The 144,179-nt window shown below is 44.9% G+C and overlaps 2 protein-coding genes across 2 annotated transcripts; one reads left to right on the plus strand and one right to left on the minus strand.

Annotated features, from left to right (window-relative positions):
* The first annotated feature begins 1,717 nt into the window (after positions 1-1,717).
* On the plus strand, positions 1,718-96,023 carry LOC132391949 (zinc metalloproteinase-disintegrin-like crotastatin). The gene is made up of 24 exons (XM_059965759.1): positions 1,718-1,839; positions 15,064-15,152; positions 16,020-16,096; positions 18,573-18,651; positions 23,447-23,523; positions 28,674-28,857; positions 29,900-29,962; positions 34,838-34,906; positions 37,973-38,142; positions 43,816-43,897; positions 45,575-45,705; positions 47,293-47,470; positions 54,299-54,388; positions 55,524-55,719; positions 59,559-59,658; positions 61,332-61,494; positions 64,211-64,279; positions 65,090-65,162; positions 68,747-68,849; positions 70,180-70,273; positions 80,345-80,416; positions 89,203-89,250; positions 89,460-89,507; positions 92,026-96,023. The coding sequence occupies exons 1-24, from the start codon at positions 1,779-1,781 to the stop codon at positions 92,056-92,058; spliced, it is 2,349 nt and encodes a 782-aa protein (XP_059821742.1). The 5' UTR covers positions 1,718-1,778; the 3' UTR covers positions 92,059-96,023.
* Positions 16,974-17,956, minus strand: LOC132391993 (general transcription factor II-I repeat domain-containing protein 2-like). Its single transcript, XM_059965904.1, has 2 exons — positions 17,188-17,956; positions 16,974-17,102 (listed from the first exon to the last, which is right to left on the minus strand). Exon 1 carries the CDS (start codon positions 17,792-17,794, stop codon positions 17,192-17,194), a length of 603 nt encoding a protein of 200 aa, XP_059821887.1. The 5' UTR covers positions 17,795-17,956; the 3' UTR covers positions 16,974-17,102; positions 17,188-17,191.
* Positions 96,024-144,179: the final 48,156 nt, after the last annotated feature.

Raw genomic sequence — 144,179 nt, forward strand, 5'->3', positions numbered from 1 at the left:
CAATTTATGAGCATTTAGTGATGGGCAATAAATACTGGTCTTTCCAACAACGACACAGTGAGTGAATATAATTAAAAGTCAACACTCTGGACAACGAATTGGAAAGATGTTGATGGTGTTTAGTTTATGTGACAATAGAGGCCCACTTGTGGGTTTGCGGCAGGCGGGAGAGCGTGATTAGGGTTTAAGCTGGTGGGCAGCTTGCGTGCTACAGCTTCAGTTTGTCTTTCCACAGATACTATTCTCATCTTTCTTCTTCAAAGAAACATCTGCCTACATTTAGTCTGCCTCAAGGCAAAAGCAAACATGGGTTAGATGCTGCCTGAGTTCCTCCCAGAATTTTGTGTGTGTGCTAGGAAAGCTTCCTCCATCTATACCTCCTAAAGCAGCAGACATTTCAACCTTCCCCTTGTAAGTTCCCCTTCTTGGTGTTTGTCCCTTCCCCTGATGATCTCTGTCCAACGACATCCAACATCCCACCCTCATGTCCACCTCTTCACCCAATTCAACACAAGGTTTTACCCCCACATCTATATCCTTCGGCCCTACTTCTATCTTGGTCTGTCTCAGTATTATAGTGATAACAGCTTCTCTCCACCCTCACTTTACCGTGCACGTACGGACCAGTGACCCACAGATGGTGAGGGGAGAGGGCCTATTTAGAATCGAGCTGTACGGCATAGAAGTAGGTCTTTCAGTGAAAGGTGTCCATGAACCGTTGTGCTGCTCTATCCCAGTCCCACTTACCTGTATTTGACCTGTGGAATTCATTGCCACAGACGGCTGTGGAAGCCAACTCATTGAGTATATTTGAAGTGGAGGTTGATAGGTTCGTGATTAGTAAGGGCGTGAAAGATTACAGGGAGAAGGCTGAAGAATGGGGTTGACAGAGATAATAAATCAGCCATGATGAAATGGTGGAGTAGACTCGAAGGGACGAAGTACTAATTCTGCTCCGATGTCTTACAGTGTAATGGTCTTATGGTCTTATATGCCACTATGAGATCAAATTTTTTTGCAGGAATTTACAGGAAAATAAAGAAACACAACAGAATTTATTAAAAAATTCATTAACTAAGGCACAGACAATGTGCAAACAAAAATACTGTAAAATAAAATTTTAAATAAATACATAATACTGAGAATATCAATTTGTAGTCTATTAAAGTTGGCCATGCTAGTTCAAGAAGGCTCTAGGATAATAACAGTTCCTGAACTGGTGGCATGGGACCTTAGGCTTCCTGTCTGATAATGGAAGCAAGAAGAGAGTATGGTGGAAGGTCCTTGATGACCAAGTGGGGGTCCTTGACGATGGAAGCAGTTACTGCTGGCCAAGCCAAACAAGGCTCAAACCCACTGTGGAAGTAGCAAGGTCCAGCCTGTGATTACAGTGTCTTGGCACTCTGCCATCTGTGGTGCAAGGATCAGTGTGCAAGGACGTTAGTGGAAGTTGGGGAAATCCTGAAATAGATTACATCAAACCATGATGTCTCGCACTTGGCTTTAATTTTTTTGGCACGTTAACTTCCAGTGTTTCCTGTGGAATAAAATATCCATGTGAGCTGACTGTGCTTTGCAGATATGATTACTAAGCTGCATGCCTAACCACCATCTTCTGATGAAATCCCTCCTCTTACAAGTTGTAACACAGACACCGAATGAGGAAGTGAAACTCAGTTGCAGATGAGGAGCACAAGAACAAGCCACCCTGAGGTCCCTTCCACAACTGTTCTAGCTGAGTAGCCAGCTGCTTCCTGTGCGAGTGAAGTGTCGGAAACATGGTTAATACCTGGTACCTTGTGTGTTCTCTCTTCTTCTGTTACTTTGTTCCAGAGTTTGGTAAGTTTGGTATTCTTTATTGCTAACTCTTGTACCTTTCAGCAGAATTATTTGACGGCAATTCTCTGAGTGTTTTTGCTGAGGCTTGAATTTATCATCCTCGTGATTGAATACAATCTCTCCTAATAATTTAGAAAGAATCTTTTTGGCCCAACGATTCTCCACAGGCTCACAATCCCAACCTCCCAATGTCGTTCGCTGTAACTTATTCTCCCCACCTTCCCCGTCAACTCCCCCCTCCATGTTCCCACGCCCACCTACAGCAAGGTAAGTTAACGGGCACTGCAGAAGGCCTGGTCCCATCTCCTATGTGTGTCTATATTTGAGTGGACCTAGCATACTTCACTAGGAATATAAATCCCTGGAAAGTCTGATCCTGAAGAGAACATGTCCTGGAGATGGAGGTCCTTAATGATGTATGCTGCCTTTTTCAGGCATTGCTCCTTGAAGATGTCCCGAATGCTACAGAGGCTCGAGTCCTTGATGGAGCTGACTGATTTCAGAACTTTCTGCAGTTTATTTCAATCTTGTGCAGTGGCACCACTCACTGTACCGGACAGTGATGCAGCCAGTTAGAATGCTCTCCACGGTACATCTGTAGGAATTTGCGAGTGTCTTTGGTGACATAACAAATTTCCTCAAACTCCTAATAAAATAAAGCCACGGTTGTGTCTTCTTTGTAACTGCATCAATATGTTGGGCCCAGGAAAGATCCTCAGAGATGCTGGCACCCAGGAACTTGAAATTGTTCACCCTTTCCACTTCTGTCCCCTCGACGAGTACTGGTGGGTGTGCTCTCGTCTTGTCCTTTCTGAAGTCCAGAACCAATTCTTCGGTCTTACTGATGTTGAGTGCAAGTGTGTTGCTGTGACACCACTCAACCAGCTGATCTACCTTGCTCCTGTACGCCTTCTTGTCTTCATCTGAAATTCTGCCAACAATGGTAATGTCATCAGCAACTTTATAGATGGCATTTGATCTGTGCCAAGCCACACGATCATATGGGTGTACCGAGAGCAGAGCAGTGGGCTAAGCACATATCCCCGAGGTGCGCCAATGTTGATATCAGCCAGGTGGAGATGTTATTACCAATCTGTACGGGCTGTGGTCTTCCAGTGAGGAAGTCAAGGATCCAGTTGCAGAGGGAGGTACAGAGGCCCAGGTTTTGGAGCTTGTTGATCAGAACTGTAGGAATGATTGTGTGATGCTACCTCGGTTAGTTGGTGTGTGCTATAAAGAGAGCCTGGACAAATATGGGTTCTTTGAGCAGAGCAGGCTGGGGGGTGGTGGGAGGGGGCAATGTTGACTGATAGAAACTTATAGCATTTCTAAGGTAAGGACATGTTCGGCACAGCTTTGTGGGCCGAAGGGCCTGTTTAGTGCTGTAAGTTTTCTATGTTTCTAAGATTATGAGAGACATAGACAGGGTAAACAGCCAAAGTCTTTGTCTCAGGATCAAAACTAGATGTCTCACACTAGATGGCATGCATTTAAGGTGAGAGGGGGCCAAGTTCAAAGGCAATGTGCAGAGTAAGTTTTTTTCAGTGCCTGAAATGCACTGTCAGGGGTGACAGTGTGGGCAAATGTGGAAGACCTATATAAAAGTCTCTTAGATCAACTAATGAATGTGCAAAGAGTGGAGGCATTTGGACATTGTCTAGGTAGAAGGGTTTAGTTAGGTGTTTAATTACTAGATTAATTAGATCGGCACAACACTGTGGGCTGAAAGCACTGTTTCTGTGCTGTACTGTTCTATGTAGCATCTTCTGAACCCACAACTCTATCATCTGGGACACAGGCAGTAAAAGAATGGGAACACTAGCTGAAAGTTGCCTCCACGCCACCTACAATCCTGATTTTCAGAGTCAGATTAATTTATTTATCACATGCACATCAAACGTACAGTGAAATGTGTCCTTTCCATTAACAACCAACATGACCTAAAGATGTGCCGGGGCAGCCTGCAAATGGTGCCACAAATTCAGGTGCCAGAGGGCACAGCGTCAGCAAAGAAGATGAACCCTTTAGAACAGAGATGAGAAGCAATTTCTTAAGTCACAGAGTGGTGAATCTGTGGAGTTCATCACGACAAGTGGCTGTGGAGGCAAAGTCATTGCTTTTATTTAAAACAAAGGTTGATAGACTCTTGATTAGTAAATGGATGAAAGGTTATGGGGAGAAGGCAGGAGAATGGGGGTTGAGTAGGATAATAAATCAGCCATGAGAGAACGGTGGAGCAGACTCGATGGACTGAATGGCTTGATTATGATCTTATGGTCTTTTGGCCAATGTAGCATGCCCATGTATCGCTGTTCCTCCACCATTCCAAACACCATTGTGCCGATATCCATACCTCAAGACTGCAGCAGTTCAAAAAAATGCAGCTCACCACCAATTTGTCAGGGATGGACAATGAAGTACGGGCTCAGCCCATGAAACCCAAAACTCTCAAACCAATAAGGAGAAAAGGACCAAACACAGTTGAGGTAAACTGGCTTCCATGTCAACCCAAGTGTAAGTAGAAGATATGGGAATACCAGGAGGGGTGAGGTGTTAGAAGGCGTGTGACAGAGTGGGATAAGTGAGGATAGGACTGACAGAATTGCACTAGGTATGTTCGATAAGCTGAACTACTTCCCCCTACTTGCGACTTAAGAAACCCATTTCCTTCCCCATTTGCTGAAGTCAAGTGGGCCACGAAATGTCAGTAAGCATAAATACAGAAGATAGATTATGTACATAGACTGTACGTTCGTAAAGTGACGCTAGGCACAGAAGTGTCTGTAAATAAGGTAACTGACAGGAAATGATAAATTAGTGGTGATAAGGCAGGGTTGTTGTCAGGTGCTTTAGCGAGTGGAGGGGTTGATTAGCCTTAGTGCATGTAAAAGTAACTCGTTTTGAGTCTGGTGGTCTTGGCATAGATGCTAATAGGAGCGTGAAGATGAAGGTGGTAAAATCTCTCAAGAGGTTAGAGTCACCCAGCACAGAAGCCCAACCTGTCAATGCTGATTATTAAGCATCCAACCATAAAAATCCCATTCACAAGCACTTGGTCCCCACTGTTCTATGCTTTGGTGATTCATGAAAACATGAAAACATTCTTGCACATTTTCCTCATGCCTTCTGTAGATGTCGTGCTCCTTTGAAGCTCCCCTTAGAGTATCCTTTACAGGAATCTGAGTCCTGAACAATTTTGAATCTTGAATTGAGACACATTGTATCGGTCCAACATTACGAGGAGTTTTGCTATTTGTGACAAAGAAGCATTCAGGAGGGCCAGGATCACTGCTGCCCAGTAGACCATGAACCCTGGGCTGCATTCAATGTCCTGGTCTTTAGATAATTTTTCTCTACACTGGTGAATTCTCTCACTGATGCCGGCATTGACTAAGAGATGGCATTTGAAACATGGATCTTGCTGGAGATCTTCATGGTCGATAGATGCGAAAGCAGATATTGAGTGAACCAATTTCTTCCTGAGGTTTATGTTAAGACCAATCCTCTTCTATGCTTCAATGATGATAGAATTAACAGTGACTCAGCATCTATGTGTGTATGTGCTCGATCATTGTCTGTACTGAATTTACTTTGCATGTTTTTAAATCATCTGGGTTCTGGAATGGAAATGATTGAGGCCAAAAGGCATAGGGGCAGAATTAGGCCATTTGGCCCATCAGGTGCACCACTGTTCCTTCATGGGGGGTTTATTATCCCTCTCAACCCCATTCTCCTGCCTCTCCCATAACTTCTGACACCCTAACTAATCATGAACTCTACTTTAAATATACCTAACAACTTGGTCTCCACAGCCATCTGTGGTAATGAATTCCATAGATTCACTGCCCTTGGGCTAAACAAATTCTTCCTCATCTCTGTTCTAAAGAGATGTCCTTCTATTCTGGGACTGTGCCTTCTGGTCCTCAACTCACCAAAGTGGAGAAAATATCCTCTCACGTCCACTCTATCTAAGCCTTTCAGTGCTCACTAGATCCCCTCGACCCCTCAAAATTCTAAACTCAGTGAGTAAAGACCCAGATCCATCAAACCCCCCTCATATTTGTATATAATAATTGTAGCCAGTTAAAGGAGTTGAAATATGCCTATTTCAATGCTAGGAATATTAGGAACAAGGAGGATGAACTTAGAGTATGGATTAGTACGTGGAACTACAATGTTGTGGCTGTTACTGAAACTTGGTTGGAGGAAGGGCAGGATTGGAGGATGCAGGTCCCGGGGTTCAGGTGTTTTAAAAGGAATAGGATGGGAGGTAGAAAAGAGGGTGGGGAGTGGCATTGTTGGTCAGGGATAGTATCACAGCTATAGAAAGGGAGGACACTGCAGAAGTAGTGTCCACGGAGTAAGTCTGGGTGAAAGTCAGAAATAGGAAGGGATCGATCACTGTGCTGGGAGTAGTCTATAGGCCCCCAAATAGCCCTCGGGACACTGAGGAGCAGATAAGCAGGCAAATTTTAGAATGGTGCAGGAAATACAGGGTAGTAGTTATGGGTGATTTCAACTTCCCTCATATTGACTGGCACCTCCTGAGTGCAAGGGGAATAGATGGGGCTGAATTTGTCAGGTGTGTTCAAGAAGGATTCCTGACACAGTATGTGGACCGGCTGACGAGAGGAGAGGCCATACTGGATCTAGTTCTGGGTAATGAACCTGGTCAGGTGACAGACCTCTTGGTGGGGGAGCATTTTGGTGAGAGTGACCACAACTCCCTCAGCTTCAGCTTAGCTATGGAAAGGGATAAAATCAGACGATATGGTAAAGTGCTTAACTGGGGAAGGGCTAACTTTGAAGGGATGAACTAGTGAGAGTAAATTGGAAACAGATGTTCAAAGGGGAAAGCACAGGAGTAATGTGGGAGAAGTTTAGTGACCACTTGAGCTGGGTTCAGGATAGGTTTGTCCCACTGATGCAAGGAAAAAATGGTAGGAAAAGGGAACCGTGGCTGACGAAACACGTGAGGCAACTCGTCAAGAGGAAAAAGGAAGCAGGAAGTAGGAGGGGCTTATGAGAAATATAGGGTAGCCAGGAAGGAGCTAAAGAAAGGACTTAGGAGAGCTCGAAGGAGGGCATGAGAAGGCCTTGGCATGTAGGATTAAGGAGAAGCCCAAGGCGTTCTATGTGTATGTGAAGAATAGGAGGATGACGAGAACAAAGGTGGGACCGCTAAAGGATAAAGAGGGCAACATGGGCCTGGAAGCGGAGGAGGTTGGGGAGGTCCTAAATGAATACTTTGCTTCAGTATTCACAAGTGAAAAGGATCTTGATCAGGGTGAGGTCGAAGTAGAGCGGGAGATTAATGTGGAGATTAACGAAGAAAAAGTGCTGGATCTTCTTAAAAACATTAAGATTGATAAATCCTCAGGGCTGGATATGATACACCCCAGGTTGTTGTGGGAATTGAGAGAAAAGATCGCTGGAGCATTAGCTATGATCTTTGAATCCTTTTTGACTGCAGGTGAAGTGCTGGAGGACTGGAGAATGGCAAATGTGGTTCCCTTGTTTAAAAAAGGAATAGGGAGAAACCTGGGAACTATAGACCAGTGAGTCTTATGTCAGTGGGATGCCAACTACTGGAAAGGATTCTTAAGGATAGGATCTACGAGCATTTGGAGAAGTACAGTCTACTCATGGATAGTCAACATGGCTTTGTGAAGGGAAGATCATGCCTCACGAGCCTGAATGAGTTTTTTGAAGAGGTAACAAAAGAAATTGATGAGGGTAGGGCAGTGGATGTGGTCTACATGGACTTTAGCAAAGCATTTGACAAGGTCCCTCACGAGAGACTCATCCAGAAAGTCATGAGGCAAGGGATGAGTGAAACCTTGGCTGTTTGTTTAAAAAATTGGCTTAAAGTTAGAAAGCAGAGGGTAGTTGTGGAAGGAAAGTATTCTGCCTGGATGTCGGTGACTAGTGGAGTGCCGTAGGGATCTGTTCTGGGACCCCTGCTATTTGTAGTTTTTATAAATGACCTGGATGTAGAGGCAAAAGGATGGGTGAGTAATTTTGCGGATGACACGAAGATTAGAGGAGTTGTGGATGAGGCTTCAGGTTGTCGAAGGTTATAAGAGGATATAGGCAGGCTGCAGAGTTGGTCAGAAAAATGGCAGATGGAGTTCAATCCGGACAAGTGTGAGGTGATGCATTTTGGAAGGACAAACCAGAAGACTGAGTACAGGATTAATGGTCAGTTACTTAAAAGTGTGGATGAACAAAGGGACCTTGGGGTTCAAATCCATACATCCCTCAAGGTCACTGCACAGGTTGATAGGGTAGTTAAGAAGGCCTATGGGATGCTAGGCTTCATTAACAGGGAGATTGAGTTCAAGAGTAGAGAGGTCATGTTGCAACTCTACAAATCTCTTTTGAGACCGCACTTCGAGTATTGTGTTCAACACCTCATTATAGGAAGGATGTGGAAGCTATGGAGAGGGTGCAGAGGAGATTTACCAGGATGTTGCCTGGTTTGGAGAACAAGTCATATGAAGCAAGATTAGCAGAGCTGGGACCTTTCTCTTTGGAGCGTAGAAGAATGAGAGGGGACTTGATAGAGGTCTACAAGATTATGAGAGGCATAGATAGGGTGGATAGTCAGTACCTGTTTCCCAGGGCACCAACAGCAAACACCTAAGCGTGTATGTACATAATTAAGGGAGGGAAGTTTAAGGGAGACATCAGGGGTAAGTTTTTTACACAGAGGGTTGTGAGTGCCTGGAATGACTTGCCAGGGATGGTGGTGGAGGCTAAAACATTAGGGGTATTTAAGAGCCTCTTGGACAGGCACATGGATGAAAGAAAAATGGAGGGTTATGGGGTAGTGTGGGTTTAGTACTTTTTTTAAGGATTATATGGGTCGGCACAACATGGAGGGCTGAAGGGCCTGTACTGTGTTGTAAAGTTCTATGGTTCTATATTTTAACCCTTTCATTCCCGGGATCATTCTCATGAACCTTCATCTGAACCCTCTCTATATCCTATCTGAGAGAAAGGGCCCAAAACTGCTCCTAATCCTCCAAATGTGGTCTGCCTGATGCCTTATAAAGCTTCAGTATTACATCCTTGCTTTTAATTTCTAGTCCTTCTTAAAATTAATGCCAACATTGCATTTGCCTTCTATTATCATGGAGCAGTACAGCACAGGAATATGCCCTTCAGCCCACAATGTCAGTGATGACTGTAGCAATGGAATTAATCCCATTCACCTGCAGAAGGGCCATGTCCCTCCATTCCCTGCTGTGCAAATGCATTTTAGACATTACCATTGTATCTGCTTCCGCAACCTTCCCTGGGATTACGTTCCTGGTACCTCCTCCGCTCTGTGTAAAATAAATCTTGCCTTGCAAATCTTCTGTAAACTTTCCCCTCTCAGCTTAAAGCTAAAACTGTCTAGTATTTGACATTCCCACCCTAGGAAAATGAATGTGGCTACCTATACCCCCTCATTAATTTATAAACCTCCATCAGGACTCTGTTGGGTCTCCAACATTCCAGAAAAGACAATCCGGTTTTCTCTAATCTCTCCTTATAGCTAATTGTTTCTAATTCAAGCAATGTGACAGTGCTCTCCAAAGCCTCGACAGTAAATCCTTTCTGTATTGTAGCAACAAGAGTTGCACTCTATCCTTAAAATGTGGCCTAACCAAAGTTTTGTGCAGCTACAACATGACTTCCCTACTTTCACTGTCAACCCTCACAACCAAGTACTAGTTATGGGGGTATTATCACTGGCACGTGTCGTGAAATTTGCTAACTTAGCAGCAGCAGTTCAATGCAATACAAAACATAGAAGAAGAGGAAAAATAATAACATTATAAAAATAAATAAACATGTAAATCAGTTACAGCATATGTGCATTGAATAGATTAAAAGACATTAAAAAGCAGAAATAATGTATATTTTAAAAATGAGGCCATGTTCGTGGGTTCAATGTCCATTTAGGAATCAGCTGGCAGAGGGGAAGAAGCTGTCCCTGAATCGCTGAGTGTGTACCTTCTGACTTCTGTTCCTCCTATCTGATGACAGCAGTGAGAAAAGGATATGCCCTGGCTGCTGAAGGTCATTAATAATGGTTGATAATGGACGCTGTTTTCTGAAATGTCTTTGAAAATGTCCTGGATACCTTGTAGGCTAGTACCCAAAATGGAGCTGACTAAATTTACAACCCTCTGCAGCTTCTTTCAGTCCTGTGCAGTAGCCCACCCCCCCCCCCCCCATACCAGACAGTGACGCAGCCTGTCAGAAACCAGAAAACAATCCAACATGTTACAGGATCCGGTAGCAATTTAACTCAATCTGATTATTAACACAGGCACAATCAAGTGGAAAATTCACCACAATCTTGCTTTAAAATATAAACTCATAAGACATAAACTCATAAATACGGATAAAATTAGAGGACTTAGAAAAAGGAGTAAGAACTCCAGAGGCAGAGAAGATCAGATGGGATGTTTTTTATACAGATAGTGGTGAGTACCTGGAATGCACTGCCTGAGAGAGTGATGGAGGGAAACTTGCTTACATCAGTTAAGTGCCTAGGCATCACTTGACTCATGTAGACATTGAAGGTGATGGACTGAGTGCTGGAAAATGGGATTAATTCAAATGGGAGTCCACTGGACAGCATGGACCAACTAGGATGAATGGCCTTACTCCCTGCTGTATCGATCCATGAAATCAAATCAGAATGTGCTGGAAATACTCAGCATGTGAGGGGAGAAAAACTGTGACAAAATTTAAATGAATTATTTGAAGTATTTGTAACATTTCTGAGTGTCTTTCAATTTTCCCTTGAGCAGAGGCTCAAACAGCCACCCTCCACCACCTGGCTCTATACCATCTCACATTGAATGACTTCTCCATTAACTCCATGCCCGCTGCACTGGGGGCATTTAGGAGGGCAATGAAGGTCCTCCATCTCTGGCGGTGTTCAGGGCTTCATTCATCATGCTTCCCCGCCATCTTCATTACTGTCAGTCACAGAAGTCTCGGGTGAAGGTTCAGGAATACCATCGCACTCAGATGTAGAAGGAATCTTCATTGCTGTTTCTGTAACAATTTTGATTTATCGGTCAGGGTTGTTAACCCTGACCTGAACCCCCAAACCTGGAGGATAGATGGACCATCTTAGTCTGTCCTCTACACTTTGACCTGTTTGGCATGGGTGACCCCAGCCAAGAGCCAAAGCGTAAGTCGCTGACTCCAGCCAACATAGCTCTCTGGGTCACTGAGTTACATAAGCCTCCAAACCCTATGACGAGTCTGTGGTCCTCTTGGAGGATTAACTCCATTCACTTCCTTGAAATCAAAGCTGTAGCTTTGGGAACCTGATTCAGACCAAGCTATTTGTGTAACTGAAGCTGCAAACATTCAGCTGGAGGAACTCAGTAGATCAAGTGGTATTTGTGAAGGAAAAGGAACTGTCAGAGTGCCAGGTCAAAAGCCTGTATCAGGACATCAGGAACATTCCCTTCCTCCCACAGGTACTGCTTGAGATCTCCCAGCAGATTGTTTATTACTCCAGATTTTATCATCCACACTTCTCTCTTTTGCCTGTCTCTGAACAGAATAGGTAGAAGAATTCTTCCTCCAGCACCGATTCTTTCCTTTCTTGACATATTTCTCAGGGAATATAGAGTCATAAGACCATAAGGTAGCTGGAGCAGATTTAGACCATTTGGCCCATCAAGTCCGCTCTGCCATTTCATCACGACTGATCCATTTCCCTCTCAGCCCCAGCCTCCTGCCTTCTTCCCTTAACCAATGTATGCCCTGTCTAATCAAGAATCTATCAACCTCTTCCTTAAATATAGCCAATGACCTGGCCACCACAGGCGCCTGTGGAAATGAATTCCAAAGATTCACCACTCTACGGCAAAATAAATTCTTTCTCATCCCTGTTCTGAATGGACGTTCTTCTATCGTGAAGCGGTGCCCTCTAGATTCCCCCGCCATAAGAAACATCCTCTCCACATCCACTGTATCTAAGCCTTTCAACATTCAATAGATTTCATTCTTTTGAATTCCAGTGAGTACAGGCCCAGAGATATTAATCAGTCCTCAAATAGTAATCCTTTCATTCATAGAACCATTCCCATGAACCTCCTCTGAACTCTCTCCAATGTCAGCACATCCTTTCTTAGACAAGGGGCCCAAAACTGCTCACAATACTCCAAGTGAGGCCTTACCACGGCCCAATAAAGTCTCAACATTACATCCTTGCTTTTATATTCTAGTCCTCTTGAAATAAATGCTAACGTTGCTTTTGCCTTCTTCCCCAGCAAATCAACCTGCAAATTAACCTTTAGGGAATCCTGCGTGATGACTCCTAAATCCTTTTACATTTCAGATGTTTGCATTTTCTCTCTGGTTAGAAAATGATCTGAGTTTTCATTTCTTCTACCTCAGTGTATGACCATACATTTCCCGAAATTATTCCATCTGCCACTTCTTTGCCTCTTCTCCTAATCTGTCTAAGTCCTTCTGTACCCTTCCTCATAGAGTCATAGTGCACTATGGAACAGAAAAAGGCCCTTTGGCCCACCTGGGCTCTGTTAGCCTAACTCCATCTACTTGCACGCAGATCAGAGCACCCATCTCATCCATAGACCAATCTAGACTTCTCTTAAATTAGCCAATAATATATAAGAGCTTACGAAAAGATTTTTTACAGGTATACAAAATACAAAAGAGAGGCGAGAATAGATACAAGAAAATGCTGCTCAAAGGTAGTAATGGCGGATAAATTTAGTAAATTTTGCATCAGTAGTATGCCAGAAATTCAAGAGTGTCAGAAAGAAAAAATGAGGGCAGTTGCTATTAATAACGAGAAGGTGTTTGGGAAGATGAAAGGTCTGAAGATGGATAAGTCGCCTAGAGCAGATGGACCACACCATAAGTTTCAGAAAGAGGTAGCTGAAGAGATTATGGAGGCATTTGTAGTGATCTTTCAAGAATCTCTAGATTCCGGAATGGTTCCAGTGGACTGGAAAATTGCAAATATCACTCCACTCTCCAAGAGGCGAGGGAGGCAAAAGAAAAGAAATTATAGGCCAGTTAACCTGAAATCAGTGGTTGGGAAAATGTTGGAGTCCTTTATGAAGGACTTTATGCTTGGAGGCTCATGATAAAATAGGCCAATCAGCATGGTTTCCTTAAGGGGAAATCTTACCCGACAAATCTGTTGAAATTCTTTGAGGAAATGTGCAGTGTGGATAAAAGATCAAGCTGACTGGCAGGAGGTAAAGAGTAGGAATAAAGAATGCCTTTTCTGGTTGGCTGCCAGTGACTGATGATGTGTCGCAGGGGTCAAAGTTTTGATTGCTTCTTAACACGTCGTATGTCAATGATTTGGTTGATGGAATTGATGGCTGTGTGTCCAGATTTGCAGATGATATGAAGACAGGTGGAGGGGCAGGTTGCTTTGACGAAGCAGGCAGTCTGCAGAAGGACTTAGACAGATTAGGAGAATGGGCAAAGAAATGGCAGATGGAATATAACGTAGGAAAGTGTATGGTCATGCACTTTGGTAGAAGAATTACAAGTGGAGGCTATTTTCTAAACTCAGAGATCAGAAGTGCAAAGGTACTTGTGCAGGATTCCCAAAAGATAAATTTGCAGGTTGAGTCAATGGTAAGGAAGGCAAATGCAATGTTAGCATTGACTTTGAGAGGAACAGAATATGAATCTGAGGATGTGATGCTGAGGCTTTAAAAGGCATTGGTCAGACCGCACTTAGCATACTGTGAGCAGTTTTGGACCACTTATTTAAGAAAAGATACGCTGGCATTGGAGAGGGTCCAGATGTGGCTCATGATCAAAGTGAATTTATTATCAAAATACTTATATATCATCATAAACTACCCTGACATTTAGTTTCTTTCAGGCCCTCACTGTAGAACAAAAAAATTCAATAGAATAAATGAAAAACTTTACACATACAAAGACAGACAAGCAACCAAAGAACATAAGAAGACAAACAGGAAGAAAGAAAATAGTATTAATAAATAATTAATATAAAATATATTGAGAACATGCGTTCTAGAGTCCTTGAAAATGAGTCCACAGGTTGTGGAATAGCTAAGTGTTGGGGATGAGTGAAGTTATTCACAATGACTCAGGGACATGATGGCTGAAAGTTAGTAACTATTCCTGAACTTGGTGGTGTGGGGCCAAAGGCTGCAGTACCTCCTTCCTGACAGCAGCAGTGAGAAGAGAGCATGGCCTGGATGGTGGGGGTCCTTGATGACTGCTGCTTTCTTGTGGTAGTGCTCCTTGGAGATGTGCTCAGTGGTAGGAGGGCTCCTCTCCTCACAAGCAAGAGAAAATCCGCAGATGCTGGAATTCCAAGCATCGTACACAAAATGCTGGAGGATCTCAGCAGACCAGGCAGCGTCTATGAGGTACTGCTTAGCCCACTGATCCCCGCCAGCATTTTGTGTGTATTGCCAGGGCTTTTTCTTCCAAATAGACTGGGCTGTATTCCCTAATTTTGATGGCTTTTCCATTCATGGGTGTTGGTGTTTTCACTCCAGTTTACGATGCAAGGAGTCACGATACTCTTCATTGTGTATCTATAGAAGATCAGCAAAGTTTTAGATGACTTGCCAAAGAAAGTAGAGGCAATGCTGTGCCTCCTTTGAAATGGGATTTACATGCTAGTCCCAGAGCAGATCCTCTGAAGTAACACAAAGGAATTTGAAGTTACTGACCCTCTCCATCTCCAATCCCCAGCTGAGGACTGGCCGGCCCATGTATTTCTGCTTTCCTCCCCTGTAGTCAATAATCTTTGGTTTTGCAGACTTTGGTTTTGCTGACATTGAGTGAAAGGTTGTTATTGTGGCACCATTCAGCCAGGTTTTCAGTCTCCCTCCTATATGCTAATTTGTCACCACCTCTCACTTGGCCAACGGTGGTGTCGTCAGTAAACTTGAATATGGCATTGGAGCTGTACTCAGCCTCACATTACTTGTAAAGCTAGTTAAGTAGGATGGCCAAGCACATAGCCTTGTTTAAATTCAGATTCAGATTAGCTAATTTATATATACACTGGGGAGCAATGATATTCCTGCCTCCCATGAAACTGACAGTAAACAAGTTCTTGAATCTGGTTGACTGGGCTTTCAAGCTCCTGCATCTTATCCCAGAAGGGAGAAGGGAACTCGCTTCCACCAGACATTTTGGTTCTGACCGATCTGCATTGTTTGCTTGCAGTGAGCGCGGCCTCCCAGCTCCCCGGAATAAAGAACTACCAGGTGGTGAAGCCACACAGACTGCACGTCAGGCAGAAACGAGAGAGCCAGGTACTGTATGGGGCAAAGCCCAGTGATAGGCTCGCAATAACACCTCAGCATGTGGGCGCTTCAGTCAAAGGGTTCGCGGTGTGGAACAGGGGTCCTGATGTTACAATGGCAGACAGAGAGAGAATGTTTCCAAATAAAACAAGACCTTGTAAGTGCTTGTTACTCATCAGGGATATGAGGATGGACTTCCCAAAGTATAAAAAAAAAATGTGGATACCACTGTGAGACTCTCCTTTGTCCTCATTACAGACTCCAAATAAACAAGAAGTTATTCTGGAATATTCTATATGTATTAATATGCATTAATAAACACATTAAGACTTATAAATTCCTAAAAATCTAATGACATTAGCTAACAATCTACGTCGATTGAAACTTGCAAGCAGTGATTTTTTTTATGAAATGACACAATGCAGCTTTGTAAGCAAAAAATGCTGTCTCTGTTGGAAAAGTATACAGTGGCGACCCACTTGACACAAGCGTTATGGACACTGTTTACAGAGATAGTGAATAGTTCCTCAATGTTTATATAGATATATATTTGTTTGAAAATAATTCACATCGGACTTGGGACTAACTTGTGAGTTGAGAGACCTGGGGATAGCAAATCAGTAAATAGCAAGGTCTGAATGTACTGCACTCTTGGATGAACAGAGAGAAGGATAACTAGGGGAGTAATGGTAATGGGGGTTCATAACGGCATAGCAATACAATGCTGGCTTTAGTCAGTAATTTAGCCTGGGGATAAGCAGAAAAACTGAAAGCTAGTGATCCAGATCTGAGTGGGAGAAGAGATGCCAATCAGGTCTTTAAAAAAAAATGAATTTTAAGTTCAATTTGCTTCATTTGAGATCTTTTATGTTGCAGGGTCTTTATCCATCTGTTGTTCGGTATGGAGTGCCTGTGGAAGGCAAAGAGCTTGTGATACACCTCGAGAAGAATGAGTAGGTGTCTTTATTCCAAGAATTGTACCAGTACGGTTACATGAGAGCCTTCAGAAGGGTTGGCGATTTTTCCCATTTTTTCCCCCAGGATTGGGCTGCTCCTGACAGGCCGTGCCACAGGATAGTCTGCCCTGTGACTATCTGACCAGGATTCCCCGAAGATTCCAGAGAAATCAGGAATAGTGGTAGGCAGTGCACCAACATCCACTGCTCCCAAGAGGTTGGAATGAAGGGATAGGAACTTCAGAGAAGGGATGCAGATCACAGTGCGATAACACAGGACAATGAGAGTCCTACTCTTCATCCTAATTGATGCAATGTTTGAACTTGTCTTTATACTGTTGGTAATCCTCCTTATGCCCAACTCTGAAACCCTGCACTGAGTAATTTGGAGGCATTGGCAGTGTGAATGCTGAGTGGCTCTTTCCCCATAATGAAGAGAACAGAATGAGGGACATAATATCAGGAGAAGACCACAGCCAGTGATGACAAAGGAGAATTGATCCATGTCACTTCAAAATCACTGTTCCCCACCCCACCCCCCTTCTCCATTAATCACTGCATCATTATCTCAGGACCCAACCTTCAAATACCTGGAATGGCAGGGTGCTCAATACTCTAGGCCAGGGGTCAGCAACCTTTACCACTGAAAGAGCCACTTGGACCCGTTTCCCACAGAAAAGAAAACACTGGGAGCCGCAAAACCCGTTTGACATTTAAAATGAAATAACACTGCATACAACGTTTTTTTTTGCCTTTATGCTATGTATAAACAAACTATAATGTGTTGCATTTATGAAATTGATGAACTCCTGCAGAGAAAACGAAATTACATTTCTGCATGCAACAAAAACATTTTGAACTCCGAAAAAAAGACGTTGGGTTGAAAGTTACTTTTAAGTAAAATATTCAATGTCTATTTGAGTCCTTCTTGTATTTATGAAAAACGCCGAACTTAAATTTTCCGCCAGCAGCAAACCAAAAATAACGTCAGCCAGCTGTCATCCTGAAAAATGAAAGGACTATTTCACTGAACTATGAAAAAATATGAATATAAGTAAAATAATAGGCAATTAAAATATTTATCATACTTGGTTAATGGGATTTCTGCTCCTGGACCTCAGCGCACAGCGTCTGCACATCAGGGCTGTATGATGTCACCTTCATCTTTACACAGGATCGCAAGCTGTCATCTGTGAGGTTTTCAATATCACTCCATTTGTGTTTCTGAGCAAGAACGGCCTTCTGACGGGCAACATCTTCAAGGTCTGCTGTCAAGCGTCTAAACTTGGACACCCATATGTCTTTGTCGGCTATGTCGGCCAGTTCCATCTCAAGATCAGGTTGACTCACACCTGCCAATGCAGTCGTATTCAGTAGGGAAGGATCGATGCTTAAGGGAGTGACCGGGAAGGATAATGTGTTTTTTTCCTCTCTGAACTCACAGAAGCGTTTCCCAAACGATGTTTGCATTGCGATGATTGCAGAATGTAAATACTCCGAAATTATCATGTCGTGACCTTGTTTGAACTCTCTCAAATTGGGGAAGTGAGACAAAGTGCCTTTCTGTAAATCTCTGGCAAGCACTGTCAACTTGCGCTCGAATGCCAAAACATCCTCCAACATGTGCAGGGCTGTACGTCCTTTCCCCTGAAGAGCTGTGTTCAGCGTGTTCAGGTGCGCTGTCATGTCTACCATGAAGTGTAGCTTTTCCAGCCACTCTGGCTGTTCCAGCTCAGGAAAGGTGAGCCCTTTGCTGCCCAGGAAAGTTTTCACTTCTTCCAGACACGCGACAAAGCGTTTCAGCACCTTCCGTCTGGACAGCCAGCGATAAAAACACGTTGTAGCGGTGTCAGTAAACTGCAGTCAAAGATAGCTTTATTCGAACTAAACAGCCTTGCTTTTAAGCCTCCCTCAACCCAGCCCCCATGGACGCAGATGCTGCAAAAGACGCGTACTCACAAACCCCCGTAGGCTATCTCCCTTAGCCGGAATGCCGGCTAATTGTGAGCCGTTTCGGATGTGGCAGGAAATGTACAAGATCACCATAATTACATTTCAAAAGCTAACAAACTAACATAAAATACATTTTAATTAAATACTGACCAATTATTTCCCAAAGCCACAGGGAGCCGCAGCACAGAGGTGAAAGAGCCACAAATGGCTCGGGAGCCGCAGGTTGCCGACCCCCGCTCTAGGCAAATACATAGGAATATCTAGGCACTCTCCTGCCTGAATCCCCATGCCGGAACCTAGCAACCAGCCTGGTTATAACCTTAGGTGAGAGGTCACTTAACAACCATATTGTTCAGCTGAATCATATTGTGACTTCTGTCCCCATTTAAGGTGACAGATCTGCACATTGTATTTGTTTCTGCTACACCAGTCATATTAATAGCTAACCAAAGTAGATTGTATTTTAGCACTTCTTATGTCTAAGTTCCATGGCGCCATTTCCTATCTCTCCACTTTACAGGGGTCTATTTGGCAAGAACTACTCAGAAACCTACACATTGGAGAATGGGACCGAAGTGCACGACAACCCAGTCTATCTGGTGAGTATAACTGATGCACCATCAATAACTCACTCTGAGATGTAAGGCGAGATATTGGCTTTTACTGACTGGAGGAAGGAACAAGCAGTGAGTGACCACCATACTACATCCTGGAGACTGAGAGGCCGGGCTCAGGCCTCAATCGCCTTTATACAGGGGTCTGTGGGAGGAGCCACAGGAGCAGTCAGCAGGGGGCATGTCCAGACAGGTATATGTAGTTCACCACAATAACACAAACTGCTCGACATCTAAGGAGAAGTAACCACATTAACAGGGCACAGAATGTCTCTGCTGAATGATTTTGTTTAATTCCTTCCATTAATCAGACTTGTCTTTCAGTTATGCCTCTTGAAGGCTCAGGAAGTGTCAAAATTCTTGCCTGCCCATGAAATACTGGCCTGTTTTGCAATCAGTTACTAAATCTCCACTCTCTATTTTCATAAGGCTTTAGTATTGAACTGATTGAAATGCAAACCGTACACTCTTTGAGCTTGATCACCATTCAATGACTGACATGATCATTAGCAGGCCATGTGATCTTTGATTCTAAAAGCGAGCTGAGGCTCGAATATGCTTATTGACCAGGCGAGGGGAGCAGAGCAGCTGGTGGGAAGGCTGGAGAACGGGGTTGAAAGAATAATGAATCAAATGGCAGATTAGACTCGATGGGCCAGATTACCTCATTCTGATCTTCAGCAGAGCTGCGACTTCACGCCTCCAGCTGCTCGGAGACGTCGCTCTGACGTCTGGTGCTGTGTGGGGTTTGCATGCTCTTCCTGTGAATCAGAATCACCGGCACACACCATCAAATCCGGTAACTTTGCGGCAGCAACACAACGCGATGCTGGATAAATATTTAAAAAACTGAATTACAGGAAGTATGTATGTGTGTGTAATTCAGTTTTTTTTCTATATTTATCCAGTATTGCATTGCGTTTATATCTTAGTTAAATAAGTAGTGCAAAAACAAAAATTAAAAGTAGGGAGGAGGTGTTCATGGGCTCAGTGTCATTTAGAAATCAATGGCAGGCAGGAACAAACTGTTCCAGAATCGTTGAGTGTGCACCTTCGGGCTTCTGTACCTCCCTCCTGATGAGAACATTGGGAAGAGAGTTGTTGTTTCACATCCCAAAGAAGAGAACAATGTTGGTAAATGCAGTCACGCACTTTGATAGCAGAAATAAACGTGCGGGCTATTTTCTAAACAGGGAAAAAATTCAAGAAGCTGAGATGCAAAGGTACTTGGGAGTCCTTGTGCAGAACACCCTGAAGGTTAACTTGCAAGTTGAGTCGGCGGTGAGGAAGGCAAATGTCATGTCAGCTTTCATTTCGAGGTCTAGAATACAAGAGCAAGGATGTGATGCTGAGGCTTTATAAGGCACTGGCGAGGCCTCACCTTGTGTATTGTGAACAGTTTTGGGCCCCTCATCTTAGAAAAAATGTGCTGCCTTTGGAGATGATTCCAGGAATGAAAAGGTTATCATATGAGAAACGTTTTATGGCTATGGGTCTGTACTTGCTTGAATTCAGAAAGATGAGGGAGGATCTCATTGAAACCTTTTGAATGCTAAATGGTCAAGACACAGTAGATGTGGAAAGGTTGTTTCCCAAGGTGGGAGAGTCTAGGACAAGAGGGCACAGCCTCGGGATAGAGGGGAACCCTTTCAAAACAGAGATGCAGAGAAACTTCTTTAGCCAAAAGGTGGTGAATTTATAGAATTTGTTGCCACATGCAGCTGTGGAGGCCAGGTTGTTGGGTATATGTAAGGCAGAGATTGATAGGTTCTTGATTAGACATGGTGTCAGAGGTTACGGGGAGAAGGCCAGGGACTGGGGTTGGGGAGGAGATACAAAAAAAGGATCAACCGTGATTGAAAGGCGGAACAGACTCGATGGGTCAGATGGCCTAATTCCGCTCCTATGTCTTATGGTCTTATGAACTTAAGAGGGCATGTCCTGGGTGGTGGGGACATGCTTAATGATTGATGCTGCCTTTTTGAGATGTCTTGGATTCTACGAAGGCTAGTACCTATGATGGAGCTGACTAACTTTGCAACTTTCTGCAACTTACTTTGATCTCATGCAGTTGCCCCCCCCCCCCCCCACCGCACCACCTCCACACCAGACAGTGAGCGGTCCCTGAGGTACGTCTGTAGTTTTCGAGTATTTTTTAGACAAACCAGATCTCCTCAAACTCCAAATCAGATATAGCCACGGTCTTGCCTTTTTGTAGCTGCATCAATATGTTGTGCCTAGGTTAGGTCCTCAGGGATAACAGCACCCAGGAACCTGAATTTGCTCACTCTCTCCACTTCTGACCCCTCTATGAGAATGTGTGGGTTTCCTCCGCTCAGGATACCTCTTCCAACACCCCGAAGATGTGCGGTGAATTGGGCACTGTATATTGTCCCTAGTGTGTCAGTGAGTGGCAGGGAAGTTGATGGAGAAAATAAGTTTCAGGGATAAAGAGAAATAAGAGAAAGATTGGAACTGATGCAATTATTATGCAGCAGCAAGCAGGGGGTTGATGGGCTGAATAGCCTCCTTCAGAATCAGGTTTATTATCACCGACAAACATCATGAAATTTGTTGTTTTGTGGCAGCAATACAGTGCAGTACATAAAAATATACTACTAGTTGTAATATGAATTATTAAAAATAAATAGTACAAAAAGAGCAAAATAGCAAAGCAGTGTTCATGGTGGTGGAGAGGAAGAAGCTGTTCCTACAATATTGAGTGTGTCTTCTTGTTGACAGTGGGAGGGTAGAAGAGTATAACTGCCACCTCTTGCCCCAGGCTGTACTGGTGTTGATTTTAGAGGCCCCATTCCCATCTGGTTTACAGACATTAGACGGTGCACTTGAGAGCCTACAGAACATGTGCGCTGATTAGCCCTGGGGCAAGAATAGTTATAGAGTTAATTATCTACTTTAAAGCAGGTTTCTTCAGCAGGTTGCAACATGTCTTGGAATGCACCATCACCAGCAGAGACAATCACAGCCCATCTGTAAACAAAATGTTCCAAGTGCTGGTGATGTCTGTCATTCCAATCACCTTGTCTTAATTAAGACTATTCATGCTCATTTAACCTTCAAGTATTAGTCCAGCCCCTGTATCTGTACACCAAGGAAATTCTTCAGAAGAAAGGATGTGTTGCAACCGTGCTTCACAGTAAACACTGGTGAAATTACGGTGATTCAGGCAGTGTAACACATGGCCAGCGAGCGTTCCTGTGGTCAGTGTCTGGAATCACTTGAGAGCAGGATCAGACCCACCGTGTGGCAGCAGCCTTATCTGATGTGTTCTAAGTGGTCACTGACAATCCCAGGCTACTTTTCCCACAGCAGTGCAATGTTTCTCAGAGTGGGGTGCATTCACTTCGATTCTTACCTATAAGCTTGTCATGGAGTCACAGAGGCAGCCCAGAAAGCAGGTCCTTGAGTCCATTCCGACTATCAGCCACTCATTTTTACACTAACCTTTTGCTAGCCTATTTTATTCTCCCCACATTGATTCTTCCCCACACCCCCCCAGATTCTCCCACTCATCCACCCGGTAGTGTCTAAGTAACCTATCAACTTGCAAGTCTTTGAGATGTGGGGGGGAAACTGGAGCACCAGAGGAGACCTATGTGATTAGAGGGAGAGCGTGCAAACTCTACTGGGCAACACACACAAAATGCCGGAGGAACTCAGCAGGCCAGGCAGCGTCTATGGGAAAGAGTACAGTCGACGTTTCAGGCAGAGGCCCTTCATCAGGACTGTGCACTCTCGTCCATAGATGCTGCCTGGCCTGCTGAGTTCCTCCAGCATTTTGTATACGTTGCTTGGATTTCCAGCATCCACAGATCTCCTCGTGCTGGAAACGCTATGGAGGTCAGGTTGGTGGAGCTGAGGGGCAGTAGGTCTCCCCGCTGGGTCACATTATCAGCATTCCCAGAAAGCTGATGCACTCTACACCAATGCTGCATTTTATGATCTGTAACATTAAAACATTAATCTAATTCAAAGGAAGACACAGGAGTCCCAAATGTGAATGTAACTTCTCCTCTGCCACCCAGTTCCTAAAGTAACAACGAATACAAGAACACTAACTCCCTGTTTTATATTATTTCTGCTTTGCACTATTTTTAATCAACTATTTGATATACTTGTATGTACTTACTGTAATTGATTTACTTTGTTTTCTTTCTATATTATCATGTATTGCATTGTACTGCGGCAACTAAGATAACAGATTTCATGGCACATGCTGGTGATATTAAACCTGATTCTGATGTCACTTTGAGATTACTTCAAGCAGGGCACACCATATAATGTGATGACATATGCAATTTGCGTATTTATGTATATAACCTGTAATAAATTATTTAAATGAACAAGAATGCTGAATCAACCAATATAACAGATTACTCCAATATCACATTCACAACACTGTATATAGACTGCAGCAACTATAGACTGTATAGCAGAGAGCCTGGGCACCGTGAGCTCCAACAATCAACTGTAAAGCAGGTGATCAGATCGCCTGTCTTAATCATTGGGTTAAGGATTAGTATTCCGCAGAACCCTGGAGAAAATCCCCTGCTCTTCTATCCTGATCTATGTCTGGGAAATGGAGACCGATCCAAACTTCATCTAGCTCAGGCCTGGTCAGCTGAGAAAAAAAAACACAATGTCTCTGTTAAACCACTTGTTCTGTCAAGCTCCTTGTCATCAAACTCTTTTTGAAATGGATGCCTCTATGTGAAATGATTTGCTAACTATCCCATGCCTATTCCTCTGCCACATTTAGGATCATTGCTATTACCATGGTTACATAAAGGGGGACAACGACTCCGCGGCCAGCTTCAGCACTTGTGATGGACTCAGGTAAGGTAACCTCCCTCTGCCCAGGTCTCGTCAGTACTGATGAAGCCATTCAGAGAGTCATGGAGACAATGGCATGAAAACAGGCCCTTCGGCCCTTTGGGACCATATAACCATATAACAATCACAGCACGGAAACAGGCCATCTCGGCCCTCCTAGTCCATGCAGAACTCTTAATCTCACCTAGTCCCACCTACCCGCACTCAGCCCATAACCCTCCACTCCTTTCCTGTGCATATACCTATCCAATTTTACCTTAAATGACACAACTGTGAACTGGCCTCTACTACTTCTACAGGAAGCTCATTCCACACAGCTATCACTCTCTGAGTAAAGAAATACCCCCTCGTGTTTCCCTTAAACTTTTGCCCCCTAACTATCAAATCATGTCCTCTTGTTTGAATCTCCCCTACACTCAATGGAAACAGCCTATTCACGTCAACTCTATCTATCCCTCTCAAAATTTTAAATACCTCGATCAAATCCCCCCTCAACCTTCTATGCTCCAATGAATAGAGACCTAACTTGTTCGACCTTTCTCTGTAACTTAAGTGCTGAAACCCAGGTAACATCCTAGTAAATCGTCTCTGCACTCTCTCTAATTTATTGATATCCTTCCTATAATTCGGTGTCCAGAACTGTACACAATATTCCAAATTTGGCCTTACCAATGCCTTGTACAATTTTAACATTGTACAAGCTGGGCAACAGCCTCCTATTCTCACTCATCCTTCATTTTTATTCTTCTCACGTTCTCATTAATTCCTCAACGATTCTATCACTCTCCTGCATGCTCGAGTAGCCAATTAACCTACCGGCCCATTCATTGACTCTATGGGATCGCCTTTGGGATGTGAAAGAGAACTGGAGCACATGTGGGAACCCACACAGTTACAGGGTGAACAAGATAATGGTACACTGACAGCACTGGAGGTTTGGATTTGAACAGGGAACTCTGCCGCAGTGTGGCACTGGATCTGCTGTCTACGCCCCTAACTTTTAACAAGCAATGCATCATGGTTGATGGGACTAAGCAAAATAACAGCTTAACATGAACTAAATGGATCAGAGGGCCTGTCCTGAAGGAGTCCTTAATTTGTTGGTTCAAATAGACCAAAAGGCCTTAAGGCATAGGAGCAGTTTTAGTCCATTTTGTCCATTGAGCCTGCACCAATATTCCATCATGGCTGCTTTATTATCCCTGTCAACCCCAGTCTCCTACCTTCTCCCTGAACTAATCAAGACCCTATCAACCTCTGCCTCAAATATATCCAATGACTTAGCCTGCACAGCTGTCTATGGCAACAAATTCCACAGATTCTCCATCCTCTGGCTAAAGAAATTCCTCCTCAACTCTGTTCTAAATGGACGTCCCTCTATTCTGAGGCAGCGCCCTCCCACTATAGAAAACATCCTCTCTATACCTTGGCCTTTTAATATTGGATAGATTTCAATGATATCCCCTCTCATTTTTCAGTCCAGAAAGCACAGGCTCAGAGCCATCAAACGCTCCTTACACATTAACCTTTCGTTCCAGCAGACATTCTCGTGAACCCCCCTCTGGAGCCTTTCCAATGCCATTACATCTTGTCTTACTTAGATTAGGGGCCCAAAGCTACTCACAGTACTTCAAATGCGGTCTGACCAATGCCTTATAAAGACATTACATTCTTGCTGTCTTATTCTAGTCCTCTCGAAATTAATGCTAGCATTGCATTTGCCTTCGTTACCACCAGCTCAACCTGAAAGTTAGCCTTTAGGCAATCCTGTGCAAGAACTTCCAAGTCCCAGTGCACCTCTGATTTCTTTTTCTTTTTCAATATTTTTATTGATTTCTTACAAAAAAAGAATACACAGGAGGATAGATATCATATATCAATTACAATATATTTGAATCACGCATAGTCTCATTACCCCATATTCATTTAAATTAAATTGAATCGTAATATTGAAAAGTAATAATTTTATTATACAAAAAGAATCTAAACCCACTACCAAGAAAAGCTGTTTGGTAAAGAAAGAAAAAAGGAAAAAATATTCTTGTCATATAGTAAGATATATTATTAGTCAACATCTGTACTTGATAACAAATCAAAGATTTTGAAAATAATTCAAAAAAGGTTCCCACAATGTTAGAAAATCTTGTCTTGATTCAGAAATTGAACAATGAATCTTCTCTAAATTTAAGCATGACATAACATCGCTTAGCCATTGAGCATGAGTAGGCGGAGCAACATCCTTCCACCTAAGCAACATTGCCCTCCCAGCTATAAGAGAAATCAAAGCCAAAATGTGCAAATCAGGTGTCTCCAAGATAATATCTTTTCCTCCAACAATACCGAATAAGGCAGTCAAAGTGTTTGGTTTAAAATTTACTTTAAAAAGTACAGCAAAAGTTTGAAATACTTCCTTCCAGTATGTTTCAAGGCTCGGACATGTCCAGAACATATGAATTAATGAAGCCTCTCCACTGATTTCTGAATATTGCAGACTACACTTTTATTCCTTCTACCCAAGTGCATGACCATCTACCGTAAATTCCGGACTACAGAGCGCACCTGATTAAAAGCCGCACACTCTAATTTTAGAAAGAAAATCAATTTTGTACTTGTACAGGCCGCACCGGATTTTAAGCCGCAGGTGTCCCACGTTGTAATATGAGATATTTACACAGAAAGATATTACACATGAGGATTTTTTAACTTTTAATTAAATCTGTATGGTAACATAAACAAATACATATTGCAAATGCTTTTTTTCAAACAGTGCCTGTAACACAGCTACTTTTAAATATACATACGTATCGGTAACACACAAATTACGTTGCGTATACTTTTTTACTGAACAGTGCACGAACAACATTCCAATATCTGTTAACGACTGGTAAAAACATATATATACTGCAGCCTAGCAGGAAAAGTTATTGATCGCCTTCTTCATCTTCCTCCTGCGCACTAAAACCATCAAAGTCCTCTTCTTCAGTGTCCGAATTGAACAACCTCAGGATCTCGTCACTCACTTCAGATTCTTCGTTGTCGCTCTCACTTGAGCGCACGCGGTCCTCTTCATCACGCAGCAGTCCAGCCTTTCGAAACCCGCTGGTGATGGTGGATGTTGTGACACGGCTCCACGCATTTAGGATCCACTGGCAGACTTGAGTTAAAGATGCTCTTCGCATGCGTGCTGTTTTGGTAAAGGATTTCTCGCCGCTCGTCATCCAAGCCTCCCACTCAACGCGCAGCGCCACTTTAAATGCCCGGTTCACGCTGATGTCCAGCAGCTGCAAATACTTCATGGTGCCCCCAGGAATCACAGCTGGAATTGAGTTTGTACTCTTGATGGCAGCTTTCACTGAATCTGTTATATGGGCCCTCATGCTGTCCATAACGAGCAACGTTTTTTTTCTGTGAAAAAATCCCCCTGGTCACTTGGCGTAGCACTCTCTCAGCCAATCCTTCATTAGACTCTCCATCATCCAACCTTTCTTATTGACTTTCACCATGATTTCTTTTGGGAATTTTTCCTTTGGCATTGTCAGCCGCTTAAAAATCACCATCAGTGGAAGCTTTAGTCCGGATGCTGTGCAGCTCAGAACACAAGTAAAATGCGTTCTCTCATGGCCACTTGTTTTCAGTGTGATGGACGAGTCACCTTTTTTATTAACAGTTCGAGTGAGAGGCAGGTCAAACGCCAAAGGTACTTCATCCATATTTATGATATCATCTGGCCTGATGGAATTCTCCGCTATCTTTGTTTGAGTGAATGTGCGGAAGTTAGCAAGTTTTTCCTCATGGTCGGGAGGGAGCTGCTGACACAGAGTCGTGCGTACCCTGACGGACTGGCCTTTTCGGCTCATAAATCTAAAACACCACGATGGCCCACCTCTAAAATCTTCGATTTTCATTTTGGTGGCGATTGCTTTAGCCTTCAGTCTGATCTGCACGGTGGAAACACCGCGGCTGCCTGCTCTCTGTGTGTTAACCCAGTATTCAAGAAAGTTTTCAAGTTCGGGCCATCTGCTATGATTACCTCTGAAAGCTTTTGTCGTCTTTTTGCATTGACTCAGTTCTTCACGCTGGCGTCTCCACCATCTCACCATCGATTCATTTATGCCAAGATTATGTGCAGCAGCTCGATTTCCTTCTTCAACCACCAGATTGATCACCTTTAACTTAAAAGCTGCATCATATGCTTTTCTTCGAGTGTTTTCCATGTTGATGAGGGTGAGTACAAATGACTGATTTACAATAATTTAATTGTGAAAGTGCGCTTGATTTATCGTACAATTTCATTGGACCTCTGTGAACTACTCATCAATTTTATTGGCCTACTGTTACGAGGCAAAATGTTTTTGGCGGCATGAAAAGAAAACATGCATTAGCCGCACTGTAGTTTAGGCCGCAGTGTTGCCGCAGTATTCAAAGCGTGGGGAAAAAAGTAGCGGCTTATAGTCCGGAATTTACGGTACTTCCTTACACTATAAATTCCATCTGCCACTTCTTTGCCCATTCTTCTAATCTGTCTAAGTCCTTCAGAAGCCTCTCTGCTTCCTCAACCTATCTTCATATTGTCCACAAACTTGGACACAAAGCCATCAATTCCAAGTAAGATGAAATGAAATGGTATCAACATTGTCCCCTCTGGAATGCTACCAGTAACTGGCAGCCAACCAGAAGAGGTCCCCTTTATCCCACTCTTTGCCTCTTGCCAGTCAGCCAATCTTCTATTCATGCTAGCATCTTTCCTGTAATACTATGAGCTGTTGGCTTGTTCAGCAACCTCATGTGCAACTCCTTGTCAAAGTCCTTCAGAAAATCCAAGTAAACAACATCTACTGATTCTCCTTTGTCTATGCCATGTTATTTCCTCAAAGAGGTCCAACAGATTGTAAGGCAAGATGGAAACCATGCTGATTTTGGTCTATGTTATTTATTTGTTTATTCAGTGATTTAGCAAGGAGTAGAGCCTTTCAGCCCTTCGAGCAGCACTGCCCCAGCAACCTCTAACATCCCTGATTTAACCCGAACCTGATTAAAAAAAACAGGACAATTTGCAATAATATTGCTGCTTTTGGCTTGGGCTTTCTTATTTGCTTAAGGTTCTGACCATAACTGGAAAGTCCAACATTCTCTTTTGGTCTTTCTTTCTTTAGTGGTTATATCCGCACTGATGGCCAACGATATCTAATAGAACCTCTAAAGGAATCAGTCAGCAATGAGCACGCACTTTATAGATATGAGGAGCTCGTGCTGCCACTGAAGACTTGTGGTGTGGTGAACACTTCGTGGGACAGTCCGGAGCCAAAGGTGGAAGAGACCTTTAATTCTCCAAATGAGGTACGTTAAACCAAGTCTGTGCTTAATCAGCCACAGTAACAGGCATTAACTTTTGGAAAACAAGGTGAATTCCCCAGCCCCTTGATTAGATTCCATTCTGCAATGGTAATAGAAAAACAGGTAGGATGGCCGAGTTCGGCACGGACTAGGAGGGCCGAGATGGCCTGTTTCTGTGCTGTGATTGTTATATGGTATGTTATATGGTTATATGATGGCATCTGCAGATAGTAAGTGGAGGGTGCCTGGGGGAGACAGTGGAAGCAAATACAATAAAGATGTTTAAAGGATTCTTAGATGGTCACATTAATAAGACATAGGAGCAAAATGTGCAAACAATGGATGGAGCTGGACATTGTGCAGGCTGAAGGGATTTGCTCAGTTCAATGTTTCATGAATTCAGCACAGGGTCTGTGCCTGTGATGGACCGTTCTATGTCCCAGCATGGATAACTCACCTCAATGCTGAACTGATGACTGAACGCAACCTAGCGATTCTTTTTCAAAGACTGTACAACTTATGCTCTCCGTGTTATTTACTTATTAACTATCTGTTTGTTTACTTATTTACTATTTGTTCTTTTTGAGCTTGCACAATATGTCTTCTTTCACATATTTGTTTTGTGTGCATGGTCTGTGTGCAGTTTTTCATGGATTCTATTGTATTTCTTATTCTACTGTAAATGCCTGCAAGAAAGTGAATCTCAGGATAGTTTATAGTGACATAGACGTACTTTGATAATAAACTTACTTTGAACTTTGAATGCCGGATGTCCTATTTTTCTCTCCGCAGGTTCTGTCAGACCTGTTGAGTGTTTCCTGTTCTAATTTCAGAATTCCGGCGTTTGGGTTTTTTTTAAATCTTCATTTACAGTCGGCCTTGTGCCTGTCAGATGCCTGTATGTTCTTGCTGCAATTTGTTCACATCAGTGTTGATCTACAGTCTCGGATTATTTGTTTGCGCATTTGTTGGTTAACAGTGGGAACAATGTCAACCATGAGAACCACCGGGGTCATGCCATACTTACTGTACCTTTCTATTTCAGAGGAACGCGTACCTGAAAGCAAGGAAATTCATTGAAGTGTACGTGGTGGCAGATTACTCAGAGGTGAGAGGAGCTCCTGCTGAACCGGCTGGTCAAAGCTGTTAATGGCACTGTTGATGGGGCTTCTCAGTTCGGTCTAGTTTAGGGTGGTTTGTTGATCACACACAGTCCAATATTTAAATACAATACATACTTGCTATTTTGAGTACATAGTATTAGTCCATGTAGAAAAGAACAATTTGTATTTTACATCTTAAACTTACTTACTGCCCGTCCTCCATTTCTGTCTGAAGAAAACTGAATTGAATTGACATACATAGGGAGTAAAAATCTTTACGTTACCTCTCCATCTGAATGTGCAATGTGCAAATTATAGTAATCAATTATCGTAAGCAATAAATAGTATGTATGGTAAGATGTACAACAGAAAAGTCAATGTAGCTTAGAAATACAATTGTGTCAGCATGAATTAGTCAGCCTGATGGCCTGGTGGAAGAAGCTGTCCCGGAGCCTGTTGGTCCTGGCTTTAATGCTGCGGTACCGTTTCTCAGATGGTAGCGGCTGGAACAGTTTGTGATTGGGGTGACACAGGTCCCCAATGATCCTTCGGGCCGTTTCATGCACCTGTCACTGTAAATGTCCTGAATAGTGGGAAATTCACATCTACAGATGTGCTGGGCTGTCCGCACCACTCTCTGTAGATCCCTGCGATTGAGGGGAGTACAGTTCCCATACCAGGCAGTGACACAACCCGTCAGGATGCTCTCAATTCTGCCCCTGTAGAAAGTCCTTAGGATTTGGGTATACATGCCAAACTTCTTCAACCGTCTGAGGTGAGGGGGTGCTGTGTGCTTTTCTCACCACCCAGCTGGTATATACATACCAAGTGAGATCCTCGGTGATGTGTATACCGAGGAACTTGAAGCTATTCACCCTCTCAGCCCCAGATCCACTGATGTCGATAGGAGTGAACCTGTCTCTGTTCCTCCTGTAGTCCACATTGCCGTTTCTGTATTGATTGTTTTTTCACCAGACAGGATTGTTAGCCCCCGAGCTGAACCCCTGAACCTGGAGGACCGGTGGACCACTCTTAGTCTGGCCTCTACCCTTTGACCTGTTTGGCATGGGTGACCCTACCAAGAGTCAAATCATAAAGCCCTAACTCCAGCCATCGTAGCTCTCTGGGGCATTGAGGCATGCAAGGGTTTGGTCCTCTTGGAGGATTGTTTTTCACATGATTTATTTTGTATTTATATTTATAGCTTTTGTTTTTTTAAATGGTATTCTTTATGCTTATTGTGTTTTTATTATGCTGCATTGGATCTGGAGGAACAAATATTTTGTTCTCCTTTACACTCAAGAACTAAACAATCTTGAGTCTTGCATCTTGAAGTATTCCTGCATACTTCTTACTGCCCTGCTGGAAATTCCACAGAAATATCTCTTGGAAGTGTTGGCATTTATGTATTGTGGTGCTCCTCTTTTTCTCTGTTAATCCTTTGCAATGTTTACTGCCACACTCAAATTCACATTTTCTTCCTCCCCAAGAAAAGGAGAATTGTACCCCTATTCTCCCAATAATCACCAGGTTTCCTCTGGATGTCCCAGTTCCACACCACCAAAAGCATCCCAAATAGGCATGAGCTGTTGTGTTAACTGGCCACTATAAACTGCACTGAGTAGGTAGATGGTGAAAGGGCCGGGGAGGGTGGGAATTAACATGTCACCTACTACCTTCTATTTATTCTTCCCCTACCCCCACCTTCTTACTCTGAATGCTCAGTTTTCTCTCCAGTCCTGCTGAAGGGTCTCAGCCCAAAACGTCAACAGTTTACTCTTTTCCATAGATGCTGCCTGGCCTGCTGAGATCCTCCAGTATCTTGTGTGTGGCTTGGATTTCCAGCAGCTGCAGATTCTCTCTTGTTTGTGATTAGACATGCACCTATATTGCCAGTACATAGAATGTGATGGGGTTAACGGCATGGATGTAGTGTTGTATGCCTCTATGAAAAGACCATAAGACCACGGGGCATAGGAGCAGAATTAGGCCATTCGGCCCATTGAGTCTGCATCACCATTTCATCATGACTGATCCATTTCCTGTCCCATTTTCCCATCTTCTCCTAGTAACCTTTCATGCCCCAACTAATCAAGAACCTATCAACCTCCACCTTAAATACATCTGATGACCTGGCCTCCCCAGCTGCCTGTAGCAATGACTTCCACAGATTCACCACCCTCTGGCTAAAGAAGTTCCTCCTCATCTCCATTTTCAATAGATTCTGGATAGGACAATAGAAAAGAACACTTCTATATCCACTCTATCAAGGCCTTTCAACATACGATCGAATTCAATGAAATCCCTCTCATTCTTCTAAACTCCAGCAAGTAAAGGCCCAGAGCCTTCAAACACTTTTGATATGACAAGCCTGCCTATCCAGGAATCATTCTCAAGAACATCCTCTGAACCTTCTCCATCGTCCACATATCCTTTCTTAAATAAGGTATCCAAAACTGCCTATGTGAGGCCTCTCCATTGCCTGATAAAGCCTTGGCATTAGATCCTTGTTTTTATGTTCAAGCTATCACAATATGAATGCTAACATTGCATTTGCCTTTCTTACCGCCAACTCAACCTACAAATGAACCTTTAGAAAATCCTGTATGAGGAATCCCAAGTCCTTCTGGACTTTGGATTTTAGAATTTTCTCCTTGATTAGAAAATAGTCTATACTTTTATTCCTTCTACCAAAGTGCATGACCATACACTTCCCAAAAATGCATCTGCTTGCCACTTCTTTGCCCATTCTCCTAATCTGTTAAAGTCCTTTTGAAGGCTCCCTTCTTCCTCAACACTACCTGAACATCCATCTCTCCTCTTATCATCTGCATACTTGGCCACAAAACCATCAATTCTGTCATCCAAATCATTGACATACAACGTAAAAAGAAGTGATCCCAACACCTACTCCTGCTGAACACCGCTAGTCACCGGCAGCCAATTAGAAATGGCTCCCTTTATTCCCTCATGTTAGTATCTTTCCTGTAATACCACGGGCTCTTATCTTGCTAAGAAACTTCATGTTTGGCACCTTCTGAAAATCCAAGTACACAACATCCATCAATTCTTCCTTGTCTTTCCTTCTTGTTATTTTCTCAAAGAATTCTAACAGATTTGTCAGGCAAGATTTTCAGTTAAAAAAACCATGCTGATTTTGGCCTATTTCATTATGTGCTTCCACTTACCCTGAGACCTCATCCTCTACAATCGTCTCCAAAATTCTCCCACCCATTGAAGTTGGGCTAACTGGCCTATAATTTCCTTTCTTCTGCCTCCTTCCATTCAAGAAAAATAGAGTGACATTTGCAATTTTCCATACCTGCAGAACTATGCCAGAGTCTAGCGATTCTTGAAAGATCAGTACTAATACCTCCACAAGCTCTTCAACTACCTCTTTCAGAACCCTGGGTGTAGTCCATCGTTCAAAAGGTGGTGTGTGCTTTCACATTGACCAGGCCCAGCACATGAGTGACAGAGTTGTTCAAGATGAGCTCCAACTTGTGCACATTTGACTGTTTAATTAGAATGAGCCCTTTTCTTTTTGTTATTCTTTACTGACTCCTCAGTTAAGATTCATAAATATAACTCCTTTAATCATATGCAGTGCACTGTCTGTTATTTCGTGGCATTAATTAGTAACAGGTTTGGGATGGGATCAAGCGCACTTCAATATCACAAGTTTGGCAGGGCCAGAGGTTGCCTTCCCTAGACTTAAGCAGCCAGGGAAACGAAGGTGGTTTCATTTGCTTTTATGCTGACTTTGACTTCCTTTGTTAGCCATGATTATGTGATCTTGCTTTTAGAATACTTCTTCTTTGGATGTGTCCAGCCTGTGCCTTCCTAATTGCTCCCAGGAACTCCAGCCATTGCTACTCTGCCATCATCCCTGCTAGTGTCCCCTTCAAATCAACTTTGGCCAGCTCCTCTCTCGTGCCTTTGCAATTCCCTTTAGTCCACTCTTATACTGAAACATCTGACTTTGGCTTCTCCCTCTCAAATTGCAGGTGAATTCTATCATATTATGATCACTGCCTCCTATACCTTAAGCTCTCTAATAATGCCATGACTTTGAAATTGCTGGTGGAATGGGTTTGGTGAATTGTCTGAGAGCCAACATAGATTCAATGGCCTGAAAGGCTTCATTCTACTTCTTAAGGAAACATGAGAAATATACCTTTACGGATATTAATCAATTAATCAGTTAATTAATACTACAAAGGCTGAACTTGAAGGGCAATTGCAGAATTGTTCAAATGAAGCAAACCCAGTTGTGTTCGGCAAGCCCCCATACTCACTTATCATGCAATAACCAGATTGCCTCGAGTAGTGCCACAGATTGTAGAGATGTCTCACTGCTCCAGTGACCCCGGTTCAATCCCAAACTCAGATGCTGTCGGTGTAGAGATTGCACGACCTTCCTGTGACCACATGAGTTTCCCCCATATCCTAATAAAGTGCATGTTGGTGGGTTAATTTGGTGCTGCTAGTTGGTGACAGGAAAGCTGAGTGGATCGGTGAGTTAATGAGAGAGAGTGTGAGAGGTGAGAGAGAGAAAGAGAGAGGGAGAGTGAGAGGGGTAGATAGATAGAGAACAAGAATAGAGAATGTGACTGTTCAGAGAGCTGGCACAAGACCAATGCCACAAGAACCTCTGATATAACCGAAGCATATTGTCTGGGGATAATTGACAGGTACTGTTTGTAAGATGATAGTTGAGCTAGCATCATAAGATCTTTGGACAAACCTCTGCTTCATATGTCACATGAAAGGAAATGCAAACTTCCACTTCAGTGGACGCAGAGACGACACTCTGTATCTTCAACTGTTTGCTTTAGGTAATCTAAAGACTAATAACTCCTCTTCTTTCTATTTCACAGTTCCAGTATCTTGGTTCCATTGCAGCAGTGAAGAACAGAGTGTTTGAGGCAATCAATCACATCAACCTGGTTGGTAACTCTTTAAACTCCAGCTTCTGTGAAAATGTCCCTGTTAACTGGTAGGGCAGGAACACTTTGAATTACACAGGGCTCTCTTGCACCACTTCATTTGCTATTTTTATCCCCTTTCTACATCGTGTTTGTTATCTTTTCTTCATTCTTATGGGATTTCAGGAATAAAGCAACATATCTAATTGTGATTGCTATGTCCAATTGGTTCATTTGGAAGCTATGTCATCTCTAACCCTAGTTTTATCCTGGTGACCTCTCTGCTAAACAGCTGTTTCCATGTTACTCACCCCTTCCATCTGAGACCAGGCAATGGCAGTCATGGACCTTTTTTGTTGCTTATTGATGCTATATTTTGAATATTAACAAGAGGAGATGTCATATAGACAGTACTAGCAGTCAAGATTAAGAATATCTTTAGTTGTGATAATGGAAACACAGCACTGGATTTGCACACAGTATTTCCCACAACGCCTTCATGGAAATCTGTTTCCTGAATAATGCTGGTGGGGGATAATTCTTGTCACAAGATAGCCCCACTTCTTTCAGATTTTTCTTTTGAAATCCAGCTGAGAGAGAACATTGTCAATGCCTCACAGCTGAAAGACTGGCACCTCTTCATGCAGCGCTCCATCAGCTTTGCCCTGAGACTGTAAGCCCAGGTGTTGAACCGGGTCTCTGGAGTGAGACATGAGATGAGAGTGCAGTTATCTGAGCCACTGAGTATAGACTGCAAGGATAGAATCGTAGAGTCATGGAGCACCACAAAGACCCCTTGGTCCTTCCAATTCATGCCAAACTATTATTCTGCCTCGTCCCATCGACCCGCGTTCAAACCATACCCCTCCCATCTATGTACCTGTCCAAACTTCTCTTCATTACTGCAAACAAACCTGCATCCACTTCACGTAGTGTCTTTGCCCTGATATTCACCCGGAGCATAAGAAACAGAAACAGAAGAGGCCACTCGGCCTCTCATATCCCTGCTCACTATAACAGACCTCAGCCTCACTTTCTTCCACTATAGTTATCATTGGTTCAAATCGTCACTTGTACTGAGATAGAGTGGATTCCATTCAGGCAGGTCACTCCACATGGAAATACAGAAGAGACATAACACAGAATGCAGAATATAGTGTTACAGTTGCAGAGAAATGGTAGGGCAAGTAGGCAAATAATGTGCAAGAGCCTCCACAGGGTAGATTGGGCAATCAAGAGCTCACCGTCAATGTGTATTGAGGTCTATTCAAATGTCTTTGAACAGTGGAATGGACACAGTCTTTGCACCTTCTGGTACACAAACTCAAAGTTTTGAATCTTCTGCCCAATGGGAGAGAGAAGAAGAGAGAATATCCAGAATACTAGAGATCCTTGATTATGCTGGCTGCTTACCCAAGGCCGTGGGAATTATAGATGGCGTCAGTAGAGTGGAAGCTGCTTTTATCCTACATCCTTGATTAACTTAATGTCCCGACTCAGCTTTGAAGATATCCAGCATGTCAGCGTCCATAGTCCTCTTGGGTGGGGAATTCCAAAGGTTCACCACCTCCTTGGTGAAAGTGTTTCTTCTCACCTCATTGCCGAGTGGCTGACCATTTATCTCCACAGTGTGCTCCTGATTCCTAAGCACTCCAGCCAGAGGGGACAGCACTATCTGCAGTTTTGCTCACCGACCTACAGAAAAGGTGTAATTAAGGTTGAAAACGGAGAAAATTTACGAGGGCGTCGCTGGGTCTGGAGGACCTGAGTTATATGGAAAGATTGAATAGGTTAGGATTTTATTCCTTGGAATGCTGCAGATTGAGAAGAGATTGACAGAGATATACAAAATCATGAGGAATACAGATAGGGTAAATGCAAGCAGGCTTTTTTTTCCACTGAGGTTCCGTGGGTCTACAACCAGTGGTCATGGGTTAAATGTAAAAGGTAAACTGTTGAAAGGGAGCATGAGGGGAAACTTCTTCATTCAGAGGGTCATGAGAGTGTGGAATGAGCTGCCAGAGCAAATGGTACGTGTGAGCCCAGTTTTAACATTTAAGGGAAGTTTGGATAGGTACCCGGATGGCAGGGGTATGGAGGGCTGTGGTCCCAGTGCAGGTCAATGGGAGTAGGCAGATTAAGAACGTAGTTCAGTATGGACTGGACTGACTGGAGGGCCTGTTGTGCACTACTTTTCCATGACTCTATGACATCCACCCATAAAGCACCACGAGATTACCGTGCATTTTGAGCAGCTCACCGGTCACCTTTCGAAACCCCATCTGCTCATACACAATCCTGATGTTCAGCTTTAGAGAAGCCATTGGCAAACTGTGCAGATGAATTCCGACCCAAACCAAAAGGTGAATGGACAGCTCTGGCCCCGGGGCAGGTCAATGGGACTAGGCAGAATAATAGCTTGGCCCTAGTAGATGGGCCAAAGGGCCTGTTTCTGCACTATTTAGTTTTCTATAACTATGACTCTATGACTAATTCACATGATCCCTTTGCCAGTTATTTTCTCACTGAAAGCCACTTCTTGCTGACGTAAACAGGAACTCTGGAAGCACTGAAATCTGTTTGGTGAATACACTCATTCTGCAAATGACTTTCAATTCTGAGAGACCATTGCTTCCCTTTACAATTTTTGACTGACAGAGTACCCATGGTTCAAACTGTCTACTTTAAAACTGATTACAGAACTTTGAAGCACCATTGCAGTTGGCACAGGACCTCAAAGTCACGTCTACTATGTAACGATTGGCACGCATCTAGTGTACATGGTATTGGCTGAGCATACTACCCTGTGCTCAGTGGTGTTGGGAGGAGTCCTGGCAGCCTGTGCATGAGACATTGGGCAGGGTTGTACCGTCTGGTGTACAGTGATGTTGAGAAGATCATGGACTTTAAACGTTATGCCATCCTTTCTCATCTAGAAAAGGCAGAAATGCTCTAACGACGTCATCTTGTGTGACAGGATGAAGGAACTCACCGCACCAGCTCGGGAGGGATTGGATATAAGAGAGGGTTACACTGTATCATAATGAACTGTAGAAAATACGGAAACTTACATCTCTCTTTCCACAGTTGTACAGGCCACTTAACATACACGTGGCTTTGATTGGCCTGGAAATCTGGTCCGAAGGAAATAAAATAACCGTTGTAACCGATCCCAACAAAACTCTGAACAACGTGTTGGCGTGGCGTAAAACGAAGCTGCTATTGATTAAGAAACACGACAACATCCAATTCATCACGTAAGTACTGGAGCAACCACAACAAAAGCTTCCTTTCACTTGCTATTTCGTTTCCATCTGCAAAAGACGGTCAGAAGAGAAATCAATATCAGTTCTGACTCTAGATGCCAAATCCTTCACCTCTTGTCCATTTAACCTCCACATAGACAAACGCAGAGAACACGGGCGTGTGCATGTGCGCGTGCACGGCCTCGTATACACATAGGCACATTCATGAAATCACTTGCTCAAACACCAAGTTGGAGGAGTGGAGGCTAAGGGAAGTTTGTGAGATTATGAGGGACTTCAGTTCAGGTGACAACTGGCAACTTTTTCCCAGGGTTAAAATGTCAAATGTCAGACGGCATATATTTAAGTTTAGAGAAGGAAAGTTTGAAGGAGATATGTGGAGCAAGTTATTTTTACACAGAGAATAGAGAGTGCCTGCAAACTGGTGCCAATACTGGTGGTAAAAGTAGACACAACAGAGGTCTTTCAGAAGATCTTAGGTAGTCACATGAACATGTAGAGAATGGAGGGATATGGACTACATGCACGCAGAAAAAATTAGCTTAATTCAGCATCACTATCTTAATTAATCAGGTACAAAAGCACAGGCCGAAGGGCCTGTTCCTGTGCTAAATTCTGTGTAGGATGCATGAACATACACCGAGTGGCAACTTTATTAGTTACCTGCTGCATCTGTTACAGTGGTCACTTAGTGTATATCTTTCTAGCTGTCTACTTCACACCCCTCCCCTCCTGGTTTCGCCTATCACCTGCCATCTTGTACTACTTCCTTCCTCCACCTCACCATCTTGCTCTGACTTCTCTTTTTTTATCCAGTACTGATGAAGGGTCTCGACCCGAAACGTTGACTGTTGACACTTTTCCATAGATGCTGGCCTGGCCTGCTGAGTTCCTCCGGCAACTTGTGTGCATTGCTTCAGCTTTCCAGCTTCTGCAGATTTTTTCCTGTTTGGGCCGTTGAGTGTCCGTTGGCACTCTTCTGCTGCTGTAGCCCATCCACTTGTAGGTTTGACATGTTGTGCGCTCAGAGATGCTCCTCTGCACACCACTGTTACAACATGCGGTTGTTTGAGTTACTGTCACCTTCTTGTCAGCTTGAACCATTCTCCTCTGACCTCTCTCATTGACAAGGTACTTTTTGCCCACAGAACTGCTGCTTACTGGCTGCTTTCTGTTTGCCACACCATTCCCTGTAAACTCTGGAGTCCGAGTCAGAATCACAGGGTAGTGACTCAGTAACTGAACACAGAAGCAAACCAGCTAACACTCACAATTATGCTACACGTCCACTTCCTCACACCTCACATTTGTCTATAAGCTCAATACTCCTTCATCTGTCTAAGTCACACACAAGGACAATAGCCTCAGGTCAAGGATTGCATTGCTGAGAAAAGTTAACTTCACTGTGGGACTGATTGTTTGAAGAGTTGTCACCAGCTGAGTATGATATATAAAACATCAAGCCGGACAATTTAGACTACCGAGCCATGAGAAGCAGTGATCTGCAGGAACACCTTGCAATGGTTCAACCGTTCTGCATTAGTTACCCGGGAGCAGGAGGAAAAATTATAGCATTTACTAAAAATAACACTCAGCTGGGGAGAGATAATGTAAAGAATGGCTAATTATCACCACTAACTTCCTGAATAGGCCTTAAAATGTAGCGTAAATAAGATTCCTTCAAATCTGCATCCTGCCTTGATACCTCTCTTCACTCTCCAGCCCCCACCACCCACCATCTTCCTGCTGAGGTTTGAAACCGTACCATGGAAATTTAGATGTGTTAAGTTCAAGCTGTTATATCAGTCGGGGACTTTGTTAAGAGAAACGTTAGACTCAGTCATGATAACCACAAACTATTGGGTTATCTTTAAGTGCACATCTGCTTTACTGACCTTCTTCAGGGAGGGAGGGAGTCCAGAAATGAGAGACTTGAAAGAGATGAGATCAATCATAGTGGACATTTAGTTGCAGAAATCATATTGGAGCACTGGTGTTCAGTACAGACGTGAGAGAGAATGAACTGTCCAACGCTTGTTCACTGGTATTTAACCACGCCTGATATTAGTAGCCTCATAGGTTTCGTCAGACTTCTAGTGTCCTCTGTTTTCCCCACATATCCCAAAGATGCGTGAGTTGACCATTATAAATTGTGCACAGTCGCGGGATGGGTGGGGGGGAGGTGACAGGAGAATGGGCTGAGTGTATGTGCATGCTTGATGAATAGCACAACCTTAATGGGCTGAAAGGCCTACTTCCAAGCTCTATGATTTTCTGACTCTAAAATGAGAATTAATATGTCAACCCTGCCCCTCCTACCCCCTCTGATCCCAGCTGTAACCACTGCCATGTTTTCTCCTGTCCCTCTGATCTTCGTCTCTCTGAGGCGGATGTTCTGTCCCCTTTCACCCACACCTCAGTGAGTTCCACACCTGCTACAACCCTGAGTGCTTCTTCCATTGCCTTCGTATCTGAGACCACTTCTATGGCAAGAATTCTTCATCCCACACCGATGACCCATTCTTCCATCTCCAACCCTTCTCCTCTTCTCGGACACCCGCTCTGGATCTTTTCCTCTCTAACTGCCGACAAGACATCAATCGGCTCAACTTCAGCATTCCTCTCTCAAAGATCTATCCTCACTCCCTCTGAGTGCGCTGCAATCCACTCTCTCTGCACCAATCCCAATCAAACCTGCAGACAAAGGGGGTGGTGTTGCAGTGTGGCAGACTGATTTCTACCTTGGGAGGCCAGGTAGTGATTCTCAGACATCTCATTTTACCTACCACTTGAAAAGTTCTCCACTCCAGATCATCAGAACATTGTCTCTGACACCACCGCTAACCTCATCAAGTCTGGAAACTCCCACTCTCTGCCACAAACTCTTACCCCACACTGCTCATTTCTACCTCCTACCCAAGCTCCACAAAGCCCACGGTGTCTACCTGCTCTTGCCCTACTGAACTTGTGTCTGCATACCTTGACTCCATTCTATCCCACTTAATTCAGCCCCTTCTCATCTATATCCACAGCACTTCACATGCTCTCAATCTCCTCAACATCTTTCAATTCCATGGTCCTGACCATCTCAGTTTACCAGGGATTTCCAGTTCCTATACATTTCAGTCCCCCATCAAGAAGGCCGTAAAGCACTCCGCATTTTTCCCACCAATTCCCCTCCTCCACCTGGCAGAACAGGTCCTCAACCACAACAATTTCTCCTTTGGTTCCTCCCACTTTCTCCAGGCTGAAGGCATACCCATGGGCACCCACATGGACCCCAACTTTGCCCGCCGTTTTGTTAGTTACATAGAACATTCCATGTTCCAAGCCTTTCATGGTAGGGTTCCGTGACTTTTCCTGTGATACATTGATGACTTCATTGGTGCTGCTTCCTTCGCCCATATTGAGATCGTCAATTTCATCAACCTTGCCTCCAACTTTCACCAAGCCCTTAAATTCACTTGGTCTATTTCTGGCACCTCCCTCCCCTTTCTCAATTTCTATGCCTCCATCTCTGGAGACAAACTGTCTACCAACACTTTTATAAACCAAGCGAATTCCATGGTTACCTCGAATATACCTCTTCTCGCCATGTCTCCTGTAAAATGCTATTCCCTTTTCTCAATTCCTTTGTCTCTTCTGCATCTGTTCCTAGGATGAGGCTTTCTTTCCTTTCCAGGACATTAGAGATGTCCTCCTTCCTCAATGAACAAGATTTCCCTTCCTCCACCATTGTTGCTGCCCTCAACTGCATCTCCACCATTTCCTGGACATCCACGCTCACCCTATCTCCTTGCTGCCTTAACGGGGATAGAGTTCCTTCTGTTCTCACCTACCATCCCTTGAGCCTCTGCATCCAGCATATCATTCTGTCATCTCTAATGGGATCCCACTACCACACACATCTTTCCCTCCACATCCCCCACCCATTTTCTACTTTCCACAGGGATCACCCTCTCCATGATTCCTTTGTCCAATCATCCCTCCCCACTCATCTGCCTCCTGGCACATATCCATGCAAGTGAGATAAATGCTACACCTGCCCACTTAGCTCCTCCCTTACCTCTATTCAGGGCCCCAAACGTCCTTCTGGGTAAGGCAACGTTTCACCTGCTAATTTGTTGGGATTATCTACTGCATCCGGTACTACCGATGCAGCCTCCTCTACACTAATAAGACCCGATGTAAATTTGGGGACCGCTTTGTCAATCACCTCCGCTCCATCTGCCAAAAGTGGAGTTTTCCACTGGCCAGCCATTTTAATTCCTATCCCCATTCCAGTTCCGATTCCATTCCATTCCCCAGTCCATGTCTCCTCTTTTGCCAGGATGAGACCACTATCTTTGTAGCCTCCAACTTGATGGCATGAACATCGATTTCTCCTTCCCTTTTCTTCTATTCCCCATTCTGGCCTCTTATCTCTTCTCCTCACCTGCCTATCACCTACCCCTGGTGCCTCTCCTTCTTCCCTTTCTCCCATGGTCCACTCTGCTCTCCTACCAAATTCCTTCTTCTCCAGCCCTTTACTTTTCTCACCCACCTGGTTTCACATATCATCTTCTAGCCTGTCTTCCTTTCCCTCCTCCTACCATTTTATTCTGCCATCTTTCCCTTTCCTTTCCAGTCCTGAAAAAGGGTCTCGGACAGAAAAGTTGACTGTTTATTCAACTCCATAGATGCTACCTGAACTGCTGATTTCCCCCAGCATTTTGTGTGGTTGCTACAGAAATCCCTTACATCATTCTCACCTAAAGAGGCCTAACCATTTCAGAAAGGCAGATATGATGGTACAGTTGTAAAGTCTTAGAAACATAGAACCATAGAACACGACAGCACAGTACAGGCCCTTCAGCCCTCCATGTTGTGCCGACCCATCTAATCCTTTAAAAGAAGTAGTAAACCGACACTACCCCATAACCCTCCATTTTTCTTTCATCCACGTGCCTGTCCAAGAGGCTCTTAAATTCCCCTAATGTTTCAGCCTCCACCACCATCCCTGGCAAGTCATTCCAGGCACTCACAATCCTCTGTGTAAAAAACTTATCCCTGATGTCTCCCCTAAACTTCCCTCCCTTAATTTTGTACATACACCCTTAGGTGTTTGCTGTTGGTGCCCTGGGAAACAGGTACTGACTATCCACCCTATCTATGCCTCTCATAATCTTGTAGACCTCGTTCAAGTTCCCTCTCATTCTTCTACACTCCAAGGAGAAAAGTCCCAGCTCTGCTAACCTTGCTTCATATGACTTGTTCTCCAATCCAGGCAACATCCTGGTAAATCTCCTCTGCACCCTCTCCATAGCTTCCACACCCTTCCTATAATGAGGTGACCAGAATTGAACACAATACTCTAAGTGCAACCAGAGATTTGTAGAGTTGCATCATGACCTCTCCACTCTTGAACTCAATACCCCTGTTAATGAAGCCTAGCATCCCATACGCCTTCTCAACTACCCTATCAACCTGTGCAGTGACCTTGAGGGATGTATGGATTTGAACCCCAAGATCCCTTTGTTCATCCACACTCTTAAGTAAATGACCATTAATCCTGTACTCAGTCTTCTGGTTTGTCCTTCCAAAATGCATCACCTCACACTTGGTCTTAGGATGGACCTGGTGAAGAAAGATGTCTCAGTGCAAAGTGTCACTTCCTTTTCCCAGTTACGTGGATTTCGATGGAAGTACCATTGGGCTGGCTCCAATGCATGCAATGTGCACCCCTGACTCCGGAGCAATTAATCAGGTATGCTTCATTTTCAGATCAATATTGGTAATGGTTTATTGCTGTCAACTGTACCAAGTTACTGCGAAAAACTGTTTGGATGTCGTCACATGGATCCTTCCATGCATCATGTAAGCAGTCCGTTGATGGGCTGAATGGCCTAAGCAGTTCTAGCAGTTGGTCCCAATAGGGTGCTCAATGAGTGGGCCTCATCATCTGTAAGGCTGCAGTGGTTCAGATGAGTTTGTAGACCACTGATCTACAAGTAGAAGAAGATTGGTGTAGCTGGAGATCGATGGATGTGAGTGTCAGCAGCAGATCAGTGAAGGCAAAACTAGAAGATATGATGATTTAATCTGAGGTGACTCCAAATTTAATTGCAGAAGGTACAGGGAGCCTTAGGTCCTACACTGCTAGGTTCAGGAACAATTAATACCTTACAACCATTAGGCTCCTGAACCAACGTAGATAACCAAAGTCACTTCACTGAAGACTCTTTTGTTATTTATTTACTGGTTTTATGTACTTGTGCGATTTGATTTCTTTTGCACATTGGTTCTTTGTAAGTCTTTGTTATTTGCATTTCTTCAATTAAATCACATGATTTTCTTTTCCTTTAAATGTCTGCAATAAATCAGTCTCAAGCTGGTACATGTTTACATATACGCTCTTTGGTAATAAGTGTATAAATAAATAAAGCTAAGGCTTTATAAGGCATGGTCAAGCCCCACTTGGAGTATTGTGAATAGTTTTGCGCTCTTTATCTAAGAAAGGATGTGCTGGCATTAGAGGAAATTCATGAGAATGCACCCAGGAATGAAAGAATTGGCATTTGAGGAATGTCTGAAGGCTCCGGGCCTGTACTTGTTGGAGTTTAGAAGAATGTGGGAGAATCTCACGGAAACCTATTGAAAGGTCGAGATAGAGTGGACGTGGACAGGATGTTTGCTATAGTGGGGGAGTCTAGGACCAGAGGTCACAGCATCAGGATGAAAGGGCATCCCTTTAAGACAGAGGTGAGGAGGATTTTTTTTAATATATAGCTAGAGGGTGATGAATCTGTGGAATTCATTGCCACAGGCACTGTGTACCCAAATCATTGGGTATACTTAAAGTGGAGGTTGATGGGTTCTTAATTAGTGAAGGTGTCAAAGGTTATGGGGAGATGGCAGGAGAATGGGATTGAGAAGGATAATAAATCAGCCATGATGGAATGGTGGAGCCCTAACTCTGCTCCTATCTCTCATAAATTCACTTTGACTTTGACTTGACTTTAAAGTACTGCAGTACTTCAGGTGAAAGTTCTCCCCTCTGTTTACAGGAAATTAGCTCCAGGGTTTAGAGGCAGAGGTAATGAGGGAGCAGTGACATGTTTCCAACAGTAAGTGGAAATCCAGAGTGGCTGCAGGAAGTTTGAAACAAAAGCAGAAAATGCTGGGGATGCCCAGCAGGTCAAGCAGCGTCTGAGGGAAGAGAATACAGAATTGTTGTTTTCACGTGCAGATCTTCCTGCAGTTTCTGCGTTTACTTGAGGAACATTTTAAAGTCAGCTTGCTCCACAACTTGGAGGGAACCAGCGAAGGATGGGGGTTGCTCTGCGTGTCCTACCCGATAACTTCCTGGTAGTAGGAGTTGTGGGTGAGGGAAGTGCAATCAGGCTGGATGCGGTCAGTAACTTTGAAATGACGTCATTCTCAGGATCACACAAGTAATGTCCACGGGGTTGCCTCGACCATCGCTCATGAGATGGGACACAACCTGTGGATGGAACATGACGATACGACTTGCCTTTGCAAAACTGGTAATTGCATCATGTCTCCTTCCTTAAGGTAAGTGTGATTCATCCCCGTCTGCCCTTGACACAAGGACTTGCCCTGTGGTAGCAAATCGAAGAACTGGGAGACAATGACTCATAACCAGAGTAACTCTGCCTTCATTCTCCACTGATAAGAACCAAGAGGTGAACGAATCAATGAGTGCATTAAACTGATCCAGCAATAAAAGAATGATAAATATGCTGAAGGAATTGAATGGGTCAGGAGGCACTTTGAAGGAAAATTGAGTGTTGAGACCCTTCATCTGGTCTTAACACAATATGCTGACTTCCAGATTCCATTGCCTAACATCACTTATTGTGTTCGATTTTTATTTGTTTTGAGATACAACACAGTAATGGGCCCTTCCAGCCCAATGATTCTGTGCTACCCAATTACCTCCATGCATCCAATTAACCTAACCCACATATCTTTGGAACAAGGGAGGAAACCGGAGCACTCGGAGGAAGCCCAGGCGATCCAAGAAGAGCGTAAAAATTCATTACATAAATCCTGGTAGTGAAAATATAGCTGAGCTTGGTAATGTTCTTCTGAATGGCATTAAGGTGAATAAGCTCACAGCACCTGTTGGGATTCCATGCATCCCAGAATATTAAAAGAAGCAGGTGATGAGTATACTGGGACTTTGACAAAGATCTGTCTGTCCTCGCTCGCAACAGGCAACATCTCTGAGGACCAGAGAGTCACGAATGTTGTGCCTTTGTTCAAAGTAGGAATTGGGAACAATCTAGTGATCCTCACGTCAGTGGTAGGGAAGCTCTTGGAGAAGATACTGAGCATTATATATAGTACGTTCAGAAAGGCATGCTTGCTTAGGGATAGTCATGATGGTTTTGTGCAGGGCAGGTCATGAGTGACAAACTTGATCAACTTCTTTTGAGGAAGTGATAAAGGTTTTTGATGAAGATAAGGCTGGAGATTTACTGTCCAGATTAGAGAGTGTGCCTTATTAGAATAGGTTGAGTGAACTTGGCCTTTTCTCCTTGGAGCGACGGAGGATGAGAGGTGACCTGATAGAGGTGTGTAAGATGATGAGAGGCATTGATCGTGTGAACAGCCAGAGGCTTTTTCCCAGGGCTGAAATGGTTAACATGAGGGGACATAGTTTTAAGGTGCTTGGAAGAAGGTACGGAGGGGACGTCAGAGGAAAGTTTTTCACACACAGGGTGGTGGGTGTGTGGAATGCACTGCCAGTGGTGGAGGTGGATACAATAGGGTCTCTTAGATAGGTACATGGAGCTTAGAAAAACAGAGGGCTATCCAGCAGGGTAATTCTGGGCAGATTCTAGAGTAGGTTACATGGTCGGCACAACATTGTGGGCCGAAGGGCCTGTAATGTGCTGTAGATTTCGATGTTCTTAGAGACATTATCTGCATGGACATGAGTGGCCCGTTCAATCCTGCACTGTTCTATGTTAACCAGGGAAGAGTTCTCTGTCATTAAGTCCTCAGAATGTCCTTGCCCACCTTTCCTGAATGTGAGTTGCCCACCAGATTGCAACAATTCACCTTCTGTCATTCCATAGTACTGGCACACACAGGCTTTGAGGCCACGCAAATGTCATTTCTCCTTTTCTACAGCTCACAGTTACCAACGGAGTTCAGTTCCTGCAGTCACCAGAAATTCCAGAACTTCATTCTAAACAAAGGCGCTTCCTGTGTGCTGAATGTTCCCAACCTGGATGAGATTAAGGCAGCGCCCATCTGCGGCAACCACTTTGTGGAAAAGGGGGAAGACTGTGACTGTGGCAGCCCAGAGGTAAGCGTGAATTCACTCCTTAACTCCCTCAGCAAGGAGGAAGTCCCCTGGCAAAGCAGTTCACCTGATTGCTCTTTATAAATGCCTAAGGTGAGGGAATGGAAGCATGGGAAAGTAAGTTTGCGGATTACTTTAAGGCTGGTGGTGTTGTGGATAGGGTAAAGGCAGGACATAGGCAGGAAGCAGAGCTGGGCTGAGAAGAGGAAGATGGAGTTCAGTTTGGAAACACGTGAAGTGATACACTTGGGAAGGTTGAAGAAGGCAGAGTACAAGGCTAATGATAGGATTCTTAGCAGTGTGGAGAAACAGAGAGATATTGGTGTCCAAGTCCATAGGTCCCTCAAGGATGCTGTGCATGTTAGTAGGTTGGTTAAGAAAGCAGATGGTGTGTTAGGGAGATAGAAAAGGGGGAAGAGCACCAGAGGGAGGTGACAGACAGGCAAGGAAATAAGGTGAGAGAGGGAAAAGGGCATTGGGAATGGTGAAGGGGGGAGGGCATTACCAGAAGTTCAAGAAATCCGTGTTTGTGCCATCAGGTTGGAGGCTACCCTGACTGTGTTGTTCCTCCAACCTGAGTGTGGCTTCGTCGCGACAGTAGAGGAGGCCAATGGATTGACATCGGAACGGGAAGGGAAAGTGGAATTAAAATGGTTGGCCACTGGGAGGTCCCGCTTTCTTTGGCGGACAGAGTGTAGATGCTCAGCGAAGCGGTCTCCCAATCGGCGTCGGGTCTCACGGGGTGAGAAGACATACTTTTAAGGTGATTGAAGAAAGTATAGGGAGGATGTCACAGGTACAATTTTACAGAGTGGTAGGTGCATGGAATGCTGAGCCGGTGGTGGAGGCAGGCAAATTAGGGATATTTAAAGCATGTAGATGAAGGGTTATAAGTGGCAGGAAAGAGTTAGATTGAACTTGAAGTAGTTTAGAAGGTCGGCACCATACCATTGGCTTAAGGGGCTGGGCTGTGCTATACCCTATGTATGGATGTCAGAACAAAATAAACAGGAACAAAACTAGGCTGGACTGACAAAGGGTGCTCAACCTGAACATTATCTGTTTCACTTTGCACCATCACTGTGCAAAGCGAAACCAATTTTATTTCAGATTCCCTACATCTGCAGTTCTTTTTAAAAATCTTCCATTAAGGATGACACATCTCTTGTTCCACATCTGTTTAGCAGCTTGAGTAAAGTGTAACTCTCAGCCCAGAATTAGTTAAATGTCATATAGATTAGGATGCAATGAATCAGCGTCCACAAAGCTCTGAAAGAGAGAAATCTGCCAGACCACATCTTAAATCTTAAAGAATCTTTTTCTGTGAACTATAACTTAATTCCTGGTTCTGTCGAGGTAGGAAACACCTTCACAACATCTGCACTCTCATATCCTTTTAGATCATAAGACCATAAGGCACAGAAGAATTAGGTAATTCCGTCCATGGAGTCTGCTCTGCCATTCAATCAAGGCTGATTTATTTTGCAATTTTTTATGTTTTGTCATATCAGAAATTGAATCAAAAGAAAAATACAGGAGTCAGGGATAACTGGTGTACTTAGTTTTGCTTTTAGTGAGGTGCTCATATAAAATGTGGGGTCATAATAATGCATGCCATTCACATATCTACACCCCTCATAGTTTTGTATACCTCTATCAAATCTCCCCTCGGCCTTCCATGTTCCAAGCAATAACCTATTCAATCTTTCCTTATAACTCAGGTCGTCCAGTCCCAGCAACATCCTTGTAAATTTTCTCTGTATTCTTTCAACCTTATTTACATCTTTCCTGTAGGCGGGCGTCCAAAACTACACACAATACTCCATAGTAGGCCTCAACATCGTCTTATACCACTTCAACATAACATCCCATCTTCTGTACTCAATACTTTATTTATGAAGATCAATGTGCCAAAAGCTTTCTTTACGAACCTACCTACCTGTGCTGCCACTTTCAATGAATTATGGACCTATATTCCCAGACCCTTGGTTCTACCACACTCCTCAGTGCCGTAGCATACCCTGCATAAGACCTACCCTGGTTGGTCCTACCCAAACTGCATCACTTTGCACTTGTCTGCATTAAATTCCACCCACCATTTTTCAGCCCATTTTCCAGCTGGTCCAGATCCCCACTATCCACTACAATCCCAGTCTTGGTGTCACCCAATGATTTGCTAATCCATTTAACTACATTATCATCCAGATGATAAACATCAGCAGATCTGGGACCGATCCCTATGGCATAGCGTGCATCCCAACTCAAATATGTAACGTTCTTTTCTCTAACCATCTATATATACAGTCGCTCTGCTTGGCAAGTGGGACACGTGGCTGTGAAACACTCTCAAGCCACCAGATAAAGCTTAAAGTCAAGGCTTTCATTTTGATCGTGCCTAGATGACCAACATGTAGCTGCTGCAACACTTCAGCTCTCAGCCTGAATGGTACATGGACAGCTGGTGACATAGTCGCATCTGCACTGGACTTTCGAGGCGAGTGGCCCCAGGTTCGAATCCAGCCAGCTCCTTGCTTTCCATCTGCGCTGGGTTGAGCATCGAGCTAGTCACTCAGCTTCATAAAAAAAACAGACAAAAACGCTAAAGAAATGGCAAGGTTGCCCTCCGATGCACCTCAGGGCATAGAGAGGAACAACAACAACAACTGGGTGGTACAATAATTCTCAATCGCCATATAAGGCAACCCCCATCAAGGGCAAGTTCATCCGGCACTGGTAAAAATGGGGTAACTGGAATTCCAGCCATATTGGGTGGCCATGTAAACCTAAGACAGTGTGGGGTCTTTTCTGGTTTTCTTTGGATCATCTTTCTCGATTTGCATTAGGGAGAATACATCAAGAGGAACGTACTCTTCTGTAAATTTTCAGGTATTTCCTTTTCCAAGGGTAAAGAGTGCAATCCATCATCATTTCCAAGATGAGTTGTCCTCTTGAATTCGATCTTGTAATTGCGTCCTGCAAGAAACAGAGCCCATCTCTGTACGCACGTGTCTGCTGATGTTGGAACACCCTTCTGTAGATTGAAAATGGACACTCGTGGTTGATGATCAGAAATGAGGGTAAACCTTCTCCTATAAAAGTACTGGATGAAACGTTTTACACCCCAAACCAGACTCAAGACCTCCCTTTCAATCTGCGCGTAATTTTTCTCTGCAGCGGTAAAAACATTTCCCTGCAGCAATGGCTGCCATCACTCATAACATGAGACATCCCTGCTCCTATGCCTTATGGCTAGCCATTGTGGGCAAACTGCACTGGATGATGTGGATCATAATATGTGAGTACAGAATCTGACATCAACATTTCCTTTGCCTTTTGGAAAGCCACCTCACACTGTTATGTCAATTGTCATTTCTTCCCGATCTGCCGTACTATGTCCAAGGGGTGGAGCACAGTAGCCAGGTTTGGCAGGAACTTGATATAGCTATTGACAATTCAGAAAAAGGACTGCAACTGTGACACATCTTTTGGCCTTGGGCATTGATCACTGCTTCAATTTTCTCAGCACACTTATGTAAATCTTGTGTGTCAATGGTGTTACCACAGTAGTGATGGTTGGTTTACAGAATTCACACTTTTGCATCATGCTCTGAGACCATAATCGTCTAAACATTTTAACATTGTTTTAAGATTTTGGAGATGTTCCTTGTCATCCTCACCTGTAACAATGATGTCATCCAGGTAACACAGAGGTGCCTGGGGAACCTTGCAGCACCAGGTCCATAGCTTTCTGCTAGAGAGCAGGTGTAGATGCTACTCCAAAAATAAGCTTATTCTAGCAATAAAGCCCTTTATAAATGTTTGTGGGGAGAAACATTTTGGACTCTCCTTCCATCTCCATCTGTAGATAGGTCTCAGCTAAGTCCACTTTATCGAAGAGTTGCCCTTCAGAAGTGATCATTTCATGATCACAGGAGGGAATTGTCAACCTGAAATTATTAACCTGTTCAGTTGAGGAAAAACACCAGAGACACGAAATTACCTCTGAACCGGTTTTTATTCAGAGAGGAGATCGCAGCCCCACGCACTTCGGGTGTAAGGTAGCCAACTCCCAATAAGGTCATACTTATACCCAAAAGCAGGGTACTGCTTGGGCAATTATGGTTACCGATTCAAATTCCTCAATCCATTGGCTATTGCATAGCTAAGCATGCGAAATACTTGGAATAAGCATAGACGCAAGCGTAATACTTGGAATGGGTGTGAACGCAAGCAAAACACTTGAAATAGGTAGATAGCTCAAAGTACTTTGCCGAACACATTGTCTTGTGGTCGCAAACTTCCTCTTCTTTGTGGTTGCCACATGCTGTCTGGTATCTTACCTTAGCTACCTCTTCCCTGTTCTCCTACACTTCCCCAATGACGTATCCTCTCCCTGATCCTGTCTACAAATTCTGCTACACTTACTCCTCGCCCACCCCTTCTACACGTACCCCTTACCCTCTTCACATTCTCACAGAAAGGTTTGCAAAGATATCCTTTATCCGGTGCAAAGGGCATTGGTCTACTTTTAGTGCTGGGTCGATGGTTACTTTAGAATGACCACAGAAACGATCAGATCCATCCTTCTTGTCTACTGGGACTAAGGGTTCCACTCAAACTTGAAAAGTATTCCTTCAACCTCCATGTGATCAAGCTCACTGGCTACTTTATCACGGATAGTATAAGGAACCAGGCAGACTTTATAAAGCTTGGGTGTGGCATTCCCATTGAACATAATTTTACTCTTGATTTGCTTGAGTTTTCCACTGCCATCCTTGAGCTCTGCTTTGGCATCATCCAGTACCTTTTGTAATTTGCTTTACAGTTGACTCTATTGCAGGGGATGTAGCATACAAATGGTTAATGGATCTCCAATCAAGTTGTAATTGACTCAGCCAATCACAACCCCACACTGTTGGCCCTCCTGTTTCTACCACATACAAGCCTAATGTGGCTTGTTGGGTGTTGTATGTACGAGTATCCTTCCTGTAATACCATGGGCTCCTACCTTTTTTGTGAGCTTCGTGTGGCATTTTATCAAAGATCTTATGAAAATCCAAGTAAACAACATCCACCAACTTTGACTGGATTCCTTGCTGTTTATTTGTTTCATGGATGTCTGTGGGAAGATGTATCTCAGGATTGTATCCTGTATACATACTTTGATAATAAATGTATTTTGGATTTTGAGATCACACAAAAAAAAAAGAATTTCAACTGGTTTATCAGGCAAGAGTCCCACTTAAGGAAACTATGTTAACTTCGGCCTGTTTTATCATGTGCCTCCTACATCTCTTGAATTACTCTCAGAAACCCCAGGCATTACTGCTGTACCATTTGTCTCCAAAGGGTTCCTTTACCTTAAGTCCCTAACTAAAACCAAATCTTTCCTCTCCTGCTCCAATTACTCTGCAGCTCAAATGAGATGTCCTGGACCTGAGCATCAGGCAGAGAACTCAGCCTTTGGGACTCTTGATCCTTGTGACGGATAATTGTGCCCATTCAGCTGACTATGCCATTCCCAATTTCAAGTACATTCCTCTTCTCTCCCCCCTTTTGAAAAGCTTCCTGACCCGTGGTGCCACGATTCGGTTGTTCATCCTTCCTACAGCCCTGACTCTCATCCTCACAGGGAGCAATGATATTCTTGGACAAGCTTAAAGAATTGAGTTCCTTCAGCACTACCTGTTGGATCACCCCACCTGCCTTAATTGCAGTCGCACCCTCTTGTCGCTGGCCACAGACCGAACATGAAGTAGTCCTGCTTGTGGGTGAGACTGCCTTCTTAAACACATCGTTCAGGTAACTTTCCCCCTCCTTGATGCAGTGCAGTGCTTGAAGATCAGGTTCCAGATCATCAACTTTAATTATACCTCCACTACCTAATAAACTGACTACTGATGATCCCATTCTTAATCTTCTCTTGCTGTAGCCCATCCACTTCAAGGTTTGATGTGTTGTGCACTTATAGATGCTCTTCTGCACACCACTGCCGCAACACATGGTTATTTGAGTTATTTTTGCCATATTAGCTTAAACCAGTCTGACCATTCTCCTCTGACTTGTCTCATTAAAAGGTGTTTCTTTTTATTTTACCCCACAGAACTGACACTAACTGAATGTTTTTTTGTTTTTCACACTATTCTTTGTGATCTCCAGAGACTGAAAATCCCACCCCATCTGGCACCAATAATCATTCTCCATCAAAGTCACTTAGACCATATTCCTCTCCCGTTCTGATGTTTGACCTAAACAACATCTGAACCTCTAGACAATGTCTGTATCCTTTTGTTCATTGAGTTGCTGCAACCCAATTGGCATATTAGATGTTTGCATTAATGTGCAGTGTACTTAATAAGGTGACTGCTGAGTGTATTTCAATATTTTAGAGCATTCTTTCCTTGATCTTTCAGCCCATACATCATCCACAATCCTCAGAAAGGGCTGCCAGTTAATGATGGACTATCCCAGGAAAAGAGAACTGCAATATCTGCAGGAGATATGAGTTGTCCCTTGGGAAATATTTGAAGGACTAAATAGCCCCCTTTCCATCAGTTCTCCTGTCCACAAAGAACTACTTAATCTAATTTCCAAATCTTGGTGCAGGTCTTGGGTCTCCAAGGACACTTTTATGTGTTTTTTAATGTGGTGTGGGGTCCCGCTTCCACTGTTCTTCCAGCCAGCGTCAGGAGTGTCAGAAAGTATATTTTCTCCAAGGGTCCGGATTGAATATGGGTCACTGGATGGATGTTTTCTTGAGGCATTCCTTCTGTCTGTGTGTGTAGATGAGTGTATTGGTGGTCTTCCCTCATTGTGTCCTGTTACCCACAGGAATGTAAAAACCCTTGCTGCGAGCCTCGGACATGCAAAATGAAAGAGGAAGCACAGTGTGCTGATGGGGAATGCTGCCAAGATTGCAAGGTATTTCCAACACATCGGTCATCTCTACCTTTCTTCAGCAAACGGGACTCTAGAAACTTTCTTTTCCATTCACTGTATCTCCTTGCATCTCTGTGCGTCTAAATCCATGTATTCTCTCTCTCTCTGTCTGTGTGTATGTCTCTCTCTACATGTTTATCATTTTTTCAGTCTCTTTTTCCCTCTCTCTCCTTGTATTTCTCTTTTGTTCTCTCTCCTTCTCACTCACCCTCGCTCCACCCCTCTCTTTCTCTCTCAATTAACCTTGATTATTTTTGTCTCTTTTCCTCTCTCATTGTCTTTCTCTCTCTGTTTTCCCAGACTCACAGATAGCTACAGCACAAGAGAGGCCCTTCCACCCAGTGACTCCTTCCTGACAATCACGCGCCCATTTTTATACTAAACTCCCCAACTCATTCTATGCTCCCCACATTCACAGCAACAGCCCATATCTCCAAGACTGCCCCACTCACCTACACACCAGGGTCGATTTACAGTGGCCAACTGCATGTCTTTGGAGTACGGGGGGAAAGTGCAGAGCCCAGGAAAACCCATGCAGTCACAGGGAGAAAATGAAAACTCGACACAAACAGCATCCAATGGCCAGGATTGAATATGAGTCACTGGAGCTATGAGCTCTGCTACATCATCACTGTGCCAATCCATTTCCCTGCATTCTCATCTCTTTTGCTATGTTTCTGTCTTTCCCTTCCTCTTTCCCTGTCACTTCCTGTCTCTATCTTTCCTCTCCCTTCCTCTAATTCTCTTTCTTTGCTCTCTTTCCATTTCGCTCCTTCTCTCCTGTCTTTTTTTAACCCTCTCTTTCTCCCCCTCTTGTTTCCTCTCTTCATTCTCTCCCCCATGCTCTCCCTCCCTCTCCTTTATTCCTTCTCTGTAAATGTCTCTTTCTCATGCTGGTTCTTCATATATTTCTGTCCACCTCTCCATCGCTCTCCCCTTATCTCCCTTCTCTCTCCATGTCTCTTTTCCTTGCTTCCCACACATTTCCTCTCTCTGTCTACCACACACACTGTTAGGCATGTTTTCGCTTGAGAGTGCCTCATGTTCTTCTTTGCACGCACAGGAAACTTGGGTCGTCGTGGGAAGAGACTAAATGCTCTTTATCCATTGTTCTCAGATCAAAGCCGCGGGCTTACTGTGCAGGAGTGTGAAACATGAATGTGATCTTTCAGAGAATTGCGATGGCAAGTCCAACAAATGCCCACTAGATGCGTTCCGCCAGAACGGATCCCCTTGCAAGAGAGGGATGGGCTTCTGTTACAATGGAAAGTGCCCTACTCACCAGGACCAGTGTGTGTCTCTGTGGGGCTCAGGTTGGTTCATTTCTAATAAGCACTTCTATATATTTTGTTGTTCAGTTGTTTAGTTGAGTCCAAATCTTGATGACCATAGGGTCCATATGGCTTTCATGGCAAGATTACAGAAATAGATTTGCCAGGCCTTTCTTCCACACAGATACTGCTTCTGCCCAGGTTGGGAACCAGCCGGATTTGAACTCAGGACCATTTGCTTCGAAGTCCAGTGCTCATGCCACTACACCACCGGCCAGCCCATATACTTATATATATATATACACTCTCTCCCAAACCTCCACTGCCCGTCTCTCAACTCAAACCCCATGCTCTCTCCTCCAAAGTAACTCCCAATAAAGTAATGTTTAAAATTTGCTATCCAGACGTCTCATCTTCATAAATGTTTCCAACCCTGAAATCCTCCTCTCCACTCCTCCACCTCAGACTATATCTCAGAATATATACTCTTATCACTTTGACAACACTAATATGGAAAATAATAGTTTGACTCAGAGAACAGCTGGGTTTCACTCACCCTGTATCCTACAAGAAGGTGCAATCTATAGGGCTAATATGTGAACTGTATTCTCTGTCCTCACTGAGATCCATCACACATCCTCCTCTACAATCTCAGATGCACATTCCACATGTGCTTCAACTCATCGCTGATAGAGACAATCATCTGCCAATTTGACCAGTTCCTACCCTCACCTCATTGCAACTTTCATCCATTATGTGGCAGTGTTCTCCAGTAGCTGGCAGAGTGCTGCTCATAGTGCAGTATCAATAAATTTCTCCGTGATTACAGCTGCAAGAACTCGAAATGAAGCAGTAGAATATGCCACAGTGCAAATGATATAACTCAACAGTACTGGAGAAACCTGTGCAGTGAATCCTGCAATTGAGAATCTTGATTTTTATAGGGATATCCCAAACAACATTAGGTGGCCTGGTATACATTAGAAGGTAGTTAAGCATATTCTACATCAGTCTATTACCTTAAACAATACGGTGCAGGCATAATATGCAAGCAATATCTTAAGGATCTCGTCCTGAAACATTGTCTTTTACTTCCTTAGCATGACCTCCTGAGTCCCTGCAGCATTTTGTGTGTGTTACAAGCTCTCATATACACACACACACACACACACACACACACACACACACACACACATGCACACACAAATATATATATGCTTTGTGTGTGTGTGTGTGTGTGTGTGTGTGTGTGTTGTTCTTAAGGGAATTGTCAGCTGATAGAACCTCCTGGAAGGCTGGTGGTAGACTGAGGTCGTGGATAGGAGGAAGTTCAGGCAGTTCATTCAGGATGGTGGGGTCTGCGTCAGAGTCCTGATTAAGCAGGGACTGTCAATATCCCTGCTGAGTTACTAAAGAATGGAGGGTACATGTGTATGCACACCTCTACCAGTACATCACCAAGGCCTGGACTGACGAGAACATCCCACAGCAATGGAGAAATGCAAACATCATTGTCATTTATAAGAACAAGGGTGACAAGGCCGTCTGCGGCAATAGTCGGGGCATATCACTCCTTTCTGTTGCTGGAAAGGTCCTGGCTAAGGTGATGCTTCAGGGGCTCATCAGCAACATCACCGAGTCAATGATGCCTGAATCGCAGTGTGGATTTAGGAAGAACAGGAGCACGATCGACATGATCTTCACAGCCCGGCAGCTTCAGGAGAAGTGCCGGGAGCAACATCAGGACCTGTTTATGGCCTTTGTCGACCTCCCCAAAGCATTCGACGCTGGGCAAAGAGAGTCTTATGGGATGTCCTCCTCAGGTTTGGCTGTCCCAATAAATTTGTTAACATTCTCCACCAGTTCCATGGTGGGTTGACTGATCAGGTGACCTTGGGAGGACAAGAGTCCGAGCCCTTCCTTGTACGTACAGGGGTGAGGCAGGGGTGTGTGCTAGCGCCAATGCTCTTTAACATCTTCCTCCTGTGTGTTAACAAGCTTCTCCACAACGAGACTGAAGACAGCAACGGTGTGGCAGTGGATGTCAGATTAGACAGCAAACTCTTTAACATCAGAAGGCTCCACGCAACCACCAAACTCCACAGAGAATGGGTCCTGGAGCTGCAGTATGCAGATGACTGTGCTCCTGTGGCCCATGCTCCAGAGGATCTTCAGATTGTCCTTGCTGTGGCAGTGAGAGCGTACAGCAGGATGGGGCTGACTGTCAATACCAACAAGACAGAAGTGGTTGCCAATGGAGTACCAGTGTCCCACCCACCCTACCTGCCTTCACTGTTGGTGATGAAAAGCTGTCAGTAGTAACACCTGTCAAATACCTGGGGAGCATTCTCTCTGAGGATAGTGACAGCATCCAGAGCCTCATTAAACAGGCATCAGCTGCCTTTGGGAGACTTTGGCTTAGAGTCTTTCAGAACAGGAGCCTTCGTCCCTCCACAAAGGTCACTGTACACTAAGCGGTCTGTGTCACCACCCTCCTTTATAGCTGTGAAGCTTGGGTAACCTACAGCCGTCACATCAAGACCTTGGAGCACTTCCACATAAGCTGCCTTCAGCGCATCCTGGGAATTCCCTGGCGTGAGCGGGTGCCTCACACTGAAATACTTGTAAAGACCAACTGCAGAAGTATCACCCAGCATCAGCTGCAGTGGCTGGGGCACGTGATAAGGATGCCCCCATGTCGGCTACCCCGCAGAGTGTTGTACGGCCAGCTACATCAAGGTTGACGCTCAGCTGCAGGGCCGAAGAAACGCTATAAGGATCAGATGAAGAATGCTTTAAGGAACTGCAAGATCAGACCCGAGGACCTGGAGGATGTTGCTGCTGACCGTAACACTTGGCGACAGCTGTGTAGGGACGGGGTTCGTATTCTGGAGATGGAAAGAACAACCAGAAGACAGCAGAAGAGAGCCAGGAGAAATGCAGCCATGGTTGCCATCACTACCACATATACATGGCCCACCTGCAATAGAACTTGTGGGTCCAGGATAGAACTGTATAGTCATCAAAGATCTCACCGTTAAAGGAGTGGACATCATCATCATGGGGAGGGAGAGAGAGAGAGTGAAAGAGAGAGATACAGTACGCATGTCTGTTTTAACTTTGTTTTTTATCCCATAACTTTTTGGCCGTTCCTATTGAATCAGATTTCACATATACAGTATATCACAAATATTCTGCTTAAGTCAGCTGAGTTATTCTGGTTCCTAGCAAATGATCCTTGCACCTGAAAGCAAGATATTAGTTGAATGAAATGAGGGGCAATACAGTGCTACAGAGATCTTTGTTCTAATATATGGTGAGGGTCAAATGAATTAAAGGATCTTTGTGTTCCCAGTATTATTAATTTAAGATGTTGAGGGTGTGGGAGGTCCTTTACGAGATGAGTTGAATACTATGTACCTATGTGTTATGGACAGATCCAGCTGGACTTGCAAAAGATGAAATAAACTTCTTTTCCTGTTGAAATTAACATGTGGCCAGTGAAGCTCTTTTGCTGGATAGTCACGGGTGTGCTCAGGGAAGATGGCTCAAACAAGTTGTCTGCCAAAGCTCCTGTAATTGGTGCTACAATAGTTGCTAGGTTATCTGTTTCAGTAGTTTTGAAGACTATCAGACTCCCAAACCTCTTCCACCACTACCTTCATCCTCATGGTGAATAACATGGAGACCCGATTGTTGTCCAAATTCCATTTTGATCAACAATGCAGTACAAAATGGATCATTTTTATTCTATTTGTGTTACTTCCTGTAAAATTTGTGTGTAACTGTGCACATGCCAATAAACTCAATTTTGACCTTGATTTTGACAATGTACTTTATGCCATGGTTAATCCTGCAAATATTTCGTTCTTTTCTATCAGATGCTCGGCAAGGAGTCAGTCGATGTTTTCAAAGCAATACAGCCGGTGCTCAGCACGGTTACTGTAAGAAGACAACCACATACCAACCCTGCAAAGCTAAGTGAGTGTCAGTAGTGAATCAGTCATTTATAGTATTTACTCTCCCTCCCTCCCCATACTCACTAGATGGCTGCTCAATATACTGCATATCGCACAATTTCCCCAGTCCTCTGTATAATAAAAGTGCATGAACTGGAATTGTTGATGACAATATGTTAATTATTTTACATATTATTATACCATAGGAGGGCACCTTTCAGCCCATTATGTTGATGCTATCCCTCAGAGAATTATTACTTCCCTCCCTTATTTCCCTGTAATCTAGTCTCTCCCGCAGGTCCATCAACTTCCCAGTGATTTTTCCACCATTGATGATCTGTGGTGGGGAAAACAGGGCTGATGCTTCGGAGCTGAATAGTCTGTTGTGTTTATGGGAAGTACGTAGATATCTAGCAACCTAGCATTAAGTCAAGATTAATAATGAGAACTACACATGTCCATCACATCACTTTTGTATCCTTAGTGACAAAGATGAGGAATGTCTCTGGGAGTTAGATAGGCAGGAGGTTGAGCTGATTACATGTAGAATCAGATTTATTTTCACTTATTGAAATGAGCTGTTTTATGGTAGCAGTACAGTGAAACGACATACAATTACTATAACTTGCAGCAATAAAAAAATGTAAAACAAAAGAAATAAGAAGGTGGTGTACATGGCTTCATGGACCATTCATAAATCTGACTGTAGAAGCTATTTCTGAATTATTGAGTGTGAGTCTTCAGGCTCCTGCACCTTCTCCCCAATGGTAGTAATGAGAAGAGACTGTATCCTAGATGGTGAGGATTGTCAGTGATGGATGCAGCCTTCTTGAGACACCACCTCTTCAAGGTGACACGGGGCTCTCTTTGGCTTCCTGCAGCTTCTACAACCATAAGACCTTAAGACAAAGGAGCAGAAGTAGGCCATTCGGCCCATCAAGTCTGTTCTGCCATTCAATCATAGGCTGGTCCAATTCTTCCAGTCATTCCCACTCCCTCGCCATCATATATACACTACTCACAGATTGCTTCATAGTTACTAATTTAAACCCAACAACACCCCTCTATTGGAAACAAGTTTAAACACCAATCACCTCTCTCTTCCCTTTTCTTTCATTCCCCACCCTGGCTCCCCTCTTATCTTTTTTCTTCCCATCACTTGACCATCACCTGCCCTTGGTGTCCCTTAGTCCCATGGTCCACCCGTCCTCCTATCAGATTCCTTCTTATTCAGCCCTTTATCTTTCCAACCTATCACCTCCCAGCTTCTCACTTCAAACCCCTTCCCCCACCCACCTGGCTTCACCGATCACCTGCCAGCTTGTGCTCCTTCCCCTTCCCCCATCTTCTTATTCTGGCTTCTTCCACTTTCATTTCCAGTCCTGATGCAGGATCTCAGCCCGAAACATTGACTCTTTATTCCATTCCCTAGATGCTGCCTGACCTGCTGAGTTCCTCCAGCATTTTGTGACTTGCGCTAATATTATTTTGTGACTGTACGTGCAGTCGTAACTATATGTCTGTCTGCTGTGTGTGACTATATGTATTGTGCTTTGCACTTTGGCCCAGAATGAACACTGTTTTGTTTAGCTGTACACTTGTTGAATGTCCATTAAACTTGATCTTGAGAACAATTGAGGCAATGGTTGGGTGGTCTCTGTCCGCTGTACCTAACACATTCTCCTGCCTCCACAGAGACATAATGTGTGGGCAGCTATACTGTACCGGTGGGGAGATGACACTGCGTTATGGCTACAATACTCTAACGTTAGGAAGAGATGAATGCCGCTCCTTCATAGACAAAGCTGGAGTTAACCCAGGACTGGTGCAAGATGGAATAAAGTGTGGAACCAACAAGGTACTAAAATGAATGTGAAATAAGATGCGAAGAGTTAGTTATTTATTGAGATACAGTGAAGAATAGACCCTTAAAGCCACACCCCCAACATAAATCTAGCCTAATCGCGGGACTATTTACAAAGACCAACTAGCCTGCCAACCGGTGCATGTATGGACTATGGGAGGAAACCAGAGCACCCGGAGGAAATCCATGGGGTCACTGGGACGATGTAGAAATTGCTTACAGACAGTGGTAGGAAATGAACCTGGGCCATTGGTACTGTAAAGCATTGTGCTAACCACCATACCACCATGCTGCCCCATACCCGCAACGCAGAGTTGGGAGGTGGGCTACGATTTTGGTCCCGGACCCAATGTTTGTTCCTTTCCTTTCTCAGGAGCCACAGCGTTTGAGTTTCTGGTCTGTGGCTTTACCTTGCAATGCCATTGCTTTCTGTTCCTTGTGTGCAGAACTTTTGCAGGCCAAAGAAGAGGCCACTCAGCCCATGGGACAAGCTTCCTGACACTGGGGTTTGCCTGGGAACGTGTGCAAGCTCGTGGATGCACCGTCAGGTCAACTTCCTTCTCAGCAGCCTCGGCTCAGTTGTGGACTGCCCCTGCCTGGCTGAGCCAGGTTGGCATTAGCAAGGAAAGCTCTACCATCTAAGTGGGAATAAACACAATTCACCGTCTTACAGCTGGGAGGGCCATCATTTGCTGTAGAATGCCAGAGTGATACAAGATGGAATGTCCCAGAGTGCTAACCATCAGTCGGCCATCTACACTGAAGAACACTGAACAACACAGGCCCTTCAGCCCAGGATGTTGTACTGACCTATATAATCAACCTCCCCTTCCCTCCTACACAGCCCATTACACTCCACTTTCCTTGTATCCATGGGCCTATCTAGGAGTTGCTTAAAATTCCCCCAATGTATCAACCTCTACGGCCAGCCCTGGCAGTGTTCTTCAGGCATCCAGCACTCCCTGTGTAAAATACCTACCTCTGACATGCCACTGAAACTTTCCTCCACTCACTTTAAGTGGATGTCCTCTGATTTTGGCCATTGTTCTCCTGGTAAAAGAAAGGAACTGTCTCAAAGTCAGCATCTTTTGTGCAAATCAAAATCTTATCGCACTCTATCAAGTTGCTTCTCATCCTCTGTCGCTGCAAAGAGAAAAGCCCCAGCTCGCTCAGCCTCCAACAATCCAATATAAACCCCACTTTCCTACACCCCCATCACGCCGGTGTTCACCTCCATGCTGGAGGCAAATTACAGTGCCCATTTAACCTGATTTGTGGGAAGAAACGGGAGAACCTGAAGGAAGCCCACCCCATCGCAGGGAGAGTGTGCGAACTCCGCAGGGACAGCACCCGAGGTCAGGATCGAAACTGGGTCTCTGGTGTTGCAGGGTAGTAGCTCTACCAGCTGCGTGGCTGCGCTATGCTTAGGTCCCAAAAGCGTTGCCGTTTGCAGAGGGCACTCACACCCTTACCTGGTATCTTCCTGCCACCCACGCCAAGGGAAACCATGTCCTGTGTCAGAACTTCCACCACCCTCCAGGAGAACTCCACTCCCCATCGCTGTACTCACTCCTCATCCAGGCCCCATTGGCTGCCCCAGTACCAGTGGCACAGAGGGCAACTGCCCACTGAGGCCGGGACTGTGAGGAAAATTGCCACCAGCCCCTAACATCCGCTGAGTGAGAAACAGCCATGCTCCAGCAGGGAGTCTTGTACAGCTTCGGAGCTGAGGCTGATAAATTCTACAATTTGGACAGTGCCTTCTGGAACTGATTGTTGACGTTGGTTCAGCAAGAAATAATACCCTTCCAGACAGAAGCTTTCTTTAGTGGATTGAATAGACAAAGCAGATTGTGGGTATGTTTAGGTCACATGATATGGGGGAGATGATTGTAGAGAAATAAAGAAATGAGGCCCAGCTCATCCTTGCTGACCATTGTGTCCACCCCATTTGCTGGCATTTGACCCATTTCCCTCTATACCATTTCTATTCATGTTATCCATCCAAGTATCCTATATTATCCTTTGTTATTGTTCCTGCCTCAACTATTGGTGTTAAGGATCAAAGGTCAGGGATCAACTTTATTCACCATATGCATTTATATATGTTAGGAATTTGCTGTGGTGTGTTGGCAAGATATGCAACAAAATAAAAGCATCACTCAGCAATTAGAAAAAATAACAGTGTCAAAATAGAGGGACCTCCCTTTACCACAGAGATAAGGCAGAATCTTTTAGCCAGAGGGTGGTGAATCTATGGAATTCATTGCTACAGACAGCTATGGAGGCGAAGTCATTGGGTATATTGCAAGCAGAAGTCGATAGTTTCTTGATTAATATGAGTGTCAAAGTTTACTGGGAGAAGGTAGGAGAATGGGTTTGAGAGGGAATATGAATCAACCACGATGGAACAGCAGAGCAGATTCAATGGGCCAAATGGTCTAATTCTGCTTCTGTATCTTATGATCTCATTAACATCTAATGTCAGATGTACAGATATGGAATAAAATACGCATAAATACCACATAGAGTTAGGCAACTTACCCAGTTGTTCTGTGCACTGAGTGAACCCACAAATAGGCAATCTGGTTCACTTCTACCAGACTTCACATGCCCACTTTCTCTCCAAATCAACACAGGTTACTGGTGAGCGAACTCGCGCCCCCTTAATATCCAAAGTGCTGATTGTAACTCTGCTCCCTCTCCATAGATGTGTTTGAATGCAGAATGCGTCGAAGTCAGAGTCAACAACTGCTCCAACAAGTGTCCCCCGCACGCGGTAAGGTCACCACCTCACCTAGGCACAGCTGTGCCTGCTCTCCTCTCTCCTTTTTCCAAGGTTCTTCTTGTTCTGCCTATTTCAGAGTAGTGACAAGGGTTTACCTTCCCTCTGAACAATGAACACAGAGTTAGACACCTCACCTCAGCTCAGCTGTGGTACCCTGTGCTGACATGTCTCCCCAGGACCGATCATGTTTCAAGAAACTAAATATAAATCATAGAATCACATAGGATAGAGAAAGGTCATGTCCACAATACAACTGTTTACACTCATCCCACACCCCTCAGCCACTCAGTTCTTGAACCGACTTGCATATCCTTTACCATTATCTCAGTTTAGCAAGACTATGTCCACAGATCCACTGTCCTGTCCTATCAAATTTCTTCTTATCAATCCTTCACCTCTTCTACCTATCACCTCCCAGCTTCTTACCTCAACCCATCTTCCCCTTGCTGGTTTCACCTATCATCTGCCAGCTTATGCACACCCCCACCCCGCCCCCCTGTCCCCACTTTCTCATTGTGGCTTCTTCTCCTTTCTCTTCCAGTCCTGTTCAAGGGTCTCAGCCCAGAACATCGACTCTTTATTTCCCTCCATCGATACAGCCAGACCTTCTGAGTTCCTCCGGCCCTTCGTGTTTGCACAGTACTATATAATAAACCAATTTCACATATTATCACTGTAGCACTTAAGGGTCAGATGGAGGTGAGAGAAACATCGCAGTTTCCGGGAATACCCTCTACGTGAAGCATTCAACAGTCACTCAGTGTTGGACTCCTCATTGCATCTTTCTCTTCAATCTCTCAGAGCTGTAATCACCTGGACCAGTGCCAGTTTGAGGAGGGATACACAGAACAGAACAGCTTCCTCCCTACAGCCGGTAAGACCATAACAGCTCCACAAGAAACAGTCAGTCATTGGTCAAAAGTGTTGGTTTCCCCATTGGGCTTAGTAATTCAAGTCCCTTTCTGCAGGCATCCTCAGTGATTTCCAAGATAATAAGGAGTGGAGGCAGTTGGAGAGTCAAGAGGTCTTTCTAAGTGTCACTTTGAGAGTGATTTCTAAATGTTCTTCAACTGTGGGATCACAACTGAGCTTTACCAACCGGCCAAGTGCAATAAGTCTTAGAGACACAAGATGCCACAGATTCTGAAACTTGGAGCAACAAATCTGCTGGTGGAACTTAGTGGGTCGAGAAGCATCCGTGGTGGAAAGGGAACGCTGACAGCTTCCGCATCAGGACTGCGGTGCAGGATTTCAACCCACAGCATCGGTGGTCCCTTTACACCAACGCCCCTCCCCCTGAAAGATGCTGGTCGGCCCACTGAATTCCTCCAGCAGATTGTTAATCCAAATTGTTGCTGAACCACGAGTAAAATCGGGACCCTGCTCCATCAGACAAGGAGAGCCATGGATGAATTTCCGGGCCCAGCCATGCAGTCAGAGTAATGTACTGCTGAAGTGATTCACTATTCCAAGACACTCAAGGGCCAGCATTACAGCAGGTTGTGGCAATAGACATTTTCCCTTGTTTGTTAGCTCCAGGGAGCGGCTGGACACAGCTAGTAAGCCTCAGTCCGTAATTCCAGCCAAATCCTGTGGGAAAGAAGCTAAACTTCTATGTTAACAGTGGCAGAATGCCCATAATATGCAGGACTCAAAGTCTCGCAATAACTGGCAATGCTGAAGTAGAATCAGAATTAGGTTTATTACCACTGATATACAGTACTGTGCAGAAGTCTTAGGCACCCGAGCTATATATACCGTACGTGTCTAAGACCTTTGCACAGTACTGTTTGTCGTGAAATTTGTTGTCTTGTGGCAGCAATACAGAGCTAGCCATGGAAAATTACTTTTACAATAAAAATAAACAGTGCAAAAGGGGATTAGTGAGGTTGTGTTTGTGGGTTCATGGATGATTCAGCAGTATGATGCTGGATGGGAACAAGCTGCAGTAGGTAGAGGGCAAGTCCTGGGTGGTGAGCGCCACCTTCCTGCGACACTGCCTCTTGAGGATGTCCTCGATGACGTGGAGGGCTGTGCCCGTGATGTTGTGGGCTGAGTTTACGTCCCTCTGCAGCCTCTTTCAATGCTTCGGAGTCTCCCTAGCAGGTGCTGATGCAAGTTGTCAGAATGCTCTCCATCGTGCGCCTGTTGAAATTTGCCAGAGTCCATATCTATGTTGTAACACTCCATGACTCTGCCCATGTTGTGGCCAAGAAGTCTCTAAACAGCTCAAGGAAGACTTGAGTTCTGCTTGATACACAGCTGTGGGAAACATTTTGTTCCTCACTCAACTGTTGAACACACCCTCTGAGCATTGCCTCTCTGCTTCACACTGCAAGGTTGTACTGCAGCTCCACCAGCAGTCGAGGGTAGCTTAACCAATATAACCAATACACCTGTAAGATGGAGCCTTAATAGACTGCAAATGCTAGATCCTGCAGCAATTATCAATGTTCTGGAGGAACCCAGCGGGTCAAATCAACAGCTTCTTTCCTCACACAGATGCTGCTCGACCTGCTGAGTTCCTCCAGCAGATTGTTTCCTGTTGGCCTGTAAGATGCTTCCCTGCAGTCATGTCTAAAGCATTATTGTGACATTAATATTGATGTCTGGCATGTTAAAATTACAGGAAATGCCAATATTTTTCTCAGTTCAGAGCTGGAAGGCACCCTGCTTGCATTCCCCCATTCAAGTATGAATAGCCCCCGTTGAACTGACTTAGCACAGACATCCTGCCCTTTTGTATTTAAGCTGAGAACCAAAAAACCTTGCAGCCAGATAAATCTTTGAAGCTCGCTCCCTAAAGCTTTCATGCAGTGTTAGGTTAATTGCTCTGAACTTTCTGAAAGCACAAGCAATACTTAAACATTCGCTATTCACCAGTCTTCTGACATGTTTAAAGAAGTGTAATTTAAAGCGTGTTTTTGTGATGCTGTAGGAACAAGGTAAGGTATGTAGAGGTCACAAACATTGCAAATAACCAATGCAGGAACCACACATCTGCTCTCCACCTGCATTGTCGTCTGTTATTATGGTAACTAGTCTCATGAGTGGATAGTTCTCAAAGGTGAAGAGAATAAGTTACATCTTCATGCTTTTTTCTACAGATTGTGTTAGCTGGGGATTGACGGATGTCATATCTTTTGCTGAGCTCTCAATAACACTCCATTTTGCTTAGCTTACAATTGGGTTTCATTGCTTCAAGATTGTATGTTTGCTAATTGTCAATAAAGGATCAAATACATATCCTCAACTTTTGGAGCAATAATTATTGGAGTGAGGACACGTCGTGCAAGTATAACAAATCCGTAGGTTCACTGGAAGCAGAAATTGTTTTGGTTTGGTCACTACAACCAATGAAAGTGATTTGCCAAGACAGAATTCACTGTGGCCAATAGAACGAATTGGCTGTAACTTAAATCTCCTCAATATGTAAATTATCCTGAATCCCAAACTGTAATGATATTTCATGACATTGTAGCGGTGTGCTACATGCAGCGCTAAAATTACGACACAGAGTCGGTAACTGCAGTCGAAGGAAAAACTTTATTCAAAATCCTCAGCCTCACTTTTAAGCCTCCCTCAACCTGCCCCCCCCCCCGCCCCCGTGGCGCAGAGGCTCCAAAGCTCTGTGCTCGCAAACCCCCGTAGGCTATCTCCCTTAGCCGGAAAGCTGGCTAATTGTGAGCCAGTTCGGATGTGCCAGGAAATGGGTCGCCACAACATCATTCTGTTTGAATTGCCCATATTTTGGTTATCACGATTGGGCATGACCTCAGACTAATCAGAGGCTGTTCCCATGACAGAAATGGCTAATAAGAGGGGACATAATTTTAAGGTGATTGGAGGACGTATAGCAGGGGATATCAGAGGTAAGTTCTTTGCACAAAGAGTGGTGGGTCCATGGAATGCCCTGCGGGAGAGGCAGATGCACTAAGGACATAATAAACTCTTAGGCGGGCACATGGTCGATAACAGAAAAATGGAAGATTATGTAGGAGGGAGGAGTTAGATTACTCTTAGAATAGGTTATAAGGTCCGCACAATATCATGGACCAAAAGACCTGTACTTGCTGTAGTGTTCTATGTTTTACGCTGGAACTGTTTAAATGCTCAACATGGCAGGCCTCATCTGTGGGAAGGGAAGCAAATGAAGATTCTTCAACCTGAAATTTTGCCTCTGTTTTTCTCACCAAAGGTGCTGCCTGATCTGCTGAGCATTTCCTGAATTTTCTTCTATTGATCTTATTTGATTTTATTTGCTCACCAGTCCTCGAATCTCATTGGAAGTCTCCGGCCAGTTGTTGGAGACTTGCTTTGCATTACTCAGTTGTAGTGAACCCATGCCTCTGGGAAATAACCTTATGGTTATCTAATCTGGTGTGGCAATCTAAACTAATCTAGTCTTTTCCTGTCATGTGTCATGAATTTAACCTGTTTTTCTTTAAAACACTGCAGCAATAATTGTCATTATTTCAATCCTGGTGTTAATCATCGTCATGGTTGGAGTAGGATGCATCATATATAAGAAGTGCACAAGAAAGAGCAGACCTCTGCCACGGTGAGTGACATTCGAGAAGGGTTATGACCTTTGTCCACCTTGGTCACAACCAGATGTTGAACTTGGAAACTTAGGCAGTCAACTGTGGCTCATGGTGTCGCACCCTCCTCACTTCTGATTCAGGACCTCATAGATTCAAGTGTCACTCCAGGACATAGGTCCAGGTCCACACTGACACCCCAATGCTGAGGGAGTGCTGCACCACTGGAGAAGTTGGTTTTAAGGTGAGGCCCATCTGCCTTTTCAGGTGGATGTAACAGAGAGGTTCTCATACCCAAAGCCATTTTTATCCCTCATTCTATGTCACTAAAATGGATGACCATGGCTGCAATATTTCCTACTTTGACAACACATTCAGCACTCTGCCAGAATGTTTTACAAGCTCTGGGATTTAATTCTTCATTTGATTCATGATTGGGGGTGCTATGTCTTCCACAGCCTCGTTGAACCCTAACCACACACTTACACCTCTCCACTTCTCAGTGAGGTAGTTGGAGATGAAAGATCTCCTTCTTCAGCCCATCAGTCTACTGAGGCATTGGCCATCAACAGCAGCTTGCTGGAGTCTTCTGTCCTGGGCCAATAGAAGGCTAATTGGCCTTGTGGCTTCTGCTTTCACCAGGGCAAAGATCCTTCCTCTCTCTGGAATGAGGTCTTCAAGCTTCTGTTGGTGTTTCTGTAGCACTGGGATTTTATGGGATGGGGTTGCTAGCCCCAAGCTCAACTCTCCTTTCACAGCCAGGTTTCCGTCCATGGCAGAATTGGAGGTGAGAGCTGGTGGGATCGAAAGGCAATCCTAAGTCCCACCCCACTTCAAACAGCATGGCATGGAATGGTGATAGTTTTTGGAAAACCAGGAAGGAGTGACTCACTCTACCCTGCTTAAGATGACTACAGTCTCTGGTGTCTCCATTGATATAATTTCCCACTATTCAGTGACAGGCCTCCACCATTCATCAAGTTATTTCCAGTTCCTTTCTGAGACTACCAGGAGATATTCTGACTTCCGTTGCTGTGCGTTACCTAGAGCCATCCCAGCCATCCCGTGTGAGTGCCAATGCTTCTGTTCATGACACTTTCCTGATTTTCACCTTTTCCAAGATTCATGTGAAAACTGCCCCGAAAAGCAGCTATTTCCACAATCCCATGAAATGTGGCTACTCTTGTGCTTGCTTCAAGACCTTGCTTGTTTTGTTCTACTTTTATCAGCAAATGAGAATTGATATCTAACGTCTTGGCGAGCTGTGACAAGAATGCTGCAGCCTCTGCTGATGATATCTGAAGTCTGAAGTGATGACTCGAGCTTGTAACCATTTGCTTCCCCCCTTAGGACCCAGCCACCTCAGACGTCTGGAGTCATAAACCCAGTCTTTGCAGGGAGCACTCCTGCAACCCCACAAATGCAAAGGATCAGCAACCCTAAGGCAAGTCCTTTCACTTCTTCATTTTGATGTAAAATGTTCTTATACTGAAGTGGTCACAATGATGAATTGATATTCTAGGAAACTATTATAACGTGGGAACAATTATTTCAAATATCTATATTTGAGCTTTTCCAAATCTGAAAAAAAGTTTTTAAAGTTGCACAATTACAGTAAAACTCCAGTAATTTAATCCAGCACCCTTGCAACTTTAATGATGCTAGAATAGCAATTTTTCTGGACACACACTGGTAATACTCCAATTCACTTTTAATTTACATTTTTGTGCATATTACACAGTCATATAATAAATTTTCTGGTGAATCTGGAAAGGTTAAATGAAGCATTGGAAACATGGCCCCAATGGTTTAAAGAGAATGTAACACACAGGGTCCTGGAGAATTTGAGGAGAGTTTGGGAAACTTAAAGGGAGTTTGAAAACCGGGTCCTAAAGAACTTAAAGAGAATGTGGAAACAGGGAATTTAAATAGAGTGTGGGGAACATGATCCTGGGGATTTCAAATGGCCTGTGGGAAACAGAATCCGGTGGATAAGGTACTGAACTATTGGCAATTCTAAATGATTAGATATGGAATACTGGAACTTCCCTGAACTGGCTTCAAACCCCACTTCCTCCTGAGAAAAGACCTTCTCCGAGAAGGATTCCGGCTGCCTAAGATCTATTGGATTTTATATCTTTCCAGCCCCCAACCAATGTGGTTATAAAGTGATTAAAGTTTGAAACTTGGGAGATGGGTAACTTTCCCAGTAAATCAGGTTTGGACATTTTATTCAGAGAAGTCCCCATTTGAAGAAGAACTAAGCAAAATTGCTTTCTGTATTCTGCCTTTCTTCTACTGTATCCAGGGGAATTATGTATAATCTCAATCCCTTCCAGCCAAACCTGTTCTTTGGTTTTAAATTCTGATTCACAGTTCCCTTAGTGGTTTCTGTAACTGTTCTCTCCAATCTGAGTGCATCTCTTTAACCCAGTGGAATTCCATGCTCTGACACACGTTACATGATATTTCTGCCCTAAACTTTGCTTTGGAGGACTTGGAATCAGAATCAAAATCAGCAGTGCAATACATAATAAAATTACAGTAAGAAATGTATACATATATAATTAAATTTTAAAAATAATGAATAAGCAGAGAAGAAATAATAGTGAATGAAGCATGGTGAGACAAGGATTGGTTGGCATCCGCTGTCTCGAAGGACAACGGGTGATGATAACCATCACAAGCCTGGGCGGAAGGTATGGAGATCCTGAGATGCCCAGTCATCGAGATCCCCCTCTCTGTCTCACCAGTGTAGCCCAAAGGAAACCTTATGAAGCAGTGTGTTTGGCACCAGCTCAGCTGCAGGAGCTGCCGGAAGGATGGTTCAGTGGTATCCATCCGCCTTAGGGGCTCCACTCTGGAGTTGCTGTCTAGGTTTAATCCGCAGCCTTCGCATCTCCTGAGGCTGCCCACAAGGCAGTGGGGCTATTTGCCCATAGCCGTGGCATGTCCACACACCAGTGGGCCTGTGTGCTATGTGTGCAGGGGCCAGACCTGTTAAGAAGGCCTATGGGTTGGTAAGCTTCATTAACAGGGGGATTGAGTTCAACAGTAGAGAGGTCATGTTGCAACTCTACAAATCTCTGGTGAGACCGCACTTACAGTTGATGCACCATCAATAACTCACTCTGAGACGTAAAGGCGAGATATCGGCTTTTATTGATTGGAAGAAGGAACAAGCAGTGAGTGACCACCATACTACATCCTGGAGACTGAGAGGCCGGGCTCAGGCCTTGATCGACTTTATACAGGGGTCTGTGGGAGGAGCCACAGGAGCAGTCAGCAGGGGGTGTGTCCAGACAGGTATATGTAGTTCACCACAACAGTATTGTGTTAAATTCTGGTCACCTCATTATAGGAAGGATGTGGAAGCTATGGAGAGGGTGCAGAGGAGATTTACCAGGATGTTGCCTGGTTTGGTGAACAAGTCATATGAAGCAAGGTTAGCAGAGCTGGGACTTTTCTCTTTGGAGTGTAGAAGAATGAGAGGGGACTTGATAGAGGTCTACAAGATTATGAGAGGCATAAATAGGGTGGATAGTCAGTACCTGTTTCCCAGGGCACCAATAGCAAACACCAGAGGGCATATGTACAAAATTAAGGGAGGGAAGTATAGGGGAGTCATCAGGGGTAAGTTTTTTACACAGAGGGTTGTGAGTGCCTGGAATGACTTGCCAGGGATGGTGGTGGAGGCTAAAACGTTAGGGGTATTTAAGAGCCTCTTGGACTGGCACGTGGATGAAAGAAAAATGGAGTGTTATGGGGTAGTGTGGGTTTAGTACTTTTTTTTAAGGATTATATGGGTCGGCACAACATGGAGGGCTGAAGGGCCTGTACTTCTTCCTATAGATGCTGCCTGTCCCGCTGCGTTCCACCAGTATTTTGTGTGTGTAGCTTCAGTTTCCATGTGTCACCTGTGAGGAGGCTCTAAATGAGGCTTGCTTTTGGAGAGGCTGTGTACTGGCAGGGAGAGACTTACACATTCAACTCTCCTTTTCACAAGACTGCTTGCCAATAGTGGATGCTGAAAGTGAGAGTGACAAGCTCTACCCACTGCATTACCACACTAGACACATCACAACAAACATTTTGGTACCCAAGGATTACCCCCTAGTAATAACGATCAGTTAGGCACAGAGAGAATCTGTATTTACTGACAAGCAGTTTTATTGTCTCAGCTAAAAAGCACGTGGATTTACACAACTGTATACCTGTGTGCACATCTACTAGGTTTTATTGACCCTGCGGGAACAGTCAAAGAATAGAAAAGGTAGAATGTAATCTAAGCTGTGATGTGGGGCCCTCCATGTTTGTACATGATGGTTAATCTCTGGAGAGCTGTCGTTCCTTTGCGTTCGAAGCCTCCCATTTTTATACTCTTACCTCACTCAAATGTTGTGCTTCAATCTCATTGGCTCACAGTCACCTGACTGACCTGGGTCACTGATGCACCATCAATAACTCACTCTGAGACGTAAAGGCGAGATATCGGCTTTTATTGACTGGAAGAAGGAACAAGCAGTGAGTGACCACCATACTACATCCTGGAAACTGAGAGGCCGGGCTCAGGTCTCAATCGCCTTTATACCGGGGTCTGTGGGAGGAGCCACAGGGGCAGTCAGCAGGGGGCGTGTCCAGGCAGGCACACGTAGTTCACCACAGTCACCTTCTTATTGGCTCTGGTCTAGGGCTACAACAAGCATTGTTCTATGGCCTTTGTCCTCAGCCATGTGCCATTTGTCCTTTTGAACTCGACTGGTTCAAACCAGTCAAACCAGGTGACCCAGTCACCGAGCCTAACGAGATTACAGGTTGCTCTTCCTGCAAGCCTACATAACAAATAGCTGCTTGTCTGAGAATGGTCTCAGGTTCAGCAGGTCACTGGCAGAAAACTCCCTATGTCAACATTCCATTGCTCTGATCAGATTGTCCAAGAACAGTTCAGAGCTCACAAGATAGCCGCTTCAGGGAAAGTCTCACAAAATGGCCAGCTCATTTCCTGTTCACTGACTCCTTTTTTCTGGACAACAATGGGTTCATTCTCCATTCAGAAATCAGATGGCAGAGGGGAAGAAGCTGTTCCTCAGATGTCGATTGTGCATCTTCAGGCTCCTGCACTTCATCCTTTGTGGTAAAGATGAGAAGGGGGACACTCTGATGCCTTTTAAAGCGTTGTCATTTGAAGATGTTCTTCATGCTCGGGAGGATAATGCCTATGAATGAGTGGACTGAATTTGCAACTATTTCTGATGCAGTAGCTCCTCCATCCCAAACAGTAATGCAGCCAGTTAGACTGCCCGCTATGGTATATCTGTCAAAATCTCCTAGAGTGGGGTAACAGACCTAATCTCCTCAAACTCCTAATGAAATATAGTCACTGTTGTGCTTTCTTTGCAATTGCATCAATAAGTTAAGTCCAGGACGGGTCCTCAGAGTTGTTGACTTGCAGGAACTTTATGGTGAGAGGTGACCTGATAGAGATGTATAAGATGATGAGAGGCATTGATCGTGTGGATAGTCACAGGGTTTTTCCCAGGGCTGAAATGGCTGACACGAAAGGGCACAGGTTAAGGTGCTTGGAAGCAGGTACAGAGGAGATGTCAGGGGTAAATGTTTTTTACACAGAGAGTGGTGAGTGCGTGGAATGGGCTGCCAGTGACAGTGGTGGAGGCAGATACAATAGGGTCTTTTAACAGGTTCCTGGAATGGTATATCCTGCTTAGAAAAATAGAGGGCTATGGGTAACCCTAGGTAATTTATAAAGTAAGTTGCACAGCTTTGTGGGTAGTAAGGCTTGTATTGTGCCGTAGACTTTCTATGTTTCTTTGTTCCTAGCTTGAAATTACTCATAATTTCTACTGCCGATCTCTCGATGAGGATTAGTGAGTCCCTCAACTTCCCCTTCCTCGAGTCCTTGCTCTTACTGACATTGTGTAAGGTTGTTGCTGCAACAACACTTAACCAGTTGGTCTACCATATTGCAATACTCCTCCTTGTCACTGTCTGAAATTTTGCTAACTATGGTGATGTCACTGGCAAATCTATAGATGACGTTTAAGCTTTGTCTAGCCCTGCAGTCATGGGTGTAGAAAGAGTGGAGCAGCGGGCTAAGCTCACATCCTTGAGGTGCACTGGTGTTGATCGTCAGCAAGGAGGAGATATAATTTCTGATCCACACAGACTGTGGTCTCCTGGTGAGGAAGTCAAGGAACCGGTTCCAGTGGGAGGAACAGTAGCCCGTGTTTTAGAGCTTGTACTGAGGGGATGATTGTGTTGAACGCTGAGCTGTAATCAATAAACAGCAGCCTGGCGTAGGTATTGTTATTGTCCAGGTGATCCACTGCGGAGTGGAGAGCCAGTGAGATGGCATCTGCTGTAGATGAAATTGCTAAACGCAAGTTGTAGTAAGTCCAGGTCCTCAATTAGGCATGATTTGACCCAGGCCATGACGGAGCTTTCAAAGCGCTTAATCAACTGGACGATAGTCATTGAGATCGTTCACCCTTCTCTCCTTGGGCACTGTGATGATTGGTGCCCTTTTGAAGCAGGTGGGAACTACCAACTGCAGCAATGAAAGACTGAAGCGGTACTTGAACACTCCCGCCAGTTGGTTGGCACAGGTTTTCAGAGCCCTACCAGGTACACATTCAGGGCCTGACGCCTTGTGAGGGCTCACCTCCTGACATCTTCCACCAAGGCAGAGATCACAGGGTCACCAGATGCTGTAGGACTTCACATAAGAGGTAATTTTACTCTCCTTTTCAAAGGGAGCATAAAAGACGTTGCGCTCACCTGGGAGTGAAGCACCACAGCCATTCATGATGTCAGGTTTCGCCTTATAGGAAGTAATGACCTGCAGACTCTGCATGAGCTGAAGCACATCAGATTATGTGCCTAACTTCAATTAGAATTGTTTCTTCATGCTTAAATTAGCCTGATGTAAGTTTTTGGTTACATGGCTTTTGGTTCGGGTATGTCTGCATGTTCTCAAAACCACACACGCATCCACACTGATCCGGATGAAGTCAGTGGTAACAACTCTGACATACTCATTCATATTCCAAGATGAATCCCTGAATATTGTCCAGTCCACCAACTTAAAACAATTCTGTAAGTGCTTCTCTACCTTCATGGCCTTTACCAATGGTAATGCAGTCCTCAACTTCTGCCTGTATGCCAAAGTGTTACAGCCAGGTGATCGGTCTTTCCAAAGTGCGGGCATGGGAGGGCATGGTAAGCATTCTTGACAGTGGTGTAACAGTTGTCAAGTGTGTTGGCTCCTCCAGTTTCACAGGTAAATTGTTGATGGTGGTTGTTCAGAGACTTCTTCAAGCTGGCCTGGTTGAAATCCCCGGCAATGATAGTGAAGGCTTTAGGGTATGCTGTTTCGTGACTGTTGACCACATGCTCAGCTCCTCCAGTGCCTGCCAGGAATGGAATGTACACCGCTATCTCAACGGCAGCGGAAAATTCCCTCAGCAGATAAAATGGATGACACTTAGCCATTAGCTGGTTGAGTGAGCAGAACTGAGACAGAACTGACTGATCTGTGCAGCACAATGAGTTAATCATGAAAAACAGTCCACTTCCTTTCCATTTAAAAGACTCCACCATCTTGTTTTGCGGTGGATGGTGGAGCCCTCAGGCTACAGTGCTGTATCCAAAATGGCAGGGGTGAGCCATGTTTCCATAAAGCACTGGAAACACAGTCCCTAATATCCCTCTGGTCCTGCAATCTTGCTCTGAGATCTTCAATCTCAATTCAGTTTTCCTTGTTTAAGCAACAATAGCATTGGAAGCAGTCAAGAAGTGATTTACTGATCTAATTCCTGTGAAGACCTTCCTACAAGGCGAAACCTAACATCATGAATGGCAGAAAAAAAGTTAGATTCTTGGGAGTTTAGAGGAGCAAGAGGCAATCTTTTTGAAATATATACAAGCCTAAATGGGTGCGGCAGGGAAGATCGTGAAAAGGGTCTGCAAATAGGGAGACATAGTTACAAGATAAGGAACTGGTCAATTACAGTGAGATCATATATTGTTTTTGTTTTGCACAGGGAGGGAAATCTCTGGAATCAGAATCAAAATCAAAGTCAAGTTCATTGTCCCATGCACAAGTACACATATGCAAAGTTTACTTCCAGCAGCATAACAGATAGATTCTAGCATTCACTGCATAATTTAAACAGAAATTATATATTTCCTACAAGAAAACACAGATAGAACAAAGAAGTCTACTTCATTGCAAGGTAGTCAAATTGGTTATAGCATTGCTAAACTGTAGTCATTAGGATTGTGCAGGCTGGTTCAGGAGCAAAATGGTTGAAGGCAGGTAGCTGCTCTTGAACCTAGCGCCTTCTGTACCTCCTGCTCGATGGTAGCAATGAAACTTTGACAAGGCGCAGGTGGTGGGGACCTTTGATGATAGATCAGAATGTGAATGAGAGTCTGAACCCGAACCACAGTCAGATCTATTATCACTGACTTAGATGGCGTGACATGTGGTGTTTTGTGGCATCAGTGCATTGTAAAGACATAAAATTATTTTCCTTTACAAAACTAAATAAATTATAACGAGATGGTATTCACGGGTTCATGGACTGTTCAGAAATCTGATAGTGGAGGGGAAGAAGCTGTCTCTGCATTATTGAGTGTGGGTCTTCTTCCTGAGAATAGGGTATTATTTCCCAGATGGTGAGTGTCTGTAGTGATGCCTTCTTGAAGATGTCCTCGATGGTGGTGGGGAGGGTTGTGCCTTTGGTGGAGCTGGCTGAGTTTACAGTGCTCTGCAGCCTCTTGTGATCTATATTCTCTACTCTGGAGGACTGTGGAAGCTCGATCATTGGAGGTATTTGAAGAATAAATAGATTGTTGGACAACTGAGGAATTCAAAGCTACGGAGAATGAACACGAAAGAATTAAGGCCTCATTTCAGATTTATCACATGTTCATCAAAATATACAGAGGAATGCATCATTTGCATTGACAACCAATGACAACCAATTGACAGCTCAAGGATGAGCTGGGGGCAGCCCGCAAGTACTACCACACATTCTGGCAGCAACATAGCATACCCACAGTGTTTACCTGAATGACACAAACAGCAGCAGCAAAAACAACAACAATAAAACAAGACTCACCCCTTTCACAAGAAGCTCAGAGACCCCGGCCTGCACTCCACCTTGTGCAGCTGAATCCTAGGCTTCCTGTCAGATCACCGACAGGTGATAAGGATGGGCTCCCTCACTTCTGCCCCTCTGACCCTCAACACAGGTGCCCCCCAGGGCTGTGTTCTGAGCCCCCTCCTCTACTCCCTTTACACCCATGACTGTACTGCCACACACTGCTCCAATCTGCTGACCAAATTTCGCAAAAGACACGACTTCGATCGGCCTTATTTGTAGTGGTGACAAGACAGCCTACAGAGGAGAGGCTGACACCCTGACACAGTGGTGCCAGGATAACAGCCTCTCCCTCAGTGACTTCAACCTCAGGACTTGCCAACCATAGATTTGAATTTTGGCCTTTACTGCCGTACTGCCCATTTATTCCTATCTCTGATCCCCAGCCTGACCCCTAAATGGACATTGTCCCAAAACCATCCCTATGAACCTAAATAAAGACAATGTCTAAGCCACGATACCAATGGACATCAATCTCAGCGCCATCTTGACTGGGGCAGATCATCCATGATTATATTGAATGGCAATGCAAGCTTGAGGAACCAGATATCCTCCTCATCCTCCAACTTTTGTATATAACCATATAACAACTACAGCACGGAAACAGGCCATCTCGACCCTTCTAGTCCGTGAAGGGCCTCTGCCACTGCCTCTACCACTTCTACTGGAAGCTCGTTCCACACAGCTACCACTCTCTGAGTAAAGAAATCCCCCTCGTGTTACCCCTAAAGTTTTGCCACCTAACTCTCAACTCATGTCCTCTTGTTTGAATCTCCCCTACTCTCAATGGAAAAAGCCTATCCACATCAACTCTATCTCTCCCCCTCATAATTTTAAATACTTCTATCAAGTCCCACCTCAACCTTCTACATTCCAAAGACTAAAGACCTAACTTGTTCAAGCATTCTCTGTAACTTGGGTGCTGAAACCCAGGTAATATTCTAGTAAATCTCCTCTGTACTCTCTCTAGTTTGTTGACATCTTTCCTATAATTCCCTGACCAGAACTGTACACAATACTCCAAATTTGACCTTACCAATACCTTGTACAATTTTAACATTACATCCCAACTCCTATACTCAATGCTCTGATTTATAAAGGCCAGCATACCAAAAGCTTTCATCACTACCCTATCCACATGAGATTCCACCTTCAGGGAACTATGCACCATTATTCCTAGATCACTCTGTTCTACTGCATTCTTCAATGCCCTACCATTAACCATGTATGTCCTATTTTGATTACTCCTACCAAAATGTAGCACCTCACACTTATCAGCATTAAACTCCATCTGCCATTTTTCAACCCACTCTTCTAACTGGCCTAAATCTCTGTGCAAACTTTGAAAACCGACTTCATTATCCACAACACCACCTATCTTAGTATTATCTGCATACTCACTAATCCAATTTACCCCCCATCATCCAGATCGTTAATGTATATGACAAACAACATTGAACCCGTTACAGATCCCTGAGGCACACCACTAGTCACCGGCCTCCAACCTGACAAACAGTTATCAACCACGACTTTCTGGCATCTCCCACCCAGTCACTGTTGAATCCATTTTACTACTTCAATATTAATACCTAACGATTGAACCTTCCTAATATAATTGTGACTGGTTCATACTTGCCACTAAGAGATTGAGATAGTGTGGTTAGATTCCAGAATACACATAGCTTTCGAAATACAGAGAGCAGAAAGATGAGTTGTTTCACTTTCTATGACATTAGATGTTGATTAATTGTTAGAGCACCAATGTGAACAATTTGCATCAGTCAGAATAGAGAGGGAGTAACCCAGTGACTATTTACCACCTGCTGTGCAGTGTAAAGGAGAAAAGCAGCCAGTGTTACAGAATCATTCAGATTGGGGTACAAACCTATTGTTGGGTTTGAAGAAGGTCATCCCTTCCAATTTTCGTTGCCACCACCAACCAGCCCTTCCGCACTTGGTTTCAGCTTCCTATGGCCTCTTCGGCATTAAGTTGCAGATTCTGAATAGCGAGCAAATGTAAGAATCACAGATGCTGGAATCTAGAGCAAAAAGTAAAACACTTGGGATGAACTCAGCAGCATCTGAGGAGGAAAAGAGATGGTTGATGCTTCAGGTCGGTGCGTGTCAGTGGGTGATCACTAGAACCAGATGAGGAGGGAGATGATAGTCAGACGGAGCCGGGTGGGATGAGGGCAGTATGAAGGAAGAGCCTGGTGGGTGATTGGTGGAAACAGATACAGAAATTGAAACTGGGCAGATAGAGCCAGGTGGAAGATGATTGTTCTGCTGATCTGTTGTCTCACCTCACTAATTCTTACATCATGTTCCAGAGTCCAATGCCGAGGGCTCCACCCCCTGTTCCATATGCCAAGCCACCACCAGCAACTAAACCTTTGACCAAGGTAAGTGGACATCCCAACAACAGTCTGCTTCTGGGTCCATTTGCGTACATGACTCAAGATCAGAATCAGCTTTATTATCACCAGCATGTGATGTGAAATTTGTTAACTTAGCAGCAGCAGTTCAATGCAATACATAATCTAGCAGAGAGAGAAAAAGAAAAAAATAATAAATAAAGAAAAGCATAATAATAAATAAACAAGTAAATCAATTACATATATTGAAGAGATTTTTAAAATATGCAAAAGCAGAAACACTATATATTAAAAAAAGTGAGGTAGTGTCCAAAGCTTCAATGTCCATTTAGGAATCGGATGGCAGAGGGAAAGAAGCTGTTCCTGAATCGCTGAGTGTGTGCCTTCAGGCTTCTATACCTCCTACCTGATGGTAACAGTGAGAAAAGGGCATGTCCTGGGTGCTGGGGGTCCTTAATAATGGACGCTGCCTTTTTGAGACACTGCTCCTTGAAGATGTCCTGGGTACTTTGTAGACTAGTACCCAAGATGGAGCTGACTAGATTTACAACCTTCTGTGACTTATTTCGGTTCAATGAGTATGTCCACTCATCCTAATCAGGCAGTTAGTATCATTTCTGTTGCTTTACTTTCAGCCATTTCCCTTCCGATCTCCTTTCACAGAGTCAGTTTTTTCCAACCATCACTTCGCTCATTCTCCCATCATACTCCAGGGTCCAACGAAGGCTGAACAGTAAATGGCACGGCAGTGTAGTGGTGAGCACAGTGCTTTACAGCACCAGCGATCAGCGATGGGGGTTCAATTCCCGCCACTGTCTGTAAGGAGGTTGTCCGTTCTCCCCCTGACGGTGTGGGCTTCCTCCAGATGCTCCGGTTTCCACCCCCCCCCAACATTTCAGTGACGTACAGTCGGTTGCAGGCTTGCTATGTCGGTGCCAGAAGCACAGCGACACTTCCTGCACCTGCTTGGACTGTATTAGTCACCAGCGCAAACAACACCTTCACTGTATGTTTCGATGTTTCAATGCACACGTGACAAGTAAAACTAATCAAATCTGAATGTTTCACCCCGCTCCTCCATATGCCAAGACAGCTGCACCCAACACTCGTGCCAGGATAAGTTGACATCCCACAACAGGCCGCTTCTGGATTCATCTGCGTACACGAATGCCATTGCATATCGCAATTTAGACTGAAGCACCAGCCAGTTTAGGAGGTTAGCTGGTACTGGAACTGGTTTATTGTCCTCACGTGTACCAAGGTGCAGTGAAAGCTTTGACTTGTGTATTGTTTATACAGATCAGATCATCACACATTGCACTGAGCTCAAACAAGGTAAAACGGTAACAATGCAGGAAGCACAAAAGCCTCCAAGAGAGTGCTGTGGAAGTAAACAAAGTGCAGGATCATACCGAGGTAGATTGTGAGTCCAGGAGTCCATCTTATGGTATTAGAAGCCCATTAAAGTGTCTGATAACAATGAGACAGAAGCCGCCCTTTAGCCTGTGGCATTTGCTGTCTGGTTTTTGCATTTTTCATCTTAGTTTTGGTTGCACTTCCTCCACAAGTTCTAGCAGATAGGTAATTTTAACTCTGCCATCAGCCATATGACACAAAAATAGCTTTCTTAGAAAACAGTGCAAGAGTGTGAGCTAAATAGAACATAGAATATGAAACATTACAGTGTAGTATACACTCTTTGGCCCCAACTGTTAAGTCAACCTTTAAACCTACTCCAAGATCAATCTGACCTTTCCCTCCCACATCACCCTCAATTTTTCTATCATCTACCCTATGTGCCTGTCTAAGAATTTAAATGCCTCTAATGTATCTGCCTCTACCACCACCATCCCTAGCAGGGCATTTCACACACTCATGACTCTTGGTGTAAGAACTTGACCCTATACTTTCCTCCAGTCACCTTATAATTATGCCCCCTGATATTTTCCATGTCTGCACTTGGAAAAAGACAAGGGTGTGAACTCAATCCGTGTCTCTTTTCACCTTGTACATCTCGATCGAGTTATTTCTCATCCTCCTTCTCTTCAAAGAGAAAAGCCCGAGCTCACTCAGCCTATCTGCATAAGACAAACTCTCAAATCCAGGCCACATCCTGTTAAATCTTCTCTACACACTCTCTAAAGCTTCTTCATTCTTCCTATAATCAGGAACTAGAACTGAACACAATACTCAAGTGTGGTTGAAATAGAGTTTTATAGATGTACAAAATTACCTCATGGCTCTTGAACTCAAACCCCAACTAATAAAGTACAGCACACAACTGTGCCTTATTAACCACCCTTTCAACTTGCGCAGCAACTTTGAGGAATCTATGGACATGAATCCCAAGATCCTCTCTTCTTCCATCCTCCATCCTGCCAAGAATCATGCTATTAACTCTATATTCTGCTTTCAGATTTGACCTACCAAAGTGAATCACTTCACACTCCTCTGGGTTGAACTCCATTTGCCCAGTTCTTTGAGTAGATGGGCAGTTTGATGGACATTTATTCATAAGGTTTGCATTCTGGGTGAAGTAATGGTCCACAGTTGACTGAAGTGGAACATCTCATGTCATATTGCATGGACTATAAAACACCTGGAAAGATGGTAAAAATTGGACCAAAGTTTCATCTCATCAGAATTTAAATGGATGCAGGAATTAACCCATTCAACCCTCATACCCTGAGTGACCTTACAATAAAATCATGGCAGATGTCTCACCTCAGCCACAATTCATGTACTGACACTGTATCTCTTATTTCCCTTAATAACCAAAACTATGTTCCTTAAGGCTGTTATAACCAGGGTGGTGGTGGGGACAAGCTCCCACTGCCTATTAAATGCTCCCAATGGTGTGTGCCTCAAATAGCCTCTGACAACCAAGTCCAGCTCCTGGCCTTCATGTGAGGCTTAGCTACTAAGACCAACAGAACCATTTCTACTGACAGGAGAAGGGGCAAAGGTGGTCACTGGTGCCTTAAAACCAGTTGCTTATGGCTTGTCAGCCACTCAGCAAGGAAAAAGGAAACTGTGATCTCAAACTCTGCTGCCTTGCAGCTCATTCCCAGTCATGGGGAAGTGTTCGGGAGTAAACCCCAAGGGAAAATCCGGAGCTGGACAGTCTTAGGATGAGTTCGACTCTGACTGGCAACTCCTATGATGCTGCTGGGACCAAAATGTTTTGGTCTCTGCCTTTCCGTTGGGCTCATCAGATGTGTGGAGAGGGGGAGCTTGCTATATAGGGAACAGCTTGCTTTGCATATTGTACTGCCCAGCTTTTGTGTCTCTAGACAGCTAGGACATCCATGGTCGACCCTGACTGACAGATTCCTCGCTCACTGTGTAAAATATCTCCTAGTCCAACAGCAAACACCTCCTCCTCTATAATCTGTACAGGGTCCATGACCTCGCTGCTGCTTTGCCTCACTTCTATAGACAATAGACAATAGATGCAGAAGTAGACCATTCAGCCCCTCGAGTCTGCACCGCCATTCTGAGATCATGGCTGATCATTCACTATCAATACCCAGTCCCTGCCTTGTCCCCATATCCCTTGATTCCCCTATCCATCAGATATCTATCTAGCTCCTTCTTGAAAACATCCAGAGAATTGGCCTCCACCGTCTTCCGAGGCAGTGCATTCCACACCTCCACAACTCTCTGGGAGAAGAAGCTCTTCCTCAACTCTGTTTTAAATAACTGACCTCTTATTCTCAATCCATGCCCTCTGGTACTGTACTCTCCCAACATCTGGAACATATTTCCTGCCTCAATCCTATCAGATCCTTTAATTATCTTAATTTGACTCTGTATCCATCCCCTGAGTAAATACAGATGCAAAAAATCCATTTAAGATCTCCCCCATTTGTTTTGTTTCCATGTATGGATTGCCATTCTGATCTTCCAGAGGACCAATTTTGTCCCTGGAATCCTTTTGCTCTTAACATATCTGCAGAAGCTCTTCACCATCTCTGCTAGACCACCTCATGCCTTCTTTTAGCCCTCCTGATATCCCTCTCAAAGGTTCAAAGGTACAGTTTAATGTCAGAGATATGTACACAATATACATCCTGAAATAACAACACACACAAAATGCTGGTAGAACACAGCAGGCTAGGCTTCAAAACCTTCCACAAAAACAGGAGGGCCCCAAGAATGAACGACAGTTAAATGTTAGAACCCCAAAGTACCCCCCAGCTCCCCTCCCTCCCGTACGTAAGCGGCAGCGAGCAACAATCCCACCTCCCCCCACTGGCAAAAGTAAAGCGCACCCGCTACCAGCACTCAAGCACGAGCAAAGCAATAGCAAAGACTCAGACTGGCAGTTAACCCAAAGACTACATTGTTCACCCAATAATTCGACATTCTGCAGGCTCTCGCTCTCTCCTAATAAGGGAGAAAGAGGTGACTCCATTTTCTAATGAGCAGGGAGACATAACAACAACTCGCTGGTCTACGATGTTAAAAGGCCGTTACGTCATTTTTTTCAAGCTGTGTGCCTGAAGATCGCAAGGATCCCAGGGCCCCAGGCACACAACAGATGTTCCAACTCCCCCAATGACACACGGATCCCCTGTGGCAACACCAACCCTTGGTCCGCCCGTCTCCAGTTCCTCGAGATCCCAGGCTTCTGAATCCATGGCGAAATCTTAGGCCAAGACTTTGGCATGCCGAATAGCAGCCGATTATGGAACCCCGAGAACAATAGTGAGCACGTAACTCCAGGTCAGGGTCTTCAAAAAAACCTTGAAAGGGAAAAATAGAGATATTAAAGATGGAAATAGAACTGTTTTTGAAGATGCAAGCAAAGGAGTCACCATTGGCGCCATAGCTCCCCCTCCTCAAGTGTTGTCTTGCATTTCTTATACTCCTCAAGTACCTCTTTTGTTCCTATTTGCCTTTACCTGTTATGCATCTCTTTTTTTTCCCTCAACCAGGGCCTCAATATCTCTCAAAAGCCACATTTCCCTAAACCTGTTATCCTTGGCTTTTATTATTTATATCAGTAAGATTGAAAGAGAAAATTAACACAGGCATTGCTGAGTCTTGAAGAACTGCAGGGAAAGGTTTAAAATGTTTTGACATTATTCCCTGAAGTGCAGGAGAACAAGAGTATTTTAATAGAGATTTACAAAATTACGAGGGGTATGGATAGGGTGAAAGCATGCAAGCAGGCTTTTTTCTCCTCAGAATGGTTGAGATGAGAACTAGAGGTCATAGATTTAGGTTGAAAGGTGAAATATTTAAGGAGAATCTGAGGAGGGGGACAACTTCACTTAGAGGGTGGTGCAAGTGTGAAATGAGCTGCCAGTGGAAGTGGTAGATCTGGATTCAATTGTAGCAGTTGAGGGAAGTTTGGATTGTTACAAGGATGAGAAAGTTATGGAGGGCTATGGTCGGCTTGCAAGTAGATGGGACTAAAGAGGAAACTGGTGTTTTCTGTGTTGTAGTGCTCTATGGTTCAATATCCATCTACACTAAAAGTGATCTACAGTAACTAATTAACCTACCAACTGGTATATCTTTGGGATGTGGAACGAAATTGGACAGCATAGACATAGTGGGTTGAATGGCCTATTTCCACGCTGCATGACTCTATGGCTCTCACTGACAACCAAAGGAAATTGTACTCACAGGGAGAATGTACCGACTTCATGCAGATAACACCTGAGGTCAGGATTGAACCAGTGTCACTGGAGGTGTGGGGTACAGGCACCATTGCAGCAAAGTCAGGAGGAAGGGGGTGCTTGGACTAGAAGCACCAAGTGATTGACTGAGATGATCCAAGTAGTCAGCTGAAGTCAATGGGATGCAGGAGGGGACCATGTGCAAGGAATGGCATATGAAATTAGGATCCTGTCCCAAATTGAGTACCTAAACTGTGATGCTGAGGTAGACCCTAGGATGAGCTGGGACTCATCATCAGTGATGTAACCTAGGGTTATTGGGTGTTTTGGTTCTCTCACCCTCAGACATCTTTGCCCCTGTCATGTGTCCAAGCAGCATTAGTCCACGGGTCACACCTCTTGACCCATTGCCATCTAGAGGCTCACTCAGCAGCCTCTGTGACGGTCCTGATGGCTCATCTCTTTACAGCCTCTCAATATGGTCAGGACAGAATAGAAAGGTGCAGATGAAATGAATGGCTTGGAAATTCAAATATTCAACTAAGGTCTCGCAATCTTTCTCTAAGCCTGTTTGAAGGACGGTAAGTTCTGCAGAGCAAGCAGCCAACGAATCCTCTACACCCCACTTCTATAGGCTCCCAACAAACACTCCACTCTTGTCCCTGGCACTGTTCTACCAGCTCCTGGTGTTTGGCCTTCTTAAGCTCAAATGCCTTCTCAATCCAGTTTTCCCAAGGCACTGTCAGTTCTATCATGTCCTGCTGCATCAAGGTTTCTGACAGAATGACCATGTCAGACTTCGGGGATGATGATGCAATAAAGTCAGGGAACTTTAATTGCTTGCCAAGATCGACTTTCAGCCGCTTTGACAAACAAGCCTGCTGGTGACCTGGGCTGAGGCTGTGGTTGGTCTCCATCTTTGACAAAAGCTATGTGCTTTCTGTGTTGGTGAAAGTGCTTACTGGTGTAAATGGCCGAGGAGGTGTTTCCCGCTACTACCTTCCGCTTCCGGTCATGATGCCAGAAGAGGTGGCCGTTTCCCAGGGCTTCTGGGCAGCCGCTAAGGATTTGTTCCAGGGTCGCTCTGCCATGGCAGATACGATATGATGGTGCCTCACTTTTGCCCCAAGCTAAACAGTTTGCTGGACTGGGCAGGATGTTGTATGCAACCTGGATCATAAACTTGATGTGCTGGGGTTCAGCCTGCCAGATATTGGACCAGGAGATCTTTTGCCTCACCTTGTTCAAGCACCGTGCTGCCCCATTCCTCCCATCCTGGTGGTGTGGACTTCTGCGACAGCTGCTCACAACCTCTTCCTGGACCATATTGCATCGGCCCCTGCCTTGGACACTCTCAAAGAGGGTTGAAGGGAAGCTGCCCAGGCCTGCCTAGACCACTGTCGCTGTCAGATCCCTGTGCCTCAGACAAGGCTCGCACATTTCCCCTACTTCCTTGGCCTTCCACTTCCTGCCTGTCCAGACCTCAATACCTGCTGTCAAGACTTTGGGCTCGCTGGAATGTTCGTACAGCATCAATTCTCTTGCAAGGGAAACCATGAACTCCTCACTCAGGCTACTGCAGGGATGTTGCAATATCCCCATAGTTAAAAATGGTGAAATTACCCATCTTCCACTATTAACTATCTGCATTCATTGAGGTGAAGCTTAAAACCACACAAAGTTTCACTACTTGAATTAATACAAAATATCCCGTGACATTTCTTCGTATACTGTAAAAATACACTCTGTGGCGACATTTATTACATACTTCCTGTACCTCCTGTTCATGGTCTTCTGCTGCTCCACCCATCCACTTCAAGATTCAACATGTTGTGCATTCAGAGATGTTCTTCTGCACACCTCTGTTGTAACGATTGATTATTCACCTTCCTGGGTCAGCTTGAACCAGTCTGACCTTTCTCATTAACAAAGTATTTTTGCCTGCAGAACTGCTGCTCACTGGATTTTTGCTTTGAACCATTCTCTGTAAACTCTAAAGACTGTTGTGCGTTAAAATCACAGGAAATCAGCAGGTTCTGAGATACTCAGACCACCCTGTCTGGCACCAACAATCATTGCACGGTCAAAGTTACTCAGATCAATCTTCTTCACTACTCTGAGGTTTGGTCTGAGCAACAACTGAACCTTTTGACCATGTTTGTGTGCTCTCGTGCATTGAGTCGATGCCACGTGATCAGCTGATTAGATATTTGCATTAACAAAGTAGAATACAGGTATACCTAATAAACTGGCCACTGAGTATAATTCCGTCAGCCTCCCGGCAGATTTGCTTTCACATCAATGAATGTAACCTTCATGGTTATTTTCAGATCAACGGAATGTTTTCATGTTGTTCTTTCTCAAATTAGTCCTTGCACCTACTACAACATAATTTGAAAGACATGCAGAAATTCTGGGCAAGGAGCCAGGATTCCCTGGGATTAGAACACTATCAGAGCAATATAGAAGAGGCAACATTGGTCTCTCAGTCTCACAGAGTTAAGAAGGTAGTCCACCAGCCCTTTCCCAGGGGTGGTTGGAAATGAGCAATAAATGCTGCCCCCCACCAACTCTACTTCCATGAATGAATATGAACAAAGGACCTGGGTCCACAACACTGAACCATAGAACATTACAGCACAGAAACAGGCCTTTTGGCCCTTCTTGGCTGTGCTGAACCATTTTTCTGCCAAGTCCCACTGACCTGCACCTGGACCATATCCCTCCAAACCACACTCGTCCATATACCTGTCCAAGTGTTTCTTCAATGTTGGAAGTGAGCCCGCATTTACCACCTCATCTGGCAGCTCATTCCACACTCCCACCACTCTCTGTGTGAAGAAGCCCCCCCCCCCCCAAACTTCCCTTTAAACTTCCCCCCTTCACCCTTAACCCATGTCCTCTGGTTTTCTTCTTCCCCCAGCCTCAGTGGAAAAAGCCTAATTCTGCAACCTGCAGACTTACTCTCAAGGACTCTTACAACTCTTGTCATCATATTTTTATGTATTTGCATAATTTATCTTTTTTGGCACATTGGTTATTTGTCAGTCTGTGTTTATATATAGTTTTTAGTCATTGCTATGGTATTTCTTTATTGCCTTCAAGAAAATGAATTTCAAGGCAGGGTATCGTATGTACAGTGCATGCACTTTGATAATGAAGTTTACTTTAACTTCCTTGCAGCCTCCACAGGCTCCACCACCCAAGCCAACGCATCCACCAGCCCACAAGGTAAGGTCACGAAGCCTCAGCCATGAATTTGGTGTTGTAACAAGAGTGCGGAATTGATTAGCACTTTGGTGTCAATATTAACCATCGTTCAGTGGGTGATAGTCATCCCAGGCGGATTTCCAGTACCTTCAGCATCTCTGTTTTATTCCTCCTTTGCTTTGGTTCACTACTGCACTTTGATAATAAATCTTACTTTGACTTTCTTGCAGCCTCCACAGGTTCCAGCACCCAAGCCAATGCATCCACCAACCTCCAAGGTAAGGTCACGAACACTCAGCAATGAAATCGGTGTCGTAACGAGTGTGCGGAATTGATTAGCACATGGCCATGTTAGCCATCGTTCAGTGGGTGATAATCATCCCGCCTTTAGGCTCTCAGTTTTATTCCTCCCTTCCTATTATACACTATTCTCGTTCACTATTGCGAGCTGCCCCCATCACACCCTCAGATTGTGTTGGTCATTGAAGCAAAAAGTTGCATTTCACTATATGTGTCAAAGTTTCGAGTTACTGTTTATTCTCGGATGCTGTGGTCAGGTAATGTCCTTACAAAGGGTCTCAGCCTGAGATGTCAACTCTTTATTCCTCTGTATAGATGCTGCCTGACCTGCTGATTTCCTCCGGCACTTTGTGTGTGTTACTCTGGATTTCCAACCTCTGCAGAATCTCTTGTGTATATCTGATAGTGGGCAGGTTAGTTTAACCTGAGAATGTGGAATTCACAACAACAGGTGTGACTAAGAAAAATAGCACGACTATACTTAATAGGAGGTTCAGGGAGAATCGAGGTGGTTCTGAAGAAGAAAACAATGTTGGTAGGTGAAAGTGAACAGGAGGGCGGGAAGCTGAATTATATTGAGTCTTGTCAAGAAAATGGCAGCGTGCATGGACACATTAGCCTCCCTGGCTCCAACCAACAGTGAACTTTCTTTTCCTGTTCATCTTTTCTATGACCCAAAAACACAGCTGGATATTAGGAACACTAAAATACGCCAGTCTATCTCACTAACAAGCAGAATAACGAAGGTGCTGCGCAGTTACGGACAATGTGGGGAGCGGCCTCTCACTCCGCGCTGTGGTCTATTGCAGCTACCCGGGGGAAGCGGAGCACTCAACACAGAAGCGCAGCAAGCTGGCCGGTATTAATGCGCTCTGTCGGTTCTACTCGCTAACATCCCACCGCCAGAAAAAAAACTGGATTGATTGCCTATGTCTGCGTCTGGAGCAACGAGAAATGGGGGATTGTTGCGCATTTGTCCTGACAGAAACGTGGCTTCAAGACACCATTCCAGGCTTTGCCATCCAACTAGAAGGCCTGATCTCCTTTCGGGCGGACAGAAACGTTGCGATTTCTGGCAAACGCCACGGAGGATGTCTGAGTGTCTACATCCATAAGAACTGCTGTGTGAACACCTCAGTGCTAGGAGCCCACTGCTCTCTGCAGCTCCGCAGGGCTGCTGGCTCACGGCAGCATTAGCACATTTAGCTCAAACCACATCATCAAGTGGTTGGCCTTATCACCAACAATGATGCACCGGCATACAGATAGTGGAGATTGCGAGGCTTGCCAGACGGTGCGGGAACAACAACCTGAATGTCAGTGTGAACAAGACAAAAGAGTCAACTGCGGGCTTCAGGAAGGCGCAGGTCGACCACACTCCATTGCACATTAATGACTCTGCTGTAGAGCAAGAGAAGAACACAAAAGTTCCTTGGCGTGCACATAAAGGACACTAACCTGGACCCACAACACCTCCGCACTGGTCGAGAAGCATTGACACTTTCTGAGGAGATAGAGGCGTGCAAGACTCCCTGCCCCCATTCTAACAAGTCTGCAGGAGCACCGCTGAGAGTGCCCTGTCTGGCTTCATCACTGTGTGGGACGGAAGCTGCAGGGCAGCGGACACAGAGGATCACTGCGGTCTTCTTTCCCCCGGATTGTGACATTTCCTGGGAGCGTTGCAGACAAAAGGCCCAAAGCACGGTGGGTTGAGGGGTCCCCACCACCCCCACAACCTCTTTGACCCACTACCATCAGGAAGGAGGTACAGAAGCTTCAGGACTGGGACTGCCAGGCTGGATAACGGCATCTTCCCTCAGGCTCTGATACTAATGAATAGCCTGCCTCCATTGTGGTGTCGTCACTCGGTCAGCGAGCTGTTTACTGTACACTGCCCGCCCGTGTTCCATGCATTTAGAATTATACTGTATTAACTTATTTATGGTAATATTTTGATTGATGTGCTGTCTGTGTTATGTGTTTTTTGGATGTATTGTGTTCCAGAGGAAGGCTGTGTCGTTTGTATACGTGTACCGTCAGGTGACGATGAACTTGAAATTGAAATAAACTGAGACACGACAAACTGCAGATGCTGGATTCTGGAGTAAAAACCAAACTGCGGAGGGATCTCAGCAGAGTGAGCAGCATCTGTAGACGGAAATTAAACTAAGGGAAAGCACTTTGTGATCCATCTGCTACACACACTAAATGCAGGAGGAGCTCAGCATCTGTGGAGGGAAATAAAGTCAATTATAATGAACAGTTTATTTTAGGAATATTCCAAGTTTTTGCTAACCAGGGTTTTATAGAGCTGCAATATTACCTCGCAACTCCTGAGTTCAATCCCCCGACTGATGAAGACCAACAGACCACCCTACCAACCGGCATGGCAACTCTGAAGGATCTATGCCCGTGAATCTGCTAATAGGTAAAGGAACAGGTAATAAGGCATTTGTTTCAAGAAATGTACTGAAAATATTAATTTCTTCTTTCCAGATCTTGATGCCTCCAGGCAGACCAAGAAACTAACCATCAGATGCTGCCTGGCTTGTGGACTTTCTCCAGCCTTTTCCGTATTTTGCTCAAGATTTCCAGCATCTGCAGAATGCCTGCTCTGAAGAAGTTTAAATCTTCTCTTCAGGACGTTAGTGAGACGCCCTCTCACTGCTTCCCTTCTGTAATCTCGGACTCCTCAGCCATGTGCTCACCCAGACTCATTACCACGACCACGTGTCCTTTCCTGGGGACTTGACTCTGCTGCCACCTTGTGCCACATGGTTTCCAACTCCATTTCCAGGCCACCCTGCTCAGTCGCAGTGAGGATGCCGGGTTCCTGCTTTCAACTGACTGCTTTTCCCACCGATCCCCCCTCTGGATTCTACACAGAGCCCCCTCCACCATGCAGGAAACCTGAGAGCCCTACCTGCCACAGCTCGGGGTCTCAGTCAATACTGCCTGGCATGGACCTCTCTCAACACTTCATCTTCTGCTGGATTCATGCCTTCAGATGCTGGCTCTTCTCCTTCCTTGATTCCAGAAAGGATTAAAAGATCACCCACCTGCAGACCCTGGCCCCTGCCACCTCCAACTCCAGCTCCCACCTCAGCCATGAGAGCCTCCAACTCCCACCTCAGCCAAAACAGCCTCCAGCTCTGGCTCCAGCTTCAGCCATGGCCGCCTCCACCTCAAGGCTGAGAGTCTCTCTGCTGCCAGATCCTATGATTCATCTTCTGCCAATACTCCTCACAAACCCCTAATGTCAGGCTCCCCTCTACCCTCCCCCCCCCCGCTTCCTCTGAGCTGCCGTATCCCTTTCTCCCCAATTTCCACAAAAATCCCCATATTCCTTTCTCCTATCACCCCTCCAACTCTCTACCTTCTGCTGACCCCAGTTCTAATCCCTGTATTGTGTTTACCAACCCCTCCGTCATCCTCCTCTCAGAGGCAGAGTTCACTGTCCTCACACCGCAGTGAGTTCCACAGCTGCCGTAAGGCTGAATTCCTCCGTCACCACCATATCTGAGCCCACTTCTTTGCCAAGGATTCCCCAACTCCAACAAGTGACACCTTCTTCTGTCCTCAGTCCTCCTCCTCATCTTGGACACAGTGCTCTGATCTTCTACTTGCTTTGGATCTCTTCATCTCTAACTGTTGAGACATCAACAGTCTTGACTTCAGCACGTAACTTATCCTTCTCGAACCTTACCCCCGCTGAGCGCATTGCCCTACTCTCTTACCGTCAATCCCAACATTCTCACCAAACCTGCAGCAAGTGGGCTGACCTCGACCTTGCTGAGCAAGGCAGAAGCTCTCAGACACCTCCTCTTATCCCTTGAACAGGATCCCACCATCAAGGTATTGTATCCTTCATCATCACCAATCTCATCGGCTCTGAAGATCTCCTCTCCACTTTCACCAACCTCATGGTTCCTGTACCCCGTACTGCTCATTTCTACCTCTTACCCAAGATCTACGAATCTGACTGCCCGGATAGGCCTGGTCCTGCCCTACTGAGCTTGTGTCCGCATACCTCAGCCTTATTTGACCCCCGTGGTTCAGTCCCTTCCTGCCAACATCTATGATACTTCACAAGCTCTTGATCACTCCAATCACTTTAAGTTCCCTGGCCCTAATCTCTCAGTTTTACTCTGAACACCCAGTCCCTATACACTAATATCTCCCCATCAGGAAGGCCTTAAAACTCTCTGCTTCTTTCTGGAAAACAAACCAAACCAATTACCCTCCACCACCACTCTCATCCTCAACAATTTCCCTTTCAGCTCCTCCCACTTTCTCCAAACCCAAATACAGTCATAGGCACCTGCATGAGTCCCAGCTGTGCCTGCTCTTTCATCAGCTACGCGGAACAGTCCATGTTCCAAGCCTACACTGGTAAAACTCCTCAATTCTTTCTGCACAACATTGATGGCTGCATTGGCACTGCTTCCTGAACCCATCCTGAGTTCATCAATTTCATCAGCTTTGCCTCCAAACCAGCCTGCCTTCAGATTTACTTACACCTCCTTCCCCTTTCTCGATCTCTCTGTCTCCATTCCTAACCACCGGCATCTTTTGTAAACCTACTGACTCGCACAGTTACTTTGACAATATCTCTTCTGACCCTGCCAATTGTAAAAGTGGTATCCCCTTTTTCCAGTTCCTCCATCTCCACCTCATCTGTTCTCAGCATGACACTTTCCATTTTGGAAGATCTGGAACACATCCTCCTTTTTCAAAGAATTGTGCCTTCCACCACCATCAATACTGCTCTCATCTGCATCTTCTCCATTTTCCTCACATCTGCACTCACACCATCCTTCTCCCCCCCACCACCACTATTACAGGGTTATTGTTCCCCTTGTCCATATCTACCACCCCATTAGCCTCTGTATCTAGCATATCATTTTCATTAACTTCTGCCATCTACAACAGGATCCTGTTACCAAGTACATCTTCCCCCTCTTTCCTCACTCTCTGCTTTCTGCAAGGATCAATCTCCACATGGCTATCTTGTCCACTCATCCCTCCCCACCAATCTCCCTCTGGGACTTATCCCAACAAGCATGCTAAGTGCTATTCCAGCCCCTACAACCCCTCCCTCACCACCATTCAGGGCCCCAAACTGTCCCTCATATGAGAAGACCTGTGAGTCCTTCGGGGTCATCTGCTGCGTCTGGAGCTCCAGGTACGATCTTCTCTACATCATTGAGACCCGGCATAGATTAGGGGACCACTTCTTCGAGCACTTTTTGTCCTGCTGCTATAAAAGACGGGATTTCATGATGGCCACCCATTTCAATTCGAATTCCCATGCCTGTCCATAACCTTCTCTACTGCCACGATGAGGCCACATTCAAGCTGGAGGAACAACATCTGATATTCCATCTGGGTAACCTCCAACCAGACGGCATGGGCCAGGTGGCCGTCTCACCCCTTCACTTCTCCTCACCTGACATCACCTCCCTTTGTTCCCTCTTTCTCTTCCATGGTCCTTTCACTGTCCTCTTCTATCAGATTCCTTCCACTTTAGACCTTTACCTCTTCCAACTATTCTCTCCCCTACCCTCTCCCAGCTTCTTACTTCATCACTCCAACCCCCACCACACCTTTCCCCTCACCTGGTCTCACCTATCACCTGCGAGCTTGTACTCATCCTCTTCTCAATGTCCGTCCCCCCACCTCCGACCTTCTTATTCTGGCCCCTTCCCCCTTCCTTTCCAGTGCTGAAGAAGGGTCTTGGCCCAAAGCGTCGGCTCTTTATTCCCCTCCATACATGCTGCCTGACTTGCTGAATTCCTCCAGCACTTTTTGTCTGTTACCTCAGATAAGAGCTATCATCTCCGATCTCCCAGTTACCTGCCCCTCATATCATTTGCTCAATTTATCTACATATTGAAGAAGTGAATCTCCCAAAGCATGTTTACCCTCTATTTATTCCCTCAACATAACTAAAGGTAACGAGCAACAGAACTGGTCAATCACAATCTTGACAAAGAAAAGGCAGGAGAGTGTTTGAAGTATCAACATTTTCTGCTGCTGATCGATGCAAAATTACATAGGAGTTTTCTGACTCATTTTCAAACAGAGATTTAAAGCTTGGCCTTATTTGTCTAACGTGCATCGAAACATTGAAAGATACAGTGGAATGCATTGACTACTCCAATAACCAGGGTCCGAGATGTGCTGTGGGCAGCCACAAGCATCGTCGTGCACCAGGCACAAACATAGCATGCTCGCTACTTCCTAATTCAAAACTCATGCATCGCTTGGAAAGTGTGAGGAAGCCAGAGCGGCTGGAGAATGGGGGAAAGCATACAGACTCTTCACAGACAGCGGCAGGGGTTGGAGCTCGATCTTCCCATCACTGGCGCTACAAAGCATCATCCCAATCGCTACACTATCGAGCTACCCTATGTGCAATCCAATGATACAATAGACAATTTGTGTATGAAGGTGGAGGTGATGAACATTTATTCTCAAATAAAAATAATTCCATAAAATCCTGGTTTTCCATTTATTCCCCTCTCACAATGAATTACAGGGCTTGTCTTTTGAGGAAAGGTTGAGCGATCTAGGGCTTATCTCTTTGGAGTGAGAGAGAAAGAGAGGTCACTCGATAGACGATGAGAGCCTTAGAGGGAGTGGCCAGCCAGAGACTTTTCCCAGGGCAGAAATGGCTAATATGAGAAGGCATAATTCTTTCTTTTATTTTTCAATCTTTTTATTAATATCAACATGAGAAGATTAATACATAGTTATTGGGATTACAAAATTAAAATGAACATAAGAGGATACACAAGCAATAAGTACAATATAGTTAAGTCTTCCCAAATCATGAATGATACAAATAGCATATAAACGAAACAAAAAAAACTAGGTATATCATGTTGAAAAAAAACAGAAAAGAGAAAAAGAGAAAAAAAATATTAATACCCTAAGAAAAACTAATCTAACAAACTAACCACTAACTAATAAAGAAAAAAAAGGAAAAAGGGAAAGAAAAAAAAAGGGCCGATAATAGTATCCATAAAAAGACAAAGAATCATCAGCGTCCCCAATTCCGATCCTCTCAACATATATATAATCAAAACCAGAAAAACAAATAGGATTGGAACAGAGTCAAATTACATCATGTGAAAATATTGAATAAATGGCCTCCAAGTCCTTTCAAATTTAATAGAAGGGTCATATATGACACTTCTAATGTTTTCCAAATTTAGACATAACATAGTTTGAGAAAACCAATGAAATATGGTAGGGGGTTTAATTTCTTTCCAATTCAACAAAATAGATCTTCTAGCCATTAATGTAAGAAATGCAATCATCTGACAAGCAGAAGAAGATAAATGAATTGACTCCGTCATTGGTAAACCAAAGATTGCAGTAATAGGATGAAGTTGTAAATCAATGTTCAATACAGTGGAAATAATATCAAAAATGTCTTTCCAATATTTTTTCAAAAGCGGACATGACCAAAACATATGAGTTAAAGAAGCTATCTCAGAATGACTTCTGTCACATATAGGATTTATATGGGAATAAAAACGAGGCAATTTATCCTTGGACATATGAGCCTTGTGCACAACTTTAAACTGTATCAATGAATGTTTAACGCATATAGAGGATAAATTAACTAATTGAAGAATTTTATCCCAATTCTCAATAGAGATAGTAAAGTTAAGTTCTCTTTCCCAATCATTTTTAATCTTATAAAAGGCCTCTGAACATATTTTCATAATTATATTGTAAACATTTGATATTACACCCTTCTGAAAGGGATTTAGTTCTAACAATTTCTCCAAAATACCCAAAGAAACAAGATTTGGAAAGCTAGGAAGTACAGTGTTTAAAAAATTCCTAATCTGTAAATATCTAAAAAAATGAGATCCAGGCAAAGTATATTTATTAGATAATTGTTCAAAAGACATAAAACAATTGTCCAAAAATAAATCAGAAAATCATAGTATACCTTTAGTCTTCCAAGCTGAATAAGCTTGGTCCATAATAGAGGGATGAAAAAAGAAATTGGATACAATAGGAATTGTTAAAACAAATTGATTCAACCCAAAAAATTTCTGAAATTGAAACCATATACGTAAAGTGTGTTTAACTATCAGATTGTCAATTCGTTTATGCAATTTAGAAAGAGCAAAGGGAGGAAAAGTCCCTAAAATAGAACCCAATGAAAATCCTTGTACAGATTTAGTTTCCAGATTTACCCAGTGAGGGCTAGGAGATAAATCCAAATCCCTTAACCAACAATTCAAATATTGAATATTAATTGCCCAATAATAAAATCTAAAATTAGGCAATGCCAATCCACCTTCTTTCTTTGACTTCTGTAAATATCTTTTACCTAATCTAGGATTTTTATTCTGCCATATATATGAGGAAATTTTTGAATCAACATTGTCAAAAAAGGATTTTGGAATAAAAATTGGTACCGCTTGAAATATGGCTACCGCTTTTATATAAGAATATATAAAAATACTGGGGGGGGGGCTTCTTGACACAGAAAGTGGTGGGAGTGTGGAATGAGCTGCCAGATGAAGTGGTAAATGTGGGCTCACTTTTAACTTTTAAGAAAAACTTGAACGGGTACATAGATGAGAGGTGTATGGAGGGATATGGGCCAGGTGCAAGTCAGTGAGACTAGGCAGAAAAATGGTTTGGCACAGCCAAGAAGGGCCAAAAGGCCTGCTTCTGTGTGTATGGTTCTATGATGAGCAGTCAGTGTAGTTTAGCTACCGCACCTAGCACATGGGTGCTAAGCAGCAGAAAACAACAGACCGTGGCCAGATGGACACGAGAGAGACAGCAGATGCAGGAAACCTGGAGCAGCAGCCAAAGGTGCTGGAGGGACTCAGTATGTCAGGCAGCATCTGTGGAGGGAAATAGACAGCCAAGGTTTCAGGTTGAGACCCTTCATCTGGACTCAATCCGAAATGTTAGCTGTCATTTCCCTCCGTAGATGCTGCCTGATGTGCTGAGCTTCTCCAGCTGTTTTGTGTGAAGGCAATTGCCAAAATTGGTAACCTCCCAGCCATGGCTCAGACTGCACCCCATCTGGCAATGGCCGACTTTACCGCTCATGGGAGGAGGGGGGCTCCGAGAGCTCCCCAGCCTCGATATCAGAGGGCACAGCAAGTGAGTACTAAAGAGAAATGGAACATTTTCAACCGTGAACTGTTCGAAGTTCCCAGTTGATGATCCTTATGTCCCCCTGGTGTGGTCCTCAGAAGCTGTGTCCACCACTGGACTGAATACTGAACATTGCTCGAATAACTAGAGAGGATGTGGACAGGATGTTTTTCGGAGTGGATGTGGAGAGGATGTTTCCCAGAGTGGACGTGGAGAGGATGTTTCCCGGAGCGGATGTGGAGAGGATGTTTCCCGGAGTGGATGTGGAGAGGATGTTTCCCAGAGTGGATGTGGAGAGGATGTTTTTCGGAGTGGATGTGGAGAGGATGTTTCCCAGAGCGGACGTGGAGCGGATGTTTCCCGGAGTGGATGTGGAGAGGATGTTTCCCAGAGCGGACGTGGAGAGGATGTTTCCCGGAGTGGATGTGGAGAGGATGTTTCCCAGAGTGGACGTGGAGAGGATGTTTCCTACAATGGATGTGGAGAGGATGTTTCCCGGAGTGGATGTGGAGAGGATGTTTCCCAGAGTGGACGTGGAGAGGATGTTTCCTACAATGGATGTGGAGAGGATGTTTCCCGGAGTGGACGTGGAGAGGATGTTTCCCAGAGTGGACGTGGAGAGGATGTTTCCCGGAGTGGATGTGGAGAGGATGTTTCCCAGAGCGGACGTGGAGAGGATGTTTCCCAGAGTGAATGTGGAGAGGATGTTTCCCGGAGTGGATGTGGAGAGGATGTTTCCCAGAGCGGATGTGGAGAGGATGTTTCCCAGACTGGACGTGGAGAGGATGTTTCCCGGAGTGGATGTTTCCCAGAGTGGACGTGGAGAGGATGTTTCCCAGAGTGGACGTGGAGAGGATGTTTCCTACAATGGATGTGGAGAGGATGTTTCCCAGAGTGGACGTGGAGAGGATGTTTCCTACATTGGATGTGGAGAGGATGTTTCCCGGAGTTGATGTTTCCCAGAGTGGACGTGGAGAGGATGTTTCCCAGAGTGGACGTGGAGAGGATGTTTCCTACAATGGATGTGGAGAGGATGTTTCCTGGAGTGGATGTGGAGAGGATGTTTCCCAGAGTGGATGTGGAGAGGATGTTTCCCGGAGTGGACGTGGAGAGGATGTTTCCCGGAGCGGATGTGGAGAGGATGTTTCCCGGAGCGGGTGGGAGAGGATGTTTCCCAGAGTGGATGTGGAGAGGATGTTTCCCGGAGTGGATGTGGAGAGGATGTTTCCCAGAGTGGATGTGGAGAGGATGTTTCCCGGAGTGGATGTGGAGAGGATGTTTCCCAGAGTGGACGTGGAGAGGATGTTTCCCGGAGTGGATGTGGAGAGGATGTTTCCCGGAGTGGATGTGGAGAGGATGTTTCCCAGAGTGGACGTGGAGAGGATGTTTCCCGGAGTGGATGTGGAGAGGATGTTTCCCGGAGTGGATGTGGAGAGGATGTTTCCCAGAGCGGACGTGGAGAGGATGTTTCCCGGAGTGGATGTGGAGAGGATGTTTCCCAGAGTGGACGTGGAGAGGATGTTTCCTACAATGGATGTGGAGAGGATGTTTCCCAGAGCGGATGTGGAGAGGATGTTTCCCAGACTGGACGTGGAGAGGATGTTTCCCGGAGTGGATGTTTCCCAGAGTGGACGTGGAGAGGATGTTTCCCAGAGTGGACGTGGAGAGGATGTTTCCTACAATGGATGTGGAGAGGATGTTTCCCAGAGTGGACGTGGAGAGGATGTTTCCTACAATGGATGTGGAGAGGATGTTTCCCGGAGTGGATGTTTCCCAGAGTGGACGTGGAGAGGATGTTTCCCAGAGTGGACGTGGAGAGGATGTTTCCTACAATGGATGTGGAGAGGATGTTTCCTGGAGTGGATGTGGAGAGGATGTTCCAGAGTGGATGTGGAGAGGATGTTTCCCGGAGTGGACGTGGAGAGGATGTTTCCCGGAGCGGATGTGGAGAGGATGTTTCCCGGAGCGGGTGGGAGAGGATGTTTCCCAGACTGGACGTGGAGAGGATGTTTCCCGGAGTGGATGTGGAGAGGATGTTTCCCAGAGTGGACGTGGAGAGGATGTTTCCCAGAGTGGACGTGGAGAGGATGTTTCCTACAATGGATGTGGAGAGGATGTTTCCCAGAGTGGATGTGGAGAGGATGTTTCCCGGAGTGGACGTGGAGAGGATGTTTCCCGGAGCGGATGTGGAGAGGATGTTTCCCGGAGCGGGTGGGAGAGGATGTTTCCCAGAGTGGATGTGGAGAGGATGTTTCCCAGAGTGGATGTGGAGAGGATGTTTCCCGGAGTGGATGTGGAGAGGATGTTTCCCAGAGTGGATGTGGAGAGGATGTTTCCTACAATGGGGGAGTCTAGGACTAAAGAGCACAAGGATGACCCTTTAGAACGGAGATGAGGAGGAATTTTTTGAGCCAGAGACTGATGAATCAGTAGAGTTCATTGCCACAGTCGGCTGTGGAGCCCAAGTCATTGGGTATATTTAAAGTGAAGTTTGATAGATCCTTGATTAGTCAGGGCATCAAAGGTTACAGGGAGAGAGCAGGAGAATGGGGTTAACAGGGATCATAAATCAACCACGATGGAATGGCTGAGCAGACTTGATGGACTGAATGGCCTAATTCTGCCCCTATGTTTTATGGTCTTATGATCCAGTCAGTGGTATCCATATTACATGAAGGAGTGACCAAGAGTACAGGAAAGCACAGAGGCTACAGAAGCATCATCGACATTAACATCAAGCTGTACTTACTCGCCAATTACCTTCACACCAATGACCATCTTGACTAGAGACATAGGTAGTTCTACAGGTATTCAGAGTTACAGCCAGGACGCTCTGTCCAAACTTCTCAGCTGTAGTACCAAAGACCTGCTCTCCAGAACCAGCAGTGCCTTGAGCCAAGCTGCTCCAGTTCAGTGACAACACTGGCATCTGCTGGGCAACGTGGAAAATGGTCCAGGTACATCCTGCTCACAGAAAGGATTAAGCCAAATAACATCCAATTAGCCTGCTCTCAATCATTAATATGGCAACAGATAGCATAATCAACATTAATATTAAGCAGTACTTACTCACCGATCACCTCCACACCAATAGTCATCTTGGCTAGAGAGACAGGTATTCAGTGTTACAGCTGGGATGTGGCTTACTCCTGTAGCCTTTGCTGTATCCAAGGTTCTCAGCTGTTCCTTGACACCATACGAAGTGAATTTAAATAGCCGATGACCAGCTTCTGTGTCAGTGGGGATCTCGGGAAGTTGCTGACAGAGAGTGGCGCAAGTTCCGAACTCTCTTGCAAAAGCTGCAGCTGATGTATGGTCAGTTATTAATTTTAAAGGTGATCCTGGTAGACTTTCATTAACTAAAGGTATTAAGATCTGAGTAAGGGTGATACGGAGAGTTCGAACAAAGGACCTTTGGTCCACTATGTTGTACCAGATGTTAGGTCGCAGATCAATCCTGATCTCAAAGCTTGGACAGAATTAAAGGGCTGAATAGCCTCCCCCTTCCTGTCTATGTTTGATCCCTGGAAGATTTACCAGGACAAAGCAATTCACAGCAAATATTCAGAAAGCATATGTGCATCCACGTTATCACACAACCAGTAGGAGTTTGCTTTTGAATTTATTGTTGCCCTTTGGGGGAGGCAAATGCTGAGTTCTTTATAGTTAGAACCAGGTCACTCAGTAGGGTATCTGGTGTCACCCACTGTATGGGGCCTGTCTGGTGTCTTCCACTGTATGGAAGTTCCCTTCCATGAGCAGGTTTTGCAGTTTCCGTTGGGACTTTCCAACAATCCATGAATTTAAAATAACTTTCACTGACTCAGACACAGAGGTGTACAACACAGATATGGGATCTTCGGTCCATTATGTCCATGCCCACTTCCTTCACTCATCAGCACTAATCCCAGTTGCCCTGGCTACAGCTGCCGACATTTATACCTTAACACAAAAATACAACTGCAGATGCTGTGGATCAAAGAATACGTACACGACGCTGGAAGAACTCAGCAGGTCAGGCAGCATCCGTGAGAAAAGAGTAGCCAACGTTTCGGGCCGAGACCCTTCACCAGGACATTTATAGCTTGCCTGTTCATGTAAATGACTAAGTGCCCTTTAAACGTAATGATTCGAGCTGATGATTTTAAGCACAACTCCAGTGCCATACATAAGTTTGCTGATGTCACTATTGTCATTGGTCCATAAGACCCTAAGATATAGGAGCAGCAGTAGGCCATTCAGCCCATTGAGTCTGCTCCACCATTCAATCATGGACTGATCCAATTCTTCCAGTCATCCCCGCTCCCCTGCCTTCTCCCCATACCTTTGATGCCCTGGCTAATCAAGAACCTATCTATCTCTGCCTTAAATGCACCCAATGACTTGGCCTCCACAGCCGCTCGTGGCAACAAATTCCACAGATCTGTCACCCTCTGACTAGCATAATTTCTCCGGATCTCTGTTCTAAATGGACATCCTTTAACCCTGAAGTCGCGTGCTCTTGTCCTGGTCTCCCCCACCATGGGAAATAACTTTGCCATATCTATTCTGTTCAAGCCTTTTAACATTTGGAATGTTTCTATGAGATCCCCCCCCCCCCCCCCACTCTCCTGAACTCCAGGGAATACAGCAAAGAGTTACCTCATATTGTAACCCTTTCATTCTTGGAATCATTCTCATGAATTTTCTCTGAACCCTCTCCAAACCCTCTCTTCTCTGAACCCTCTCCAAACCCTCTCTTCTCTGAACCCTCTCCAAACCCTCTCTTCTCTGAACCCTCTCCAAACCCTCTCTTCTCTGAACCCTCTCCAAACCCTATCCTTTCTAAAATAAGGAGCCCAAAACTTCAAATGTGGTTTCATGAGTGCCCCATAGAGCCTCAACATCACATCCCTGCTCTTATATTCTATATCTCTGGAAATGAATGCCAACATTGTATTTTCCTTCTTCACCACCGACTCAGCCTGGAGGTTAGCTTTTATGGTATCCTTCTCAAGGACTCCCAAGTCAGTTTGCATCTCTGCATTTTGAATTCTCTCCCCATCTAAGTAACAATCTGCCTGTTTATTTCTTCCACCAAAGTGCATGACCATACACTTTCCAACATTGTATTTCATTTGCCACTTCTTTGCCTATTCGAATAAAAGGTGGTGACAAATCAGCATATAGGGGGAAAATTGAATGTCTGACTGAGAGGGGCCACAATGACAACCTCTCATTCAATGTCAGAAAGATTAAAGAGCCTGATTACTGACCTCAGGAGGAGGAAACCGGGGAGCTCCGTGAGCCGGTCCCCATCGGGGCATCAGCAGTGGAGAGGGTCAGCAACGTTAAATTCTTCAATATTACCATTTCACAGGATCTGTCCTGGGCCCAGCACGTAAGTGCAATTATGAAGAAAGCACGGCAGTGCCTCTACTGTTTTAGAAGTTTACGACAATTTGGCATGACATACAAAACTTTGACAAACTTCTATAGATGTACAGTGGACAGGTAATTGACTGGTTGCTCCATGGACTGGTATGGAAACACCAATACCCTTGAACAGAAAATCCTACAAAAAGTAGTGGAAACGGCTCAGTCCATCATAGCTAAAGCCCTCCACCCTACTGAGCACATCTGCACAGAGCACAGTCACAGGAAAAAACCATCCATCATCAAGGATCCCCACCACCCAGGCCATCTCTCTTCTCACTGCTGCCAACAGGAAGAAGGTACAGGAGCCTCAGGACTCACACCACCAGGTTCAGGAACAGTTATTATCCCTCAACCATGTGGCTCTTGGACCAATGGGGATAACTTCACTCAATTTCACTTGCCCCAACACCGCACTGTTCCCGCAACACACGGACTCACTTTCAAAGACGCTTCATCTCATGTTCTCGATATTTATTGTTATTTTTTTCTCTCTCGTGCTTCCACATTTTGTTGTCCTATGCACATTGGTTGTTTGTCCATCCCATTGGGTGCAGTCTTTCATTGATTTGATTGTGTTTTTGTGAATTACTGTGTAAGCTCACAAGGAAATGAATCTCACAGTTGTGTATGGTGACATATATGTACTTAGATAATAAATTTACATTGAACTTACTTTGAACATTGGTCTTTGATTCTGCAAACTTCAGTGGTGAAGTAGCTTTGTAAAAGTCCTTAGGTCTGGACCTGTCCATGCATTAGGAGTTTGAATCCCACCAGGGGGAAAATTTGAGCAAATTGAATATTTTAAGGAACCGATCGGCTAGACTCCTCCTTTCCTCCTACAGATGCCGCTTGACCCTCCTGCAGGGTGTTTCCCCAGCTTCCAGCAGCTGCAGACTCTAGCGTCTCCCAGTTTTAGAGAAAGCCAGGGATTAACTAGCACTGGTTAGGCCACACTTTTGTATTGTGAGGAGCTCTGGTCACCATCTGATCAGAAGGATATGGTTGCACTGGAGACAGTACAGAGGAGATTCACCAGGATTTGCCTGGAATGGAGGGTTGTCACTCTGGAGGGTTTTACGGAGATGAGGTGGGTTGTCACTTTGGAGGGTTTGCAGAGATGAGGAGGGTTGTCACTCCGGAGGGTTTACGGAGGTGAGGGAAGTTGACAGTCTCGATGAGGTTACATCAGAACCTGAAGGTTAGACTGCGAAGCTCTGGCAAACTTTGGGAACTTTCAGACCAGTGTTCCCTGATTGGAGACGCCTAGGTCTTCAGCTTAGCTGAGTAACTTCACAGAGTGTGGGATAGACCTTCGGCAGTACAAAGTAATGGGTTGCGGATGAATTCCATCTCGAGTTTGCTTTCTCCTGTTCAAGGACACGTATGTACAGGTGCAATGAAAACTGACAGCAGGTACACAGGCACCAAGCAGCATATGCTGCATGTGCCATTTACAAGAGAAATACGAATTAAACATAAATAATACGCAATTTACAAGAAAGAGTGGAATCAGAAATACATGAAGCTCATTCTCATGCAAAGCAATCAAAATTCTCAAAATGTTGCTAATTTTTAGTGATCAGGTTTGTTCTGTTGAGTTGACGGACTGAATGGTTGAAGGAAAGTTTGATCTTGAATTCGAAGGTGTGCAACTTGGGGCTCTGGAGCTCCTGCCTCAAAGAGGACCGCGGGGTGGTGATGTCTTTGATGACTGATGTTGCCTTTCCGCGACGGTCCCTCTTATTTCAAGTGTTCTGGGTGATTCTGCCTTCAGATTTACTCTGGTGCAATAATTACAGGCTAATTATAGTCTTTAGCGTGAGTTTGGATAGAGGCTGTGTTCCAGAGAAAGATGGTCTAAATTAATTCAGCTCAAGGACAGACGGGCCACCATTCTTCAGAAGTGGTACACTCCTTCTATTGTTGCAACTTGCGGCTGTTGACCAAGCTGTCAGTTTTAGTCAATCTGCTTCGAATACCTGTAGTTCCCTGGGTTCGATGCAGTTTCTCACTGGGACCTTGGACCTCTCAGCGAAACGGGCACAGAGATGCAGCGATTTGTGGTCCAAGCTGACACCTATTGGACACGACCGGTACTGCAACACAAAGGCCGCTATCCGACAATAAATAACACTTGCATGATAGATAGATAGAGAGATACTTTATTCATCCCCAAGGGGAAATTCAACATTTTTCCAGTGTCCCATACACTTATTGTAGCAAAACTAATTACATACAGTAGTTAACTCAGTATAAATATGATATGCATCTAAAATCACCCTCCCAAAAAGCATTTATAAATAGCTTTTAAAAAGTTCTTAAATAGTTTACTAAAGTGCATTGAGTGGTAACTTAAGCTCAGTCCTAACCCCGGCACTTTAACATGTCTTGCCTCTGGTGGTTGAATTGTAGAGCCGAATGGTGGGGAAGCTCCGGAAATCTACACCGAGTCCTGCAGGAGGGTCTCGGCCCGAAAATCGACTCATAGACGCTGCCTGACCTGCTGAGTTCCTCCAGCGTTTTGTATGTGTTGCTTTGGATTTCCAGAACCTGCCGACTTTCTCTTGTTTATCGCCGGATAGTTGTGGATAGTCTATCTGGCGATAAACAAGAGAAAGTCGGCAGGTTCTGGAAATCCAAAGCAACACATACAAAATGCTGGAGGAACTCAGCAGGCCAGGCAGCGTTGAAGATTGTTGAAGATATTTAAATGAGAAGTAGATTGGGGGGAATTGGGGACTATATGACAAAGAAGAGTAATTATTGTCTAGCACACATTGGCCATGGTTAGAGGAGCTGAGTGGCCTATTCTGTTCATGTTTTCTTGTGATCTGAACCTGGAGATCCATACAATTAAAAGGTACATAAAGTTATTCAACAAATAAGATATTGTGAGATACATAGATAGAGTGGGCAGCCAGCCACCTTTTTCCTGGGGTGGCAATGGTTAATTCTAGAAGCTAACACCTATTTGAACGGTAGTGTAAATCTACACATTTTGAAGTGCTGTCTTCCAACATCGTTCTTTGTTATCTTCAGTGTGATTTATCACACCACTCACGGGAGGATCTGGTTGCTGGGTGGCATGCAGTCTCCTGAGAGGAGGGTGTGGTGTGGATTTCCACTGAGGGTAAGAGTACTGAACAACTGCGCAGTCATCGAAAACCAAGGTGGAGAAGAATTTCCTCTTGCCAGGGTTGATTGTAAAGGCAGATGCATTAGGGACGTTTAAGAGGATCTTGGATAGGCATGTGGATGAGAAAACCATGGAGGAGGATGATGGGCTGTGTAGGAGGGAAGGGTTAGATTGGTTAGCAGAGCAGGTTGAAAGTCTGGCACAAGATTCCAGTCTGAGGCAGTTCACTGTATGCTTCAATGTGCTTGTGTTAAGTAACTTGAATGCTGTGCTTCAAAGGGCCTGAAACGTACTGTGCTGTTCTGTGCTCTGCGTTCTATGAATAGGAGCAGCACCAGGCCACTCGGCCCTACAGCCTGCTTACTGTTCATCCAGATGAAGGCTGAAGTTCCAACTCAACCGTTTCCTTCCCGAACCACGTATCCTTTCTCTTTCATCCCGATGATGGACCTCATCAATTACCCTCTGCGCCACAACGCGTAAGAGAAGACCGACCAAAATCGTGGTCAAAGAGGCGGGTTTTATGGTGGTGAGAGCTAGGGAGAGCTTTCGGTGCACAGGGAGTGAGTATTGGAGCCGTGTGATGTAGGGACAGTCAGAGGTGGGAGGTCTCTGAGAGAGTGCTGGGACAGGGGCAGGGAGGGGTGAAACATGGTCATGACGGGGGGGGGGGGGGGGGGGGTTCCATAACACATCTTTATCCTGGTGAATGGGGGAGTTAGGACAAGGGTGAAATCAAGAAGCAGGGTGGCAGAGGATGCACTGTGATTTGTGTCAGTCGACAAACCACTTAATCCCTTCTAAAGAGTTAGTCAAGCAGACACTATTGGTGTCCACTCCTGCCTAACCAGCCCCAGCCAGCCTCCCTTCCCTTCACCCTGTGAGTTCCAGCAGTCTCCCTGATTACTTGTTCCAGCTGCTGCCCACTGCACTGAACTTTAAATTCCACATTAACAGAACCAAGGAACAGTAGATAAGTGGTGCTGAGGTCAAAGGTCGACAAAATGGCAGCGCAGGCTTGAAGGGCCAAATGGCCTGCTCACTGAGTCATGGGGGGTGGACAGATAGCAAAGAGACTGGCACTCCAGCCCTCTGAGTCCGTGCCAACCAATAACCACCCAGCCACATTAAATCCAAATCCTACGTTTACAGCATTTTCACACAGCCTGCTGCAATTCTACACTGCCAGCATAGGGGGCACCCTCGCATCAGCCATTAATGTCTGGTTACCGCGCGGCATCCCCTCACAATATGAAAACTACCCCAAACTGTCAGGTCTCTGGCTGCATTGCAGGACTTGTGTGCTCTTGTATGTGTTCCAGACAAAGAGCAGGCAGGAAAGGTCACTGTGGACACTACCCACCCAGCAAAGGCTCCCTTCTGGAAAGCACTACAGGGCAATTAAAACAAAAAATTCACACAATCTTCTAAGTTCCTTCCCCCAGGCAATTAATCTAATCAATCATTCTAGTTATTGCCCCCACCACCTCCTCTAATATCCCCATCACTACACTGTACCATAAACACTTTAAACCACTGTTTGTAATGCCATTTACTTTGTAAATACTTGCTGGTATTGATGTATTTATGCACATTTTATTCAGTATCCTTACTTTAACTTTATAATTTTTAATTTTTTTTTGCATGTTGCTCCTTGACCAATGCACCACATCAAGTTCCTGATACAGGCTGAGCATCCCTTATCTGAAATTCTTGGGGCCAGAAGCGTTTTGGATTTCAGATTTGGGAATAATTGCATCTACATAATAAGATAGCTCAGTGATCGAATCCAAGTCTAAAAACAGAATGTATTTATATTACATACACAGCTTAAACATACGCAGAGAGTGGTGAGTGTGTGGAATGGGCTGCTGGGGATGGTGGTGGAGGCGGATACGATAGGGTCTTGTAAGAGGCTCCTGGACAGGTATATGGAGCTTAGAAAAATAGAGGGCTATGGGTAACCCCAGGTAATTTCTAAAATAAGTACACGTTCGGCACAGCATTGTGGGCCAGAGGGCCTGTATTGTGCTGTAGGTTTTCTATGTTCTATATACCCTGAAGATGCATAGTTTTATATAATATCTTTAATAATTTGGTGCATGAAACAATAATGTGTACAGAGTACCGTGAGAAAGGTAAGCTATAACTACCTCGGCCGGCCAATTGGACAGTCAGTGGCAGTTTGGCACCGGCATCATTCCCGACTCGGAACTTGTATGCCACTGGTAAGCAGTATTTGTGTTACACTTCTTCATCACACATTTGTACTTAGCAGTAAAAATTACTGCATGCTGTTAATATAATGAAAATATGTGTGCAGGTAATCACGAAGGTCTGGCTATGATGACAATCTTGCACCAACGGGTCCCTGCTCAGGGTGTGTGAGATCACTTCTCCCACTGTCGGTGGCAGCAGAGACCTGTGCATCACCTGGGAACCTTCTCAGCACCTAGTGCAGTTTTCCATTTGTCCCATCATGTCAGTGCTCAGAAAAATTTCATAGGTTTTTGGTTTTTGTATTTTCAGATAAGGGGTGCTCAACCTGGACATGTAAATGTATCTGGTGAATAAAGTTAATCCTTGATCCTGGTCAGCAACTCCCAGATTCACCCAGAAAGTGGGGGCCAATGAACCAGCACATCACAGAATCACAGAGCCACACGGGTAATTCAGCTCAGAAATCGGTCCTTCAGCCCAACTGATCCTTGCTAGCCACGATGCCCCATCCGAGCTCATCCCGTTTCCCAGCATCTAGCACATAACCTTCAAAACTTTTCCAATTCATGTACCTGACCAACTGTTGTGCAATAATGCTTTCTTCAAACTCTACCTCTGCAGTTCCTTTCCCTTTGTGTAAAAATGCTTCTTTTCAAGTTCCTATCAAACCTCTCCCCTCTCAAAGTCCCTATGAAATCTCTTCCCTCTCAACTTCCTATCAAATCTCTCCCCTCTCAAGTACCAATCAAATCTCTCCCCTCTCAAGTACCAATCAAATCTCTCCCCTCTCAAGTACCAATCAAATCTCTCCCCTCTCAAGTTCCTATTAAACCTCTCCACTCACAAAGTTCCTACCAAATCTCTTCCCTTTCAAAGTCACTATCAAACCTCCCCACCTCAAGTTCCTATTAAACCTCTCCCCTCTCAGTCCCAATCAAATCTCTCCCCTCAAGTTCCTATCAAATCACTCCCCTCAAGTTCCTATCAAAAAACTCCCCTCTCAGTCCCTATCAAATCACTCCCCTCTCAAAGTCCCTATCAAATCACTCCCCTCTCAAGGTCCTATCAAATCACTCCCCACACAAGTCCCTATCAAATCTCTCCCCTCTCGTTCCTATCAAATCTCTCCTCTCTCAAGTTCCTATTAAACCTCTCCCCTCTCAAAGTCCCAATCAAATCACTACCCTCTCGTTCCTAACAAATCTCTCCCCTCTCAGTCCCTATCAAATCTCTCCCCTCTCAGTCCCTATCAAATCTCTCCCCTCTCAGTCCCTATCAAATCTCTCCCCTCTCAGTCCCTATCAAATCTCTCCCCTCTCAGTCCCTATCAAATCTCTCCCCTCTCAGTCCCTATCAAATCTCTCCCCTCTCAGTCCCTATCAAATCTCTCCCCTCTCAGTCCCTATCAAATCTCTCCCCTCTCAGTCCCTATCAAATCTCTCCCCTCTCAGTCCCTATCAAATCTCTCCCCTCTCAAGTTCCTATCAAATCTCTCCCCTCTCAAGTTCCTATCAAATCTCTCCCCTCTCAAGTTCCTATCAAATCTCTCCCCTCTCAAGTTCCTATTAAACCTCTCCCCTCTCAGTTCTATCAAATCTCTCCCCTTTCAAAGTCACTATCAAACCTCCCCCCTCTCAAGATCCTATTAAACCTCTCCCCTCTCAAGTTCCTATCAAATCTCTCCACTCTCAAGTTCCTAACAAATCTCTCCCCTCTCAAGTTCCTATTAAACCTCTTCAATCTCAGTCCCTATAAAATCTCTCCCCTCTCAAGTTCCTATTAAACCTCTCCCCTCTCAGTCCCCATAAAATCTCTCCGATCTCAAATTCCTATTAAACCTCTCCACTCTCAAAGTTCCTACCAAATCTCTCCCCTTTCAAAGTCACTATCAAACCACCCCCCCTCAAGTTCCTATTAAACCTCTCCCCTCTCAGTCCCAATCAAATCTCTCCCCTCAAGTTCCTATCAAATCACTCCCCTCTCAAAGCCCCTATCAAATCACTCCCCTCTCAACTTCCTATCAAATCACTCCCCACACAAGTCCCTATCAAATCTCTCCCCTCTCGTTCCTATCAAATCTCTCCCCTCTCAAACTCCCTATCAAATGACTCCCCTCTCAGTCCCTATCAAATCTCTCCCCTCTCAAAGTCCCAATCAAATCACTACCCTCTCAGTCCCTATCAAATCTCTCCCCTCTCAGTCCCTATCAAATCTCTCCCCTCTCAAGTTCCTATCAAATCTCTCCCCTCTCAAGTTCCCATCAAATCTCTCCCCTCTCAAGTTCCTATCAAATTTCTCCCCTCTCAAGTTCCTATCAAATCTCTCACCTCTCAAGATCCTATTAAACCTCTTCCCTCTCAGTCCCTAAAAAATCTCTCCTCTCTCAACTTCCTATTAAACCTCTCCCCTCTCAAAGTTCTAACAAATCTCTCCCCTTTCAAAGTCACTATCAAACTTCTCCCCTCTCAAGTTCCTATTAAACCTCTCCCCTCTCAGACCCAATCAAATCTCTCCCCTCAAGTTCCGATCAAATCACTCCCCTCTCAAAGTCCCTATCAAATCTCTCCCCTCAAGTTCCTATTAAAACACTCCTCTCTCAGTCCCTATCAAATCACTACCCTCACAAAGTCCCGATCAAATCACTCCCCTCTCAAGGTCCTATCAAATCACTCCCCACACAAGTCCCTATCAAATCTCTCCCCTCTCATTCCTATCAAATCTCTCCTCTCTCAAGTTCCTATTAAACCTCTCCCTTCTCAGACCCTATCAAATCTCTCCCCTCTCAAGGTCCCGATCAAATCACTCCCCTCTAAAGTTCCTATCAAATCACTCCCCTCTCGTTCCTATCAAACCTCTCCCCTCTCAAGTTCCTATTAAACCTCTCCCCTCTCAGTCCCAATCAAATCACTCCCCTCTCAAAGTCCCTATCAAATCTCTTCCGTCTCAAAGTCCCTAACAAATCTCTTCCCTCTCAGTCCCTATCAAATCTCTCCCCTCTCAAGTTCCTATCAAATCTCTCCACTCTCAAGTTCCTATTAAACCTCTCCCCTCTCAGTTCTATCAAATCTCTCCCCTTTCAAAGTCACTATCAAACCTCCCCCCTCTCAAGATCCTATTAAACCTCTCCCCTCTCAAGTTCCTATCAAATCTCTCCCCTCTCAAGTTCCTATCAAATCTCTCCCCTCTCAAGTTCCTAACAAATCTCTCCCCTCTCAAGTTTCTATTAAACCTCTTCAATCTCAGTCCCTATAAAATCTCTCCCCTCTCAAGTTCCTATTAAACCTCTCCCCTCTCAGTCCCCATAAAATCTCTCCCCTCTCAAATTCCTATTAAACCTCTCCCCTCTCAAAGTTCCTACCAAATCTCTCCCCTTTCAAAGTCACTATCAAACCTCCCCCCCTCAAGTTCCTATTAAACCTCTCCCCTCTCAGTCCCAATCAAATCTCTCCCTTCAAGTTTCTATCAAATCACTCCCCTCTCAAAGCCCTTATCAAATCACTCCCCTCTCAACTTCCTATCAAATCACTCCCCACACAAGTCCCTATCAAATCTCTCCCCTCTCGTTCCTATCAAATCTCTCCCCTCTCAAACTCCCTATCAAATCACTACCCTCTCAGACCCTATCAAATCTCTCCCCTCTCAAGTTCCTATCAAATCTCTCCCCTCTCAAGTTCCTATCAAATTTCTCCCCTCTCAAGTTCCTATCAAATCTCTCACCTCTCAAGATCCTATTAAACCTCTTCCCTCTCAGTACCTAGAAAATCTCTCCCCTCTCAACTTCCTATTAAACCTCTCCCCTCTCAAAGTTCTAACAAATCTCTCCCCTTTCAAAGTCACTATCAAACTTCTCCCCTCTCAAGTTCCCTATCAAATCTCTCCCCTCAAGTTCCTATTAAAACACTCCTCTCTCAGTCCCTATCAAATCACTACCCTCACAAAGTCCCGATCAAATCACTCCCCTCTCAAGGTCCTATCAAATCACTCCCCACACAAGTCCCTATCAAATCTCTCCCCTCTCGTTCCTATCAAATCTCTCCTCTCTCAAGTTCCTATTAAACCTCTCCCTTCTCAGACCCTATCAAATCTCTCCCCTCTCAAGGTCCCGATCAAATCACTCCCCTCTAAAGTTCCTATCAAATCACTCCCCTCTCGTTCCTATCAAACCTCTCCCCTCTCAAATTCCTATTAAACCTCTCCCCTCTCAGTCCCAATCAAATCACTCCCCTCTCAAAGTCCCTATCAAATCTCTTCCGTCTCAAAGTCCCTAACAAATCTCTTCCCTCTCAGTCCCTATCAAATCTCTCCCCTCTCAAGTTCCCATCAAATCTCTCCCCTCTCAAGTTCCTATTAAACCTCTCCCCTCTCAAAGTTCCTATCAAATCTCTCCACTCTCAAGTTCCTATTAAACCTCTCCCCTCTCAGTTCTATCAAATCTCTCCCCTTTCAAAGTCACTATCAAACCTCCCCCCTCTCAAGATCCTATTAAACCTCTCCCCTCTCAAGTTCCTATCAAATCTCTCCCCTCTCAAGTTCCTAACAAATCTCTCCCCTCTCAAGTTTCTATTAAACCTCTTCAATCTCAGTCCCTATAAAATCTCTCCCCTCTCAAGTTCCTATTAAACCTCTCCCCTCTCAGTCCCCATAAAATCTCTCCCCTCTCAAATTCCTATTAAACCTCTCCCCTCTCAAAGTTCCTACCAAATCTCTCCCCTTTCAAAGTCACTATCAAACCTCCCCCCCTCAAGTTCCTATTAAACCTCTCCCCTCTCAGTCCCAATCAAATCTCTCCCTTCAAGTTTCTATCAAATCACTCCCCTCTCAAAGCCCCTATCAAATCACTCCCCTCTCAACTTCCTATCAAATCACTCCCCACGCAAGTCCCTATCAAATCTCTCCCCTCTCGTTCCTATCAAATCTCTCCCCTCTCAAACTCCCTATCAAATGACTCCCCTCTCAGTCCCTATCAAATCTCTCCCCTCTCAATGTCCCAATCAAATCACTACCCTCTCAGTCCCTATCAAATCTCTCCCCTCTCAAGTTCCTATCAAATCTCTCCCCTCTCAAGTTCCTATCAAATTTCTCCCCTCTCAAGTTCCTATCAAATCTCTCACCTCTCAAGATACTATTAAACCTCTCCCCTCTCAAAGTTCTAACAAATCTCTCCCCTTTCAAAGTCACTATCAAACCTCTCCCCTCTCGTTCCTATTAAACCTCTCCCCTCTCAGTCCCAATCAAATCTCACCCCTGAGGTTCCTATCAAATCACTCCCCTCTCAAAGTCACTATCAAACCTCACCCCTCTCAGTCCCAATTAAATCTCTCCCCTCAAGTTCCTATCAAATCACTCCCCTCTCAAAGTCCCTATCAAATCTCTCCCCTCAAGTTCCTATTAAAACACTCCTCTCTCAGTCCCTATCAAATCACTACCCTCACAAAGTCCCGATCAAATCACTCCCCTCTCAAAGTTCTAACAAATCTCTCCCCTTTCAAAGTCACTATCAAACCTCTCCCCTCTCAAGTTCCTATTAAACCTCTCCCCTCTCAGTCCCAATCAAATCTCTCCCCTCAAGTTCTTATCAAATCACTCCCCTCTCAGTCCCTATCAAATCTCTCCCCTCAAGTTCCTATTAAAACACTCCTCTCTCAGTCCCTATCAAATCACTCCCCACACAAAGTCCCGATCAAATCACTCCCCTCTAAAGTTCCTATCAAATCACTCCCCTCTCGTTCCTATCAAACCTCTCCCCTCTCAAGTTCCTATTAAACCTCTCCCCTCTCAGTCCCAATCAAATCACTCCCCTCTCAAAGTCCCTATCAAATCTCTTCCGTCTCAAAGTCCCTAACAAATCTCTTCCCTCTCAGTCCCTATCAAATCTCTCCCCTCTCAAGTTCCTATTAAACCTCTCCCCTCTCAAAGTTCTAACAAATCTCACCCCTTTCAAAGTCACCATCAAACCTCTCCCCTCTCAAGTTCCTATTAAACCTCTCCCCTCTCAGTCCCAATCAAATCTCTCCCCTCAAGTTCCTATCAAATCACTCCCCTCTCAGTCCCCATCAAATCTCTCCCCTCTCAAAGTCCCAATCAAATCACTACCCTCTCAGTCCCGATCAAATCTCTCCCCTCTCAAGTTCCTATCAAATTTCTCCCCTCTCAAGTTCCTATCAAATCTCTCACCTCGCAAGATCCTATTAAACCTCTTCCCTCTCAGTCCCTATAAAATCTCTCCCCTCTCAAGTTCCTATTAAACCTCTCCCCTCTCAAAGTTCTAACAAATCTCTCCCCTTTCAAAGTCACTATCAAATCTCTCCCCTCTCAAGTTCCCATCAAATCTCTCCCCTCTCAAGTTCCCATTAAACCTCTTCCCTCAAGTTCCTATCAAAACACTCCTCTCTCAGTCCCTATCAAATCACTCCCCTCTCAAAGTCCCGATCAAATCACTCCCCTCTCAAAGTCCCGATCAAATCACTCCCCTCTCAAGTTCCTATCAAATCACTCCCCTCTCGTTCCTATCAAACCTCTCCCCTCTCAAGTTCCTATTAAACCTCTCCCGTCTAAGTCCCAATCAAATCACTCCCCTCTCAAAGTCCCTATCAAATCTCTTCCGTCTCAAAGTCCCTAACAAATCTCTTCCCTCTCAGTCCCTATCAAATCTCTCCCCTCTCAAGTTCCCATCAAATCTCTCCCCTCTCAAGTTCCCATCAAATCTCTCCCCTCCCAAGTTCCCATCAAATCTCTCCCCTCTCAAGTTCCCATTAAACATCTCCCCTCTCAAGTTCCTATTAAACCTCTCCCCTCTCAGTCCCAATCAAATCTCTCCCCTCAAGTTCCTATCAAATCACTCCCCTCTCAAAGTCCCTATCAAATCTCTCCCCTCAAGTTCCCATCAAAACACTCCTCTCTCAGTCCCTATCAAATCACTCCCCTCTCAGTCCCGATCAAATCACTCCCCTCTCAAGTTCCTATCAAATCACTCCCCTCTCATTCCTCTCAAACCTCTCCCCTCTCAAGTTCCTATTAAACCTCTCCCCACTCAGTCCCAATCAAATCACTCCCCTCTCAAAGTCCCTATCAAATCTCTCCCCTCTCAAGTTCCCATCAAATCTCTCCCCTCTCAAGTTCCCATTAAACCTCTTCCCTCTCAGTCCCTATCAAATCTCTCCCCTCTCGAGTTCTTATTAAACCACTCCCCTCTCAAAGTTCCTATCAAATCTCTCCCCTCTCAAAGTCCCTAACAAATCTCTCCCCTCTCAAGTTCCGATCAAATCTCTCCCCTCTCAAGTTCCTATCAAATCTCTCCCCTCTCAAGTTCCTATCAAATTTCTCCCCTCTCAAGTTCCTATCAAATCTCTCACCTCTCAAGATCCTATTCAACCTCTTCCCTCTCAGTCCCTATAAAATCTCTCCCCTCTCAACTTCCTATTAAACCTCTCCCCTCTCAAAGTTCTAACAAATCTCTCCCCTTTCAAAGTCACTATCAAACCTCTCCCCTCTCGTTCCTATTAAACCTCTCCCCTCTCAGTCCCAATCAAATCTCACCCCTGAGGTTCCTATCAAATCACTCCCCTCTCAAAGTCACTATCAAACCTCTCCCCTCTCAGTCCCAATTAAATCTCTCCCCTCAAGTTCCTATCAAATCACTCCCCTCTCAAAGTCCCTATCAAATCTCTCCCCTCAAGTTCCTATCAAAACACTCCTCTCTCAGTCCCTATCATATCACTCCCCTCTCAAAGTCCCGATCAAATCACTCCCCTCTCAAGTTCCTATCAAATCACTCCCCTCTCGTTCCTATCAAACCTCTCCCCTCTCAAGTTCCTATTAAACCTCTCCCCTCTCAGTCCCAATCAAATCACTCCCCTCTCAAAGTCCCTATCAAATCTCTTCCGTCTCAAAAACCCTAACAAATCTCTCCCCTCTCAGTCCCTATCAAATCTCTCCCCTCTCAAGTTCCCATCAAATCTCTCCCCTCTCAATTTCCCATCAAATCTCTCCCCTCTCAAGTTCCCATTAAACCTCTTCCCTCTCGGTCCCTATCAAATCTCTCCCCTCTCGAGTTCCTATTAAACCTCTCCCCTCTCAAAGTTCCTATCAAATCTCTCCCCTCTCAAAGTCCCTAACAAATCTCTCCCCTCTCAAGTTCCTATCAAATCTCTCCCCTCTCAAGTTCCTATCAAATCTCTCCCCTCTCAAGTTCCTGTCAAATCTCTCCCCTCTCAAGTTCCTGTCAAATCTCTATCCTCGCAAGTTCCTATCAAACCTCTCCCCTCTCAAAGTCCCTATCAAATGATTCCCCTCTCGGTCCCTAACTAATCTCTCCGCTCTCGTTCCTATTAAACCTCTCCCCTCTCAAAGTTCCTATCAAATCTCTCCCCTCTCAAAGTCCCTAACAAATCTCTCCCCTCTCAAAGTCCCTAACAAATCACTCCCCTCTCAAGTTCCTATCAAATCTCTCCCCTCTCAAAGTCCCTATCAAACCTCTCGCCTGTCAAGTTCCTATTAAACACCTCCCCTCTCAAAGTTCCTATCAAATCTCTCCCCTTTCAAAGTCACTATCAAACCTCCCCCACTCAAGTTCCTATTAAACCTCTCCCATCTCAGTCCCAATCAAATCTCTCCCCTCTCGTTCCTATTAAACCTCTTCCCTCTCAGTCCCTATAAAATCGCTCCACTCTCAAGTACCTATTAAACCTCTCCCCTCTCAGTCCCAATCAAATCTCACCCCTCAAGTTCCTATCAAATCACTCCCCTCTCACAGCCCCTATCAAATCACTCCCCTCTCAACTTCCTATCAAATCACTCCCCACACAAGTCCCTATCAAATCTCTCCCCTCTCCTTCCTATCAAAACTCTCCCCTCTCAAACTCCCTATCAAATGACTCCACTCTCAGTCCCAATCAAATCTCTCCCCTCAAGTTCCTATCAAAACACTCCTCTCTCAGTCCCTATCAAATCACTCCCCTCTCAAAGTCCCGATCAAATCTCTCCCCTCTCAAGTTCCTATCAAATCACTCCCCTCTCGTTCCTATCAAACTTCTCCCCTCTCAAGTTCCTATTAAACCTCTCCCCTCTCAGTCCCAATCAAATCACTCCCCTCTCAAAGTCCCTATCAAATCTCTTCCGTCTCAAAGTCCCTAACAAATCTCTTCCGTCTCAAAGTCCCTAACAAATCTCTTCCCTCTCAGTCCCTATCAAATCTCTCCCCTCTCAAGTTCCCATTAAACCTCTCCCCTCTCAAGTTCCTATTAAACCTCTCCCCTCTCAGTCCCAATCAAATCTCTCCCCTCAAGTTCCTATCAAATCACTCCCCTCTCAAAGTCCCTATCAAATCTCTCCCCTCAAGATCCTATCAAAACACTCCACTCTCAGTCCCTATCAAATCACTCCCCTCTCAAAGTCCCGATCAATTCACTCCCCTCTCAAGTTCCTATCAAATCACTCCCCTCTCAAGTCCCTATCAAATCTCTCCCCTCTCATTCCTATCAAATCTCTCCCCTCTCAAGTTCCTATTAAACCTCTTCCCTCTCAGTCCCTATAAAATCTCTCCCCTCTCAAGTTCCTATTAAACCTCTCCCCTCTCAAAGTTCTAACAAATCTCACCCCTTTCAAAGTCACTATCAAACCTCTCCCCTCTCAAGTTCCTATTAAACCTCTCCCCTCTCAGTCCCAATCAAATCTCTCCCCTCAAGTTCCTATCAAATCAATCCCCTCTCAGTCCCTATCAAATCTCTCCCCTCTCAAAGTCCCAATCAAATCACTACCCTCTCAGTCCCGATCAAATCTCTCCCCTCTCAAGTTCCTATCAAATTTCTCCCCTCTCAAGTTCCTATCAAATCTCTCACCTCGCAAGATCCTATTAAACCTCTCCCCACTCAGTCCCTATAAAATCTCTCCCCTCTCAAGTTCCTATTAAACCTCTCCCCTCTCAAAGTTCTAACAAATCTCTCCCCTTTCAAAGTCACTATCAAATCTCTCCCCCCTCAAGTTCCCATCAAATCTCTCCCCTCTCAAGTTCCCATTAAACCTCTTCCCTCAAGTTCCTATCAAAACACTCCTCTCTCAGTCCCTATCAAATCACTCCACTCTCAAAGTCCCGATCAAATCACTCCCCTCTCAAAGTCCCGATCAAATCACTCCCCTCTCAAAGTCCCGATCAAATCACTCGCCTCTCAAGTTCCTATCAAATCACTCGCCTCTCAAGTTCCTATCAAATCACTCCCCTCTCGTTCCTATCAAACCTCTCCCCTCTCAAGTTCCTATTAAACCTCTCCCCTCTCAGTCCCAATCAAATCACTCCCCTCTCAAAGTTCCTATAAAATCTCTCCCCTTTCAAAGTCACTATCAAACCTCCCCCACTCAAGTTCCTATTAAACCTCTCCCATCTCAGTCCCAATCAAATCTCTCCCCTCTCGTTCCTATTAAACCTCTTCCCTCTCAGTCCCTATAAAATCGCTCCACTCTCAAGTACCTATTAAACCTCTCCCCTCTCAGTCCCAATCAAATCTCACCCCTCAAGTTCCTATCAAATCACTCCCCTCTCACAGCCCCTATCAAATCACTCCCCTCTCAACTTCCTATCAAATCACTCCCCACACAAGTCCCTATCAAATCTCTCCCCTCTCCTTCCTATCAAAACTCTCCCCTCTCAGTCCCTATCAAATCACTCCCCTCTCAAAGTCCCGATCAAATCTCTCCCCTCTCAAGTTCCTATCAAATCACTCCCCTCTCGTTCCTATCAAACTTCTCCCCTCTCAAGTTCCTATTAAACCTCTCCCCTCTCAGTCCCAATCAAATCACTCCCCTCTCAAAGTCCCTATCAAATCTCTTCCGTCTCAAAGTCCCTAACAAATCTCTTCCCTCTCAGTCCCTATCAAATCTCTCCCCTCTCAAGTTCCCATTAAACCTCTCCCCTCTCAAGTTCCTATTAAACCTCTCCCCTCTCAGTCCCAATCAAATCTCTCCCCTCAAGTTCCTATCAAATCACTTCCCTCTCAAAGTCCCTATCAAATCTCTCCCCTCAAGATCCTATCAAAACACTCCACTCTCAGTCCCTATCAAATCACTCCCCTCTCAAAGTCCCGATCAAATCACTCCCCTCTCAAGTTCCTATCAAATCACTCCCCTCTCAAGTCCCTATCAAATCTCTCCCCTCTCATTCCTATCAAATCTCTCCCCTCTCAAGTTCCTATTAAACCTCTTCCCTCTCAGTCCCTATAAAATCTCTCCCCTCTCAAGTTCCTATTAAACCTCTCCCCTCTCAAAGTTCTAACAAATCTCACCCCTTTCAAAGTCACTATCAAACCTCTCCCCTCTCAAGTTCCTATTAAACCTCTCCCCTCTCAGTCCCAATCAAATCTCTCCCCTCAAGTTCCTATCAAATCAATCCCCTCTCAGTCCCTATCAAATCTCTCCCCTCTCAAAGTCCCAATCAAATCACTACCCTCTCAGTCCCGATCAAATCTCTCCCCTCTCAAGTTCCTATCAAATTTCTCCCCTCTCAAGTTCCTATCAAATCTCTCACCTCGCAAGATCCTATTAAACCTCTTCCCTCTCAGTCCCTATAAAATCTCTCCCCTCTCAAGTTCCTATTAAACCTCTCCCCTCTCAAAGTTCTAACAAATCTGTCCCCTTTCAAAGTCACTATCAAATCTCTCCCCCGTCAAGTTCCCATCAAATCTCTCCCCTCTCAAGTTCCCATTAAACCTCTTCCCTCAAGTCCCTATCAAATCACTCCACTCTCAAAGTCCCGATCAAATCACTCCCCTCTCAAAGTCCCGATCAAATCACTCCCCTCTCAAGTTCCTATCAAATCACTCGCCTCTCAAGTTCCTATCAAATCACTCCCCTCTCGTTCCTATCAAACCTCTCCCCTCTCAAGTTCCTATTAAACCTCTCCCCTCTCAGTCCCAATCAAATCACTCCCCTCTCAAAGTCCCTATCAAATCTCTTCCGTCTCAAAGTCCCTAACAAATCTCTTCCCTCTCAGTCCCTATCAAATCTCTCCCCTCTCAAGTTCCTATTAAACCTCTCCCCTCTCAAAGTTCTAACAAATCTCACCCCTTTCAAAGTCACTATCAAACCTCTCCCCTCTCAAGTTCCTATTAAACCTCTCCCCTCTCAGTCCCAATCAAATCTCTCCCCTCAAGTTCCTATCAAATCACTCCCCTCTCAAAGTCCCTATCAAATCTCTTCCGTCTCAAAGTCCCTAACAATTCTCTTCCGTCTCAAAGTCCCTAACAAATCTCTTCCCTCTCAGTCCCTATCAAATCTCTCCCCTCTCAAGTTCCCATCAAATCTCTCCCCTCTCAAGTTCCCATCAAATCTGTCCCCTCTCAAGTTCCCATCAAATCTGTCCCCTCTCAAGTTCCCATCAAATCTCTCCCCCTCTCAAGTTCCTATTAAACCTCTCCCCTCTCAAAGTTCTAACAAATCTCACCCCTTTCAAAGTCACTATCAAACCTCTCCCCTCTCAAGTTCCTATTAAACCTCTCCCCTCTCAGTCCCAATCAAATCTCTCCCCTCAAGTTCCTATCAAATCAATCCCCTCTCAGTCCCTATCAAATCTCTCCCCTCTCAAAGTCCCAATCAAATCACTACCCTCTCAGTCCCGATCAAATCTCTCCCCTCTCAAGTTCCTATCAAATTTCTCCCCTCTCAAGTTCCTATCAAATCTCTCACCTCGCAAGATCCTATTAAACCTCTTCCCTCTCAGTCCCTATAAAATCTCTCCCCTCTCAAGTTCCTATTAAACCTCTCCCCTCTCAAAGTTCTAACAAATCTCTCCCCTTTCAAAGTCACTATCAAATCTCTCCCCCCTCAAGTTCCCATCAAATCTCTCCCCTCTCAAGTTCCCATTAAACCTCTTCCCTCAAGTTCCTATCAAAACACTCCTCTCTCAGTCCCTATCAAATCACTCCACTCTCAAAGTCCCGATCAAATCACTCCACTCTCAAAGTCCCGATCAAATCACTCCCCTCTCAAGTTCCTATCAAATCACTCCCCTCTCGTTCCTATCAAACCTCTCCCCTCTCAAGTTCCTATTAAACCTCTCCCCTCTCAAGTTCCTATTAAACCTCTCCCCTCTCAGTCCCAATCAAATCACTCCCCTCTCAAAGTCCCTATCAAATCTCTTCCGTCTCAAAGTCCCTAACAAATCTCTTCCCTCTCAAGTTCCTATCAAATCTCTCCCCTCTCAAGTTCCTATCAAATCTCTCCCCTCTCAAGTTCCTATCAAATCTCTCCCCTCTCAAGTTCCTGTCAAATCTCTCCCCTCTCAAGTTCCTATCAAACCTCTCCCCTCTCAAGTTCCTATCAAATCTCTATCCTCGCAAGTTCCTATCAAACCTCTCCCCTCTCAAAGTCCCTATCAAATGATTCCCCTCTCGGTCCCTAACTAATCTCTCCCCTCTCGTTCCTATTAAACCTCTCCCCTCTCAAAGTTCCTATCAAATCTCTCCCCTCTCAAAGTCCCTAACAAATCTCTCCCCTCTCAAAGTCCCTAACAAATCACTCCCCTCTCAAGTTCCTATCAAATCTCTCCCGTCTCAAAGTCCCTATCAAACCTCTCGCCTGTCAAGTTCCTATTAAACACCTCCCCTCTCAAAGTTCCTATCAAATCTCTCCCCTTTCAAAGTCACTATCAAACCTCCCCCACTCAAGTTCCTATTAAACCTCTCCCATCTCAGTCCCAATCAAATCTCTCCCCTCTCGTTCCTATTAAACCTCTTCCCTCTCAGTCCCTATAAAATCGCTCCACTCTCAAGTACCTATTAAACCTCTCCCCTCTCAGTCCCAATCAAATCTCACCCCTCAAGTTCCTATCAAATCACTCCCCTCTCAAAGTCACTATCAAACCTCTCCCCTCTCAGTCCCAATCAAATCTCTCCCCTCAAGTTCCTATCAAATCACTCCCCTCTCACAGCCCCTATCAAATCACTCCCCTCTCAACTTCCTATCAAATCACTCCCCACACAAGTCCCTATCAAATCTCTCCCCTCTCCTTCCTATCAAAACTCTCCCCTCTCAAACTCCCTATCAAATGACTCCACTCTCAGTCCCAATCAAATCTCTCCCCTCAAGTTCCTATCAAAACACTCCTCTCTCAGTCCCTATCAAATCACTCCCCTCTCAAAGTCCCGATCAAATCTCTCCCCTCTCAAGTTCCTATCAAATCACTCCCCTCTCGTTCCTATCAAACTTCTCCCCTCTCAAGTTCCTATTAAACCTCTCCCCTCTCAGTCCCAATCAAATCACTCCCCTCTCAAAGTCCCTATCAAATCTCTTCCGTCTCAAAGTCCCTAACAAATCTCTTCCCTCTCAGTCCCTATCAAATCTCTCCCCTCTCAAGTTCCCATCAAATCTCTCCCCTCTCAAGTTCCCATCAAATCTCTCCCCTCTCAAGTTCCCATCAAATCTCTCCCCTCTCAAGTTCCCATTAAACCTCTCCCCTCTCAAGTTCCTATTAAACCTCTCCCCTCTCAGTCCCAATCAAATCTCTCCCCTTAAGTTCCTATCAAATCACTCCCCTCTCAAAGTCCCTATCAAATCTCTGCCCTCAAGTTCCTATCAAAACACTCCTCTCTCAGTCCCTATCAAATCACTCCCCTCTCAAGTTCCTATCAAATCACTCCCCTCTCAAGTTCCTATTAAACCTCTCCCCACTCAGTCCCAATCAAATCACTCCCCTCTCAAAGTCCCTATCAAATCTCTTACGTCTCAAAGTCCCTAACAAATCTCTTCCCTCTCAGTCCCTATCAAATCTCTCCCCTCTCAAGTTCCCATCAAATCTCTCCCCTCTCAAGTTCCCATTAAACCTCTTCCCTCTCAGTCCCTACCAAATCTCTCCCCTCTCGAGTTCCTATTAAACCTCTCCCCTCTCAAAGTTCCTATCAAATCTCTCCCATCTCAAAGTACCTAACAAATCTCTCCCCTCTCAAGTTCCTATCAAATTTCTCCCCTCTCAAGTTCCTATCAAATCTCTCACCTCTCAAGATCCTATTAAACCTCTTCCCTCTCAGTCCCTATAAAATCTCTCCCCTCTCAACTTCCTATTAAACCTCTCCCCTCTCAGTCCCAATCAAATCTCTCCCCTCAAGTTCCTATCAAAGCACTCTCCTCTCAAAGTCCCTATCAAATCTCTCCCCTCTCAAGTTCCTATCAAATCTCTCCCCTCTCAAGTTCCTGTCAAATGTCTCCCCTCTCAAGTTCCTATCAAATCTCTATCCTCGCAAGTTCCTATCAAACCTCTCCCCTCTCAAAGTCCCTATCAAATGATTCCCCTCTCGGTCCCTAACTAATCTCTCCCCTCTCGTTCCTATTAAACCTCTCCCCTCTCAAAGTTCCTATCAAATCTCTCCCCTCTCAAAGTCCCTAACAAATCTCTCCCCTCTCAAAGTCCCTAACAAATCACTCCCCTCTCAAGTTCCTATCAAATCTCTCCCCTCTCAAAGTCCCTATCAAACCTCTCGCCTGTCAAGTTCCTATTAAACACCTCCCCTCTCAAAGTTCCTATCAAATCTCTCCCCTTTCAAAGTCACTATCAAACCTCCCCCACTCAAGTTCCTATTAAACCTCTCCCATCTCAGTCCCAATCAAATCTCTCCCCTCTCGTTCCTATTAAACCTCTTCCCTCTCAGTCCCTATAAAATCGCTCCACTCTCAAGTACCTATTAAACCTCTCCCCTCTCAGTCCCAATCAAATCTCACCCCTCAAGTTCCTATCAAATCACTCCCCTCTCAAAGTCACTATCAAACCTCTCCCCTCTCAGTCCCAATCAAATCTCTCCCCTCAAGTTCCTATCAAATCACTCCCCTCTCACAGCCCCTATCAAATCACTCCCCTCTCAACTTCCTATCAAATCACTCCCCTCTCAAACTCCCTATCAAATGACTCCACTCTCAGTCCCAATCAAATCTCTCCCCTCAAGTTCCTATCAAAACACTCCTCTCTCAGTCCCTATCAAATCACTCCCCTCTCAAAGTCCCGATCAAATCTCTCCCCTCTCAAGTTCCTATCAAATCACTCCCCTCTCGTTCCTATCAAACTTCTCCCCTCTCAAGTTCCTATTAAACCTCTCCCCTCTCAGTCCCAATCAAATCACTCCCCTCTCAAAGTCCCTATCAAATCTCTTCCGTCTCAAAGTCCCTAACAAATCTCTTCCCTCTCAGTCCCCATCAAATCTCTCCCCTCTCAAGTTCCCATCAAATCTCTCCCCTCTCAAGTTCCCATCAAATCTCTCCCCTCTCAAGTTCCCATTAAACCTCTCCCCTCTCAAGTTCCTATCAAATCTCTCCCATCTCAAAGTACCTAACAAATCTCTCCCCTCTCAAGTTCCTATCAAATCTCTCCCCTCTCGTTCCTATCAAATTTCTCCCCTCTCAAGTTCCTATCAAATCTCTCACCTCTCAAGATCCTATTAAACCTCTTCCCTCTCAGTCCCTATAAAATCTCTCCCCTCTCAACTTCCTATTAAACCTCTCCCCTCTCAGTCCCAATCAAATCTCTCCCCTCAAGTTCCTATCAAAGCACTGTCCTCTCAAAGTCCCTATCAAATCTCTCCCCTCAAGTTCCTATCAAAACACTCCTCTCTCAGTCCCTATCAAATCACTCCCCTCTCAGTCCCTATCAAATCTCTCCCCTCAAGTTCCTATCAAATCACTCCCCTCTCAATGTCCCTATCAAATCTCTCCCCTCAAGTTCCTATCAAAACACTCCTCTCTCAGTCCCTATCAAATCACTCCCCTCTCAGTCCCGATCAAATCACTCCCCTCTCAGTCCCGATCAAATCACTCCCCTCTCATTCCTCTCAAACCTCTCCCCTCTCAAGTTCCTATTAAACCTCTCCCCACTCAGTCCCAATCAAATCACTCCCCTCTCAAAGTCCCTATCAAATCTCTCCCCTCTCAAGTTCCCATCAAATCTCTCCCCTCTCAAGTTCCCATTAAACCTCTTCCCTCTCAGTCCCTATCGAATCTCTCCCCTCTCGAGTTCCTATTAAACCACTCCCCTCTCAAAGTTCCTATCAAATCTCTCCCCTCTCAAAGTCCCTAACAAATCTCTCCCCTCTCAAAGTCCCTAACAAATCTCTCCCCTCTCAAAGTCCCTATCAAATCTCTCCCCTCTCAAGTTCCGATCAAATCTCTCCCCTCTCAAGTTCCTATCAAATCTCTCCCCTCTCAAGTTCCTATCAAATTTCTCCCCTCTCAAGTTCCTATCAAATCTCTCACCTCTCAAGATCCTATTCAACCTCTTCCCTCTCAGTCCCTATAAAATCTCTCCCCTCTCAACTTCCTATTAAACCTCTCCCCTCTCAAAGTTCTAACAAATCTCTCCCCTTTCAAAGTCACTATCAAACCTCTCCCCTCTCGTTCCTATTAAACCTCTCCCCTCTCAGTCCAAATCAAATCTCACCCCTGAAGTTCCTATCAAATCACTCCCCTCTCAAAGTCACTATCAAACCTCTCCCCTCTCAGTCCCAATCAAATCTCTCCCCTCAAGTTCCTATCAAATCTCTCCCCTCTCAAAGTCCCTATCAAATCTCTCCCCTTAAGTTCCTATCAAAACACTCCTCTCTCAGTCCCTATCATATCACTCCCCTCTCAAAGTCCCGATCAAATCACTCCCCTCTCAAGTTCCTATCAAATCACTCCCCTCTCGTTCCCATCAAATCTCTCCCCTCTCAAGTTCCCATCAAATCTCTCCCCTCTCAAGTTCCCATTAAACCTCTTCCCTCTCGGTCCCTATCAAATCTCTCCCCTCTCGAGTTCCTATTAAACCTCTCCCCTCTCAAAGTTCCTATCAAATCTCTCCCCTCTCAAAGTCCCTAACAAATCTCTCCCCTCTCAAGTTCCTATCAAATCTCTCCCCTCTCAAGTTCCTATCAAATCTCTCCCCTCTCAAGTTCCTATCAAATCTCTCCCCTCTCAAGTTCCTATCAAATCTCTCCCCTCTCAAGTTCCTATCAAATCTCTATCCTCGCAAGTTCCTATCAAACCTCTCCCCTCTCAAAGTCCCTATCAAATTATTCCCCTCTCGGTCCCTAACTAATCTCTCCCCTCTCGTTCCTATTAAACCTCTCCGCTCTCAAAGTTCCTATCAAATCTCTCCCCTCTCAAAGTCCCTAACAAATCTCTCCCCTCTCAAAGTCCCTAACAAATCTCTCCCCTCTCAAAGTCCCTAACAAATCACTCCCCTCTCAAGTTCCTATCAAATCTCTCCCCTCTCAAAGTCCCTATCAAACCTCTCGCCTGTCAAGTTCCTATTAAACACCTCCCCTCTCAAAGTTCCTATCAAATCTCTCCCCTTTCAAAGTCACTATCAAACCTCCCCCACTCAAGTTCCTATTAAACCTCTCCCATCTCAGTCCCAATCAAATCTCTCCCCTCTCGTTCCTATTAAACCTCTTCCCTCTCAGTCCCTATAAAATCGCTCCACTCTCAAGTACCTATTAAACCTCTCCCCTCTCAGTCCCAATCAAATCTCACCCCTCAAGTTCCTATCAAATCACTCCCCTCTCAAAGTCACTATCAAACCTCTCCCCTCTCAGTCCCAATCAAATCTCTCCCCTCAAGTTCCTATCAAATCACTCCCCTCTCACAGCCCCTATCAAATCACTCCCCTCTCAACTTCCTATCAAATCACTCCCCACACAAGTCCCTATCAAATCACTCCCCTCTCGTTCCCATCAAATCTCTCCCCTCTCAAGTTCCCATCAAATCTCTCCCCTCTCAAGTTCCCATTAAACCTCTTCCCTCTCGGTCCCTATCAAATCTCTCCCCTCTCGAGTTCCTATTAAACCTCTCCCCTCTCAAAGTTCCTATCAAATCTCTCCCCTCTCAAAGTCCCTAACAAATCTCTCCCCTCTCAAGTTCCTATCAAATCTCTCCCCTCTCAAGTTCCTATCAAATCTCTCCCCTCTCAAGTTCCTATCAAATCTCTCCCCTCTCAAGTTCCTGTCAAATGTCTCCCCTCTCAAGTTCCTATCAAATCTCTATCCTCGCAAGTTCCTATCAAACCTCTCCCCTCTCAAAGTCCCTATCAAATGATTCCCCTCTCGGTCCCTAACTAATCTCTCCCCTCTCGTTCCTATTAAACCTCTCCCCTCTCAAAGTTCCTATCAAATCTCTCCCCTCTCAAAGTCCCTAACAAATCTCTCCCCTCTCAAAGTCCCTAACAAATCACTCCCCTCTCAAGTTCCTATCAAATCTCTCCCCTCTCAAAGTCCCTATCAAACCTCTCGCCTGTCAAGTTCCTATTAAACACCTCCCCTCTCAAAGTTCCTATCAAATCTCTCCCCTTTCAAAGTCACTATCAAACCTCCCCCACTCAAGTTCCTATTAAACCTCTCCCATCTCAGTCCCAATCAAATCTCTCCCCTCTCGTTCCTATTAAACCTCTTCCCTCTCAGTCCCTATAAAATCGCTCCACTCTCAAGTACCTATTAAACCTCTCCCCTCTCAGTCCCAATCAAATCTCACCCCTCAAGTTCCTATCAAATCACTCCCCTCTCAAAGTCACTATCAAACCTCTCCCCTCTCAGTCCCAATCAAATCTCTCCCCTCAAGTTCCTATCAAATCACTCCCCTCTCACAGCCCCTATCAAATCACTCCCCTCTCAACTTCCTATCAAATCACTCCCCTCTCAAACTCCCTATCAAATGACTCCACTCTCAGTCCCAATCAAATCTCTCCCCTCAAGTTCCTATCAAAACACTCCTCTCTCAGTCCCTATCAAATCACTCCCCTCTCAAAGTCCCGATCAAATCTCTCCCCTCTCAAGTTCCTATCAAATCACTCCCCTCTCGTTCCTATCAAACTTCTCCCCTCTCAAGTTCCTATTAAACCTCACCCCTCAAGTTCCTATCAAATCACTCCCCTCTCAAAGTCACTATCAAACCTCTCCCCTCTCAGTCCCAATCAAATCTCTCCCCTCAAGTTCCTATCAAATCACTCCCCTCTCACAGCCCCTATCAAATCACTCCCCTCTCAACTTCCTATCAAATCACTCCCCACACAAGTCCCTATCAAATCACTCCCCTCTCGTTCCCATCAAATCTCTCCCCTCTCAAGTTCCCATCAAATCTCTCCCCTCTCAAGTTCCCATTAAACCTCTTCCCTCTCGGTCCCTATCAAATCTCTCCCCTCTCGAGTTCCTATTAAACCTCTCCCCTCTCAAAGTTCCTATCAAATCTCTCCCCTCTCAAAGTCCCTAACAAATCTCTCCCCTCTCAAGTTCCTATCAAATCTCTCCCCTCTCAAGTTCCTATCAAATCTCTCCCCTCTCAAGTTCCTATCAAATCTCTCCCCTCTCAAGTTCCTGTCAAATGTCTCCCCTCTCAAGTTCCTATCAAATCTCTATCCTCGCAAGTTCCTATCAAACCTCTCCCCTCTCAAAGTCCCTATCAAATGATTCCCCTCTCGGTCCCTAACTAATCTCTCCCCTCTCGTTCCTATTAAACCTCTCCCCTCTCAAAGTTCCTATCAAATCTCTCCCCTCTCAAAGTCCCTAACAAATCTCTCCCCTCTCAAAGTCCCTAACAAATCACTCCCCTCTCAAGTTCCTATCAAATCTCTCCCCTCTCAAAGTCCCTATCAAACCTCTCGCCTGTCAAGTTCCTATTAAACAGCTCCCCTCTCAAAGTTCCTATCAAATCTCTCCCCTTTCAAAGTCACTATCAAACCTCCCCCACTCAAGTTCCTATTAAACCTCTCCCATCTCAGTCCCAATCAAATCTCTCCCCTCTCGTTCCTATTAAACCTCTTCCCTCTCAGTCCCTATAAAATCGCTCCACTCTCAAGTACCTATTAAACCTCTCCCCTCTCAGTCCCAATCAAATCTCACCCCTCAAGTTCCTATCAAATCACTCCCCTCTCAAAGTCACTATCAAACCTCTCCCCTCTCAGTCCCAATCAAATCTCTCCCCTCAAGTTCCTATCAAATCACTCCCCTCTCACAGCCCCTATCAAATCACTCCCCTCTCAACTTCCTATCAAATCACTCCCCTCTCAAACTCCCTATCAAATGACTCCACTCTCAGTCCCAATCAAATCTCTCCCCTCAAGTTCCTATCAAAACACTCCTCTCTCAGTCCCTATCAAATCACTCCCCTCTCAAAGTCCCGATCAAATCTCTCCCCTCTCAAGTTCCTATCAAATCACTCCCCTCTCGTTCCTATCAAACTTCTCCCCTCTCAAGTTCCTATTAAACCTCTCCCCTCTCAGTCCCAATCAAATCACTCCCCTCTCAAAGTCCCTATCAAATCTCTTCCGTCTCAAAGTCCCTAACAAATCTCTTCCCTCTCAGTCCCCATCAAATCTCTCCCCTCTCAAGTTCCCATCAAATCTCTCCCCTCTCAAGTTCCCATCAAATCTCTCCCCTCTCAAGTTCCCATTAAACCTCTCCCCTCTCAAGTTCCTATCAAATCTCTCCCATCTCAAAGTACCTAACAAATCTCTCCCCTCTCAAGTTCCTATCAAATCTCTCCCCTCTCGTTCCTATCAAATTTCTCCCCTCTCAAGTTCCTATCAAATCTCTCACCTCTCAAGATCCTATTAAACCTCTTCCCTCTCAGTCCCTATAAAATCTCTCCCCTCTCAACTTCCTATTAAACCTCTCCCCTCTCAGTCCCAATCAAATCTCTCCCCTCAAGTTCCTATCAAAGCACTCTCCTCTCAAAGTCCCTATCAAATCTCTCCCCTCAAGTTCCTATCAAAACACTCCTCTCTCAGTCCCTATCAAATCACTCCCCTCTCAGTCCCTATCAAATCTCTCCCCTCAAGTTCCTATCAAATCACTCCCCTCTCAATGTCCCTATCAAATCTCTCCCCTCAAGTTCCTATCAAAACACTCCTCTCTCAGTCCCTATCAAATCACTCCCCTCTCAGTCCCGATCAAATCACTCCCCTCTCAGTCCCGATCAAATCACTCCCCTCTCAAAGTCCCTATCAAATCTCTTCCGTCTCAAAGTCCCTAACAAATCTCTTCCCTCTCAGTCCCCATCAAATCTCTCCCCTCTCAAGTTCCCATCAAATCTCTCCCCTCTCAAGTTCCCATCAAATCTCTCCCCTCTCAAGTTCCCATTAAACCTCTCCCCTCTCAAGTTCCTATCAAATCTCTCCCATCTCAAAGTACCTAACAAATCTCTCCCCTCTCAAGTTCCTATCAAATCTCTCCCCTCTCGTTCCTATCAAATTTCTCCCCTCTCAAGTTCCTATCAAATCTCTCACCTCTCAAGATCCTATTAAACCTCTTCCCTCTCAGTCCCTATAAAATCTCTCCCCTCTCAACTTCCTATTAAACCTCTCCCCTCTCAGTCCCAATCAAATCTCTCCCCTCAAGTTCCTATCAAAGCACTCTCCTCTCAAAGTCCCTATCAAATCTCTCCCCTCAAGTTCCTATCAAAACACTCCTCTCTCAGTCCCTATCAAATCACTCCCCTCTCAGTCCCTATCAAATCTCTCCCCTCAAGTTCCTATCAAATCACTCCCCTCTCAATGTCCCTATCAAATCTCTCCCCTCAAGTTCCTATCAAAACACTCCTCTCTCAGTCCCTATCAAATCACTCCCCTCTCAGTCCCGATCAAATCACTCCCCTCTCAGTCCCGATCAAATCACTCCCCTCTCATTCCTCTCAAACCTCTCCCCTCTCAAGTTCCTATTAAACCTCTCCCCACTCAGTCCCAATCAAATCACTCCCCTCTCAAAGTCCCTATCAAATCTCTCCCCTCTCAAGTTCCCATCAAATCTCTCCCCTCTCAAGTTCCCATTAAACCTCTTCCCTCTCAGTCCCTATCGAATCTCTCCCCTCTCGAGTTCCTATTAAACCACTCCCCTCTCAAAGTTCCTATCAAATCTCTCCCCTCTCAAAGTCCCTAACAAATCTCTCCCCTCTCAAAGTCCCTAACAAATCTCTCCCCTCTCAAAGTCCCTAACAAATCTCTCCCCTCTCAAAGTCCCTAACAAATCTCTCCCCTCTCAAGTTCCGATCAAATCTCTCCCCTCTCAAGTTCCTATCAAATCTCTCCCCTCTCAAGTTCCTATCAAATTTCTCCCCTCTCAAGTTCCTATCAAATCTCTCACCTCTCAAGATCCTATTCAACCTCTTCCCTCTCAGTCCCTATAAAATCTCTCCCCTCTCAACTTCCTATTAAACCTCTCCCCTCTCAAAGTTCTAACAAATCTCTCCCCTTTCAAAGTCACTATCAAACCTCTCCCCTCTCGTTCCTATTAAACCTCTCCCCTCTCAGTCCAAATCAAATCTCACCCCTGAAGTTCCTATCAAATCACTCCCCTCTCAAAGTCACTATCAAACCTCTCCCCTCTCAGTCCCAATCAAATCTCTCCCCTCAAGTTCCTATCAAATCACTCCCCTCTCAAAGTCCCTATCAAATCTCTCCCCTCTCAAGTTCCCATCAAATCTCTCCCCTCTCAAGTTCCCATTAAACCTCTTCCCTCTCAGTCCCTATCGAATCTCTCCCCTCTCGAGTTCCTATTAAACCACTCCCCTCTCAAAGTTCCTATCAAATCTCTCCCCTCTCAAAGTCCCTAACAAATCTCTCCCCTCTCAAAGTCCCTAACAAATCTCTCCCCTCTCAAAGTCCCTAACAAATCTCTCCCCTCTCAAAGTCCCTAACAAATCTCTCCCCTCTCAAGTTCCGATCAAATCTCTCCCCTCTCAAGTTCCTATCAAATCTCTCCCCTCTCAAGTTCCTATCAAATTTCTCCCCTCTCAAGTTCCTATCAAATCTCTCACCTCTCAAGATCCTATTCAACCTCTTCCCTCTCAGTCCCTATAAAATCTCTCCCCTCTCAACTTCCTATTAAACCTCTCCCCTCTCAAAGTTCTAACAAATCTCTCCCCTTTCAAAGTCACTATCAAACCTCTCCCCTCTCGTTCCTATTAAACCTCTCCCCTCTCAGTCCAAATCAAATCTCACCCCTGAAGTTCCTATCAAATCACTCCCCTCTCAAAGTCACTATCAAACCTCTCCCCTCTCAGTCCCAATCAAATCTCTCCCCTCAAGTTCCTATCAAATCACTCCCCTCTCAAAGTCCCTATCAAATCTCTCCCCTTAAGTTCCTATCAAAACACTCCTCTCTCAGTCCCTATCATATCACTCCCCTCTCAAAGTCCCGATCAAATCACTCCCCTCTCAAGTTCCTATCAAATCACTCCCCTCTCGTTCCCATCAAATCTCTCCCCTCTCAAGTTCCCATCAAATCTCTCCCCTCTCAAGTTCCCATTAAACCTCTTCCCTCTCGGTCCCTATCAAATCTCTCCCCTCTCGAGTTCCTATTAAACCTCTCCCCTCTCAAAGTTCCTATCAAATCTCTCCCCTCTCAAAGTCCCTAACAAATCTCTCCCCTCTCAAGTTCCTATCAAATCTCTCCCCTCTCAAGTTCCTATCAAATCTCTCCCCTCTCAAGTTCCTATCAAATCTCTCCCCTCTCAAGTTCCTATCAAATCTCTCCCCTCTCAAGTTCCTATCAAATCTCTATCCTCGCAAGTTCCTATCAAACCTCTCCCCTCTCAAAGTCCCTATCAAATTATTCCCCTCTCGGTCCCTAACTAATCTCTCCCCTCTCGTTCCTATTAAACCTCTCCGCTCTCAAAGTTCCTATCAAATCTCTCCCCTCTCAAAGTCCCTAACAAATCTCTCCCCTCTCAAAGTCCCTAACAAATCTCTCCCCTCTCAAAGTCCCTAACAAATCACTCCCCTCTCAAGTTCCTATCAAATCTCTCCCCTCTCAAAGTCCCTATCAAACCTCTCGCCTGTCAAGTTCCTATTAAACACCTCCCCTCTCAAAGTTCCTATCAAATCTCTCCCCTTTCAAAGTCACTATCAAACCTCCCCCACTCAAGTTCCTATTAAACCTCTCCCATCTCAGTCCCAATCAAATCTCTCCCCTCTCGTTCCTATTAAACCTCTTCCCTCTCAGTCCCTATAAAATCGCTCCACTCTCAAGTACCTATTAAACCTCTCCCCTCTCAGTCCCAATCAAATCTCACCCCTCAAGTTCCTATCAAATCACTCCCCTCTCAAAGTCACTATCAAACCTCTCCCCTCTCAGTCCAAATCAAATCTCACCCCTGAAGTTCCTATCAAATCACTCCCCTCTCAAAGTCACTATCAAACCTCTCCCCTCTCAGTCCCAATCAAATCTCTCCCCTCAAGTTCCTATCAAATCACTCCCCTCTCAAAGTCCCTATCAAATCTCTCCCCTTAAGTTCCTATCAAAACACTCCTCTCTCAGTCCCTATCATATCACTCCCCTCTCAAAGTCCCGATCAAATCACTCCCCTCTCAAGTTCCTATCAAATCACTCCCCTCTCGTTCCCATCAAATCTCTCCCCTCTCAAGTTCCCATCAAATCTCTCCCCTCTCAAGTTCCCATTAAACCTCTTCCCTCTCGGTCCCTATCAAATCTCTCCCCTCTCGAGTTCCTATTAAACCTCTCCCCTCTCAAAGTTCCTATCAAATCTCTCCCCTCTCAAAGTCCCTAACAAATCTCTCCCCTCTCAAGTTCCTATCAAATCTCTCCCCTCTCAAGTTCCTATCAAATCTCTCCCCTCTCAAGTTCCTATCAAATCTCTCCCCTCTCAAGTTCCTATCAAATCTCTCCCCTCTCAAGTTCCTATCAAATCTCTATCCTCGCAAGTTCCTATCAAACCTCTCCCCTCTCAAAGTCCCTATCAAATTATTCCCCTCTCGGTCCCTAACTAATCTCTCCCCTCTCGTTCCTATTAAACCTCTCCGCTCTCAAAGTTCCTATCAAATCTCTCCCCTCTCAAAGTCCCTAACAAATCTCTCCCCTCTCAAAGTCCCTAACAAATCTCTCCCCTCTCAAAGTCCCTAACAAATCACTCCCCTCTCAAGTTCCTATCAAATCTCTCCCCTCTCAAAGTCCCTATCAAACCTCTCGCCTGTCAAGTTCCTATTAAACACCTCCCCTCTCAAAGTTCCTATCAAATCTCTCCCCTTTCAAAGTCACTATCAAACCTCCCCCACTCAAGTTCCTATTAAACCTCTCCCATCTCAGTCCCAATCAAATCTCTCCCCTGTCGTTCCTATTAAACCTCTTCCCTCTCAGTCCCTATAAAATCGCTCCACTCTCAAGTACCTATTAAACCTCTCCCCTCTCAGTCCCAATCAAATCTCACCCCTCAAGTTCCTATCAAATCACTCCCCTCTCAAAGTCACTATCAAACCTCTCCCCTCTCAGTCCCAATCAAATCTCTCCCCTCAAGTTCCTATCAAATCACTCCCCTCTCACAGCCCCTATCAAATCACTCCCCTCTCAAAGTCCCTAACAAATCACTCCCCTCTCAAGTTCCTATCAAATCTCTCCCCTCTCAAAGTCCCTATCAAACCTCTAGCCTGTCAAGTTCCTATTAAACACCTCCCCTCTCAAAGTTCCTATCAAATCTCTCCCCTTTCAAAGTCACTATCAAACCTCCCCCACTCAAGTTCCTATTAAACCTCTCCCATCTCAGTCCCAATCAAATCTCTCCCCTCTCGTTCCTATTAAACCTCTTCCCTCTCAGTCCCTATAAAATCGCTCCACTCTCAAGTACCTATTAAACCTCTCCCCTCTCAGTCCCAATCAAATCTCACCCCTCAAGTTCCTATCAAATCACTCCCCTCTCAAAGTCACTATCAAACCTCTCCCCTCTCAGTCCCAATCAAATCTCTCCCCTCAAGTTCCTATCAAATCACTCCCCTCTCACAGCCCCTATCAAATCACTCCCCTCTCAACTTCCTATCAAATCACTCCCCACACAAGTCCCTATCAAATCTCTCCCCTCTCCTTCCTATCAAAACTCTCCCCTCTCAAACTCCCTATCAAATGACTCCACTCTCAGTCCCAATCAAATCTCTCCCCTCAAGTTCCTATCAAAACACTCCTCTCTCAGTCCCTATCAAATCACTCCCCTCTCAAAGTCCCGATCAAATCTCTCCCCTCTCAAGTTCCTATCAAATCACTCCCCTCTCGTTCCTATCAAACTTCTCCCCTCTCAAGTTCCTATTAAACCTCTCCCCTCTCAGTCCCAATCAAATCACTCCCCTCTCAAAGTCCCTATCAAATCTCTTCCGTCTCAAAGTCCCTAACAAATCTCTTCCCTCTCAGTCCCTATCAAATCTCTCCCCTCTCAAGTTCCCATCAAATCTCTCCCCTCTCAAGTTCCCATCAAATCAGTCCCCTCTCAAGTTCCCATCAAATCTCTCCCCTCTCAAGTTCCCATTAAACCTCTCCCCTCTCAAGTTCCTATTAAACCTCTCCCCTCTCAGTCCCAATCAAATCTCTCCCCTCAAGTTCCTATCAAATCACTCCCCTCTCAAAGTCCCTATCAAATCTCTCCCCTCAAGTTCCTATCAAAACACTCCTCTCTCAGTCCCTATCAAATCACTCCCCTCTCAAGTTCCTATCAAATCACTCCCCTCTCAAGTTCCTATTAAACCTCTCCCCACTCAGTCCCAATCAAATCACTCCCCTCTCAAAGTCCCTATCAAATCTCTTCCCTCTCAGTCCCTATCAAATCGCTCCCCTCTCAAGTTCCCATCAAATCTCTCCCCTCTCAAGTTCCCATTAAACCTCTTCCCTCTCAGTCCCTACCAAATCTCTCCCCTCTCGAGTTCCTATTAAACCTCTCCCCTCTCAAAGTTCCTATCAAATCGCTCCCATCTCAAAGTACCTAACAAATCTCTCCCCTCTCAAGTTCCTATCAAATCTCTCCCCTCTCAAGTTCCTATCAAATCTCTCCCCTCTCAAGTTCCTATCAAATTTCTCCCCTCTCAAGTTCCTATCAAATCTCTCACCTCTCAAGATCCTATTAAACCTCTTCCCTCTCAGTCCCTATAAAATCTCTCCCCTCTCAACTTCCTATTAAACCTCTCCCCTCTCAGTCCCAATCAAATCTCTCCCCTCAAGTTCCTATCAAAGCACTCTCCTCTAAGTCCCTATCAAATCTCTCCCCTCAAGTTCCTATCAAAACACTCCTCTCTCAGTCCCTATCAAATCACTCCCCTCTCAAAGTCCCGATCAAATCACTCCCCTCTCAAGTTCCTATCAAATCACTCCCCTCTCGTTCCTATCAAACCTCTCCCCTCTCAAGTTCCTATTAAACCTCTCCCCTCTCAGTCCAATCAAATCACTCCCCTCTCAAAGTCCCTATCAAATCTCTTCCGTCTCAAAGTCCCTAACAAATCTCTTCCCTCTCAGTCCCTATCAAATCTCTCCCCTCTCAAGTTCCCATCAAATCTCTCCGCTCTCAAGTTCCCATCAAATCTCTCCCCTCTCAAGTTCCCATTAAACCTCTTCCCTCTCAGTCCCTATAAAATCGCTCCACTCTCAAGTACCTATTAAACCTCTCCCCTCTCAGTCCCAATCAAATCTCACCCCTCAAGTTCCTATCAAATCACTCCCCTCTCAAAGTCACTATCAAACCTCTCCCCTCTCAGTCCCAATCAAATCTCTCCCCTCAAGTTCCTATCAAATCACTCCCCTCTCACAGCCCCTATCAAATCACTCCCCTCTCAACTTCCTATCAAATCACTCCCCACACAAGTCCCTATCAAATCTCTCCCCTCTCCTTCCTATCAAAACTCTCCCCTCTCAAACTCCCTATCAAATGACTCCACTCTCAGTCCCAATCAAATCTCTCCCCTCAAGTTCCTATCAAATCACTCCCCTCTCAAAGTCCCTATCAAATCTCTTCCGTCTCAAAGTCCCTAACAAATCTCTTCCCTCTCAGTCCCTATCAAATCTCTCCCCTCTCAAGTTCCCATCAAATCTCTCCCCTCTCAAGTTCCCATCAAATCAGTCCCCTCTCAAGTTCCCATCAAATCTCTCCCCTCTCAAGTTCCCATTAAACCTCTCCCCTCTCAAGTTCCTATTAAACCTCTCCCCTCTCAGTCCCAATCAAATCTCTCCCCTCAAGTTCCTATCAAATCACTCCCCTCTCAAAGTCCCTATCAAATCTCTCCCCTCAAGTTCCTATCAAAACACTCCTCTCTCAGTCCCTATCAAATCACTCCCCTCTCAAGTTCCTATCAAATCACTCCCCTCTCAAGTTCCTATTAAACCTCTCCCCACTCAGTCCCAATCAAATCACTCCCCTCTCAAAGTCCCTATCAAATCTCTTCCCTCTCAGTCCCTATCAAATCGCTCCCCTCTCAAGTTCCCATCAAATCTCTCCCCTCTCAAGTTCCCATTAAACCTCTTCCCTCTCAGTCCCTACCAAATCTCTCCCCTCTCGAGTTCCTATTAAACCTCTCCCCTCTCAAAGTTCCTATCAAATCTCTCCCATCTCAAAGTACCTAACAAATCTCTCCCCTCTCAAGTTCCTATCAAATCTCTCCCCTCTCAAGTTCCTATCAAATCTCTCCCCTCTCAAGTTCCTATCAAATCTCTCCCCTCTCAAGTTCCTATCAAATCTCTCACCTCTCAAGATCCTATTAAACCTCTTCCCTCTCAGTCCCTATAAAATCTCTCCCCTCTCAACTTCCTATTAAACCTCTCCCCTCTCAGTCCCAATCAAATCTCTCCCCTCAAGTTCCTATCAAAGCACTCTCCTCTAAGTCCCTATCAAATCTCTCCCCTCAAGTTCCTATCAAAGCACTCCTCTCTCAGTCCCTATCAAATCACTCCCCTCTCAAAGTCCCGATCAAATCACTCCCCTCTCAAGTTCCTATCAAATCACTCCCCTCTCGTTCCTATCAAACCTCTCCCCTCTCAAGTTCCTATTAAACCTCTCCCCTCTCAGTCCCAATCAAATCACTCCCCTCTCAAAGTCCCTATCAAATCTCTTCCGTCTCAAAGTCCCTAACAAATCTCTTCCCTCTCAGTCCCTATCAAATCTCTCCCCTCTCAAGTTCCCATCAAATCTCTCCGCTCTCAAGTTCCCATCAAATCTCTCCCCTCTCAAGTTCCCATTAAACCTCTTCCCTCTCAGTCCCTATCAAATCTCTCCCCTCTCGAGTTCCTATTAAACCACTCCCCTCTCAAAGTTCCTATCAAATCTCTCCCCTCTCAAAGTCCCTAACAAATCTCTCCCCTCTCAAGTTCCTATCAAACCTCTCCCCTCTCAAAGTCCCTATCAAATGATTCCCCTCTCAGTCCCTAACAAATCTCTCCCCTCTCGTTCCTATTAAACCTCTCCCCTCTCAAAGTTCCTATCAAATCTCTCCACTCTCAAAGTCCCTAACAAATCTCTCCCCTCTCAAAGTTCCTAACAAAACACTCCCCTCTCAAGTTCCTATCAAATCTCTCCCCTCTCAAAGTCATCAAACCTCTCGCCTGTCAAGTTCCTATTAAACATCTCCCCTCTCAAAGTTCCTATCAAATCTCTCCCCTTTCAAAGTCACTATCAAACCTCCCCCACTCAAGTTCCTATTAAACCTCTCCCATCTCAGTCCCAATCAAATCTCTCCCCTCTCATTCCTATTAAACCTCTTCCCTCTCAGTCCCTATAAAATCGCTCCACTCTCAAGTACCTATTAAACCTCTCCCCTCTCAGTCCAAATCAAATTTCTCCCCTCAAGTTCCTATCAAATCACTCCACTCTCAAAGTCACGATCAAACCTCTCCCCTCTCAGTCCCAATCAAATCTCTCCCCTCAAGTTCCTATCAAATCACTCCCCTCTCACAACCCCTATCAAATCACTCCCCTCTCAACTTCCTATCAAATCACTCCCCACACAAATCCCTATCAAATCTCTCTCCTCTCCTTCCTATCAAAACTCTCCCCTCTCAAACTCCCTATCAAATGACTCCCCTCTCAGTCCCTATCAAATATCTCCCCTCTCAAGGTCCTATTAAACCTCTCCCCTCTCAAAGTTCCTACCAAATCTCTCCCCTTTCAAAGTCACTATCAAACCTCCCCACCTCAAGTTCCTATTAAACCTCTCCCCTCTCAGTCCCAATCAAATCTCTCCCCTCAAGTTCCTATCAAATCACTCCCCTCTCAAAGTCCCTATCAAATCTCTCCCCTCTCAAGGTCCTATCAAATCACTCCCCACACAAGTCCCTATCAAATCTCTCCCCTCTCGTTCCTATCAAATCTCTGCTCTCTCAAGTTCCTATGAAACCTCTCCCCTCTCAGACCCTATCAAATCTCTCCCCTCTCAAAGTCCCAATCAAATCACTACCCTCTCGTTCCTAACAAATCTCTCCCCTCTCAAAGTCCCTATCAAATCTCTCCCCTCTCAGTCCCTATCAAATCTCTCCCCTCTCAGTCCCTATCAAATCTCTCCCCTCTCAAGTTCCTATCAAATCTCTCCCCTCTCAAGTTCCTATCAAATCTCTCCCCTCTCAAGTTCCTATCAAATCTCTCCCCTCTCAAGATCCTAGTAAACCTCATCCCACTCAGTCCCTATAAAATCTCTCCCCTCTGAAGTTCCTATTAAACCTCTCCCCTCTCAAAGTTCCTATCAAACCTCTCCCCTCTCAAGTTCCTATCAAATCTCTCTCCTCTCAAGATCCTATTAAACCTCTTCCCTCTCAGTCCCTATAAAATCTCTCCCCTCTCAAGTTCCTATTAAACCTCTCCCCTCCCAAAGTTCTAACAAATCTCTCCCCTTTCAAAGTCACTATCAAACCGCCCCCTCTCAAGTTCCTATTAAATCTCTCCCCTCTCAGTCCCTAACAAATCTCTTCCCTCTCAGTCCCTATCAAATCTCTCCCCTCTCAAGTTCACATCAAATCTCTCCCCTCTCAAGTTCCCATCAAATCTCTCCCCTCCCAAGTTCCCATCAAATCTCTCCCCTCCCAAGTTCCCATCAAATCTCTCCCCTCCCAAGTTCCCATCAAATCTCTCCCCTCTCAAGTTCCCATTAAACCTCTTCCCTCTCAGTCCCTATCAAATCTCTCCCCTCTCGAGTTCCTATTAAACCACTCCCCTCTCAAAGTTCCTATCAAATCTCTCCCCTCTCAAAGTCCCTAACAAATCTCTCCCCTCTCAAGTTCCTATCAAACCTCTCCCCTCTCAAAGTCCCTATCAAATGATTCCCCTCTCAGTCCCTAACAAATCTCTCCCCTCTCGTTCCTATTAAACCTCTCCCCTCTCAAAGTTCCTATCAAATCTCTCCACTCTCAAAGTCCCTAACAAATCTCTCCCCTCTCAAAGTTCCTAACAAAACACTCCCCTCTCAAGTTCCTATCAAATCTCTCCCCTCTCAAAGTCATCAAACCTCTCGCCTGTCAAGTTCCTATTAAACATCTCCCCTCTCAAAGTTCCTATCAAATCTCTCCCCTTTCAAAGTCACTATCAAACCTCCCCCACTCAAGTTCCTATTAAACCTCTCCCATCTCAGTCCCAATCAAATCTCTCCCCTCTCATTCCTATTAAACCTCTTCCCTCTCAGTCCCTATAAAATCGCTCCACTCTCAAGTACCTATTAAACCTCTCCCCTCTCAGTCCAAATCAAATCTCTCCCCTCAAGTTCCTATCAAATCACTCCACTCTCAAAGTCACGATCAAACCTCTCCCCTCTCAGTCCCAATCAAATCTCTCCCCTCAAGTTCCTATCAAATCACTCCCCTCTCACAACCCCTATCAAATCACTCCCCTCTCAACTTCCTATCAAATCACTCCCCACACAAATCCCTATCAAATCTCTCTCCTCTCCTTCCTATCAAAACTCTCCCCTCTCAAACTCCCTATCAAATGACTCCCCTCTCAGTCCCTATCAAATATCTCCCCTCTCAAGGTCCTATTAAACCTCTCCCCTCTCAAAGTTCCTACCAAATCTCTCCCCTTTCAAAGTCACTATCAAACCTCCCCACCTCAAGTTCCTATTAAACCTCTCCCCTCTCAGTCCCAATCAAATCTCTCCCCTCAAGTTCCTATCAAATCACTCCCCTCTCAAAGTCCCTATCAAATCTCTCCCCTCTCAAGGTCCTATCAAATCACTCCCCACACAAGTCCCTATCAAATCTCTCCCCTCTCGTTCCTATCAAATCTCTGCTCTCTCAAGTTCCTATGAAACCTCTCCCCTCTCAGACCCTATCAAATCTCTCCCCTCTCAAAGTCCCAATCAAATCACTACCCTCTCGTTCCTAACAAATCTCTCCCCTCTCAAAGTCCCTATCAAATCTCTCCCCTCTCAGTCCCTATCAAATCTCTCCCCTCTCAGTCCCTATCAAATCTCTCCCCTCTCAAGTTCCTATCAAATCTCTCCCCTCTCAAGTTCCTATCAAATCTCTCCCCTCTCAAGTTCCTATCAAATCTCTCCCCTCTCAAGATCCTAGTAAACCTCATCCCACTCAGTCCCTATAAAATCTCTCCCCTCTGAAGTTCCTATTAAACCTCTCCCCTCTCAAAGTTCCTATCAAACCTCTCCCCTCTCAAGTTCCTATCAAATCTCTCTCCTCTCAAGATCCTATTAAACCTCTTCCCTCTCAGTCCCTATAAAATCTCTCCCCTCTCAAGTTCCTATTAAACCTCTCCCCTCTCAAAGTTCTAACAAATCTCTCCCCTTTCAAAGTCACTATCAAACCGCCCCCTCTCAAGTTCCTATTAAATCTCTCCCCTCTCAGTCCCTAACAAATCTCTTCCCTCTCAGTCCCTATCAAATCTCTCCCCTCTCAAGTTCACATCAAATCTCTCCCCTCTCAAGTTCCCATCAAATCTCTCCCCTCCCAAGTTCCCATCAAATCTCTCCCCTCCCAAGTTCCCATCAAATCTCTCCCCTCCCAAGTTCCCATCAAATCTCTCCCCTCTCAAGTTCCCATTAAACCTCTCCCCTCTCAAGTTCCTATTAAACCTCTCCCCTCTCAGTCCCAATCAAATCTCTCCCCTCAAGTTCCTATCAAATCACTCCCCTCTCAAAGTCCCTATCAAATCTCTCCCCTCAAGTTCCTATCAAAACACTCCTCTCTCAGTCCCTATCAAATCACTCCCCTCTCAGTCCCGATCAAATCACTCCCCTCTCAAGTTCCTATCAAATCACTCCCCTCTCATTCCTCTCAAACCTCTCCCCTCTCAAGTTCCTATTAAACCTCTCCCCACTCAGTCCCAATCAAATCACTCCCCTCTCAAAGTCCCTATCAAATCTCTCCCCTCTCAAGTTCCCATCAAATCTCTCTCCTCTCAAGATCCTATTAAACCTCTTCCCTCTCAGTCCCTATAAAATCTCTCCCCTCTCAAGTTCCTATTAAACCTCTCCCCTCTCAAAGTTCTAACAAATCTCTCCCCTTTCAAAGTCACTATCAAACCGCCCCCTCTCAAGTTCCTATTAAATCTCTCCCCTCTCAGTCCCTAACAAATCTCTTCCCTCTCAGTCCCTATCAAATCTCTCCCCTCTCAAGTTCACATCAAATCTCTCCCCTCTCAAGTTCCCATCAAATCTCTCCCCTCTCAAGTTCCCATCAAATCTCTCCCCTCCCAAGTTCCCATCAAATCTCTCCCCTCCCAAGTTCCCATCAAATCTCTCCCCTCTCAAGTTCCCATTAAACCTCTCCCCTCTCAAGTTCCTATTAAACCTCTCCCCTCTCAGTCCCAATCAAATCTCTCCCCTCAAGTTCCTATCAAATCACTCCCCTCTCAAAGTCCCTATCAAATCTCTCCCCTCAAGTTCCTATCAAATCACTCCCCTCTCATTCCTCTCAAACCTCTCCCCTCTCAAGTTCCTATTAAACCTCTCCCCACTCAGTCCCAATCAAATCACTCCCCTCTCAAAGTCCCTATCAAATCTCTCCCCTCTCAAGTTCCCATCAAATCTCTCCACTCTCAAGTTCCC

This window comes from Hypanus sabinus, chromosome 1 (genome assembly GCF_030144855.1).
Source record: "Hypanus sabinus isolate sHypSab1 chromosome 1, sHypSab1.hap1, whole genome shotgun sequence".
Lineage (NCBI taxonomy): Eukaryota > Metazoa > Chordata > Chondrichthyes > Myliobatiformes > Dasyatidae > Hypanus > Hypanus sabinus.

Bases quoted from the DNA above. Each gene is read 5' to 3' on its own strand.
- LOC132391949 (XM_059965759.1), top strand. From the start codon at position 1,779: ATGGTTAATACCTGGTACCTTGTGTGTTCTCTCTTCTTCTGTTACTTT. The intron at 64,280-65,089 runs GTAAGGTCACCA...TCAATCTCTCAG, and splicing joins ACAAGTGTCCCCCGCACGCG to AGCTGTAATCACCTGGACCA. The intron at 80,417-89,202 runs GTAAGTGGACAT...ACTTCCTTGCAG, and splicing joins CAACTAAACCTTTGACCAAG to CCTCCACAGGCTCCACCACC.
- LOC132391993 (XM_059965904.1), bottom strand. From the start codon at position 17,794: ATGGTAGACATGACAGCGCACCTGAACACGCTGAACACAGCTCTTCAG.